The following is a 144,179-nucleotide window of genomic DNA, read 5'->3' on the forward strand; positions in this document are numbered from 1 at the left end:
GTCGGCGAGTTTTTGGTTTGCGTGTATTTCTGGTCCGTTTTGCCGAGAGGCATTTGTGTATTCAACTAAAATAAAGTATTTTTATTTGTGAAGTCTGTGATTGAGTCCTACTTTCGCCACCTCAACCGTAACAGAAGACTCTGGTTCCATCCTACTTGTTAAGACTCTAGGAACAAGTAACCCAGTATTTATGGCCAGCAGGCAATACGATACTACAAGCTGTTTTCAGAGCCCGAATTTACTCAAAATATCTCAAAAGCAGTATTACAACTAAAAATCACAGCTTTTCTGGGAATTTTACTCAAACTATTTGACAAGGCTTTCAAACTAATGAACAGAGAATTGGTGCACGCTTAAATCCCTAATTATGATAATAGAGATTACAGTACAACGTAGGAAACCTGGTTGAAAAGTTTGCAGCAGGTTTCCTGAGGTTTCCCAGCAGTGGCACCTGATTATCCAACACAATTCTAATTGATCGTGGACCCTGGAGATAAAAGTCAACAGGTCCAGGGGGACGCTGTCGCCACCCAGCCACCCCCCATCTGGGAATCACACACCCCTCTTCTGGAGGCTCAGAATTGATCCATTGCTGTTCACTAGCCAGGGCAGGCGGGGGAATGAAAGCACCCAGAACAAAGCTGGCACCGGTCGACTGAGCATCGGGATTATCGGTGACAAGAGGTGCCTGTGAAAGGACACCAGAAGACGACCTTCCCAACAGAGCAGCTTCTTTCCACCCAACTCCAGCAGGGACACATGACACAGACCTCTCGCGCTCATCAACATGAGCATATTCATACCGAGTGTGTGATTCCCAGATGGGAGCTCTCTGAAGACACCAGGACCGCCGCAAACTACAGACACACCTCTTCAGACTCTACCTCGACTAAAAGACTAACAAATTGTAGCACTTAAAAATTGTACTTATGCCACTCATCTATAGCAAATTGCAAATTGGCTTAGAGGAAATTTCACTTTGTTTCTTGTTCTTCCGAGTTTGTACCCCGATGGCTGAATGCACTTATTGGAAGTCGCTTTGGATAAAAGCGTCAGCTAAATGACATGTAATGTAATACCGAGAAAAAGGTTTCTATTCACTCCATTTAACTCATTTTGAATACGGACATACATGCATAAATGTCCAATCCTTTGGTTTCATCCTTTAAAACTTAAAATGTTAATTTTAAATATTAATACATGTGCATAGCTCAGGGAGATTACAATACATTGCATTGTGCAAAGACATGATTATAAACATCGATGCTTTATTTGAGTCATAATAAATGTCATTGTGTCAGCAGTTGCAAAGAAATTTCACTGGCTTCAGAACTTGAATCAGGAATATACACAACACTCATCTCCAAGAACACCGGACCGATGGAGGCTGTGGACACGAGCCACTGTCCAGCTGGATGACCACCACTGCAGTTAACCTGAGAAACTGTGCGTAAAAACGTAAAATTGCTAAATTGTTGTAAACAGCTAAAAATGTCTCCAATATCTTTAGAATGAGAAAACATCGCAGTCAAACCACTATTTAACCAACTCAGCTTAAAATTGTAGGAACATTTTTAGTAAAACTTTATTTTACATTAGGATGGTTAACGTTAAAGTGTCAATCCAGTTCACAAGCAAAGTGGATGCGTCAACAGCGTTTTGTTACACCACCAACATCAGTGCAATCACTTCAACAGTCCCAACTTGTTGGCGGATGATAAATAGCAGCAGGTGGTGTGCTGGATTCAGCTGGAACATGTTGGAAACAAGTGGTCTTCATGGGATGGCATGGCAGTAGGAGGTCTTGTGTAGTTGTGTGTCACACGAGACACATCCAGTCCTGTCCTGCAGCTTCCTCTTCAATCACACGTTGGGAGCAGCACTCGTGTGGCAGAGCCGGAAACTGCAGCATCAGCCATGTGCGCCTTTTCCCATCACGTTTGTTCTTTGGCAAATAGCAGCTCACATTATTACAAATAACATTCACAATGGTGCCTTTTTGATTTGAAACATCGTTTTATTAACCCATTTGTAATATATAAATTACTTTTAAAAACACAAGAAGCAGATGCCCCTAGAAGAAGGACCTGGCATGAAAACACGGCAGTCATAGAAAACTTGGACTGGATTTACAGGAGCCATCCATGTCTACATTTCCCAGAATCCTCTTTTGCATATTTATCTGGGTTTTTTTTAGTTCCAAAACTGGACACAGGGTCATTTTTAGGAAATCAAAAAGTTCCATGGGCGTTGCCTTCCTCCATGTGCCAGCTACCCTAGTTTCTCTTCTGTGGCGCTCCGTCCATCCAGATCAGTGCAATGCGGGTGCAACTCACAGCAGCCGTAGCTTGGGGGAGGAAGAAGGGGGTCAAAGCTCACATCTCGTTTGCCACGTCGTCGTTCTCTCCTGCGGAAAGGTCGCCGTTGGCACTGATCGTGGCGTTGTTGTCCTGGTAACCGGGGGGCATGAAAGCAAGGCTGTAGGGGTACATCTTCTGGCAGGCAATCCGGTAAGCTTCAGCAGCCTTCTGCTGGCCCTCGCCCAGCTGTCCATCATGCAGCGCCTCCAGCACCTGAGTACAGATCTGCAGCACACAAAGCAGTAAACCCTAAAGTATAGGTTTAGTCATTCACAGTCATTTGTAGTGTGTGTAGTTTTCTTTAAAAAGTAAACCACACAATTGAAATGAGAAGTGAAAGTTTGTATTTTTCATTGATTAAATCTCATTCTTTTTTTTAATGATTTAATATAATCTGCTTTCATCTATTTTATATTCATGTGCGAATAATAAACAACTTGATTTATTGAAGTTTCACACCAAAAAATTAATCTGTGAACACTATTAAAATAAAGACATTCGCTAAAAATGTAAAATTGCTGAATTGCAAAATTATTGTAAACAGCTAATAATCTTCAATATCTATTTTATAATGCAAAGACATCTCATTCAAACCACTATTAAGTTTCACCAACTCTACAGTAAAATTGTATTTGAACACATGGTAACGTAAGCAACCCACTACGAGAGACAATGGCATCCTGATTGCATATTTTAGTGATGATAACCTTCCATCATTGTTCTAGAGCAGAGCCTGAACGCATCATAATGCAACTGAACTGGACCTCCATCCGTTAGCGGTGCAGTTAACGTGATTAGCTCTCCTCCAGTTGATGTAAAGAGGACTGGTTGTTTATGATGGAACATTATCAGCGATCAGAGACTAGAACAGCAGGATGATCACATATTTGACTTAATATCGGCTGATAAACATCTTCAGTAGAACTTATTTCATACGTGAAGGTTAACGTTAAACCGTCCTTGATCGGCTGTTTACCTATGTGCCAAACTTGAAGGGGTAAATGGTCACATACCTGGAGGCTTCTTCCGGACAGGGACTCATCCAGGGCCGTGGCGATCTCACAGGCCATCTTATCAGAGAGCGGTTCCAGGTAGAACATCATCTTAGCAGCTGGGAATGCAAGACGGAGACACTCATGTTGCTCCCGGGTCTTATACACAAAGGTCACACGGGCTGTCATAACAGGTCCACCTGGAACACTTTCAACCCCAACACAAGTCTGAGCTTTAATACTGACAGGGAGGCTGCAGCGATGCAACGGTAATCTTTTCCAAAACTTTGCAGGACCATTTCAAGTTTAAATGAAAGTAAAGCCCTGTAAAAGATACTGGGAATAATATTTTTATGACTAAAACAGTTTTTTTTGTAATAAATAAAATGATTTAGGATTACATAAATTCCTTGTCAGTCATTGAAACAGAATAATATAGTATTCAAAAGAAACAATGTGAAGTCCATTCTTGTGTGAGTCGCATACTGAACCATGACTGGCTTCCACACTTCCAGGTGGTAACGTTGTGAGAACTCACACATTCTGGGCACGTGTGTGTGTGTGTGTGCGCTGCTTACCAGCTAGTCGGTGTGGGATGGAGCTGGAGTGTTGACTCAGGTAGTTCTTGTTGAAGCTCTGCGGGTTGCTCTCCCCAAACAGTCTGGAGATCTCCTGCTTCAACACCTTCCTCACAGACTCTGCCAGGTCTGCACTCTCATGCACTGCACACACACACACACACACACACACACACACAGCTCAGGCGTGTCGAACTCGGGAAAGTTCCCACAGACTCATTGGTCAAATCACAGAGAGTTTACTGAAACCAGGGTAGCGGAGGATGGATCAGCACAGTGTCGACCCCGTCCTTACCTCCTTTGAAGAAGCGCACCAGACACTGGTGCAGCCATGGGTTGGAGGGCTCTATTGTTACCGCCCGCTTTATCGACTGAAGCATCAACAGGTACTTCTCTAGGGGCACAAACAATGTTGGGTCAATGAGTAATGATGCGGTTATAACAGGCCAAATTTTTTATTTTATTTTTTAAATTGAGCAGGTTGGCAGTACAAGTCGGACCTTTCCTGAAGTAGATCTCAAAGGCCAGGAGGTGCGTCTCGATCTTGTTGCGCACAAGGTTCTTCAGAGGGATCAGGAACTTCACTGCCTCCTCCAGAGGATTCTCTGCCTGGTAACAAGGGGGTCAGACATTCCCTTTGATTACATCTTAGCTCGTATAAAGGACTGTGCCTCCGTTAAAACACTTGAAGACGACCTAAGAGGAGGGGAGAGTCCTTACGCCGTCCACTCAACCACTCAAATACACAATCAGGAGTTGGCCTGTGTGATTGCACGAACCGGTTTCAGCACATTAGAATACAGACGGTGGGTGATCATTTGATCAGATCCTTCCGTCATGGCCAAGAAGCTGAGTAATATGAGCCCACCTTAGCCAGTCTGTCTGGAACGAGCTCTTCTTTGGGCCCCCCTATCTCCTCGTCATCGTCCTCCTTCTTCCTCTTCTGGTTCCTCAGCTGTTTCTCCTTCTCCGCGTTCTTCTTCTTCTCCTCCTCTAACTGGGCCTTCTTCTGGGCTCTTCGCTGTTTGTTACGCATCTTCTTCAGCTCTTTGTCCGTCAGATTCTCTACAGAGAGCAACGGTACACGGGGCATTTGTAACTTATAACTATAACTTTATAACTTTATACAGGTGGCAGTGTTCAAAACGCTTTGTATTGGCTGTTACTTCGTGTTTAACAACAATGATATTGGCAGAGAAAGATGGGCCCAATCTGGACAGTTCACTATTTACAAAGAGCATAAGTACATAACGGAACTTACTTTACTGTGTTAACAGTCAAACAGCATGAAGGCAACAAGTCCACATGCTATATGTTCCCAAACACCTTTTGGAGTGGAACGGGGAAGAAATCCTCCTACAATCAACAACTGATCCTTGACCAACAATGCTGGTATTTGTAACGCATGCGAGCATTCATTCAGCGTGCTCTGTAGCTCCGCCTCCTCAGACACTTGTAAGTCGCAAGTGCAGGTGCTCGATGACGGTGGGGCACTGACCTGCGTCCGCTTGGCTCTCCTTGTTGTCGGCGGTCAGAGGCCTGTCGTGCAGCTCCAGGTAGATCTGGATGGCGGTCTGAGCGGCTTTGTAGTAGAAGGGATGCTGCCTCAGCACGTCCTCCAGCTTCAGCAGGTCCACGTAGGAGCGCAACGTCATCTTCCTCATGCAGTAGGTGTGGAAGTCAAACTGGTCATCTGTGATCTCCACAAAATGCTGATGGCACGGAGGGAGAGAGAGAGAGAGAATGTTTAGATCTGCTGGTGTTAGAAGAATGAACTTGACACTTATCTGATAGTGGCTCCAGCGCCATGACTCCTAACAGCGATTTCATCATAATGTGACGTATGTTGCAGCACTGCATCATGCGTCACAAGTGGAAACGCAACAAAGCAGCATTCTGGGCAGACTGAACTGTGGGGCGTTGAGGGCCAGTGTGGCTCTCTGCCAGCGTCTCTGAACCAAATACGCTGATCTGGGACCTTGGTTGACTTATGCAAAGTGGACAACCAAGGCTAAAGTATTGTAATGTGAACAATCCTACTGTCTCCACATAACTGTGTGTGTGTGTGTGTGTGTGTGTGTGTGTGTGGGGGTAGGAGCTAAGTTGAGGAGAGAAACAGCGTGTGCAGTTGTGCAGTATTAAAGCATAATGTTTAGCCCAGGCTCTGTAGGAAGTAGGTCTGCTTGGGAAAAAATATATTTAGATCACAGGACTGATTGGAAGTCTCCCCTAAATTGTCAATATTTCCCTAAATGATACAAAATGAATACACCGATCTTGATGATAGTGTATCCGAACAAGGCACAGGACATGTGAAAACAATAACAAAACATTTAGGACAGAAAATGTAGTGTGTGTGTGTGTGTGTGTGTGTGTGTGTGTGTGTGTGTGTGTGGTGGCATGCAGGTTATGGAAGCTTACCCTCTCAATCTCGTGGCACTTCTTCAGAGCCTCTCCAAATTTGTTCATGGCCTTGTAGGCCAAGGCACACTCTGTCTGGAACCACATGCACTGCATCTCATTCAGGTTCTCTACTGCAGACGTCCCCTCCTGAAAAAACACATGCGTGTGATAAACGCAGACAACATTAAAGCAACATCTGTATTGATGCATCCATGAACACACATTCAAAAGACAAGTTTAACCATTGAACTACAATGCTCTTCTCCACACACCAACACCATGACAACCCAAACTTGAGCCAGGTCGTCTGTTCACGCTCACCCGTGTGAACTTGGCGCACATCTCCTCGGCTTCCTTGACGAGGCCCGCCTTTAGCATGTACTTGGCGCACTTGGAGTTGATGAAGCGGTCGGCGGTGTCCAGAGCCTGAGCTTCATCCATCCACCGAACTGCCTCCTTGATGTTGCCTGTGTGCTGCAGGGAAGGGAAGAAAACACAGAAAAGTGTCAACGCTCATGACACAAAACAGAGGAGAACCTCATTCAAACGTGTAGCGTTTCTGCTCAACCTTGTAGATCTTGGCCTTGATGAGGAAGAGCTCGATGAGCGTGGGCGTGCTGTCTATGGCCGTGTTGATGTACTCCAGCGCGAGGCTGGGCTGGTCTATGAAGTCAAAGTGCTGAGCGAGGAAGTACTGCACCCACAACAGGGTGGTAGGAGGCTCCTCCTTCCCATCATCTGCACACATTTCACAACAGTTGTGCAATTCAGCCTCTATGCATCTGATTCAGACATTAAAATCAAACAAAGGATTACGGAACGTTACAAAGGAAAGAGAAGGCAAAACTCACTATTTTTACTGAACATTCGGAAGCTTTTTAAACAGGTTTCATAGCCAACTACCAATTCCTCAATGATTGCAACCTGCAGAAGAAAACATGTTGTTTATTCGGATAAGGAACGTCAACAACACACATGGTATTTCAAGGTCAGCATGCTTACCTTATCTCTGTCGCTGTAGAGGGACTTGAGGGTAGTGAAGACGGGTGGGCAGCCTTTACTGAAGTTCATCCTAAGGTAGCTGTCCAGACATTCACAAAACTTGTCCCCTGCCCAGCACAACACACAGCAAAGGTACCGTAAAGTGGGATTAGTATTGACGAAGAGGAGACTGGCGTGCAGCGTTTCATCCTGTGACCTCCTTGCATACAATCATTCTGAGCTCCTATCAGCTGGGGCCAGCGGGGGGTTTTATGTGCTCGGGTACGCGGTGACAACATTGATCGCGAGTCAGAATCTGTCACAGATCCTGATACTTTGTGAGAATTTACATATAGAATATTAACCACACTTTTGGTTTGAAATATTACTGAAGTGGTTTCTGCTGTATCCCTCTGAGCCAGATTTACTAAATGATTCATGCCCGTTTTTGTTTATTTTGTTTAGGGTTAGCCAGTACCTTTGGGCAGATTGGCGTTTTTGGCCTCAGTTCATCCTCAAAGATGTTGTAGTCGTTACTTCAAAGTTAATTGAATTATTAAGTAATACATTCTTATTGTGACTTTGATTTGCATACTGGGGAGGGAACGGCCTCGCTTACTTTCATGGTGTCCTTAGACTCCCCCAGATGGCGGCGCAACAACATTTAGAAACCAAGCCTACTTCATTAAGTTTAGCCACATGATTATTTGTTTAGATTGATCATGTGATCAGTTAATCTCGGGAGTAATATCAGGGGAAGAATTGTTAAGTGGGTGTATTGTGCTGCCTGTGATCAGATCTTATATCCATTTGAATATTAGAATCTGAATCCTGGTGTCCATGTAAATGGATTTGTCAATAACTGTATGTATAATCACTGTTCTCTACTTAAAACCATCTCACTTTACTGAAGTAGACATGTTACTTCCAGACCCATAAGCTCAGAAGGGGAACAGTCCAAGTCACGGTACAGGGACGTACGGTGATGACGTTTCCCATGATGCAACAAACAGGCTGTACTGTGTTTACCTGTGAGGAAGTTAAGCGGCAGTCGCCGGAGAACGAGGCCTTTAGGAAACTTCACCCAGGAGTCCTCATAAATCTTCTGACGGTCCTCAATACTACCTGGAAATACACGCGCACAGACAAACACACGCTATTAAAAGAAATACGAATACAACACGAGGGGTGGAGAGCTTGTAACGTGAGCGGAGCTTCAGGTTCAGTGACAATGAGAATTGGGAAAAGATAACGTCTTTATCTCGATGGGTTCACGTGTAGCCTCGTACATTGTAGTTGTTAATTGTAGGTGAGAAACTTTAGTCCAGTTGTTTTGACAACAACATAAAGTTATTAGATAGAGAATTATGAGCTACTCCAAACAGCAAGCAGATTATAACAAATCATTAAATGAAGTAGTAAGATTTGCTTTTGTCCATCCAAGAAATGCAATCTTTCGCAAGTCGAAATTATGACTTAAGATATGCGCGTGCGCAGGCTCCTTCGTGGTTTGGTACATCGACTTTCCAAACTCTCTTTGACGACTTCTTGTCAAAAGCGACCAGCGACCTTATCTGGTCCTATTGGAGACTTTTGTGGTGTCTGACGTGACTGAAGCAGAAACCTGGCGGCTCGCTGCAGTCAGAGCACAGAGGAGACACGACTCACGTCCAGACTGAAATCAACGCGCCAAAGCCGCCGCTGATTCTGCAGCGGCTTTCCTCATTAAGAAATTGGCAACACTGGTTCAATACAGAGAGAACTCCCTTCAGGACTTTTCAATCGTTACTAATTACGATAACTACGGAATAAATACCACCTGGAACGTATTTTATCTCCCTAGAAGATTGATTTATTTCGGACTCCGCTAAAAGTCGGACGTCCCTGTCCTCCCCGTTTGTTATGATGGTGGAGCGAGCGTCCGTAGAACGTTCACAGTTCGCTAAAGTTGGCAAGATATTCACAGAGGATGTTAAACTCTGTGACCGTAGACCGAAGTCACCAAAAAAGTCATAATTTCGACCTTCTAATCCTTTTTTTTTTTTGTGGCGGAAGTGAGCTTCCATAGTATCCTGGTATATAACCGGTACTTTTTTCCGAGTAAACACTCATTGACGCCAAAAAAGGCCCGCCAGCCGCCTGAACAGTTTTTTACCCCTTATTGTTCACTGCTGGCCAAGTCGCTCGCAACTGGCCGGCGATCAAAGGGAGATCTCTAAAAGTTTGGATTTCTCCCTTTCCTTTATGATCCGATCCAATCCATTAGTTAGGGATCACGACGACTTCTCAGTCTAGATTGTTTTTGGTGCCCTGTCTAGTGCTAATTGGCAGAGTCGAGCGCTCTCTGCAGTATAATGAAACTTGATATCACTTGTGTGGCCCTCAAAGCACCAAAAATAAGTACAGCTGCTTTCTGTGCACGGCCTGGGATACACCTTAAACTAGGAACTCCAGAGCATTTCTGTCGTCTTACAGCCCAGATGAATAGCTGCAGTAGAAGTACTCAATCCAGCAGATTGTGTGGGCCTGAGGATAGCTCACCTGGCTTTAAGGCCTTTTCCAGGCCCTGGTAGTAGGCCCAGTTCTCAGGATTCCTCTCCTGGAGACTCCTGTAGACCTGTGAGGCCTCATCGGGCCTATCCAGCTGCAGCAGCAACTCTCCTACTCACACACACACATCAGCATTAACCACATTAACTGTGGTTGTTCGGTCCTCTGGTAGCTTCACATTCATTCGGTCCGGTGAGCCGTCCCGTTCCTTCTGCCTGGACAAAGTGCACCCACCTCTCGTTTCCTCCACTGCCAGTTTGTCGCAGATCTGTTTCTCGTAGTTGTTGAGGTGCTCAAGGGCCTCCTTGTACAGGCCGGCCTCCCTCAGAACCTGGTTCTGATAGAGCAGCAGTTCACTGTACTCGTAGTCCACCTTGTCTGGAGACGTCTGGGAAGACAAGCACACACACACACACACACTTTTTCATAAATGGATCATTTACCCCCCAGTTTGAGAAAAACAATAAATCAACTTCTCTGCACACTCTTCTAAACAATCAAACAAGTATTGGCGAGTCAGGGGGCTTCAATCAAGTCTTAAGAGCAATAACAATCCTTTCACTTCAACTTCTCAGTCAAACCTACTATTTATCTATGACCACTACTAGAGCAGTATTACTATACAGTTGCAATCTGTAATAGAGTCAAAGCTGTGGAGGGCCGACCTACTCAAGGGCATTAAAGGGAAACCCTGCATTAGTGACAGTGTTCATTCTGTTTTCTAATTTCAACCACATGCGGATCGCACCACTGAAAGAACTCAACAGTAGGTGGCACCAGTTCTCCAGTCAGGAAACCATGAGAGAAGGAAGAAAGCAGAATTAAAAAAAAAAAAAACAATGTTGAAAACGTCAAAAGGTTATTTGGCTTCTATCGATGCTATTTTTTCCCCACCTTAACCGGCACTAACTTCTCTGCTATTCTTCCTTAACTAGCATTTGTTGTGTCTCAGATTTAACTTAAGTACAATTTATGTGTCAAAAAAACACAGTATCATTGCCTAACATCTCTCTACTGCACCCCCCCCCCCCCCCTCTGAAGGGTGTGGATGTCTATTACTGACCACATGCTGGGACGCTCTAGAAAAGGGGGCGAACAGGGTCAACTTTTAATAAGCAGGACAGAAGTGATGTGACTAATCTTTATTAGGCAAAATTGTTTTATCTACATGAAGGCAAATTTCTTTTTTTTTTTTTTTTATATTTTGCTATTATAGGCCATCATTTCTCATAGACCCCATTGTTAATCACGTCACAGCGGAGGCATTGCTGGTCCGTATACTGAGAAGTTCCTGTTTTGAAAGAAACGCACGTCTAATGGTGCGTTCACACCAAAAGCAAAGCGGATTTTTGCAATACTTTAATCACGCGAGTTTACTCTCCCGGTCAGTTGTAGTTAATTCGCCTACAAATCGCATCCTGCTTCATTTGTGCCGTAAGGGGGGCGTGGCCTCTTTGTGGCTTGTCTCAATAATGACAGTCAGCCATCCACCATGGAAATAACCACTATTTCTCTTACTTGTTGTGGAAATCACACAAATGTCGGAACTACAAACGGTGTGATGTTTGGCTTCATGACATCATCCGTCGCCGCACACAGCTCAGTGAATTTCATCAACTTCTTCAGGAAGTGAGTCTCTGCGACTTCCTCTTCCAGCGCTACTTCAGGATCTCTCGGTTAAACACCGACTAACTTACAGGCGTTTAGTCTGCAGTCTGTCTATCGGTCTCCGGCAGTTTCATGGAGTTTATTCATGCATTGGCAGCCGGACGGCGGTGATGATGGCGCAGCATTTCATCACGAATTGTCTTTCGCAATAATAATATGTTGAACTAGCGACTCTTCCTGCTGTCCTTGTGCACCTTGCTCTCAACTCTGCATCATTTAACGGCTGTGTTTGAAGTGCCAACAATCTCCCCACATTTAGCAGGACGTTTTCCAAACCACTGTCCATTAGGGACACAGTGGTGGTCCTCTGCACACTGTGTGCCGCGCAGGGTGGATGTTGAGATGGAAGCAGCCGAACAGCTACCAACATGTTCCAGGTTTCGTTTCCGGGGGCAACGCTGGCTGCGTTAAAATATTTTATCGCATTCATCTGGGCCACAATCATCGCATAGATTAACGAGTGAATTTTGACAGCGCTACTTTAAACAAATTGGATATTTGGCTCCATTAAAACATCCACAGCGTCGGCCCACCTGTTGCGTTTTGCGGAATTCCTCAACAATCTTGGCGGCCATCTCAAAGTCCTCCAGCAGGTGATATGCTACAGCGTATCCGATCCACGAGGCCCGCTGGGCCGGACGGAGCTGCAGCAGCTGGTACCGGGTCTCCTGGGGAGGGAGAGGGGCGTCACAGCCAACGGAAGCTACATTTTATAATCCGCCACCCAATTCAACCGTTCGTCATCCCTCCATTAAGGTCTTTCATCGCACAAACACACGTCCTCCTCCTCCTTCCTCACTCACTCTGTATCCCTCCAGGTCTCTCATCTGGATCTGCAGCAGGGAGAGGTCTCTCAGGATCTGCAGGTTGTCCTTGTCCCACTTCAGAGCATTGCGGTAACATTTGATGGCCTCGTCGTACTTTTTGTCAGAGCGCTGCAGCAGGCCGTACACGTGCCAGCCTGGAGGATGAGCGAGTTCAGGAAGGAAAACCACACACAAGACGCGCTCTCTATAAATGTGAAAAACACACACAAATGAAATCAAATGAAAGAACGTTCAGAACGCTGCAGCAGTTTTGATATTTGAATGTACCTCGACTAAAAGACTAACAAATTGTAGCACTTAAATTGTACTTATAATGGCACTTATCTATAGCAAATTGCAAATTGGCTTATTTTATGAAATTGCACTTTGTTTCTTGCTCTTCTGAGTTTGTACCCCTATGGTTGAATGCACTTATTGTAAGTCACTTTGGATAAAAGCATCAGCTAAATGACATGTAATGTTAAACTGATGCTCTGCGGCGGCCCTGGGGGCTGATGGAAGGATACAGACGTGGCTCTTGAGGTCGTTGCGAAGGCCCCGTCTCACCAGCTCATAGGCCTCCTCCTTCTTGCCCAGGCAGTTGAGGGTCAAACCCTTCATGGCCAGCGTCTCTGGAACACAAAGCAGGGGAGAGGACGGAGTCATTTCGGGGACATGACTTGTCGAGAGGGACACTAGCCAGGTTTCTGTCTTTCATAAAAACAAAAACTCAAATGAGTGTATGGGAACACAGCTAGTGACCGATTACACACAGGGTTTTTTTTAATGGCACAGAACTCGCAGGGGAAAACAGCATGGCTCGTATTACAACTAGATGAGTATTATAACATACATCAAGTAAAAATAACATATTGCACTAAAGAAAGCTTTAGAAAAAGTAAAGCTTGCCGTATTATGGAAAGTTAACATCGCTACCCGGCATGATGACGCACACAGGGCTGCGGTGAGGACACACAACGAGGACGTGGATGAAAACAAGGACATTTTATCCAAAATAATCTCCTTTTGGGGGCTTTTGAGTTGGTCTTTCCTCAACACACTGATTGGGTGTTTCCCCACAAACTAGGCTCATATATGCACACGTTCAATTAGATTTAATATAAGTATTATATGAAATACACGATGTGTGTGTTGAGCGGCAGGGAGGGAGGGAGGAGGTAACTGCAGCCTTACCTCCATGCTCAGAGAACTTGGGGTTCCCCAAGATCTGCTTGCAGAACTTCAGGCCGTTCCTGTACTGCTTGTGCTCGTAGCATCTCTGAAACAAGAAGCAGAGGAAACGTCACATCGGCCTGCAGAGCTCCGCTGCACTAATCCGTAGGACGATCGGGGTCAGTGAAGAACAGGGGTGTCAAATCTATCTAAATGCAAACTACTGTGGTCCAAAAAACCTGCACAAACAGTCCAATCAGCGGCGCTTTTGTAGCACTGAATGAACAGACACTGACAAACTGTTTCGGCCGTGTGTGCAGGGACGATGATGACTTAACTGTATTGACGGTGCAGAAAAACACGTTTAAAAAGGTGAAGTTTGAACATAACGTTAGTCAGCAAACCTCCACTTTTCCCCTCGATGCTAAACTGTGTGTGTCTGTCACATGTCCAGCAGCCTTGTGACTCTTTGTATAGCAACGAAGCCGCACCTGACTGCTAGCCAACTAGTGGCTTTTGTCTTTGTATCCTTGTTACAGCCAGTCGTTAATAACACAGACATGCTCGCTACAGTCCGTTTGGCCCACGGAAACAGATTCAGCAGCGACTCCCTACGCTACGATACTTGCTCTGATTGCTACAAGTGACGGCTACTCGCAGAACTAGCATTAGCCAGCAAGCTAACTATCTCAGGCTTTTGGCGTTAGCCTAGTTACCAATATTCTCTTGAAGAGAGCATTCTCCTTCGGCGGTAGAGGGATTGTGGGCATTGTGCTTGCTTCCTACGCCTCTGTCGGTTCACACATGGATATTGTCCCGATTGTAGTCAGATGTCCGAGCCTGTGTCAGGCTCCTCGCTCTCACGTGTTGAAGCCGAGGCCTCCTTCCGAGCAAAATGGCCGATGCGCATCTGCTGCGGGTCAGGCAGCTCTGAGTCTGCGTGCCAACGCGGACAGCAGGGCTCTGTGTGAATAAATAGCTATTTGACGAGTACGTCATGTTTAACTGTCCATTTAATTAAAAACCCCAGCCGGTTGTATACAAAAGTGAAACACAAAACCTATTTGATAGCAGATGTATAATGTGTCGCTATAACGTTAACCGTGTCCACTGTGGATGCATCAAAAGCTCCAAAAGCTCACTAACGTCAGTGGGGTTACAAGGGCTTTAAAACAGCCAAATGTAGACTTTTTGTATTCTAAAATGACAAATGCTGTTAGTGTGATAGCTTTTTGTCACATGTGTTCCAGCAGCACATCGGTGATCGTTTACTCAAGTCTTCCAGGACGTTTAATCGATTACGGAGTGGTCGCATTGCAGAGCGGATGAAGACAGCTGCTCTGAAGCGAAAATGACTTTCAGCCGGTTATTCTCTGGAGCTGCTTTCGTCAGCAGAGGTAAGATTAGCATGTAATCGTAATAAGTTCATGGGTACTATTTTGTGCCGGGTTCTTTTGTATCGCCGTTTATAATGTTAACGTTGTGACGTGTGTTTATTTTGAAGCCTGACCTTAGCTTAGCTTAGCTTCATGTAGCACTGCAGTCACACACAGGCGGCTTCTCCCCCACTGAGCTATGAGACATCATAAGACCGTTAAGATGTTTAAGATGACATAAAATGTTTTAACATAAACGATTATGCTAATATTCAAACTATTGTATTGTAGGTAACCGGGAGTATTGCCATCCTATTTGCACTCACCTTATAGCTTTCGCTCCTTTTATGAAGAGGCATTCACGTCAAATCTCTTTTTTAGGATTAAATTAAGTGAAATAGTCGGATTTATTTCTTCTCTGCCTCTTATAATGACTCAATTTAAACGCATGCTAGCAAGTCAGTTCTTCTAGGCTCGCATTCCTCCAGCCATGGTCTTGACTTCCCTTCGTGGCTATTTTAACTAGACTACGAAAGCCAACAAAATGTTATTGGTTCATTTTTAAACAGGGTGGTTCTTTTGCTGTGGTTGTAATTCTTTTCTATTTTTTTCTTGCAGTGGGATCCAGGTCAGCGTTCACAAGCTCCAAGCCTGACTCCGCCAACCCAAACTGGCTCAGAGTGAGCCTTGCCTTTGGCTCGGCCGCTGTCCTTTGGGGCCTGGTAAACGACCACTGACCTTTCTCTCAGAAAGTGAACTCATCTTCTATAAAACAACGATCGTTGGTTGAGTTCTGTGTTTCACACACCCGGGTGCTTCTTTCAGCCCCCTGAGTTGTCAGTCTCTTTGTGAGGAGCCCTTCGTTTACTCACTGACGTATTATTGTACCTCAGAATGTCTAGCATTCATTTTGCCAGGAGAGCCCAGCAATGTGCTTGTTTTAAGTAGGCCAATGTAATATGTCTTATACCAACAGTCTTTGTGAGGCATAGGCTTGATATATGTATATTGTTCTAATATAACCACTTGCATTTAAACAATCTGGGGTGTTCGTCTTCCACCCACAGCTCTTCAAGCAGCACAGTACGGACGTACACGAGTACAAAGTGAGGAACGGCCTGGAATGAACCGCCACATTGGTATGTGGGGGTTTTCTTTGTTTACATGTTACATATAATCAGCGTGTGTTGTGCCTTAATGCCTGAATTTGATCTAATGCCAAACAGCATTGTTATCATATGTCCATTCAGTGTGAAGATGTGTGTTCTATCAATAGATGAACACATTAAGACGTAATGCTCTTGTCCTGTTTAGGTGGTTTTCAGGTCCTGTCTCTCTGGGATGCACCTGTTTGTCCGCTTCTTTCTGTTTCCACGATTGCTCGCTCTAAATTCTGTGTAAAATAAAATATCGAACATGTGAAATATACATGAGCCATGATAATTTTGTTCACATAAATTCACAGTTGCTGTGGTGGTTGTATTGATGAATAAATATTTGATTCATTTATCTTTAATCAAATAACTAAATGCCTATTTACTGTTCCAAATAGCTTTTCCAAAGAATATAAATATACTGTAGGCAATGACTGTCTAACACAGAGGTCTTCAACGTTTTTCAAGCCAAGGTCCCCCAAACTGATGGCGAGGTGGAGCAGGGACCCCCTATTCTACGGAGTTTGGTCCGCCATCTTTTATTTTTGAGCTTCACGCTCTTTAGACGTGAGCATAAACGCGATCTGATTGGCTGGTGCCTGCGCGGTCGTATTCGCATGAAAGGAGCTGTGAGTGAACCGGTGCCCAGCTTCAGAGCTGCTGAGGGAAGCTGAATGTGTGGGTTGCGGACTGACAGATAACGTCTTCTCCAATTTATCCGTTCACTTCAATATGTTGGATTCATGTTAATGTGTATTTAAAGACCATAAATAAAATTCTGATTCTGAAGACATTTACATTTGTGGGGGGAAAAATTGGTTTAAAAAAATTGTCTTATCAACAAAAAATCTCGCGACCCCCCTGCAGTACCTTCTCGGACCCCCTGTTGAAGACCTCTGGTCCGCTTGTGCAACTTAAAAATATTATTGGGCCATCACCTATATTTGCATGTCTAACTGAACTGTATTGTTTGAAGAAAGCAAAACTGAATTATGACTTTGTCCAAGAATTTACCACCTTGTCCTTAAAATTCATGCAACATATGACACACTCACTTCACAAGATCCAAAGGTTCCATCGTCTATTTCAGTTTGGTAATCTGAAAAATTCAGAAAGTTTTTTCACATGGTGAATTCACACCATGTGTCCATTTTCTATTCCTAAATCCAGTCTGAAAAAACGTACCTTCCCATCTGTAGGCCTATGAAAAAACGAGGCCCTGAACCCAAGGTCCCTTCTGCCTGGGGGCTCGTGGGGGATCACAAACATGTCAACATCATGTGCCATTTAGAGTTTTCACTTCACTCCTGATGTGACCCAATGCATGTGGAGGTAGAAGATTACAGTTCCAGAATTTCAAAAGTTGCGACGGTAGAACATCGGTAGAAAATCATACCCACACCACCTTCCAATTATGAATAATAATTCATCGGTAAGAGGTGACTAATCCACAGCAACATTATTTTGTGCCTAAAAACACCTGTGCTTATAAAAGAAGACAACTGGGTAATTTTGTGTGTGAGCTGACCACCTGCGCTTTTTGACTCTTTCTGTTGGGAGGGGTGGAGCCGATGTGTCGTCATGAAGTATGGAGGGTAATCAATGCCACTGCGTTCACATCGAACCTACTCACAATTTTTCCCCCCACTGACTGACAACCAGGGGCATTTTATTAGAAACTGGCTTGTGTGTAAGCTTGTGAAATAATATTTGACCTTTGTTAAATAAATACTTATTTGGGCTTACTGTATGAAACTGTCATCAAATGACAATAAGACTATTAGACAGTCTACAGATTCAAAGTGTTTTCTTAATGTTAGCGTCCTGTTTGTTTTGGTCTGTCTTCTGCATCTGATTCTCAGCTTCCACAGTTGGCTATCTGTTATTGAGCTGATGACTCCATGCTTCTGTACATTTAAACCTTGAAACCTCCAGTCAACTGCAGTCTCAACTAATTGTATTTGACCCAAATAGAGGATTGTCTGTCACCCACAACATGACGGGAAACATCTCTCACTGACTGCACTCTGTCTAGCTAACGTTAGCCAGCTAGCAAGCCTTACTAGCTAGTTAACTAGTCACTTTCAAGAGTCACTTTGTTCGCTGGTGCACTTTATTTTTTAAACTTTATTCCTTTATTTGTAAACTAACACATAGCCATATATATCAACCCATAGCATTATATATATTTTATTCCTCTTGCACTATGTCGTCTCATCCGTCTTGTTGTCCATTGTATAAACTGTTGCTGTCGCCAAGTCGAATTCCTTGTATGTCTGACATTTTAAGGTTTCCTGATCCTGATTAAATAGAAAATCAGAGCTAGCTAATGTTAGCTACGAAACGACACAAATTTCTTAATCTTTTCGCTCTCCTTGATAAAGTCAACGGAAGAATTCGGCGGTGAAAATTTGTATCTCGAGTGCATTGCTAAAATACGACTAGGTTCTCTTGTGGTTCTCAAGCTAGTCCATCTTCCATTTGATGGTCAATGGGTGTGTGGCGAGGATAGGGTGTAAAAGGGAAATGAAACTAAATAAAGAAAAACCATCAACGCCACTCTGGGAATTTTACCCCGAGAAATAATCTGGAATCTACAAGGCTCACAGGTAAATTTACTCGTTTGAGGCAGGAGACTCAGTTCATGGTTTTAGGAAAGTACGGCTTTATTTTAAATACTTTTAAAACTAGTGCAATTTAATTCATCCCAAACGAAAATCAAAAGAAAAATCAATCCGAGGGCTGGAGCTGAGTGGATGGACAAGGCTAGGTGTAAAGGGGGCGGGGTGACCCACCAAATCAAGAAAACAAACTCAAAACCACCCGACGTAGTGAGGAACCCGCTTCCCAGGACACCGCAAACAAAGGGGTAGGACACCACCACCAGTCTCCAGCAACTAAAAAGACAAAGACAAATTAGTGGAGAGTTATAATAAAAAGACAAAAACAAATTACAATAACAAACATCCAGCCAACAATAGACAGGGACAGTCCTGGGTAAAACACGGGCGTGAGAAGTGTTTAAAGGAAATTATCTGGCGCACGGTATGAACCGGGGACGCCAGGCAGCGCAGCGTGGCGAGACAACGCCTCAGTAGGGACAACGCCGTGGAGACGAAGCTTCCCCGGAGGTGGAGCTTCAGCGGAGACAAAAACTTCACCGGAGAGAAAAACAGCAGCGACCCCAATCGGCTGATCACAGCGACTCCTGTTTTAGGACACAGGCTTACACACAGGGGGAGGGAGGGAGGGAGCGGACACTGGCTGTCGCTGGCATTTACCAAGCAAATAGTGCACCGGGCGTACAGGAGCACAGGGCAGCACGCATCTAGTCGCCCGGAAATGACGCACCAAACAGGACAGAGGTGCAACAGGACGAGCTGGTGGAGGCGTGCCACTTTTAAACCGGCCCACCTCGTTGCAGCCACCTGGTGTTAATTGCCAGCAGGGTCACCCAATGACCCTCCATACTGCTACAGGTGCTTGGATTTTTATTTTGAATCTGAGAGGATCAAGAAGCGCTCCTTTCTTTTTAAGAACGTTCGATTCTTACTGCACACGCAACGTCAGTCAAGGGGAGAATCAAGAACATTCAGTGGCATCTGGACCGGGTCATTAAGGCTACGATGTTTTTGACAAGTTAACTAAATTATCATTATTATTAGAGGAAATTATGGGGGGGGGGTTTGCCCCCAAAAGGATATATTTTTAAGGGGCAATTTTGCCCTTTGCCCCTGTGTATTTCTAACGCTGCTCTGTAAGTGCAGACAGCTCAGTGAATTTCACCAATTTACAGGAACTGCGTCTGGATGACTGCTGTACCCCCCCCCCCACACACACACATTCTAGTTCCTAACCCTAATTCCCCCCAACCCAGAACAAATAGCACTGCCTCAATTAGCAAAACGCACATTACAGTAAGGCAGTTTGATAACTAAGTTGGCAAGGATCAGTGATCGAATTTCTCGACTGGACCCCAACTTCAGTGATGACAGGGGGCGCACAGAGACTGAGGGAATCCTGCAGGACTGTTTTGCTCAAACAGACTGGGATGTGTTCAAAGCTGCAGCCAAGAGGGAGGACTCTTCTGTTAACATCTACACTTGTGTAGACAACATTGTGCCCACCATGCAGGTCAGGAAGTTCCCCAACCAGAAGCCCTGGATTAACCGTCAGGTACGTCAGATGCTGCGTGCTCGCTCTGCTGCATTCAGATCAGGCATTGAGACTGAGTACAAAGCTGCTAAGTACCGACTGAGAAAAGCCGTCACAGCGGCAAAGAGGCAGTACAGAGAGAAGCTGGATGGCTTCTACTCCACTGCTGACTCCAGGCAGATGTGGCAAGGCCCACAGCACATCACCGACTACAGGACCAGCTCCATCAGCGCCACAGACAGCCTACTGGAGGACCTCAACGCCTTCTACACCCGCTTCGAGACCTCCAGCTCCAGCACAGAGAGGCACACACACACACCGGGATCCATAAACTCTCCACACTCAGTCTGCACCCCACCCTCTGTGACTGGCTGTTTGACTTTCTGACTGGCAAGCCTCAGTCTGTCAGGATTGGAAACAGGACTTCAACCAGCATCTTCACCAACATCGGCACCCCACAGGGTTGTGTCCTCAGCCCCATCCTCTACACCCTGTTCACCCACGACTGTGTCGCCTCCCACAAGGAAAACATCGTCCTGAAGTTTGCTGATGACACCACAGTGATAGGACGCATCACTGGGGGGAACGAAGAGGCATACAGGAGGGAGGTGGCCAGTTTGGTGTCATGGTGCGAGGATAACAACCTCACCCTCAACACTGACAAGTCCAAGGAGCTGATAGTGGACATGAGGAAGGAGAGTAGACCTCATCAACCACTTTTCATCCAGGAGCTTGAAGTTAAGAGGGTGAGCAGCTTCAAATAGCTCGGGGTCCACTCCAGTGAGGACCTCACCTGGACACTTAACAGCTGAGAGGACTCTATAACCTAAATCTTAACTGGTCTGCACTAAGCTTGTTAGAATTTCACTTACTGTTACTGTACTGTTAATTTATATTGCACTCATTTAATTAAAAAAAAAAATCTTTTACAACCTGCTCAGTTTTGCACTTTTCCTCCTCACCTCATTTCTGCCTCATCCTTACCTCGTTTTTATTTTTTATTTCATGTACATTTATGTAAATATTGTATTCTTATTTTTATTTTATTTTTAATTTTAAAATTGGTCGGCTTTCCGGAAAGGCAAGCACAAGAATTTCAATACACAGGACGTGTGTAAATGACAATAAAAATCTTTGAATCTTGAATCAATGCTGATAGGCTCCAGTGCTGCATCGTCATGTCATTTTGTCGCCAAAGTTGAACAATTTCAACTTGTGTGTTTGGTGCACTTTGGCGTTTGACGCAAATTTGCAAAACTTCGCCTCATCATCGCCTCAAGTCTCATCATCGCACTTATTTGATAACAATTTATTTCAGGTGATCTACTTGTATTTATTTGTAGTGAAGCAAAAGATCATGATCCAACCACCAGGAAATTCTACGGATTCTGCTAATACATATATATATATATAATTCTCACTTCATAGTCTGCAGTTTGCACTGTCGAAAAAAAAATGTTTACACTGCACTGTTTGCACTGTTACTTTGGTAACGCTCTTAATTCATTCTGTGTATTTATCTTATGTATTTTGTGTTATTGTTATAATAATAATAATAATATTCTTTACTGCTGCTAGCTGGCTGAGGGCTACCAAATGAAATTTCGAATGAAATTTCCCTTTTATCAGTATCTCCATCTTCATCAGTTTAACATGTGTTGAAGCTCCTTCTCCGGAGTTCAAACGACTCCTCATACAACTCACCTATCTCCTTTTCTGCGGCACTAAGTACCTTTCATACCACGGCGTCGCACATTGCGCAACAGAAAGCGCGTGCGGCCGCCTCCTCCTCGCACACGTATTCTGACCAGACCACAGTCAGACCGGCTATTCATTCCTCCAGCACTTGCTGAAGCCCCGGCATTTCTCCCCCCGACCCTCCACCGCAGCACGGACAGCAGCGATGTTTTCCTGCAGAGCGGCCTGGCTAAAGTGTGGCCCTTTGGCACGGAAAGCAGCCTACCGGCTGCCCCGGGACGGTAAGTTGTCATCACCGGTACGTGAGCGCCACGCACATCTAAATGTCTCATTTTATTATTTGTTCATTTACGCAACACCTACACGCTACTAAACGCGACGTTTCCTCGTGTCACCCGCTGCCTCCTGATGGAAGCCACTGGATTAGAACACGTTGTCCTCGTGCGAATGACTGCGCATAGCTGCATTCCTCCACTGACGTAAACCGTGGCAATGGCTGCCCATTGGATGTGAAGGTCAACTCGAGGTGGGGGGGCAGAAGCGAGGTTGTAGGTTTGCGTTGTACTACTGTGTCTATTATGGCTAAAGTGTGTGTCTCTCGTGTGTAGCGTGCTCCTCGTTGACCTTTGGATATGATATGATAACCTGTGTGGAGTGTTTCATAATGACAATTTAATCCGGGCTGAGCTGTACGCCGCTGGCCAGCTGGTTTCAGTCCCCCCCCATCATTATTCAATGACGTGATCATTTATTGCGTTGTACCCCCCCTTCTCTGTGAGGTTAAGTTGGTCAGGTAATTGAATCTAGAGCGCGTTCGTGTCTGACCTTTACGGGAGGCACGTGGGCGTGGAAACATGGCGCGTGCGTGTGACCGCGTTACGACTGAAACGCACCTCTCTCGATCTCTGACGCTAACCACGTCACATGACCGCATCCGCAACAACTTCAGCAAGTGAACATGTAGGTTACAGAACACCAGCACTACGGGGTGTCCTCAGAGGATCGGCGGTTCAATACCCGCCAGCCCATGGTGCCTGTGCCCTTGGGCAAGACACTCGGTACAGAACGTTTCTGGCCTCTACATCCTATCAAAAAGCGCTTAAAAAGAAATTATCAGGAGGAGTTTGTTTTTCTAGTCTCATATCTCTAATAATGTTGGTTACATTGTGCAATGTACACCGTTGTGTCCTCCCCCAGTTAAAAAGAGGAGGCTATCATGGTCTAATCCTCCTGACCTCTTAACATGACAGAGCTTGCTTTAGCCAATTAGCCGGTATAAATATCGCTGTGGCGGGGACTTGTGTCAGAGCTTTGCACGCTGGATTAGTTCCTGAGAACAGAAAGCGTTTAATGCCTCCACCCTGCAGAACTACAACGCACAAACCACCTTCGGCAAACCTCTGGTTCATTTCTACAGCTAATTAATGACATTAAAGCGTTAACGAAGTATATAATGAATATATTTTTGTCACACGGTAGAAAACAATATGCTGTCGTGCCCAATGCAGCTAACAACATAAATGCTTTTCAATGTTACATATCGTTCCTGCACAATAATCTCAAATTAAATGTAAAAAATTAAAAATATTCCCCAAATACCATTGAACTAATACGTATACTTCCGGCTCTTACAGAGGGGAAACACTAAGTATACTGTAAACAGTTCCTAAATTGTTCAAGTTAAAAAGTTCAAATCTGTACTTGAAAAATTTAATTAAAAAGAAAAACTCCTTTCTTTTGTTTTGTACTTTTTTTCATTTTTTTTCAAGCATTGGTTCAAGCACCGTTTAGGCACCCGTATTGTTCTAAAAGTATCAGTTTAGCAGCCGTATCGTATCGTAAGCTGCCCAATGAGCAGCAGTGAAAGCAATTACCAGCCTCTAGTTATCACATAATTAATGGCAGGTTCGAGGCCGCTCCTAACACGTAACCTTTTGAATCCTTTCCAGTTGTACAGCGGCGACCGATGTCATCAATTCCTGGTGGTTCTGGGGAGAATATCGTCTACGCTCTAATGTGTGGAGGAGCCTTTGTTGGCTCGGTGGCATACGTAAGTCACATTTTATCTAACTATATTTCTTCATTCCAATGCTATAACAATACTACCTTCTACTTAACAATGTTCATCATTGTGTCCTCATCAAAATGTTAAACCCATCAAGTCCAACAGATGACCAATGATCTCATAAAATGACCCTGATTTCAAAGTGTCAGGAAGTGGAAATGATGGGATTCCCTCTTTGGTTGTCCTGTCATAGGCATACAACACCCTGAGCACAGACGGAGCCAGGTTCAACGACCGCATCTCTGAAATCAATGCCAGACCCAAGACAGAGTGGGTGCCTAAACCATGGCCCCCCAAGAGTAAGTCCTCCTCACCTGACTAGACAACACCACTACCCCATTAAAAACTGACGAAGGACATTTTGGTCCTCCTTGTAAAGCCCCAGAATGGACATTAATGTACCTGAACCTATGCACACAATTGGACCTGCACTTTCAACAGTGATGAGAGTAATTCATGCAATTGCAGCTCGTGCAAATGAACAAAATAATCAGAATTGTGTTCAGTGCAACACTGCTGGACATTCACACACGTAACGTACCACCACGGCCTCAAGTCTTTTCTTTAAGCTCTGCCATTGTCCAAACTTTCTCTTTTCATGCTATAATTCAAGATTATAACAAGTATATAAGGGAATGTATTTGCTGCTCCATTAAGGACAAAACTGGTAACAAATTATACAAATGTTGGATTTTCAAATGAAATCTCCACTCCACTATTAATATAATTTTTGAAAAAGCTAAGAAGTGAGCTGCTAATGGAACCGTAGCTGCGGTCTACGACGTGGATCTGAAGTGATGTCTGTGTTTGCTTGCAGGCAGGGACGAGGAAGAAGGTAAGTGGTCTCACTCCGTTGGACGTCGTGTCAGTAACACTGAACACTTGCTGAATGCTCACTCACACGCTGTCTGGGGCTCAAGGGGACTCGGGTGATGGGCGTCTCTTCTCAGGGCTCCTGTCACTAACCTAACTCCGTGATGGCACTAATCACTGTGCATGTTAACTCTTATGGTTCCACGGTTAGCCCGTCGACAGCGGGGAGGTAGTTAGGCAATGAGCCAATGATTGTGAGGGCCATATGTGAGCTGCAGACCAAAGAGCTAACGTTGATATTCATGGTTGACTTATTTGTCTTCCATTGGTGAAAAGGGTCACATTTGACTCCCACTGAATGGCTAATATTCGCCTCCGGTCGATCACACACAAAAGTGCTGTTAGGTGATCGGGGCAAATGGACATTAAGGTGCACTGTTGGTTTTAGCACACTTTCTGCAAGGACATAAAGGATGTACCGTTTGTAAAATGACTGCCTGACGACCATGAAGTTTTGCTTCATTGAAGTAATGTTGCAGCAGATTTGATTTACCAGGCCTGGGAGTGAAGGCACAGTACTTTGTTTGAGACTGACTGGTAAAGTTACTTGTTACATAGTATTAGAATTAGAAAGAAGGAGAGAAAGGTTCTCAGGAAATAGAAACATCAACTGAGCTTCTACGATTTGTTAAAGGAACATAAATCCATGTACATCATTCATGTAGAGCATCCTGAGCTTTGGCGCCTCCCATATTCATCCATAACATCTTTATAGAGCATGGTTGTACTCTGGCCGGTCCCAGTTGGACCGTTCTGTCCTCCCAGGTGACCCAACTCCTGAATTTCCCCCCACTGGCCTGAAGGCTCAGGCCCAATCCCCATCTCCACGGCCATGTTTAGTTCAGTCCCAATGTCGACTCATCCAGTGGTTCAGGGCTCTCTGCTAAAAACATTTCGGGCCCTTAATGAACACATTTTCTATGAAAATTTCCCATCATTCACAGCCATGTGATGTTGAAAGTGAAGCTGGCAACTTCCGGCTGATCATTTACACAGAAAAATGAACCATGAAACATATTATATTTCATATGTATTGATTTTGATTGATTTAAATTGATTGATTTATTTAATGACATCACTGATAGTCTAAGGAATATCTTTCGTCTTTTGAGGAGAGAGCCTGGAGGGCGTTCAAATCGGGTAGATAGATAACATAACGTATTAGATAGATAGATACTTTATTGATCCCTCAAGAGGGAAATTTTGTTATAACAGCAGCATGTACAGGGAAGAATAGAATAAAAAGATACTATATATATATAATATACAATATAATAAGATAAAAAATATTAAATTAAATAAACTAAACTGCAGCAAAATAATTACCTTCAAAAAGAGACTATAATAATAATTTGTAAAAGGACGTATTAAACGTATTATGACATCGTCATGGTAACACCATATGTCGCAGCTAGACGCTGTCCCATTTGTATCTCTGCTCTAAGAGCCTCTCCCTCTCAACCATCTAGCGGGGGGCTGAGTAAGTCCTGGAGGCCTCAGGGGGACATTGGGATCGGGCTGGAGTCTCTATCAGTCCCTTCCTTTGATAGCACTCAATCCCTGGTTGCTCCTTCATCGTCTCCCGTTTACCTCTCTGTGTTAAGAGGTTCAGAAGAAAGAAAAAAATCCCATTGTCCCTGAACGTCTGGTCCAAGTGAGACCACCTGGTGACTGTCACAGAACTGCCTGCGACTAAAGCTTCTTCTCATCTACCTCACCAGAGCATAGCAGCCTAGCAGCTCATCCTTTGTGATTTTTGCTAATTCCCACCCGCACAGCTTCTGTGGTTGACTATCAGTTTAACAATGACCTTGTGTGAAGTGAACAGGGGTTTTCTTCTCTCTAATTCTCTGTGTCTTTGCTCTTTTCAGTGTAAAGGTAGAGCTAAGGTCCTCTGTGGCCGCATGGATATCCCCCCTAGAACTGGATTCTGAAAAGGGACCCCCCCCCCCTCCCCCCACACCCCCCCTTCCTCCCCCAATAAGAAAGAGAACGAGTGCTTCACTCAACCTTAAACCGTGGGACAAGTCTGTGAAGGATGTTGATTCCCTTCAACTTTCTTCATTTCCCCCCCGACCCCCCTCTGGCTGCTAAATGTAAAGTGTAACCCCTTGAAGAGAATAAATGGACCCCACAGACGTGTCTGGATTTTCAGTGGTTCAATGGACTTCATCGCTGTTCAACACCGGTCTCGTTTGAAGAACAAAAAAAGGATTTCTTTTAAATGGACATTAACCGTTTTGAGTAAAGCTTTGCATTAATATCCAACACGTTAGCATGCACTGTTGCGAGCATTGGCCATCCAATAGTTGACACCTTTTGGTGTGAACGTGTGCTGTAGGTGTATCTGGTGAGGAGTTTAATAGCAACTGTATTTGAAGCCTCAAAGCGCCACTTCAAAAATAATTCAAATAAATGTCTATTTATTGAGTTGGTTAACCTGTTTGTCAGTAAGTAGTAAGTCTTGTTTGCCAGTCTGAAAATAGCGTCATATGAAGAATAAAATAATTTATAGCAGATAGAATCTCTTCCTTGGATATGGATCCCAGACATCGTTTTTTCCACAAGGTAAACTCTTTATAGAGAAGGTCAGGGTGTCCACTGCTGGAAAGTCCGTTGTATTACCTGGTGATGAAAATCTAGACAGGAACCGTTTCATTCGTAGCGGAAACCGGATCCCAAACTGAAGCAGTTGTCGGTCAGCGCTAGTGGTGAATCGGCACTGTTCCTATGAATAGGCCTTTCCCAAAATTCCCCAAAATAAATAATATGTATTATTTAAACAAATACAGATTATACATATTATAACTCCCTCCCAGCTTCCACCATGTAGCAATAAGCATGCTATTGTAATGTTCTAACATTGAAGTGATTCCCACTGATGGCCACAGCATCGACCCAGTTGGTATGGTTCCTTTCCATGTCGCACCTCGGCAGAGTGCACTCGGGTCTCGATGATTTTACCCGTGCGCTGAAACTGTCGTTGCTCGGGACTCCCACGGCTCGGGGGGGTTGGCTGATGGTCAATGTGGATGACCTGCTGTCGGAGCTCCAGGTAGCACGTAGTTTGTTAATCGGATGGTAAGAACCAAGATTCAACTTCCCCCCTTCTACCCTGCACCTTGACCCGCAACCCTCCCCTCCGTCCCCCCCGTCATGTTCCTCCCTGTCCTTGGTTTGCATGCAGTTTAGTGTTGTGAATCAGATGTTTGTTTTTTCTTAATAATGATTGACTGTTGGGGGGGCGGAGGGGGTTAAAGTGGCTTTTCTAGAAGAAGCACTTCTGGTTCAGCCTATTACTAGTAGCTATGTTTCCATCCAACTGCCCATCCGTGTCATTTTACCTAGTCTGACGTGTTACACTTGCTTTGGATAAAAGCCTCAGCTAAATGACCTGTAATGTAATTTCACTTACTTTCAAGACTTCACAATAAAAGTCCCCTGTTAGTTACTACGCCTCAGAGTAGTTTGAAGTATGGCTGCTTACAAAGCTTGTCTTATTCTTCTTTTTCCCCCCCACACAGTAGTCTGCCTTTATTTTAAGTGGAAATATCTTGATTGTTGGACTGTTGGACTGACTGTGGGCTGGTGGTCCTCCTCTCTCCTCTCGGGGGACGATGATTTCATGACCAGTCTGGATCGTGTCCACACCTCAGTGCGATCTGCAGATGAGAGCTCAGGCCTCGTGGGCCGGTCAGATCCGGATCTCGGAGCCTACACAGGACCGATAGTGGACGACAAGCGTCTGCACTGGAAAGACGCGTGTAACCCCCCCCTCCCTTAGTTAGGGAGAGTTGCACATCTGTATTTTAACCCATCTGACAGCACCTGACATCCAACCACCCTTTATCTAAGATATTCAGCACACATCTTTTTTTCATCCACATTGTAGAGCTGTCGCCCAGAAAAAGATAAACGTTGGAATGAATGAGACGCTGAGGCCACGGAACTGTACAAACTATCCCGATGGAGCCCACAGAGCGTTCATCAACCCGATACTTAAGAAACACCTAATAGACCGTTCTTTCCCATTTGGCACTCACAAGGTTCACCTTGACGCAAATCTGTCACGTGACATCACAAATCGTATGCCGGCTTTGCTAATAATGACGTATTTAAGAGATGATATTTTGGACAGACGTGGATGAACTAGATACCTCATATAGTGACAGCCCTACCACATATGATTGTTCATAAAACACCGGATGGAAACCTAGCTACTGCGAACACAATAATATTCCAGTATTATCGCTTTTTAAACTGTTCATCAAAATATTTCATATTTGAAAAGAGGGATGTTTTTTTTGGGCTGATATTATTTTATTTTTTAACATGCCGCGTTTGTGGAACACACTGATTAGCACCGCTGAGGGAGGCGGGCTGCTCCCTGCAGGAGAACGTGATGGTGTCTCTGGCCAACGCGCGCCTTCTGCTTCCTGTGTTCCAGCTGGAGAGGAGGAAGTGGCAGCTGGAGAGGAGGAAGTGGCAGCTGAGGAGGCCGGCGAAGAGGAGGCTGCCGCTGATGGCGAAGGAGAGACCGTAGCCGAGGTCGTGGCCGAGGTTGCAGAGGTCGTCGCTGAGGCGGCGGAGGAGGTCGCCGAGGCGGCAGAGGAAGTTACAGAGGTCGCTCGTGAAGTGGAGGCGGTCGCGGGAGAGGTGGCTAAGGCGGCCGAAGCCGCCCCCCAAGCCGCCGCAGAACCAGCCGCCGAGGAGCCCGACAGCAACGGTACGACTTCTTCACCTGAGCTGGTAGAGGAGGAGGCCGCCGCCTCTGAGGCCTGAAGCTCTAAGTCATTATAGGAAGACACACAGACAAACACTTAACCATGTCTAAACCACTCAAATTAGAGCCACTGATCACACTGATAGAACCAATAGAGGTTAGCTGCTTCTCCTCGAGGCCTGGATTCCCCACCTGTGCATCATTCTCTTTTGTCTTCCTAAAGCTGTGTATCATTGTCTCTCATATTTATTGGAGTGGCTATTGAGCCCAGCATTGTACAAATGAAACATTTCTTTTCTTTCGGTGTGCAGCGTAGACCGGCGTGTGCGATGTCTATATTTGTTCAGATTATAACCTCCTCAGGTTCCTCCTGGCCCACAGCTGCACACCACAGCGAAACATTTCCAAAGTGGCAAAGATGTCTTTATTTGACTCATTTGCAGTTATGGGTGAAATAAATGTGATCACTGTGAACTTGTGTCCAAAGTTAACAGGAGTAGAAAAGAGCTGACTTTGCCATATATACATATATATATATTTATTTAGTTCAACCGATCACACACCGCTAGCTGGGAGTTGAGAATTGGCCCTCAAATACGGTTTTATCACTGGTATCTTTTGGCTATGAAGGCCATAAGGCGGTTTGACAGTGTATTTAATTATAACCCTCTAATGTTGTACTTTCTCGCCATGTGTCGCAGAGTAGTTGTGTTTATCCTACAGCAAAATGAGATGACTCTGTAACTTCTGCAGTGTGCTATTTTTTTATCTTCAGTAATGTGAATCTCATGACAACTCATCGGGGGATTTAACCCACATGTGATCATATTTTTATTTGACTTATAACTGTGAACATTTTAGAGTCATAAAGCCACTAAATAAAACCTTTATCAAAGTTGAAAGGTATACTGCCGTCTTTAATTTGTCTGAATTGGTCTTTTTAATCTTAATTTGTTTTAAGAGTCATAAGAGTTTGTAAGTAAGACATTTTCTATCAATCCATTTCAGTCTAAAATATTGTGTATTGAATGTAAATCTACATGGAACCCTTAGATGTAAACTTTCTCTTAAGCATGTCAGCTTGATTAAAATGCACACTTCATAAACGCCTTGTCATATGCAGTGTCCCTCACTGCTTTCTGCGGCCAAGTCACTGACCCGTCGTTCAGGACGCAACGCACCTTCTGCACGGTTTGTCATGTGCACGATGACCTAAAGAATGCTCCACTTGCATTCCGCCCAGTCTCTGCACAACTACTGCAGATCAGCACAGCATTATGTATTGGTGGATATGAAATGCACGTTTTTCCACCACAAGGAAGAGTATTTTCCTACTCTATGGAAGGTCCTCCTTGGTTTATGGCTCTACTTCAACGCCCTTTGCGACTATCTCTGCTTTCCTATTGCACATTGGCCATTTCTCATTCTTCACTGCTGGGTGCTGAGATTACACTTGCATGGTGTCACAATCCCCCACACTGATTAGCTGGCACTCAATTAGGTAAAACCAGGTAACTTAATATGAGAATAAATATATACCTTCAGCATCAGTGATGTTTGGATGGCTGCATTTTGTGTTTCAGTGCCGCTGGCTGCTGCTTCTGCTCTAGAAGTACCAAAGATCATTGAAGTGACGGAAGAGTTAGCCGCAGCCATTCAGGACATCGATGAGTCCCTTGCACAAGTTGAGGAGGCTACCAAGCCAGCAGAAGAGTCCCCAGCACCAGTAGAGCCTGCACCAGTTGAAGACACCACAGCACCAGTAGAGGTTGCACCAGTTGAAGAGGCCCCAGCACCAGTAGAGGTTGTTGAAGAGTCCCCAGTAGAGGCTGCACCAGTTGAAGAGGCCCCAGCACCAGTAGAGGTTGTTGAAGAGTCCCCAGTAGAGGCTGCACCAGTTGAAGAGGCCCCAGCACCAGTAGAGGTTGTTGAAGAGTCCCCAGTAGAGGCTGCACCAGTTGAAGAGGCCCCAGTAGAGGCTGCACCAGCTGTTGAGGCCCCAGCACCAGTAGAGGTTGTTGAAGAGGCCCCAGTAGAGGCTGCACCAGTTGTTGAAGAGGCCCCGGCACCAGTAGAGGCTGCACCAGTTGAAGAGGCCCCGGCACCAGTAGAGGCTGCACCAGTTGTTGAGGAAGTCTTGGTACCATCTGAACCTGAAGTTACCACAGCACTTGCTGAGGAACCAGTCACCACCGCAGTTGATGAAGAGGCTCTGGCAACCATCGCTGCAGAAGTAGCGACCCCTATGGTGGTTGAAGAAGCGGCTACTGAGACCCTTGCAGAAGCTCCGAAGAGAGAGTACATTGTTGTGGTCCTGGAAGGAACACCTAAAGCTGATAAGTCACCCAAGGTGCTTGGAGTGGAGTCCATGACTGGTAGAATCATCCCAACTCCAGACGACGACGTCTCTGCTTCTGAGGTATCGGATAATCCGATTTTTTTGGGAGTAACCTCAGATAGGACATATGATAAAAAAAAACATGGATTAATCTATCTTTCAGTATTGCAGTGTTTTGAGAAAGGGTTTAAAGAACAGTTATTATCAGAATGCTCTTAATTATATATAGTAGCTTAGAAACCATCTCTAACATGGGTTTTTAAACTGTGCTACCCAGGGTAGGCGACGCCTTCTTAGGATGCAAATGCAGTAGTTCCAAATGAGGTACTGAGCCTTTGATGTATTTCTACAGTGGTAGTTAGAGCATGTTGTGGACATGACGCACTTATTAAAACTAAACATTCCAACCCTTCATAGCTACATTCCTATGCGTCAGGTGAAAATATGTTAATAATAATATAGGTTTTAGTTTATTTTTTATTGGAATATGTTCATGTAAGCGCACTGCTCACTGGCCTTTGTGCTTCTGTTCTTCATCACAGTAAGCAGCTTCCTGGATGATGACTTTCTTTCCTGCTGAAGAGGATGGACGTGCCTTTTTTCCAACTCTTTCCCTTCCTTTTTAACCAAAAGAAACCCAAACTGACTAACACATAGTTCCTGTGTAAATACGCACATACTGCACAGTGTTCAATGCCCACTTTGTTGAGCCATTAAACCGGCACTGTGCCCCGCCCCACCAACCTGCATATCTTGAATCTGTAGTAGATGACCCCAGTCAGTAGGTGAACACATCTCTGGTACTGTATATCTCTCAGTAGCCTAAATAGCAGTTTGTGTCACTTCAATTGAGCCATTCAGTCACGGTCAGTGTTTACTCTCTCAAAACAGACTCGTAGTTTTAGACGTATTAGGGTTGAAGGGGTGTTTACTTCATCAGCATTCTCTACAATACCAGCGCTCAGGATTTTTCTTCTGCTTCTTGGTTTGAACAGCTGGAAAACACCTGCTGCACTGTTGTTATGAAGAAACACCTGGAGCACAGCAGCCCCTTTGTACAGAATCTACCTCACCTTGTGTTTTCACTCCTTAATAATGAAACTACCGACCTCTTCTCATGCAGTCACACAAAGGTTACACTTCCCAAGCCAACAACACCATTGCTAAGCCTCCGACTTTGATAAGCACATCATTTCTTTATTTTCAAAAGCTGTCATTGGATAATCCAAACTCCTCTTGTAAAGCTCAATGCTACAGGCGTCTGTAGGATGAGCACACCAAGCTTTTCTCTCCAGCGGGCCCTGAAACATGGAGGGGAAACTGCTGCTGCTCTCAAAATTGGTTACGTCACATTTTGTGTTCTTCCCCTTGATGGCTGCTTGAAGACACCAGTTGTGACCTCAGGGATTTTGGGGAATGTGGCCATGAAACAAACCTACAAGTTTGAAAGCAGCGGATATTGAGTTTCCTTTAGCGGACGTTGTTACTCAATTTTGTAGATTGTACATGATTATACAATGAATGTCTGAAATATATTGGACATTTTCCTGATATTACATTGCAATGACTTTACACTTAGCCTAAACCCTGTTTCTCCTCGTCAGTCATTCATCTCTACTCACTGAGTAACCCTGTTAATCTAGCTTGTGGGTTAGGGAAGACGATGAGCAGAATCATGTTCTTCCACCCGTGGCTATTATTGTTCCAGCAGTCAGAACTGTGTTGTGTGGTTTAAAGTTTTCGCAGCAGATATGAACCGTAATGTTTTCAGATATGCGACATCAAATGCACGTGTATGTGTCCGAGCTCAAGGGTCCCGTGTGAAATGCTTTGACGGCTCCCGTTGCCGTCTTTTCTCTTTGTGTCAGCAGTATTTGAAATGAAGTTACTGAGGGAAGATTTGAAACTTGACTGTCCCCGTGTGCATTTCTGTAATGCAAATGGGATCAGAAAATGACACTTGTCAGTCTTTGTTGCTCGCGGGCAGGTTTTTGTAGTAGGACGTGAGCGGATGCCTTTGACTTAGCAAAGGAACTGAACTGAAACTGTGAATCTTTCACATAATACAGTTTTTCTTGTTTTTTGCTAAATAAAGTGGGACTAAACATGATTTGTGTGTTGTCTATTTATTTTTGTACTTGACATAATTGTGCTGTAAAGTCACCAGAACCACTTGATTGAGTAGGCTGAGTGAAAATGTGACCGATTAAAGCTGAGAGGCCATAGTGGAGACAACTGTGCTCGCTACTGTGCATTTACACTTTTGGGAGTAGAAAAATCCACATTTTGTCAATAAATCAGTTCAACGAGCACAAACATTGAGTCGTAAAGTTGAACAGAACACTGGTCAAATTATCTCCTAGAAGTAATAAAATCCCTAAAATGCCTATACATATCTGAAGAACACTAGTTCTGATCACATCGCTGAGTATTTAGTTGCTTGTAATGGAGATGTCACGATGTCCCACGCTGCTCCTTTAATTAAACGTACTGTGAGGAACTTCTAACTGGTGGGGAAACACCTCACCTCAATACCGATGCTTCCATATGAGCGACACAAGGACCCCACCTGCTGCGTCTACATAGTTATCATCTTATCATACAAGTTCACCAGAAACAACCCCGGCAGACGAGCCCGGTGTGGAGGCGCTCCTCCTCTGACCAGGAGCAGAGCTCAGCCATGTGGCTCCTCTGATCCCTGCTGCTAACGGGCCCGGGTCCAATTTGCCGGGCCTGCTGGATGGAGGGGACGCGGCGCGGGGGACTAGAAGCACGACTGAGCAGACCCTGCTGCGTAAAAATGAGAGCTGTTCTAAAGGGAGTCTGGGGGACTGGACACACTCCCATTTTAATCCAAGAGGGTTCTAGCAGTTTATTTTCTTTTAGATTTGTTTCGGTTATGAATATTAAAGATGTCTGTATTTTACTCTGTGCTCTTCTCATTAGTTTTAGGTGGGCATGGCCGACAGACTGAAGAGCACCAATAATCAATAACATGTCAATCCGATCCGTTAGTTTGTTTGCTGGTGGTCAATCACATTGGTTCAAATGGAATGTACCCAGAACAAGTATAAAGCCAATCTAACCTGTGTTGTTTTGTTAATGTGATGTTGCTCGCATGTGTGTCTCCTCTGGCTCCTTGCAGCTGTTTATTTTGTTTATTTCTGGGGGGGTTGGGAGGTTAATGACTTATATTCAGATGTTGATGGCAGCCTTCTTGTGCCGTGCTCTTATGAATGGTAAATGGACTGTACTTCTTTTAACATTTCTTTTCTAGTCCTCCACTCAAAGCGCTTCAACACTACATGTCTTCCTTCACCAGTTCACATCCATTCATACACTGGTGTGCATTTTGACTGCCGGGGCTTTCAGGCAACCAGACTACTTGAGACCGGACTAAGTATCTTCTTCCTTAGGCTGTTGTTTCTGCTGTTTCCAAGTTGATTTGAATGAGTTTGCTTTAGTTCCTGCTGCTTTTAAGTGACTGGACTACTAGCTCGGCTGTAGTTTCTGTTATATACAGTACAGACACAGCAAGCATTGTTCAATTAAGAGTAAGGCAGCTATTTCGGTGGATTACTACTATCTCGACAACATTTGACAGTACCGGAAGGTTACTATATGTCTAAAACGTTTGGCTTCAAGGCCTCTAGGATTAAAGATAGGATGGCATCACTAAATGTGGAGCCTCTAAACAAGCTGATGATGATTTATTTTACTTGTGTCTCGTTAGTTCCTACCAGCCTATAGTGTCCATATGGACTATGTCCAGTAATTTATTTTCTCAGACCTAGTAATAATATACATATATATATGTATATATATATATATCATTTATTCACATATTTAATAGACTTCCATAATACGAATGATGCTAATTATTATTAATATCAAATATTAGCAATGTTCATAAAACTGTCCATATTCAAGAGCAGCCTCCCTTTGGATGTCAAAGGTCAAGGTCACTGTGACCTCATGTTAGCCCCATTCTGGTAAATGTGTTATGCCTTTAACGTTGCATACCTGACATCCACCTGCTTTCAAGGGTGAACTGATTTGAAAACATTACAAATCCTAATAGTTAATAACAGTTTTGCAGGTAGGTTATACATTTACATTTTTCCAGCTATGTGAATAACGTGCCTGAGTGCATAAAAAAGTATCAAGATACAGCGGTTAAACGTCTGCCCATTACAATATTTCACATATTTCTTTTGGATTTTGTCACTCCTTTCTACAATTAGAAGCACATTAATCAGAGTTGTATAAGCGGGGCAGCGGTTCAATGTGCATTCCCATTGTTTTCAGATGGATTCGAAAAAAAGCCGAAGCTCTATTTTGATAATCACATTAATATGAGCTTTTACGGGCCTATTCAATTATTTGATCAATGGTCGTACCTGTTATTTCATCGGTACGACTGTTTGTGTAATTATACCATTTTTGGGGAAGTTAATATGTAACTTTCGATACACGCGTTTACACAAACAAGCGCATACGAGTTTGCGCCCATTGTCGGTGGATTTGTGCCGTCGTGACGTCACGCGGTCTGTGCCGTGACCCGCCTGGATCCGCTGCAGCGAAGAGGCGACGCGCCGGAAAGCTACAGGATAGCAAGAGACGAGCTGCCATCAAAACACAACTTCGGGACCGCGGTCCGCGTCCCCTCTGTCCGCAGATCGTACCGGGGGAAGGTGATACGTGCCTGCTGAGGAGGTTTTAAGGGACGGAGGACGTGCAAACACTTGTTTTATGCGAGCAAAGACAGCATTTTGGCCTTGACAGCTCGGCTAACGTTAGGCCGCGGTAGCGTTAGCCGCGAGCTCTTCTATTGACGAGCAAAGCAAAACAAGGTAAGGAGGCGCAAACTCATCGCAATAATACACCGGCGACGTGCGCAGACGTCCTGGTGCGGCCTGCGGATCGGTCGGGGACCGGTTACTCCTAACTTAGCTGTTACACGCGAAGTGCGATATCCATGTTTGCTAGCCGCCTGCTAACGTCAACTGTCTCGAGCTCGCTCACTAAACTTAATGCTAGCTAGCCTCTGCTGTGCTATCTGCTAGTGGGCGGTCGCCTCTTTTTTAAGGACAATGCGGTGGTTTTGTTCATTTTTACGAAGCAAAAATGTGCGACGCTACGCGACCAAGTGCACCACGCGAGCGGGCGCGACGGCTCGCGGGCTGAGCGAGCGGCGGGCGCGTGGACGTTAAGCCGCGGAGTGTGTGCGGCAGGAGACGCGCCGCCCGCTCAGGAAGTAAACACGAGCCCGTGTGGCGGAGAAGCTGCGCGGGGTCTCGGCTCGGGGAGGCGGCTATGCGATGTGTGTCGTGCTGGCGTTTACCCAACGACACGGGGGGGGGGGGAGTGGGGGGCCTCTTCTGTTCCCCGCGCTGGATGGATCTCGGACTCTTCTCCATCCTGACCCCATGTACGTGCTTGTTTCGTAGGAATGAGTGATGACCTCTGTGGTGGTGTCAGATGGTGGAGGGAACATAGTGGAGTATGTCACCGTGGTGGAGGAGCTCCAGCAGGTAAGCCTCCTTTCAGCGCACACAGCCCGGTGTGGTGACCAAAGGTCCGCACGTGGTTTTGTTGTTTGTACTCATCCAGGTGATAATGCATAACAACACGTGACAGCATTCTAAATAGGAAATGGGCAACTGCTGAATGGAAAATGGCAAACAAATGAATGAGAGTACCTTTAAGACAAGTGTTTTTTAGGTGTAAAGTTTATATTATTGGTTATTTTTATTTTATAGAAGCGATGATTATAGTGGCAAAGGAGTTGTTGCTTTAATTTGTTATTATGAAAGACATTTCGTTTGTGCAATATAATGGTCATATAGTCATGAAACCATGGGCCTTTTCTCGCTCTTACAATATGACTCTTAACAAATACAGATTATGGCTGTTTGTAGTGCAATAGCAGCTAGAAACACACCAGAGGTTTGTCTTCTGTTCGATAAAAACAATCAAGGAACTTGTTGTCCTGCAGTGGCTTTTGTATATTGTTCCATTTTGATATTAAACTTCAATAGCAAGACATTGACACACATGTGCAGTATTTATTTTGTATATACAATTGGGACAGCATCAGTGCAATACAATAATCATCCTAGTACTGCTGTTGATTAAAAGTGATAATCATTTTCCCAAATGCCGCGTCCAAATGAGAGGGTTCAAGCCATTAGTTTTACTTGTTTGAACAATTTTTCCCTCATATAATACAGTACATTCTGGTGAAACAAATGCCCCTCTGTAAGACGGATTGAATTTCTATAAACAGCCTAGTAGGACTTTAGTCTTTTTCTCCATGAGGGCAATTACACACACTAACCCCACAGGACAGAAAGGATCCCTTATTCAAATTCAGTAGTCACTCCAAGCCAAGAGGGTGACCCACACACAACGTTTAAGGGCAAACCCATAGGCCGACATTTGTAGCGGTTTGGTCCGAGAAAAGCTCCTGGTGGACACGGACGGTGTTACTGAGACACACAGACTTTACCTGACCTCATTAAAAGAAATCTCCCTTTTCTCCCATCTTCCCATCGGCTAGTGTGAGCAGCCGCACACTGAGGAGGAGGAGGAGGAAGAGGAAGTGGTAGAGCAGGAAATTGAGGCAGTGATCGTGGAGGGCGAGGAGGAGGTGGAGGAAGATGTGGAGGAGGAGGAGGAGGAGGAGGAGGAGGAGGGTGTGTTGCTGCAGGAGGAGGGCTGTCCCGCGGTGATCGTGGAGGAAGTGGCCAGCGCCCAGGTGGAGGAGTGCTACTCGGCACAGGTCGTGGTCTACGACGATGAGATGTACCTGATGCAGGACGTGGCCGACGAGCAGGAGGTGGTGACGGAGGTGGCTGAGACCGGTATGGAGTCCTCTGACTTTTATCACAGTAAAACTTATTATTAGGTATTTGGTGGTGGAAAAGAATTTTGTCAGGGAGGTTTTTTCTTCACTAAGTGAGATTCATTTGGCGAAGGATGTTCTGTAACTCCACTTCCGTTCAGAGCACACTTTGATTTTCCATCCCTCTCCAGTTATTAGTCAGAGCCCCCCCTGTTGTGGCGGTACCACATGGAAGAGCGAGAGTGAATACGAATTGTAAGAAAGACAGAATGATTTTCTCTCTTCTAGTATTCTATATCCTACAAGTACTAATCTCCCCCCTAACCATTGGGGTATGTATTTCTAGGTTATATATTATCAGGATTACACACAATGCTGAAAAAGCTTTGAGATAAAACTTTCTGGAGTTGACTATTATTTGCACTTCTCACAGCCTTCTGTAAAATAACACAGAAGTAAATGGACCCACATGAACCACAAATTTCACAAGGGCTGAGGACCGATGTCTTTAGATTTATACATGTAACTGCATTCAAGCTGATTTAAATATAGAAATAGATCACAGGTGAAATTGGATCCTGTAGTTTTCACGTCGAACACTAAAACCAGCTCACTGCAGCTGGAGGCAAATATCCAGCTGCTCAAACTTTAAAAGACCAAATTAGTCCAGAAGTCTGACTGGTAATGAGGTAATTACCCATGTGTGGGGTCCCCCTCAGACTGGCGGTTGACGTGCTCTCATCCGTGAATCTGCTTGTCGCACCTGTTGTGTGTGGCGGCAGCAGGCTGCCCTCTGCTGGCAACACGCATTCACGTCAAAAACACCAACTTTATTCAAGTTGCTCAACATTTTTTTTTTTACTAGTTTACATGTGAACACATCTTGAGAATTGACCTTCTACCAATCGTCATTTTTACACAGCAGAACCTGAACGCATCACAATGTAACTGACCTGTGTTGGTTAGCTGTTAGCGGTGCTGCTAACGTTACCATCTCTCATGTTAATGTAATCACAGACTGGTTTTTCACATTGTAACATGATCCGATACTTCATAAAATGAATGATATCCTCATGACATATTTTGTATTTTACTGAATATCAGCAGATAACAATCGTCAGAAAAACAATTGTGACGGTCAACTTAAAATATGTAACCAATCCGCGGACGAGCAGCGAGGGGGGAACCGTGCAGACACAATCCAAAGTGAAGGTTTTAGCAGCATAGCTGTGTTTACTGTTGTGAATATAACCAGAAAACAAGTCTTAGAGGAGACCTGTATGCCGACTGTCCTCAGTTAGCATGTGTTAGCATCGACCTGTCTCTGCTCCCCTTCTCAGTGGAGATGTCCAGTCATGACATGGTGTGTTTCGACAAAACCTTCGAAGCAGCCGAGGCTCTCCTCCACATGGAGTCTCCTGGAGGACTGCACCATGAACGCAACACAGGTGAACGCACGTCAGGGCTTCCTGCTGGGCCGAGGGATGTGGGCGTGGCCACCAGTCAGCCCCTTTTATTCAGAGTGTGTGTGTGTGTGTGTGTGTGTGTGTGTGTGTGTGTGTGTGTGTGTGTGTGTGTGTGTGTGTGTGTGTGTGTGTGTGTGCGCGCGCAGATACAGACACTGTTGTCTGACACACACACTAGTTAGTGCGTCAGTCCCTTCCTGCGAGGAGCTGGTTTGTGGCCTCGGGGCTCTAGTTCCCTTAATGATTCACACAAGCACACATCGGGTCCCCTGTGTCTTTCCCTCCACGATCCATCAGAAAGCGGAACAATGTGTGTGTTTTGTTTGACCCCGCCAGCAGAGGACGTGATGATGGAGACGGTGGTGGAGGTATCTACAGAGTGCGGCCCCATCGAGGAGGAGTCCTTCCCCATCCCTCCCGACTGTGAACCCGCCGTGAAGAGGAAGAGAGGAGGTCGGTCTCACTGTAACACCTCTGATTTCACACCAGACGTGTGCTGGAGGCTACAGAGCTTAGTTAAATGAAAGCCGCCCCATGCCTTCAGCACTCCACGCTTACATGCCTCCATACCTCCAGGTGCTTCACACTAGGGAAGTGCAACAGATGTGTCAGTGAATATGTGCGGTATAGGTATTAAGCATTGGCATGAGATAACGATTTTGTGTGTATAGGGCCACATTGACCCGCTGTGTGTGTGTGTGTCAGGTGGACGCAAGCCCAAGACGAGCCAGCCGGCCTCCAACGGCTCCTTTGACCTGGGCATCAAGAAGAGGCCGAGAGAGAGCAAAGGTTGGTCCCAGCTCTGAACTGCTCAGCGAAGCACACACACATTCACTTTTTGTATTTCTATTCTATGTTTAGGATTGATTGTTGCACTGTGCAGTGTTGAGAGCAGTGTTCTTACATGTATTGATTTCTAAGGAGGAGGTTGAACATTTCTAAGGAGTGAGCTAATCTGTGTCCAGAATGTAGATTCATATTCTGTGTCTCTTCTAAAAGCTTCCAGCTCTTATGTCGTTGTGCTTTGGTTCCCTCAAGGCAACACCACGTATCTGTGGGAGTTCCTGCTGGAGCTGCTGCAGGACAAGAACACCTGCCCCCGGTACATCAAGTGGATGCAGAGGGAGAAGGGCATCTTCAAGCTGGTCGACTCCAAGGCTGTGTCCAAGCTGTGGGGGAAGCACAAGAACAAGCCCGACATGAACTACGAGACCATGGGCCGAGCCCTGAGGTCAGCGACCCCACCACCCCCCTAACAATCCTTTTTACTAGTGCACAGCCTGTGCTGTTTGAAGACACGCCGCTCATGTTATGTGTGTGTGCGCAGGTATTACTACCAGCGCGGCATTCTGGCCAAAGTGGAGGGGCAGCGGCTGGCCTACCAGTTCAAAGAGATGCCCCAGAACATCCGGGTGATCGACGACGACGACGGAGAGGAGGTGGAGGACAGCGAGGGCGTGGTCTCTGGCACGCTACCGACCAAGCAGCATGCCGCCGGCCTGGGCACCCACTCTCCCACCCAGCCTCAGCCGACCTACGTCACAGTCATCCCCGGCAACGCTGGCAGCAGGTCTCTGTCCTGTTTGTCGCCACACACACACACACACACACACACACACACACACACACAAATACACACACGCGTATGTATGTGTGTGTGTGTGTGTGTGTGTGTGTGTGTGTGTGTGTACAACGCGTTAATCTATGCAATTATTGATGCCGAGATCACCGGCGATAAAATGTTTTAGTGCGTTGACCCGACACAAAATTGCTGCGTGCTGCAGTCAGTCAGATCGGAGAGACAAAGGGCTTTTTGCATCGGAAGTAAAGCAAACCGCGGCGCGACATACAGCACAGAACTGTGCAGAGAAATTCCTCCATGTGTCAAACAGAAAGGGGGGTGAGTGACAAACGGACCACTTAAAGCACCGCTATGCTAAGCTAGCTGCTAGGCTACTTCCATCCCAACATCTAACGTTACCCTGCGCGGCACACCGTGTGCAGAGGACCGCCACGGTGTCCCTATAAGACCGTGGTTTGTAAACGTCCTGCTAAATGTGGGGAGATTGTTGGCGCGTCAAACACAGTCGTGGAATGAGGGAGAGTTGAGAGCAAAGTGCACGAGGACAGAAGGAAGAGTCTCCAGTTCAACATTTTCCACCTGGTGGAATTCTGCCTGCAAGATGATCAAATGTGTGAGGTTGTGTGTTTAAAATACAATCAAGTGTGTAAAACGCACTTTTCTAAAGTGATTACTCATTAACTATTTAATTATAAGATTAAGTCTTTAGAAAAAAACACTTTAATAGAGATTAAATCTTGATTAATGCATTTAAAAATGTGAGATACAATTTTATAATTAAAAAATGAATAATTATTTCGTTTAATCTTTTGACAGCACATTATATATATATATATATATATATATATATAATGTGCCGCCCCTGCTGTGTAATAAGTATTCCTCCCTTTGCAGGCCCCTCCGAGCCATGCCAGTGGTCATGACCAACTCTCTGGGTCAGATGACCTTGAACTCCTCCTCAATCCTCACTACAGCGACGGGGGTCCCGGTGACGTTAGGCAATGCCTCTGCCGGTGCTCCTCCTAAACTGGTCATCCAGGCTCTGCCCACCATGCTGCCCGCCGGCTCCAAAGCGGGAGAGAAGATCACGATCATCACCATCCCGGCCAGCCAGCTCGCCACGTTAATGCAGGCCAACACGTCGGGCCAGATCCCGCAGTTCTTCCAGCCCAAGCAGGCCGGCGGCTCCCCCACCTTTCAGCTGACAGCAAGCCGGCCCACACAGCACCTCATCCTGGCCAAGCCGGCGGCGGTGGCCCAGCAACTACCACAGCACCCTGTACGGCTAACCGTCCCGCAACTCGCCCCACCCAAAACCCCCACCCAGGCCTCCATAACCCCCAGTGGTCAAGCAGCACAGTCGGAGGCAGCAGCAGCAGTGGAGGCTCCACCAGCAGAAAGCACCTCTTCCTGAGTCCTGTGGGGTCTTCCGGGTGGGGTACAGGAAGTGACGGACACATTACCCCCACCTTCTACACACACACACACACACACACTCACATAGCAGAGTTGCTTGCTCATTGGCACAGACACTAGTAGCCTGACGTTGGTCTCCATGGAGACGCCTGCTTGTTACCACGGAGTTGCTGAAGCCCCACAAAGGATTAAAAGGGACAAAGACCTTGAGCTCAGGAGACATGGGCGGCCTTAGATTGTAAATGAAAAACTCGTTTTTGTAATCAAACGTAATATAAATGCCTGACAAGACTTGTAAACAGAAATGTAAAAAAGCTTTTTTTGATACTCGGCATCAGTACAGACGTTTGAATCCATGTCTTTGTTTCATTCAGTTTTTTACAGTTCATAAAAAGGGAGAGAAAAGATGTCTGTCCAGAGTAAAGTGCTAAATGATGTGCTCTACACCCGAAGGATAATATACTATTTTTTTCCTTTTACTATCATTGTATTGAAGTAGATTTTACTGAAATATGTATTATAAAAAAAAAGATAAATGTGAATGGAGTCTTTTTTTTTGTCATTTAAAAAAATGTGTGGAGTTTTTCTGAAGTGCTGAAAAAGGCGCCGTCATCCCGGATTCTGTGCTTGATCCTCAACCTCAGCAGCTGAGTACGTGGAGGCTACGACGTACGAAGACTTTTAAGTATGCCATGATTCTTTAGACATACGGGATACTTTATGACATTAAGAAATGGAATTATGATTAGCTTTTACTTTTTGATAACTTTTAGGATATGCTATAATATGACATGTAATGTCATATTATAGTATAACTATGAAAAACTAAACTGACATCAAAAACTTGCTGACACATTTGAGTAGGCCCTTATGTAATCCCGTATTATACATTTTCTCAGTCATACTATGACGTCTTTGTAGACGTAATATAGTACCACCTTTTTCAAAATATGAGTTCATGATTGGACATACCGTAAGACTTTGAAAAATGTTTTGGTATAACAATAACTTTATGGTGTGGTGGTTATCACTGTCGCCTCACAGCAAGAAGGTCCTGGGTTCGACCCAGCAGCCTTTCTGTGTGGAGTCTGCATGTTCTCCCCGTGTCTGCGTGGGTTCTCTGCCTTCCTCCCACAGTCCAAAGACATGCACTGGGGACCAGGTTAATTGGGGACTTTAAATTGCCCGTAGGTGTGTGTCTCTGTGTAGCCCCGCGATTGGCTGGCAACCAATCCAGGCTGTACTCCGTCTCACGCCCAAAGTTGGCTGGGATGGACTCCAGCCCCCCTGTGACACTGTGTGCAGGATAAGTGGTTTGCAGATGGATGGATGTATGTCAATAAGTATTTTATAAGTAAAGTTCAGCATTATTATGGCTTTAAACAAAAGTCTATATCTATATTCAAAGACTTTATAGTATTTTTTCTGCTCAAATTCCTTTTAATATCTTAAACGTAGACTGACATTCTTAGAAGCATCATTTAGAAAATGAAATGAAAGTATTTTATTGTTGAGTCATGTTATTTTGCAGTTATGAAAGTACGTTTAGCTATACAAATAAAATGTTAATAATTACTTATAGAGCAGGCTGAGTGGAAAACATGTCTGAGCTGACGATCAATAACAAGGATTCCTCATCAGTGAAGGTTAGTACATCTCAATAACATGTATTTATATATAAAATGCAAAATCAATCTCAACACTGAGATGAATTGTTTATTATTTATTAACAGAAAGTGAAGAGAATAATGTAATAAATTAACATAATGAGTTGTTTGCAATGGTCAAAGTGAAGCTGCCATTTCATAAGAGACTCCTTCTCCTCTGAACAAGTCCCAGTTATTATAGTTTCATCAGAAGTGATCTTATTTAATAGCACCACTAAAGAGTGCTTTTTGTCTCATGATTGAAAATCATTCACAAACCAATCCAATCGTTTTCCCGCCTACAGCCCTCTCACTCAGTGCTTCTATTGGTTCAGCGCTGCTGTGATGATGCCTACATCAACCTATGGGGCTGCTCCCTGAAGCTGACGTCACACAGCAGCGACAGATGGTCGGAGGGGTAGTGGTAGGAGGGGAGGCGGTCTGGGCCGATCTGCTCCTCCGTGGGGATGTCTAGCAGGCGCTGCACGCTCAGAGCCTCGTGGCTGTACCAGATGTAGTCCAGAGTGCTGCAGCTCTCTCCGGAGGGGCGGATCTTCCATGACGTGTAAGCGGGCTCCGTCTCTCCATTGGCGCTCAGCAGCTTGTACGCAGAGTTCAGGCCGAGAGCAGACGAGCTGAACCGCCGGTAGACGTCCTCCGAGGGCTCCGCGTTGAAGTCTCCGCAAACCACCAGAGGGACGGCACCCAGCGGCGCCTCGTCATGACGGCTGCTGCCGCATTGGAAAGTTATGCCACGCAGACTCTGCAGCAAGTTAGCGCCCTGCGCACTCCGGAGCTTCTCCCAACCGCTACGAGCTTTCAGGTGGGTGACGGCCACACACAGCCTCCGGCCCGTTTCTTGGCACTTGAGCGTCTGGACGATGGCCACCTGGTTGGTGGGCAGCATCATGGCCGACAGCCGCAGGTGAGCGGTGGCCTGGAGGGAGAAGCGCGAGCGGCGGTAGAACAGAGCGCAGCCGTCAGGGCCGTTATTCTGCTCTACATCCAGACAGGGAGACCACGGCTTGGCCAAGAAGCTGCCTTGATAGCCGAGGCTGGCCATGATTGGCTGAAAGGTGTCGTGGTAGTGGTCCACTTCCTGCAGGCACAGAATGTCCGGGCGGTAGGTGAGGATCTCCTCCAGGATCAAGTACTTCCTCTCCTGCCAGTTGAGAGCGTCCAGTGGACAGCGGACAAAACTGTCCTTACCCTCCCCAAGAGCTGGAAACCAAGAGACATACATCGTTATGCTTCATCCATCAGGGGACTACGACCCGCTGTACATATACAGTAAAGACTTACGGACGGCAGAGTAAGTAACCCCTACAAGTTCCACATTTAAACAGGAAACGTCCGTCCTTACCAACGTTAGTCGGTGCTTTCACCAAAGAGCTCTACCTTGTGCGAGTATATTCCACTGCATGATCCGAATGGGTGGGTTGGGCTTGTGGTGGCAATGCGCCACACCACTGGGAAGCACCAGAGCCCGATGCGGCCTGGCTGGACGCCCCCGCAGGGCCTCTTCACACTCTCTGAGCAGCTGGTCCGGGTCGCACTCGACCACATCCTGTTCTGGGCTCTCCTCTTGGTCCGGCTCAGTCTGGTCCAAGGACGCGCTCTTCAGGGACTGGGCAAGCGTACCAAACAACCTGCTGCCGCTGGCACCCATTGGACAAACTGATGAGGTGAGACAAGGAAGACATGTGAGGGGTCACTGAAGGTGCGGCAACAACAGGCAGCATCATCTACTGAATAATACCCAGCCAAGAGGGGTTGGATCAGCACAACCCTGTAGGTGTGTTAGCATGTGAATGAAAGAAGGATTGTGGGTAATGCACGTAGTCCTGCTGTAATACAAGCACAGTGTGCTTCCTTTTTACAAGTGCTTCAGATTTTGAGCGCCACTCTCTAATAAAAAGAAGGTATGACTATGATTCATGGGTAAAAAACAAAAACAAACTTCTCTAAATGCTGCTTTGCTTCTTCAGTGTGTTATTTTCATATTGTGTAATTACCCAGAACTCATTAAGCGAGGGGAAGGAAATGGGATTGATCGGATGACGGGAAGGTCTCTGGTGTCAAAACACCAAACAGTCACTAAAAAAAACAAAAAAGAAACCTTTACTCTACTGTGCTCAGCGATGAGGAAGATGAGCAGCACGAGCTGTACTAACAGAGGGCACATCTTCACTGCCAACGTAAACAAAGACATCCAAAGGGGACAAAGTTTATGTTGCTTTGGCAGTCACAGAACAAGTTCATAGTCCAGCTAATTCAGAAAGCCAGAAAAAGAACTGACAGTCAACAGACCGGGCTCTCCTAGTCACATGACCTGTGTACAACATTGAGGGACGCAGCTGGGTCAGACGAACAGGACGTGCGTATGACAGGCAAAGCTGTGCAGGCAAATAGATTTTCTGAACATATATTTGTAAAATATAACCGACTACATTACAGGTTTCAAAAACACATATTGACATTGTGTATCACTTAATATTATCATTTCTTATTTTATTTTGGGCAGGAGGAGGGGCGACGCCCCATTGCCCTCTATTGGCCAGCCGCCACTGCATATCAAGTGTGCTTAGATGAGTATTATGACGAGGACGAATACGTGATAAGCGATTGACGACCACCTTAAACCCGTGTGAAAGGGTCTGTTGAAAGGGTCTAATGCTTTCAGTCAGTCACTGAGGAATAGTAGAGGTTTGAGACCCAGGCCAGTTTACATTGCTTATCTCTGGTCCCCATAAGGATACAATGAACCAGCTTCTTATTGGAATCCGACAGAAAAACTCCATCAAAGAAAAGGATATTCTAATATCTTATTCCAATTATTACCAATACAAAAATCAGCTAAGATTCTGTGCAGGTTGGGATCTTTTTCTTTCAAGTTATATTCAATTTTAATTTTCTGTACTATTGTTATTGTTTGCAAGACAATAAGTTTGTAACTTATTTTCAAACTATACATCAGCAGACCATTTTCTGTAACCACTATAATGAGTTTGGTACTAAAATCCTGAATATCGCAAAGTACACAGTACATTTTACCGGATATAAAACAGACTGTGAAAAGTGTCCCAATATTTTTTTTTTTCAATTCAAATTTTTGCTTAGTCTCTGATCACAACTTGACAGCTAAAATGTACAATTGGTGTCTTTTTGGAGTTGCAGGTAGCAACAGTGTTCAGCACCATCCGAAGAGCTCTCTGGTCCAGCAAGTACAACTCCAACATCCACATGAACAGAGCACAAGTAAGGAAACTCACGTTTGGTCAATTATTTCTTTGTTTGCGACAATCTCATAGCGTTGCAAAGCCTGATTATTTCCCTTTCGGCCATCGGCCTGCTATGACGGCCCTTCACCGTCAGGCCTGTTTGCGGTCAGCCAAACGTGCGCTGGAACCTGAACATGTGGAGGAACGTTATGTTCAGTCACGAGTCCAGATTCTGCCAGTTGGATCGCGGGGTCAAAGCGTGGAGAAGACGCAGAGAACGCGGATTGCTGCACCGATGGAGGAGCATCTTTGGTGGAGCCAGTGTGATGGAAAAACAACAAAGTCAATAAAACTTATATTTTTGGAAAATGTAAATGAGATGAAGATGTTAGTTTGTACAGAGTCATCTCCTCATCCTCAGAAACACACAACAACCTCTCGCTACGGCCTCATTGAATACGCACAGACAATCGGCTCAGCTCCACTCGAACACCAGCAACTTAACTAAGCACCGTCTCTTTGTGCTCCGTCACCTGGTGCAAACAATGCAATGTTTTACCGGCTCAAACGAGGCGGAGCTGGTACCATCCTGGTCATGTGCACACACATGGAAGTGCACGTGCGCCGCGTTGGACACTGAATGGTCCGTGTGTCCTTCGTGGTCCGCGCTAACATTTGTTCCTTAAGTGGAACGACATGACATCTCACATGACGGTTACGCCGTTTGGTTTAGCATTTCTTTCTACTGGATAAATAGTATTTTTACTCGGAGTAGACATTAAAAAAAAACAAGAAACATTTCAACCAAAACGCTAAAATAGACTTTGAAAAGAGACTAGGCTCTGTTCTATATATTTTTTTTATTATTTCACTAGTACAAACAGTAACATACAACCCCAACAGATACTTCTTGAATAAACCAAAGCAGATGAAGGACACGGACACAGAGAGAGAGAAGTATACACACAGAGAGAGAAGTATACATACACCGTTTTCAATGTAGTTGTCCCCCTAACGTCGTCCTCTCCGTCCGCCCTTGCTCTCTTTCCTGGACGCAGCTGTGGAAGCACAGTGTCACTCTCACGAGACCGTCCCAGTGACTGCTGCCGTGGCAGCCAGATATAGAGAGGGACTCAGTCATGAACTGGCCCATTCAAGAACGCTCTCCCCACTTCAACGGAACGAAAGGAATGGTTAATCGCATCCCAGAGCGCTGAGTTTTCTTGCCTGCACCTCGTCCCAACTCAAACCTCAGTGAGTCCTTGACGCCACCATCCTGTGTAGGTGATGGCCTCAAAGGCGCTACGTCACACCGGCCAACGATGAATTGCTACAATCTTTTTGCATGTTCATTCCACATTCATCACCACCAGGAAAGAAGGCGGCTAGTGCCCTGAAAAGAGTCTAGATTGAAAGCACAGTAAACAAACTACTTATTCTACAAAAAAGGAAATTGACTAATTGTGTCTTTTCTAGTCTTCGCTTAGACCGCTCGTACTGCTTGAACACTAGGTTGTCATCATTCACGCACAATGAGGACAGGACACAGTGCCACCTGCCCAATATGTTACTTTCTTACCAGTACGGGAGCAATTTGGAGTTAAGTGACTTGCCCAAGACATGGACCTTAGAGCCGATCGTCTCTCCTTTAGTACCGTACGTCCATCTTCTTCCTCTGTTGCGTGAAGCACCATTAAAACACTTCCCTGAGCTTCACGGTCACCATCTCTGTATCGGTTTATTTTTCTACCTCCCCAACACTGCGGGCACCTTCAAAGACAAAAGGGCCGACAACGCATACAGATGTTGTTAGCCTGACTGACTGACAAGTCTAACAACTGCCAAAAGCAATATAGTGAGACAAATGAGGAGGGAGGAAAGACATTTATATTGATCTACTGTTCATTAAGTTAAAATTAGACATTGAGGCAGTGCATCCAGTAAATCCCCTTAAGGGTCAACACTGTTCAGTCAATACTGCTCTAAAAAATACCAGGGCAAAAGTCTTAAGAGGACATTATTTTGACTAAAATGAATATTTGTAATCCTCACAGTGTGTAGTCCCACAGTCTCAGTTGAAGGCTTGCGTTAAATCCATGCTGGGATACTTAACAGAGGTTCAAATGGGATGAGCAGGAACAGCTTACCGGGCTAAAAAGCAAACTGTGTCCAGCTTCAGGACAGAGTAAGACATCTTTAGAATAATAAACCAGACAGTACTGGATGGTGCTGGTTACCAAGAAGGATCAAATTCCAGGGTATCGTCTGCTCTGCTGTGCAAAGACGTGTCACCCAATTACCAGAGTGTCCTACAGGGTGGAAAAGCAATGAAGGGTTGATTTGTGTATGTATACACATTGTTGGGTACTGGATTGGTCTTTCCCGTAGACCCGCCCTGAGCCCAGAATGATCCCAATTCATTTGAGAACGAAGGAACCTGTTGGAACTTCTAGCACCTATTGATGATATTCATGTGTTCACACAAGAACTCATCGCTTTCCTCAGTTATTTCCCGATAGAAGTCGATGGGGAAGCGGAGGTTGGAAATGCACGGCTTGACCACTATGTAAACTTTGCATTAAAGCCTGAGGGTTTCAGTTCAAACATCCGGTCACGTCGGCCTTCAGATCACCTCCAAGTTTTGGTTTCTGTGCTGCTGTGTCAACACTGCCAATCAAATTCAAAGTATTTCCCTTTTAAGTTGAAGATAATGGGCCTGATGGATTGATGCACACATATAGTATGCACTACTTTGATCCATGCCTGACCCCAAAGCCCATTAGAAATGGAGGCTGGTAAAGACCTGCATGTTAGATTAAGAGTTTAGCCTCTTGAGAGAAAGACAGAATTACAGAGTATTACAGAGGCTCAGTGTATAAGGCGTCATTTTGCTGCTGACCCAGGCCACGTGAGGATGATTGTGCAGGTTTGTGACCTCACCACAGTGATGAACGCAGAGCCCTGACCCATTTCCATGTCACAATAACTTAAATAGACAACCCTTCAACCTGGTTGTCAAACCACGGTTCCTGACTGGATCTCATTTCGCCAGCACACGTTTTTAAAGGGCAATATTTCTGCAGAACACAGGCTTCCTTAAGACAGTCATGTGACACCAGGTGTCAGTTTTGGCATCTGTTTTCAGCCAGCATTAATGAGCCACTACGAGCACAGTCCTGCTTGTAAAGGTGGTCTCTGGCAACAGTTCATGAAACAGCTGGTTTCCACACGTCTTTACTACAAATCAACTTCCCTCTGGTTAAGAGACAAACTCTGGGGCAACAGAGCTCCAGACTGTGGCACAAAATTGACCTTTTCTGAGAGGGGACCATCACACTGCTCAAGTTTCTTGTGGTCGCATTTGTGCGAGGGCGTGGTGACCGAGCACGGAGACATCAGACACTTTCTCTCCCATCTCGTCTCCGAAGAATCCTCCGGGCCACTGGACTGGAAGTGAACAGGGCGCCTGATCGGGTGTTCTCGTTAGGGAAATGAAACCAGGCATAGAGCGGACAGACAGACAGGGCGTCCCCCCTTCTTTGGTCATACAATGGGTCCTTTTGGTCTTAGATGAGGCCATGTCTTCAGTGGCTTTAGTTTAGTTATTGTCTTTAATGCTTTCTTCATGCTGAATGATTCATTTCAAAAATAGTGGCGTGTAAATACAAGACTGAAGGAGATTATTTTGTGTGCTTTGAGAAGAAACCAGTTTTACAGAGCGATCAAACAGTAGCCAATACATCAACAAGAATTTCCTTGGTTCCGGACAGCCCTGGTGACAAATATTTCGAGGAGTTGCTTGAGACCAAACACATAATTAAGAGAAACACACAGACAACTCCAGAAGGTTGTTCTGTAGGAAAAAGGTGCACTATATTAAATAAGTCAATAGAACAATATCAAACCATTCCATTTCTACGACTGCTCATCTAATCTCTCTTCATTGAGGGAAGTAATGCCTATGCAATGTGAAATAGTGGTTCACACCAGGCCAAAGATGCACATTGACAGCAGGTGGTGCTCCTCCTCTCCGCACAGTCATTTTACTTAAGACGTGCAGTGTCACGGTTAGCAGCACTTGAAGGGAAACAGATTACCAAACAAAGGGAACCGGTTAAGAACATCAAGAACATCCTGTAGCTCAGTTTCAGAGGAGGAATAAATAGTAGTGGGAGTTAAGCACGTTGGCTGAAGAAAAGCCGATTACAGGTGTATGTTTAATTTGAGGCCCTGATCGGTGTGTATTAGAGCTGAAACATTTAGTCAATTTCGTCAAACAGAAAATTAAACAGTATACAATTTGATGAGGTTTTAATAAGGGCTGCAACAACGAATCGATAAAAATTGATTATTAAAAGTGTTGGCAACGAATTATCGATTCGCACCGGCACCGGCAGTTGTTGTGAGTCACATGACGCAGGCAGAGCCGTCTGTTCGAGTTAAAGTGTGCGAGCATTTCACACTAAATAAACTAAAAAAGTGTCAATGGCAAAATATGCAAAGTCAACGTAAAATGGCACAGGATCACCACGTTGCTGCGTTTTGACGTGAGGAACGTAAGGAGCCTCCAGCATGCAACAAGCTAGCGTTAGCTCGCTAATAACAGCAGTAAATCAGTTAGCAAGACTAAGACGCATTTTTATTCACTCGCCTTTTTTGGACCATTTTACTTTTCAATCTGTTGTCTTGTATATATTTTGTGCTTTGTCCCATTTCGGTTAGAGTTGACAAATATATTTGTATGTGTTGTACTTTTTAATACGGTCATATACAGTAGTCGCACATGTACTGGGGGTTATACGGTACTTGACACACAGTGATCCATGAAACCAGTGATTCTCAACGGGTGGGTCGCGGACCTATTTTTAATGGGTCGCGGGCCTTTGCCTGGGAAAATAAAAATTACAATTAACAGCTGGCGGTTTGGTTTTTTCATTAAACTTGTTTTTGTGTTGGCATACGTATTCTGTCTCCATACTATCTCAGGTTAAAACTGCACCATAATAAATGAGAAGTTGAGAATGTTCCTCGATTTGGGTCGGGGATTGTCATTAAGGGGTGATGGTGGGTCCCGGAGCCAGACCAGTTGAGAACCACTGCATTGAACCATCACAGCGAACTAAGAAGCCTCTAATGCATTTATTTACAAAAGACATTTTAAATGAATCGCATAGCACTTGGCTTTTTTTTTAAGCTGTACTTCGATATGGTGTATACATTTGAAGTGAACATGGGTGTGCGTTTGTGAGTGTGAGAGTTTGAGTGTGTGCGCGTCTGAGTGTAGTATAGTCTTGACTTTAAAACAAATCCTGTTAAATCTTCTGATTTGTGGTGAATTTGCAGTCGTGTTTTAGAATAAATGGTTGAAAATTGATGCTTTCTAATGCTGTTTTTTATCCGATTTATCGATTAATCAAAGACATCGACCGATTAATCGATTATCAAAATAATCGTTAGTTGCAGCCGTAGTTTTATTTGAGGGGCCATAAATCTCAAATCTGAACACCTGCAGTTTTCATTTCTATCATAGCAAATTTAATGTGAGTACTTAATACTGTTAGTTCTACATATCTTTATATATATATATATATATATAAGATATGTGAAACTCATTGAGTTATTGAGATTTATTTCAAAAAGCAGCTTGTCACTTAAAAGAAAATTAATTAATTATCATTAAATAAGGCAATTTACAACTTGCTGAGATGAGAGGCATTATAAGTACAGTGCTACAATTTTGTTAGTCTTTTCAGTCCAGGTTGGGCCGAGAGTTCAAAAGTTCTACCTCAAAAGTATCACTGTCAAATAAGTTTCCCCAACGAAGCAACGCAAAATATTGTCGAAGCATTATGTCAACGAAGAGGAGTTAATAACAAAAAAGAAAATGATATTCCAAAGTGTATTTGCCAAAAGTATGACGTCAATGATGGAGGAGTAGGTTTGTGCCAGAACGACAGTATCGTTCGGTAAGTGAATACCGGAAGCAGTACTGAGGAGTACAATACCTGGTGCTGCCGCAGAGATGGGTGCCCCGTCCGATCCCAGATGGAGACAGGTCCCTTTGACTCCCCTTCCTCCTCCCAACACAACGGAGTGGCAGCGCCGCGTCTCCGTCGGGCCCGAGGCTGCCGCCGCGGGAAACGCTCCCCGGCCGGAGGACACACGCAGCTGGCTGAGAAGAGCCGAACAGCGGCGAGCTGGATTCATTCCTTACTGTAGTAGCGTCAAGTGTAAGTGTGACTGTTAGCTGCCGGCGCTGTGCTGACGTCCTTTCACCTCTAAAGAAAACGAGACATGTCGGAAACCAAACGCTAGCCACAGTTCCTCTTCCACCCGCGTGTTTTTGCCTCCGTGCGATGGGAAGTGACAGAAAGCCGGTACCGGCGAAAGTTACATAAATTTCCTCGTGAGTCACGGAACTCCAGCAATTGAGGGTTGGGCAAAAAATGGGCTAGTCCATTACGCTTTGCCAATGGCATGAAAATGCGTTAGAACTCACTACATACTACCAGAAGAAAAATAGCCTCGTAGAAAATCCACATGACTGTTTCGTTTATTTTGTAAATGGAATTTTAAGTCTAAGATTTAAAACGCTACGTACGTGGTCCCCCTCTTGCCGGAAGTGGCTTGATCCGCACTCACTTTATTGCCCAAGAGGCAGGAATCTGAAAGAAAGGGGCGTTAATGTTCCATAAACAGGCCAATCGGCGTTCAGAAACTTTGTTCGACAGGAATGACGGCTCTGACGTCAGCAGTACGCACGCAGAGTGTTCTTTTCAAATGATGTCAAGCTGAAAACTAGTCCTGACAATCCAACAGCTAGACTAGATCCACTTGTTAAACTATCAATATTTTCTATTTATACAAAGGTTCTGTGTGTGGGAATGGTCATCTTTAAGGCTCTGTGATCAAGGTCTTGATTTGACTGATTATTGTAATGAAAATGGAAGTGGTCATTATTTAATTCCTGATATAGATGACTATAGAAAATATAATGTATCTACTTCCCTTCATTATATTTTTTTTACTTCTACAGTTTGTGGGAAAAGTACTTTTGGAAGGTCAGACCACGTTTCCCAATTGTGAACACAACTCAACAGAGATGAAATCCAGCCGATCCAAAGACCAGGTTTGTAACCAATTAGATGTAGAGATACCATGGTGACTGGGTCTGCCCCCTTACTGTCAAAAAGAAAAAACTACAAGCGAGCAGAAAACAGCCTTGCGAGCGAAGAGGTTCAAGTTCTCACGACTTTTGCTTGCAAATGTTTGATTTGCGTGTGCAGGAACCTGATTTGATTTCTCGGATTTTGATATTGATTTGCCTTCGGAATCCAAGGCCTTTTCTGTTAGTTATTCATTAACTCGAGCGACAAAACACTGGTGAGGTTCGCTTCCAAGGTATATGTACAGAATGCGTACATAACTTCATCATCATTTTCAAGACATGCAAAGGAAAAAAGGCGAGCAGCGACAACAACAATCACCCTGAAGATGAAGCATAGATGCTCCATATTACCTTTCCTATTGTGGTAGTTTTTCCATTGTAATTTGATCTGATTTACCCTTTTTTGGCAGAATAGACTGGTAATTACAATTTTGTATTTTGAGATGTGACGGATCTTTTTAATACATCTCATGGCCTGTAAAATAATTTCTCATATTAATTATGTAACAATTATCAAATAGTACTTGTGCAGTTACACTGCTCTGAGCTCATTTATGTGCTCCATGTAACTATAATATGATTTTAACCCACTGTTATCTGCGCAACATGCTTCAAAGGTCTCCCGAGGCATATGTTTTTTTGTAATATAAATATATGTATTTATTCAAGTTTTCTAACCTACAATCACTTACTGTAATGTTTTTTTTTAATCTTTGCATACAGAATCAATCTGCATGTGCACCATGGGAAAAAACAACCTATATTTATTCTGGAAATTGATACAAAGCTTTGATTTGCAATAATGAACATATTTTGTGATGGAGCGTTACCCTAAAGGTCACTGTCAGTTGTTGTTTCACAAAATAGTACACCGCATAAACATCGAGGCTTCTCAATACATTATGTTGTTCTTGTTGTTGAGATTATCACACCAACTTTAAATACTGCTAGAAAGTTGAATCTATAATGATACATTACCAAAGTTATTACGCTGTTGAGAAACACATACACACACACACACACAAATTTCTTGTACAACCACAAATATTACGGGGAGGGCGAGAGCATAAAGATAAGGCTTCAGGGAGCAAAAAAAGGGGGCATTATTTTCCACTGTAAACACACAGCCCAGTATTCTAACAGCTGGTTTGGCCCTACAAGTGTTTACTGAGATCGGTTGAACACTCCTCTGGGGAGCGCCGCCCTGTTGCAGATGAAAACCTGTAACCAAGTAATGGCACACTTGGACTGAGTGCCCTGAAGTGCCGCCGGCCAGCGGGGAGAGCACGGGGGGAGCGGGAGCATGAAGCATTATTAAGCTTTTTGACACTGTACACAATCCCCTCTGCCTATAGGGAACTGTATCCATAGTGGAAGTGAATCAGAAGTATAGAATGCGGTTTAGAAACGCTGACAACGGAGTCAATACACAGTGCCAGCATTCTGGGGAGCAAACATCCTGTTTAACCATCACAAATCCGACCAGCACCTTAGAACTGCTTAAGTATTTTTTGTACATTAGTTTGGGATATTTTTACATTTTTGTCTACACGGTTCAAGCTGTAACTGAGACAACCCTCCATCTCCACAATGAACTTGGAGTTGTTTGCTAAGAAGAGAAAGAAGTGAATCTTCTTATTCTATAAAGTGTATATGCAGAGGTTTTGAAGAGAGCCTCAGCGAAGTGCCTCGGTGATGCAAAACAGAAATAGAATTTGCTGCTCAGTGCTGATATCACACTACATGGAGATGTGAGAAGGAAAGGTTATGACTTCCATCGGCACATAATGTATGAGCCGCGATAACGCCTGAAACACAGCACACCATGTCCTCAGCAGTTTTGTACCTCAGTAGTTTTGCTGAGAAAGCAAAAGAAAGTGCGTTAAACGTTTGTGCATGCATATGCCTTATTGTACATGTGTCTATTTCTAGTAAAGGCTGATTTGCCCAATCTCTGTAACATTTCTGGGTTATTACCCAGAGCAGGGCTTATATGCTTCTAAATGTGGTTAAATCAGGGGTCTAAGCGCTGTCTCTTCATGCATACACTTTAGAGCTTGTACTTGTTTGCTAGTATTAGCAAAGACAGGAGAATATAGCTCCTGGGGCAAAACAAAAGCACATAATAAAAATTCAATTTTATTTTGAAAGGCTTTTGTAATGAAAAGACCTCGGAAATGATGGTCATGTGGCGGCTGAAATATAAATATTAAAGAGGTGAGGGGATTCCGACCATGGAGATTTAGGTAAGATTGGAAAATGGACCCGTACTTGTAGAGCGTTGAATGCAGTTGGACCGATATTTGAGTATTCTCTCCATTCAAAACGCTTCACTGATGAATAATTACTGATGACCATACAAACTAACACTCACCCACCATAGGACACATTGACATGGACACTAGTGGAGCCGGGGGTTTAACCACCAATCCCCTGATTGAAGGATGACCCATGTGATGTCATACTTCTGTGTGGACACTGAGTGGCACTAAAGCTCCATGAAGAACTGTATGCAAACTTATACTGAGCTGTATTCCGACAACCAGACTGCTATAAGCACATGGGGATATCATCTTTTTCAAATAAATGTATCAGTTTCTCCTTAAGTTCACAACACGTTTCCCTTTTATTCATTCACTAATTATATTTGACAAGACATACATTTTGAGCCCCAGATCAAAAGCTGCAGGGGGTTGGAAGAGTTTGAGGAGCAAATGCAAATCCAACATGACTGTAATAAGGACCAGGGGAAAGAAAAGTCTTAAACCGTCTTTAAATAATTTGAATATTGAATAGTAATTTGATTTGCTCATGCAAATAGTTATCCAGACATTTTAAAAATCTCCCAGGGTTTGGGTCGTGTCACCCAGCATAACCCAAAGAACAGCAAAGCAAGCCAAACTTTGGGATGCTCCGAGTCTTGTTTTTTGGAAAATCAGTGAATGTTTTCTTATCCTTAAAGGATGAGACCAACTTAAAACATTCTTTTCATCTTTTAATTCTGTTGGTTGCTTTTGTCATCACATCATTTCTTTGGTAATTCAACAATACATTTTTATTATAATAGCACTATACTAACCAGGCATGTGCACAGACATTTTTGGGGGCAGGTGCTCAAAACAAAAGCACCCGTGGCCAAAATTATTCAACTTATATATTTATTTGTGTTAACAAACTAACTCAAATTAAATAAATGAATGAATAACAGGCGAAAACAGACAAAACCAGGCCATATTGTACTTAAGGGAGAGGCTGTACATTATCGTCAATAATGTTACAGTCCAAGGGTGTTGTTAGCGGCAACCTTCGAACTTACTATAAACAGTAATTAAATAGCTGCCAATCAGCAGAAATAGCCACCAAATGTTATTGCTATATATGCTATGTCAGTAGCCTAGAGAAAATAGTCCCGTCTGTTGCTATGCAACAGAGAAACAGCATTGGAAACTTTAAGTTTGTTAGCCCAGCACTAGAAGTTGGTTGATGATTGGAGATCAACATTTATTTGTGCGTCTGAAAATATCCCAGGTCTCTTGCTGGATCTCGCACCATCTCATTCATTCACATCGCTCATAACGTCCACTTGAATTGCCCTCTTTAGCTAAAAGGTGCCCTGAAACGGCTGCGAAAGCTCACATTGCCCGAAACCGTTTACTTGCAGCGTTTCCGGTCTTTTTTTCCGGAGATTGCCACCGAGCTAATAGCTAAAAGGACAACGGTCGCGCTGCTGCAGGTCCCTGACCTTCTCCTGTTGGAGGCTCTCTTATCTTGGCATTATGCTGCAAATTTTGTAAATGAGATAAAGCTGACAACACACATATTATTGAAGCATAAGCAGCATTACACTAATAATATACCACATTAAAATACAGGTAGATGAAATCCAGCATTGATTGGTTGAGAGTCACGAGGTGTATATTATTGAGCGATAATGTAATATATATTGCTGTTCACATTGACCCGAGCGTTCCATAACACTCAAAGTAACAGGTTAGCTTTTGCCCGACCGTTAAGCCTAGTTTATGCTTCTGCGTTTTCAGAGCGACGCAATGACATGCAGACGCAAGAGCCCCTTGCGTGCCTTTTCACACCTCCTTGCGCGCTTGCGTGTGTCGACCCATTTTTCTATGTTAAGCGACGCAAGCAACGCAAGTCTCCCGCAGCGCACAAGGCTGCGATTGGTCTGCTAACTACATCCTTTACGGAGCCTCACATTTCCGCTTTCATAGCACAATACCGCCATTATTAAAACGAAGAATGTCTACGAGAGAACGGTTCAGATTGAAGAGCTTCTGTCAGAAGAAATGCGTAAACATGACCGCTTATACAAGCCGTCATTGGCGGACTATAAGGACCCGCGGATGGCCTCTGATTCATGGAGGGAGATCGCCGCAAACGCCGGTTTGCTGGTCGAGGGTAACAAAGTTGTGGAGGAAAATACGGGACAAATGTGTCTGCGATGAAAAGCAGCAGTGTCGATGCACGGGGCAATAAAGTCTATGATAAATGAATAAACAAACCAACGACTTCCACACACAAAGACGTGACTCTCTCGGTCGTCTTCAACAAAACACGTTACTCCACCTGTTGTTCTGGAGGTGAATTGCTCTGCAACACACGCAAGACTTTTAGAACCATGAATTGAAACGAGTGCGTCGACGCAGCTGCGCGTAAAGACACAGACGCAGAATCATGCGGCAGCCTTAAGTTGACATTTTAGCTTAGCACAGGGAGAACATGCAGACTCTACACAGAAAGGTGCTGGGCTGGTTTGAACCCAGGCCCTTCTGGCTGTGAGCCAACAGCCCTAACCACCACACCACTGTGCTGCCCAAAAACATCAAGGTGAATACAGCTTCTGCTCATAGCATGAAAATGTCTGCACTGTATAACCAAACGTTGAGCTGTGGAAATCTACTAATTTTGATATTGAACTAAGTAGTAACTTATAATAATACCTCTGATTCAGAGTGTCTTTCATCAATCGGGTCTGCGGTTACTTGGTGAGCACATAAAAACCTGCACCTGGTTTTGTCTAATATAATATAATATAATTTGTCTGATACACTGTCTTCAACAATGACTTTGTTTCTCTCGATGATCATGGTCTTTCACCACCCTGTGTGACGGGGAATCTCCCTGCAAGTTTGGTTGGGCTTGGATGGTTGCCTGTAAGAGAAAGGAACTCCAATCTCTGCAAAAACACGGACATAGCAATATAGCAATTCACAACTATTTAGTAGTGCACAGCACATTCTTATTCCCGGGTGATTTGTTATGCTCCCTCTGGATCTGATACTTATGCACAAGGCACCCTTTAACATCTGTGAGATGCACTGGCTTTTAAATAAAACCTCTTAAACCCATCCGGACCCAACATGAACAATGCTCATGATTTGTCCTTCATCTACAATAAAGTTTCCTTTCCAACTCCAAAAGTAGAACAGGTACCAGAGCCTTTGGCTACCATGCTCCTCCCCAACTAACAAGCAGCACTTCCTAAGATACACTAGGCTACTCTCTCATATTTTCTAACTCCTTCTTTGTCAATTCATGTCCTGCCAATTCACATTTTCAACGTTGCTTCTTCCCCGGAATCTTTGTTCTTTCTCCTGCCTCTCGCTGGGAGCCTATGGTCTTTATCATTTGATTATTTCTACTGGTGTTATAATTACTAGCGATCACAACTCCATTATGTATTCTGCTGTTATTAGTGCTACCACTCTCTTTTTATGCAAATATTAGATTTCTTCAATTTCCATCACATAGATTGTTGTGGAAGATTTCTATAATAATTGGGCGAAGAGAGTTTCGTATGCCGAATGAATGAAACAGTCTGAATCAAAGTTGTCTTTGTCTATTTCCTTGCAAGGGGAAAAAGGTAAGAACAGCTACGTACTCAGTAAACTGTGAAGAACATCTTTCAAACAAATACAGGCAGAGCAGTTGTTATACCTTAGTAAACAAAGAAGTCTCAGGAGTCCAAAATCAGATCACAACAGAGACTTGCATACATTCCAACACATGTGAATCAACTTATTCTTACACTACAGCCGTATGACTGGAGGCATCTTGTCACTGTGACACACTTTAGCTCGATATGAGCAGTCTATGAACCATTTGCATGATAAAACATTTATAGGGTTACATATATTTTACCAATCCAAGATTCACTATGTTTATCATGTTATTATGATTATTATGTGAACATGAAATGTATGACACTCTTGTCTATCCTCAGACAGGGATCCCTTCTCTGTTGATCTTTTTTTTCCTTATGTGCTATAGAACAGAACAGTGTTAACTTTACAGGGGTTTTCTCCGTTGTTGCTGTCAGGTGTCATTTCAGCGCGAAACCGGATGCGACCCTCCTCCACCCCAGGCAACTCCAGCCAGCTGTCAGGCATTCTTCAGTCATCCTTGGTTTTCTTCAACTCCCTTCTTCACCACCACCCCTACCACCACCAGTGTCTGGACCATAGGGGGGGATTCTGCCGAGCAGAACTCCGCATCACGGCCCCTTGAGTTCAATCGGCAAGATTGTGCGCTATTTCAATGGTATACAGGTGTAATAAATGTTTGTCAATTCGGACCGAGTCTCTCCTGATTGAACTGTGTGGAGTTTCCACGTTTTCCTTGTGTCAGCGTGGCTTCTCTCCAGGTTATTTCACTCCTGTCCAAAGACATGCACTTAATCAACTGATGTCTCTTAAATAGGAGCGTAAGTGGAAGTCTGTCCAACCTCTATTAGACGGCAACCTGTCCAGGGTGTACCCTGCATTCACCCAACTGGGATTCGCTTGATCCCTCGTTGAACCTAAGTTGAATAATCATAAAATGAATGGATGGTTGGGTGGATGAATAGAATTGGAGAAGCTGAAGTCAGTGATAGATTGAGGGGTCACACAAACACAAGACTGATCACAAAATGATATGACTTAATTCATTCATTGCTCAAGCCTAATTAAGTTTGGAATGGTAATCAACATGACACATTGTTATTTTAATTAATAGTCACTTACAAGCTATTACTACAGCCACTTTGTCATTGTTTTGTTAACCTCTCCTCTTTGGGGGTTCCTCGTAGTGGTGCTGACAAATTGGAAGAACTGTTGATTAGACCAAGATTTCAGTGAAAATGTCTCTAATGACAAAGAGGAGATGTCAATCAAAGAAAGAAAGTTCATGTAAATAGTGTTACAGTGCAGTTTTAAAAAGGCCAGTACAAAATTAGGTTGCCTTTCAGGACACCCCGTGTAACTATGCCAAATAACTTTTCTGTTAAACAACGAGTCAGCTTTCCAGAAAGGTGGTCAGAAAAGGCCGGATCATCAGTTGGAACAAATGTTTGGTATCTCCCTCACCATGGAGTAAATGATTCACACAAAAGAAGCTTTGACTGTGGTGCAGAATTTAAAGTCTAAAGTTAGAGTCTCGCTGAACAGTCAGCTTCTGCAAGGACCAAACCTGACAAGCTCATTGTTCGGAGTTTTGACACAGTTATAGGCAGGAACCTGCAGTGTTGGGAGTAACGCGTTACAAAGTAACGCATTACTGCAGTTTCCACTACTTTTAGCGGTAACGAGCATGTAACGAAGTATTTTTTTAAATAAATTAACGCAGTTACAATTACTGAAATTGGAATTAGTTCGTTACTCGAGTTACTCTCTTTTGTGACGCAAAGCGGAGGGCCGGCAAATAGTAGGTAAATAGCTGCCTTTCAGCACAAAATAGTTGTGGCCACCAAACGTTGTGTGTAGCAGAATAGTCGGCGTACGTGCATGTAAACAGCATCGCGTGGCTCATGATGAAAGACCGCAGCCCCGCGGATGCTGCAGGGGCCGCTCCGCGCAAACAACCAAGGCTTCACTTTACACGGACTGCAGTGCAGCCGATAAACCGGGCGGAGCTGAATAGATTGATTGCTCGGCATGTTGAAGATTAGATGCATCCTGTCAACTGTCGAGTCAGTTGCCTTCAGCCAAATGCCTGAAACAGTTATTTTGTATTAAGTTAAGTATTAAAAAGGACTTTTGTACTATTGCTTGATTTGAAGGCTTGTTGCCCTGTTGATTACAATAAATAGGTCAAAAAAAATGGTTTATTGTGTTTGACTGTTCAGTACTATTTATATTCATTACATTTAAAAAGCAGACATAAAAGTCACTAATTACTTTTGATACACAGTAACTGGTAAGTAATTCAATTACCTTTAAAGGAGTAACTAGTAACTGTAACTAAATACTCATTTTCAGTAACTTGCCCAACACTGGGAACCTGTGGCAATCATGGCTGATCAATGTTTCATCAAGTAAGAGTACAGAGAGTAAGAGAACATTCAGACCTTTTGAGGTTTTTGCGTTGGCCAGAAGGTAACCTGGAGCAAGAACTTGCGCAGTACAGTTTGACAGTCCATGTATTTGTAGCGGTATCCTCTCCTAGTTGCTGTGTGCATCATAGGACAGAAACAGCACCGGTGAAAATTACAAATGATCTTTTACTTGCATCGGACCAATGACTCAGCTGTTTTCTTGTCTTGCTGGACCAGTGCCTCAGTTGATACCATAGACCATTGTATCCTGTTGCAGAGACTAAAACATTTGATTAGTATCAAAGGAACTGCGCTCTAAAATCGTACTTATCGGATGGATCCCAGTTTGTGCTTGTAAACGGTGAATCCTCGAAGACCACCAATGTTGGTCACGGAGTCCTTCATGGTTTTGTACTTGAACCGATTTTATTTACCCTCTATATGCTTCCTCTGGGCGATCTTATCAGGAAACACTGCATACACTTCCATTGTTATGCAGACGATACTCAACTGTATCTGTCGATCAAACCAGAAGTGACCGACCAGCTAGTTAGACTTCAAGAATGTCTTGGAGACATCAAAACTTGGATGACCGGCAACTTCCTGATGCTAAACTCAGAAAAAACAGAAGTTATCTTAATAGGCCCAGAGCGCCTTCGAAGTCAGCTGTCACGTGATACAGTTTTTATGAATGGAATTGCTCTGGTACCCAGCAGCACCGTCAGGAATCTGAGAGTTCCCTTCGACCAGGATATGACCTTCAACTCTCATATAAAGAAGACTTCAAGGACTGCCTTTTTTCATCTACATAACATATATCATATAATCAGGAACTTCCTGTCTCAAAGTGATGCAGAAAAATGAGTTCATGCATTTGTCACTTCCAGAGTGGATTACTATAATTATTTGTTATCAGGCTGCAGCACGTGTATTAACAAAAACTAAGAAAAGGGATCATATTAATCCTGTATTAACTTCTCTGCACTGGCTCCATGTTAAATCAAGAACAGATTTTAAGGTACTTCTCTTCACCTACAAGGCACTTGCTGGTGAGGCACCGTCGTATCTTAAAAGAGCTCGTAACACCTTATTGCCCTACAGCTCCATAGATGCTGGGTTACTTGTGGTTCCTATGGTTTTAGAAAGTAGGATGGGTGCCAGAGCCTTCAGTTATCAAGCTCCTCTTTTGTGGAACCAGCTTCCACTTTCAGTCCGGGGGGGCAGATTTGGTCAGCTCTTTTAAAGTAAGGCTTAAAACGTTCCTCTTTGATTTTGCTTATAGTTAGGGCTGGCTCAGATTAGCCCGGACCAGCTCTTAGTTAAGCTGCTATAGGCTTAGACTGCCGGGGGACTTCCTAGGACACACCGAGCTCCTCTCTCACCCTCTCGTTCTCCAATAATTCACGTTTTATTAATGCACGTGACTAATTCAGCTTCTTTCCGGGAGTTTTTTGTGCTTTCTCCCCTAGCAGGTCTCCGTAGATCGTAGTTCCTTCTGGACCCTGGTCCTGACACCTGCCGTGGCCCTGCTGACGCCTGCTGCTGCCATCATCATCATCATCATTATTATTTGAAATATTAATCATATTACTGTAATCATAAACCAACATTACCCTCTCCTTAAGTCTCTGCTCTCCCTCCCCACAGGCTTCTGTAGATGGTGGTTCTATCTGATGGTGGTTGCCCCTGCAGTGGTCCTGCTGTGCGCCTGGCTTACTACTCACAATTACTTGAATCATTTCTGTCATAGGAATTGCATGTATTATACACTGTTCATTCTGTACACATGGCATCCATTGTATAGTCTGTCCATCCCGGGAGTGGGATCCCTCCTCTGATGTTCTCCCTAAGGTTTCTTCCCTTTTTTTTCCTTCTTGGAAGTTTTTTTTTCTCGTTTTTTGGGGAGTTTTTCCTGTGCCGATGTGTGGGTTTTGGGACAGAGGATGTCGTATGTGTACAGACTGTAAAGCCCTCTGAGGCAAATTTGTAATTTGTGATTTTGGGCTAAACAAAATAAAATGAATTGAATTAAATAGTTGTGCATGTTATGCTCTAAAGAAGATTGCAGAGGACAATCAAACAAAATTCTCAGAAGTAATTGACACGGTCGCAAGAAGTTGTTATGTGACCCCGACAGACACCTTCAAGTTTAAATTTAATGGAATGTTGTCGGTGATCAGTTCCGTCTACAATCCTTTGGGTTTCTTAGCACCGTTCACAAAAAGATGTTTCTGCAAGACCCGTGCAGCGCCCCCTAGCCGTCCTGGCTATTTGAGTGGAGTGCGCTGCCCGAATTCCTAACTGTTTATCTGTAATTAATGCTAGGTGACTACACTCTGCTAACCATATATTTAAACACTTTTCAACACACATCAAACAGCCCGACACCAAATACAGTCATAAAACATTTACTTGGGATATTATGTAAATAGGAAGAAGCCGCACAAACAATGGACTCAGCCGAACCATCAGCTGGTTGATCTTCCAACAAACTTTTTAACGGGCTTGGAGAAACATTCTCGACAGGACTTTCAGCAGCTATAATGATCTTTTACTTTTCTGTTCAGTTTCATGCTCACTGTCCGTCCTCTCACTCGGCCTGAGGCTTTGACGTTTCCCACCATCTCTTCAATCAGTGCATTGTCCACATCTTCGGGAATCAGTACCATAAGGGAGTGGTCTTCATCTAATTCTTCTCTTCTGCACCACTCTTTGAGCTCTTTAAAATCTACCGTACTACGCTGCAGCTCCATTTTATTAAAGGCTTGTTGTTATTCACGATAACCTACCCACTTTTCCCATTGGGCTACACCTGTGTCGCCTGAAGTGTGGTTGGGATAATCCAATACCCCAATCCTTTCAACAGAAATGGATCAAATGGTTGAGAGCTCTTTAAACAGTGGGAGGTTTTAAGGTTAGTAGACGCTTCAAACCTAAAGACTTGGCCATTTAACAACTTCTCAATTGCATCACTTCTCTGATGCCAATGAAACTCCATACGGAAAGATTACATGCATGAGGTTGCAAAACAGTAACAGCAACATGTAATTAGTTTTAGTCTAGCTTTAGTCACATTTAAATCTACAACTTGTCTACAACTGCATAATAGTCTAGCTTGCAGTACTTGGTTGTCCATTAGATATCCCTCATAGGACAGGTCTATAGCAGGGTCGGGAAACTTTTTGACTCGCGGGCCACAATGAGTTGTAAAATTTGACGGAGGAGCCGGGCCAAGAACAAATGGTTGAAGTGACAATGATAAATGACATGTGAAAAATCATTACCTGAAAGGATTTGGATTTTAACAAACAGCAAAGCAGTTATTTGCAAGGCAATTTAACAAATTGGCAAAGGTGTAACAACTTAATGAGGACCAGGGATCTAAACAATCTTTTCTTTCTCTTTGTCTCTTTGTTTATTTTTTGGTTTCATGACCAGTTCTTCTCTCTTGCGTCCTGCGGGTTTCCTCGACCTGCTCTGTGCCGCCACGTCCTTCACCTGCACTGCTCAGTTCTATCGAAAGGATCCACCTGTCACGTGTGTGAGCACCTCTACGTTGCTAAGTAACGAACGTACGGTGGCCGAGAAGGTTTAACACCGTCTTCTCACGATGTGGCGCGTGAACTATAGTTGAAATGCGTGTGTCTCACGGTCAATGCGTGAGGCTTCAGAACCCGCAATGAGTGTATTACGTTAGACGTGTTTGGAGAAGCATGTAACGGACCGTCTCATCCAGCCGAGGAAACGCTGCCTGCCGTCGCCAGAGAACAGAGCAGAAAGGTCCGCGTGGATCTCTGCTGGCCGACAGTCTATTTAACGGGTCTTCATGTTTCTCTGAAGCAGCGCGGCTTCAGCCTGCTAACAGTCAGCTAAACCGAGACAGCTGAGCTAAACTAAGGAAGCGCACGTTCAAACTCGCCGAAGCGTAAAATAGTCGTCGCGGTCCGTAGTCGGTGCACAAGAACCACCGCTGCACCGATGTGATCGAGCGTTCTGGGTTCATGGATGACGTCATCATGACGAGATAATATCCCCCGTACTTTGTCTGTCTGTTGTCTGTCAGCTGCATGCAAATTTAGGGGGAAAAAGTATTGTAACCTCGTCAACCACCAACATGTTCGTCTCGTCTCGTTAACGAAAGTTAGAATAGATTTAGTCATAGTTTTTAAGATCGGTTTTCGTCACGTCTTAGTCTCGTTTTAGTCATGGAAAAAAGGTTTGTTAAGGAAAAATTTTCGTCGACGAAATTAACACTGAGATACTCGCTCTACAACATCAGGAGAATACGTCCTCTTCTCACTGAGAACACACCTCTTCAGACTCTACCTCGACTAACAAATTGTAGCACTTAAATTGTACTCTATAGCAAATTGTAAATTGGCTTATTTGAGTAAAATGCACTTTCTTGTTTCTTTTTCATCTGAGTTTGTACCCTATGGTTGAATGCACTTATTGTAAGTCGCTTTGGATAAAAGCGTCAGCTAAATGACATGTAATGTAATGTAACATCAGCTCCATCATCAAGAGGGTTCAGCAGAGGTTGTTCTTCCTGAGGCAGCTGAAGAAATTAAACCTGCCAAAGACGATGATGGTCCACTTCTACACGGCCATCATCGAGTCCATCGTCTGCTCCTCCATCACCGTCTGGTACGCTGCAGCCACAGCCAAGGACAAGGGCAGGCTGCAGCGTGTCATCCGCTCTGCAGAGAGGGTGATCGGCTGCAATCTGCCGTCCCTGCAGGACTTGTTCGCTTCCAGGTCTCTGAAGCGAGCTAAAAAGATCGCGGCCGACCCCTCCCACCCCGGACAAAACCTGTTTGTGCCCCTTCCATCTGCAGGAGGCTGAGGTCCATCAGGACTAAGACCTCCCGCCACACGAACAGTTTCTTCCTGTCGGCAGTCGGGCTCATCAACAGAGCCCGGGCCCCCACTGACTGACTCTGTCATTCCACCGGTCACTTTCTTTCTCACTGCACATGCCTTACTGTCATTTTTCACTTGTCACTTTGTCACTTGTTCGCTAGTGCACTTTATTTTTTATATTTTTTTAACTTTAATATTTTTAATTTTTAACTTTAGTCTCTTATTTTATACTAACCCATAGCCTTATTCTACTAACCCATTGCATTAGCATTTCATTTTATTTTATTTTATTACTTGCGCACTGCTGTCTTGTTGTCTATTGTTACACTGTCTACTGTCACGCACCAACCGCCAAGACAAATTCCTTGTATGCGTGACATATTTTGGCAATAAATGTTTCCTGATTCCTCTGGAACCCAGAAAAGGAGTGGTAAACGCACAGCTTGGATTTTGACATCAGTGATGACCTGGAAGTTAAAAGGAATCTCACCGTAAATGCAATTATCACAGTAGACAATTCAAGATTCATGTACAAACTGATCACTTACTTTTCCAGTTAGAAAGGGTTGAAAAAAGGGCAGTAGGTTGGATGCTACTGTTAAAAGGTGATTTTGCTTTCTTTAAATAAGAAAAAGAAACAGCTGATTACTACGAATGACAATGGCCTTCAGCTAAATTATGTCAATTTGGAGATGCAAAGATTTGTCTTCTTTGAATAGCAACTGACTTGTAAAAATGTCGAATACAAATTTTGACTGTCGAAGAATGGAAGAACGTGGAAGAGTCATTTGATCTATGTAAACCAGTGGTTAAAGTTGTAAGGATATTACCCTTATTTTCAAGTAGGAAGAGGTGGGCTTTCAAGAAGATTAGGTCTCTTCTGTTAATGTTTGGTGGACAAAATAAATGACAATCATTACAGTTATTTTTAAGTAGCCTACCTCATGGTAAAAAATATAACATACAGATATATGTGTTGGTGTGTGTCATTACTATCTTTAAAAAGTGCAGTATCTAGCTACAAGAAAAGGAAACTGTCATGTTGGTTGTGGTGCCGGACCCAAGAGCAGAACACAGACGGAGCAGAAGTGGTTCGACAGTCTTTATTAGAAAGAATCATGGGCTGGAATGTGGCGAGTAGGCTGGAACAGGCAGAGTCCACAATGCAAGTTGTTGAGAACCTGAGGCTGAGGCAGACAAAGGATGTTAACAAGGTAGCAACAATTCCTGAGCGTTTCAGCAGTAGCAATAGTTTCTGGTTGGCAGACTGAAGTACTGGTAAAGACTGAGGGCAGGAGAATGTAAAGCCGGGACCTCGATCGGGGGATGAATTCCAGCTGTGACGGTCAATTAGTGGGAGGAGCACAGCCCAGACCGTGAAAAAACTTGACCTGTGTGCCAAGTGTGTAGCGGGAACAACAGAACCCGACTCGAAAAAATGAAAAAGGCCGAGCTTGTTTGATCTGTCCAATTTGGACTAAAGTAATAAACATGGCGGCTGGCTTTGTCCTTATGTTAATATGAAAAGGTCACAGAGAAACAATTCCTGTTTTTGAGGGTTCAGAAGACTAGAGAAGCGATACAAACCAAATAGATTTACTATTTATTTACTAGTTATAATGTTAACATCCATTTTGGCACAAATGCCAAAGTAGCCATTTGATGGTAAATGGTAATGGTAAATGGCCTGTACTTGTATAGCGCTTTTCTAGTCTTCTGACCACTCAAAGCGCTTTAACACTACATGACATCATTCACGCATTCACACCCATTCATGCACTGATGACAGGAGAACCATACACAGTGACACCTGCCATCAGTAACTACCATTCACACACTGTAGTCGCAGCTACAGGAGCAATGTTGGGTTAAGTGTCTTGCCCAAGGACACAACGGCATGCGGGTTAGCCGGGCCTAGGATCGAACCGACAACCCTCTGATTGGAGGACGACCGTGCTCCCCACTCACCCACAGACTCACATTTAATGTAGGCCTAGTATCAAAAAAACATGACAATAGAAGCTTACAGCGTTTTTGTATAGGTGGTATTGAAGAATACATATGACAATTTAGCAGATCAACAGATTAATGTGTTACGTATCCAAATCTTTTTTTGTGTTACGAGTACGCATGATGATAGTATTTACTTAAGCAGTGTACCTTCGCCAGATTGATTCTGAAGCCACATTGTCATTTCCCGAGCAAACTTTACTTTCAGCCAAATAAAAAGATTCTCTCACATTTTTATAAAACATTCAGAAGCTACCATCTAGTAAAAACATTAACAATCTAGTGATAACTAGCATTAGGAAACTCTGGTCATCAACAATTGACCAGAGTTTCCTGGTCATTCAATTTAAATAAATACTCTAAATACCAGTGTGAATGAGAGTATATTTGATGGATCGATTGTTAGATCTGAAAAGAAAAGTGTGTGTAAAGTTGCCTTATTGCACTTCTGGAGGTACAACATTAGATAAACGTTCAACTGACATGAAAACAGCCTTAAAACTTTATGCCCTCCAGCTTGAGAGACGGAGAAAGGACAGTCGGTGAGAGGAAGCAATCGATTCCTCCTCCACCGCCCAGACCTGAGTGCTATTGATTCGCTCTTACTGTGAAGAGGAGGTGTTGGACTGAAGGTGCTGCCTGAGGGAGTAGAAGAAAAGTGGAAAGAAAGAAATAAGGGCAAAAGAAAGGTCAACAGGAGGGGGAAAGCTCTGTCCTGAAGCAGGGAGCAGGATAAGCAGTGAGGCCTAAAAAGCAGACCCCGAGAGTATAGATAACATGGACATGCCGCAATAAAGAAGCAGTCTTGCAGGCACATACAGAGGGCAGATAAAGGGAAACCAAACTCCTTAAAACAAAAGATGGATCCAGACCAAACACAGGCTGTGTGACCACCAACTGGCAATAGATACAGGAATATAAAGACATACATGGCTGCCCAGTTTGTATGTGAGAGGTAGAGACAGTGATGTAGCTCCTCCTCCAAGTTCCCCTGGAGAAGAGGACAAATGTTCAGTTCTTAGGTGAAGGGACAACAGCTCTTCTGGCATCTGCCTTAAATCACTTGGGGGCTGAAGGGATAGATCTACAACATCAGCTGTAACCACCATCAGCTACAACCCCCATCAAAAATAACCATGATGGTGGTTAGCACTGACGCCTCAAAGGAAGAAGGTCCTTGGTTCACCTCCACCCAGCAGCCTTTCTGTGTGGAGTCTGCATTTTCTCCCTGTGTCTGCGTGGGTTCTCTCCAGGTACTCCTGGGCTTCCTTTCACAGTCCAAATACATGCTCTGGGGACTAGGTCGATTGGTGTCTCTAAATTGTCCGTCGGTTTGTGGATGTGAATGGTTGTTTGTCTCTTTGTCAGCCCTGTGATTCACCGGCAACCAATCCAGGGTGTACACAGGGTGGGTAACTGCTCTGATGGAAGTGCTTTTTATTATTTCAAGTGTCACCTGGGCCTGATTTGTTGACTCTTGTCTCTCTGTCTCTCAAACCGGTATGTCCTGAATTTGAAGTTTTCTTCTTCATAAATAAAGACTTTTTAAGCATAAAGTGACAGAGAAATGTCTTTTAGTGCTAAACTGCAATGTTCCGGAGTCTTTATGGAGACAGGGACACGTTTGAAGAGAAGAAGAGAATTGTTTTGCAAGGCTTACAAAACTCTGAGAAACTTTAAGAAACTCTACTCTGAGACAGTTCTCAGCCAACCACGGCTTCCACCTGGAGAAGTTGGCTTGCTTGGCTAGGGACCTGGGTTCTAACGTTGCTCCAAACCAGGAGTCCCCAACCTTTCTTGCCTCTTGCAACTTTCATTTAGTTGCGCGCTCTCTGTCCGCTGGTGCACGATACCACCGAGTATTGGGCATTTGTATGAAGGTGGAAAAAAAACGCTTGGTGACTCTTTGGACATATAAGAATTTTACAAAATAAAACATTTTTTAGAAAAAGTCAAATGACAAAAAGAAGGAAAAATCTTTCTGTTGTGTGGCCTGGTCCCAATTTACCCACTGGCCGGGACTGGTCCACGGCCTGGCGTTTTGGGGACCCCTGCTCTACACCACACAGAACAACAACAACCGAGCACCTAGACTAGGAGCCCTTTGAAGAGCTCACTTGGTTTCCACGGTAGGTGACCCGGTTCTATTTTCCCTTTTAAGAACATTTTGATCCCCCCCAAAAAGGTACTCGTTAGTACTTTCTGAACAGGCGCTTTGCAGGGATGACCGCTGCTGATCGATCAAACACACATGTTTTTTTGAAGAAGGTGTTTATAATGTGTGGAGAGCCTGACATAAAAAATCAAACTAGGGCCTTGTTGTCATTTTCCCAACTCATTTTGAGTTCCTGAGGATACATAGATAGTGGATTTGGGGGATATAACCATAAATACCACACATGCTTGCAGAGGAGCTGATGAGCTCTAATTCCTTAATTCCGTCAATAAAATGTACTTTAATAAATCATAAAGTAAAAGAACTCATGATGCAAAATGGCCATTGTCAGTGTTACATCATTATATTGAAAAATAGTATTTTGATTGATCCACCAGGTTGGATATTTGTTATCAGCCTACCAAAAGCAAGAAACAACAAAATATGTGAACTATGCGGTTGCCTTGGGCCCCTAAGCCACTAGGTGGCGTAAAGCTGTCAAAAAATTCCAATTAAAGTATTATCAATTATATTGATACTAAAGTGTATTTATGTAGTTTGTTTTAAACAATGTTAAACAGTGCTTTAAAAAATGTCAACTGAACAAGGAGAATTCTAGACCAGAGGAAGTAATGACAATAACAGGAATAAGGTGTAAGAAACAGTTAAAAAATAAATCTACGTCAATTATTTCCAAAAGCCTTCACAAATGCAAAAGACATAGAAGCTGGTACCATTGATTTGAGGTGCGTGGGCAGTTTTTTCAAATTGACTTAAATCAGTTTGGTTTTTTAGTGACCCGCCCCAGTCCACCGCACTCTTCTCTTCAGATGGAGGCTGGTCTTGTGAAGGAATATTGAAGACCTGTGTGCGTCAGTAACGCCAGAGGTGGACCATCCTCCCAGACGCTGAAAAGCTGTTTCTAATCGCTGTTTTTCCCTCTTGACATCTCCTGGTGAAGGGTTGAGCTCCTTTAAAGCATTGGATAGGAGCCACGAGGGGGATGAACCTGGGTGTCACCGTACTTCAGCTCTATTTTCATTATTTATTTTTTTATTTTTGACTCCTTCATGCCCAATTATTTTCCCACTTTCATCCACTCCGATAAGATTCACGTGTTTTCCTCCATCCTCGATTGGTTCTTCACTCAGTGGAGTGCTGCTGGCAGAACTCAACCCATCACCTCTCTTCCCTTCACATCTCTGAATTAATATTTTCATTTCATTTCACCTTTTGTTGCCAGCTCTGTCTCCTTCCACCCGTGGCCTCTCCTGACAAAAACTGCCAGGGCTACCGGGAACAAAACCAACTCAAATCAATATGTGGAGTGGATTAGCTTTGAAGATGCATTTTAAGGTACTGTGTAGATTCCTTTGTGCTGAAAAAGAAGTGGGGGCGACACACTATCAGAGAGTGTCAGGGCAGGGTAGTAATAGCAAATGTGTGAGAGCGGGATCGTGCTGAGGGAGGTCGATGCAATCATCTGGGGTTGTTGTTGTGATTCCCCCCGAGAATAAAGTATAACGTTCCTTGCTCTGTTTGGCCTTCACAAGTAGTTGCTGCTTATTTTAAATGACAATACACACACACACAAACACACACTCTCACACACAAACACACAAGAGCATACGCTTAATATTATATAAAAACGCATAATAGCGTTTTTATATAATATTAACTTAGCAAATAACCGACATTAGAATTATGTGTGTATCACTGGTACTGTCCATGGGAATGAAGACTTTCCCTCAGTCATTCAAATAAAAGTTCACACAAAAGTCGGTTGAAGTTGGTCTTTTTAAAATGTCGGGACAGCAGCAAACAGAGGGTCTATGACAGCACTGTTGTATGAATGAATTGTGATGTTTTTTGGACCATTCTTGCCCCCAAAGAATAACAGCTATACATTTCAGAGGTATGATGGATGAGAACTTTGCTGGGAGCTCCTTGCGGCCACTGAGTCTCAGGGCTGCTGAAGGATGCCAAAACCTGGCTATCTATAACTCTTTTAACTTTTGGCATGTTCAGAGATGTTTTATGTGTAGTTTATGCAACCTTTAGAGCATAGCTGGACTCCTACCTAGGAACAATTTACAATCGGCCTCCAGATGGAACACTATTTTACAAACACCATCATTTGTTTTCTGCAAAAGCTGCCATATTGTTCCACACCATTCAACCAGAGACTGGACTGGTCAGTAGTCAACCTGGCTCCCACAAGTAGGCCTTTGACATTGCATCAATCTCTCTCGTGCTCAATCTGTGACTTCTTCTGAGATGAATGGAGGGTGTAAATCCAAGTTCAAGTTCTGCTCTCTATGCATCAAATGCAATGTCATCTCATTTTTTTACAGTGGGAAACTAGAATCTTCATTAGTTATTGGGTTATATAGATACGCAGCCCTTTCTGTTTCAATGTTTTTTTCAATAACCAGTGGTTCAGAAGAACTGTCATCCTTGCCACCTCACAGTTCATCAACTTCTCTAATGAAAATGTACCCAACTGTTAAAGCTTGTACGCTGTGGGGTAAACATTGGTCAAGAAAATGAATCCTCTTTTTTAGTAGCCGTGAATATCCTCAACAAAGGACAATGCTCAGTGTTAATACATTTGTGAGGCGCCTTTTGTGGCCATCCGAGAAGCTCATATTCCAGGCTTGGATAACAAAATAGCTTATTCTATGTCCCGGTTTTAAATTTCTTAAATTTTGCCAACTGTGCCCATAGGCTGCGCCATCAAGCCTGAATTGCCCTCTATTCCATGAAATTGTGCTAGACACAACCCTGCAAACGACATGCTCTCGGTTGTTCGCTATATGCATTCTGTCTTAGCTAAGTATACATACGAAAGCCATGAATCTTACTTAATACCCGTTTGTGCCACCTTCTCTGTAGAAATTTTGCTTAATATATTTGACAATATATCAATATTTTAATCATATTTGCCTTTGTAATGTAACCTTTTTAAATTCCCAAAATTCAAAATCAAAAAGTCAAGGGGGCAAAACGCAGACAGGAACCGGGAACCAGGAACACTCAGGGAAGGACACTCAACAATCAACAATGACGCAACAAGGCACAAGGCTTAAATACACTGGGAAGGTGCAGGTGATTGGACACAGGTGGAAACAATCATGATACGGCAGACAATCACAGGGGATGACAGGACAAGGCAGGAAGTGAAGTTAGGCAGATAAACAAGAGGCAGAAAACTACAAAATAAAACAGGACGTGAAACTGTGACAATTTCCTTTTTAAACAGCTTAGAAAGAGAGAAAACATAAGGAAGTAATATTCCCTTTAGCTGTCCCTCTCCTGCAAAAATAAAACCCATGTTGAAAGAATAGGTGCTTTGGTTCTAGTATTCTAGAATCAGTCCTCCTTACATGTACATCTTTTTTTGTGTTTCTCAGGGGCGCCACAGGAGTTCACTACATGCACAGAATATTTGGATGACCTCACGTCATGTATCAAAGACATATGAATTAACTCTCCCTTCTGCTCTATATTTTAAAAATAGATTGATAAAGATACCTGCTGTCTTTCCTTTGTCATCTATGACTTGGTTTGCCTCTTGGCTTCCAACAGAGAGCTACACTGCTAAACTGTCCATGAACGTTACCTCTGGCCCGAGGCTCAAGTCATCTTTGACGCTAAAAAACACTATGACTTCTTTTTCTGATTTGCTGACTCATACATATAACACATTAAGGCCTTTCTGCTGGGCTCAATATATTATTAACTCAATAACTAAGTTGCCTCAACAGCAATCTGTTCAGATAAAATTGGCCTTACCATTTTTCCTTTTAGTTAAATGAGTTATTAAGTTGCTCAGCTAGCTCCTTTGACTGCAATGTAAGTACAAGTAAGCCCCGGGCGGTTTGGGCTGGCACGATCTTTTCAGGGGTCCTTACTGCTGCAGGGAGGTGGAAGAACAGACCCATACCATCACATATATCTTAGGTCACTGTAAATTAAGATTCCTTGAAAAAGTGGTCTTGACTGAAATTGAGCATAGTGTTAGTACAAACAAGCCAAGAAGTCAAGCCCTGCTGACAATCGCAGCTACCTTAGCTGTTGGCGGCCATCCAGCAGCCACATCAGCTGATAAATCAACTGATTCCTCTATTGGTAAATCTCTTACAGGGTGCTCGATTTAAATTCTTTATAAGTGACCCATTCTTGCTTCTTCCTCCACAAGCCCCTTTCACACGCAACTCCACCTGAGCTCCACCTTTTCAGCCGTGTATGACTAATGGTTGTCAGTTCTGGTGTCATTGATCCCATTTGGTATCCTATATGGAGGTCTGTGGTCGCAGAACAGATTCATATGGCTAAATGTATACAGCCATTATAATAACATTTCTTTGACAAAGTAGTCGTCACTGAACTATAGGTCACAAGATTACATTTAAACCCCACTAGTTATTTTTTACTCAGCAGAGCTTGAATGTAAGTTATGCAAGTTATTGCATGACCATTGATAGTGCAAGCGTCTGCTTCTTTTGCCTCTGAGCAATGTTTTATTGCTAAACAACAATCCGCCTCCTTCTTTTTCTTCAGCACTGCTGCGGTAGCTTGTCTCTATATTAAGCCAAATGTAAAGTAGTGGAAACACAACACCACCTTATGAATTAAATATGTAAATGAAAAAAAAATTGTAATTGGGTTTGCTTATCATTTTCCTTACCCAAACGGTGCTGTGGGGCAAAGCATTGTTTCTGTGGTTCAGGCACGTTAAATTAGATTGTGGCAGTGTTTACACGACATTTATTAAAATTTTGCCGGTTGGCTCGGCAGCTGTGCATGTTAACGTGGTTATTTTTAGATGCTTGTAATGGTTTACAGATTATAGCAGGTTGCAGGGCCGACAACAAAGCCTCATAATAAGGACTTAATGAAATATATGCCTTCAGAGGTATTCTTGTGTATAAGCTGAGAACTTTCTTTTTCCGTCCATGCATGTGTATCTGCCACATTCCTTTTCTCCATCACTTTTGCAAAAGAGGCTGTTGATCAAACTAACTAGTTGGGGGGGGGAAAAACACGGAGGTGTAACACAAAAACAAAGAGGGAGGTAACATTTCTACTCCCATGAGTAAAATTCTTGTGAATCTCTAATAGAAAAAACTGGATCCTTTAGACAGCTATAGTAATAATGCAAATAGATGGGTTATGTTTTTATAACATGACCTACGACTCCCCATTGGGTCCTTGATTTGCCGTGCTTTAACGTAAGATGTCCCTTCTTATACTCTCACCTGCTTTAGGAGGTCCTCCCTGGTACTTCAATTGCCATGGCAACCAAGCCACCTATTCATTTGAGATATTTTTAGTATTTATAAATTCATGTATGTATATATACACAGTGCTCGAAGTGGGTCGGTACTCATACATATACACACATTATAATATATATATATATATATATATATATATATATATATATATATATATATATATATATATATATATATATATATATATATATAAGGGCGGTACTACCCAGGTGTCACTGAGGGCACCTCCCAGTTGTCGGTAATCACTCAGGCAATCAGGAGCCTGTTTTAAACCTTCCTCCCAGGAGACACGAGGGAGGAAATGGGGAATTAAGTAAGAGCTACAGGGTGGAAAATGGTGTCCCACAAGGGAGCATTATCACTCCACTATAATTTTCAATAATGATTGATGATATCTTTATGGATATACAAAATCCAATTGGGGTAGCATTGTTTGCAGATGATGCAGCAATGTGGACAAAGGGAAGAAATATAGATTTTGTAGTGGATAAGATGCAGCAGGCAGTAAACAAAATCCAAGAATGGGCCGTTAAATGGGGATTTAGGATCTCTAAAGACAAAACAAAGACTTTAGAACGAGTGGAATTCTTCAAATATTTAGGTATTTGGTTTGACAAAAACTGACTTGGACAATGCATATTGCAAAAATTATAGATAAATGTAAGAAAGTGTTGAATGTGATGAGATGCTTGTGTGGAGTAAACTGGGGGGCAAGTCGGCCTGCGCTGAAATCCATTCATACAGGACTGATGAGATCGGTTTTTGATTATGGGTGTATAGTGTATGGGTCTGCTGCTAAAAAATCATTAAAGAAGCTAGATGTAATCGAAAAATCAAGGTCTGAGGCTATGCTGTGGGGCAATTAAGAGCACTCCAGTGGCAGCAGTTCAGGTTGAAATGGGGGAGATGCCTCTCCATCTTAGAAGAGCTCAGCTAGCTCTGGTGTACTGGGTGAATTTGAGGGGTCATGGAGACAAACATCTGAGTCAGTCAGTAATATGGCAATGTCAAGAGAGAGAAAATAGCCTAATTAAAAGTTTTGGATGGACAATGAGGCAGAAGGTAATAATGATGGCAATTGGTGCACTGGAAATAAGCCCTTCAGTGGTCTGTCCAGCAGTTCCTCCTTGGCTTTTGGCAGAGGTTCCAGTAGACTTAGGCTTACTGGAGGAAAAGGTTGCTGAAGTGGATCACTACAGAGTACAGAGATACATTTCAAGGAAATATAAAGAAGCAACCTATATATATATATATATACGGATGCATCAAAGAAGACCGATATGAAAATGGGAATCGCATATGTTATCTCTCAATTAATGAGAATTAATGATGATCTAGCTATATACACAGCAGAACTGTTAGCAATATGGATGGCCTTGCTGCGGGTAGAGAGCAACAGACCTAAGAAAGCTGTCATTGCATCAGACTCAAGCTCAGCTTTGACAAGCCTTAAACTTCTGCATTCTGAGTCTAGACAGGATATAGTATATGACATGCTGCAGCTGGTTAACAATCTGGTTAACTCCGGGATTAGTACTACATTTATATGGGTACCAGCCCATATAGGTGTAGGAGGTAATGAACTGGCAGATACGTGTGTGAAGAAAGCAGCAGAGCTGCCTGATATAGAGGTGAATATTAAATATAGTAAAGCTGAAGTCAAAAGTATAATTAAAGCGAAAACAAATGCAAAATGGCAGTTTATGCGGGATAATGAACAATCTGGGAGGCACCTGTATAAAATTCAAGGAAAATTGGGGAAGAGCAGGAATACATACAGAAGTAAGCAAGAAGAAGACATGGTGTCCAGAATGAGACTAGGACATACAAGAGTTAATGGAACATTATTTATAATGAAAAAGCACGTTGATGGAATGTGTGAAAATTGCAAAAGTCAAGAGACCATTGATAATATGTATTGTATATATGTATAATAATGTATTGCCCCAAATATCATCAAGCCAGACAAAGACTGATTTCACAACTTGGTGAAAAACAGATGACGTTAAATTTATGAGTTACTGAAAAAAGAATCTGGTGAAATTTGGTTTAATTTTTTGTTTTTCTTTTTGAAGATAACTAGGTTATTTGTAAGGATTTAGGAAAGTCTAGGATGACCTCCTGAACCACACTCCAGCCCAGATGGTGACGGTAATGCTCCAAAGGTTGGTTGCCAACTGGCAATCAAAACCATAAGAAGAAGAAGAAGAAGAAGAAGATACGAGGGAGGAAGCGAGCGGGACAGTCGGAACTGGCTCCCAGTATGTCAGAGAATTAATTTCAAAATCCTACTGCTCACATATAAATCACTACATGGTTTAGGGCCAAAGTATATCACTGATATGCTTCCACTACATAAGCCTTCAAGATCACTAAGATCTTCTGACACCAATCTGTTAGTGATTCCCAGAGTAAATACAAATCATGGGAAAGCATCATTTAGTTACTACGCAACAAACAGCTGGAATAAACTTCCTGAAGATTTAAGACTTGCCCCAACTCTGACCACGTTTAAAACAAGACTGAAAACGTTTATGTTCAGCTTTGCCTTCTGCTAAATTTTACCTACATTGCACTTTTAACTTCTGCCTTTAATTAAACAATTTAAATAAGATTTTATTTTATAATTTTATTTGCTGTTTTTTATTGTCTTTTAATTCCTGCATTTTATTTCACTTTATTGTATGAAATGTTATGATGTGAAGCACTTTGAGTCTGCCTTGTGTATGAAAAGCGCTATACAAATAAAATTGCCTTGCCTTGCAAGGAGAGTGAGACCCAGGGATATTGCGCAGCAAAAGGAGTCTAACTAAATATATTCTCTCTCTTCTGCACCAGGAGGAATCTGGCGAAGCCCCGATGTCCTTGGCCACCCCGGTGAAGAACTTTTGAGTTATCGTTTTCTCACCCTTTTTCCCCCTCTCCCCTTTGCATTTTTTTGATAATAAACCTTGGTTAATTCCACCTTAACCCTGCTTGTCGTCCGCCTCTCTTCTCCCCTGGGACCCCTTGGCCTACCCCGCGAGGTCGAGCGCTCACTATATACACATATACATATATATACTTGGGCTGGGCAAAACAAGAGATTTAAAAGGAAAATGCCCACGTGAGAGTTAGCTGCCTCTCAGTGGTTTCCCCCCCTGCCATTTTTTCTGTTTTGGTTCATGTAAAGGCTGGCGCATGTTTCTGCGTCTGCGTCGTTGCATCGACGCACTCGTTTCAATTCATGGTTCTAAAAGTCTTGCGTGTGTTGCAGAGCAATTCACCGCCAGAACAACAGGTGGAGTAACGTTTTTTTGTTGAAGATGACCTAGAGCAGGGGTGCTCACACTTTTTCAGCATGGGAGCTACTTTTGAAATGACCAAGTCAAAATGATCTACCCGTTATATTTATTGAGAAATATATTGAGGATTCTTACAACTTCAGTGTCGTATTTTCCATGAAGAGTCCGAAACGACGAGACAAACGCACTTTGAAAATGTCATCGTGAAAAAAAAGTCCTCCTCCCACTCCGTATGAAAGTGGTGGTTTTTTTTCTTTTTACTTGGTCCAGCTCCCCCACTCATTTTTATACCCTATCTTACGTTTAAGAGGAAAAAACCGAGCGAAAAATTAGGATGTAACTAACGACTAGCTTGTTAGCTTTGCAGCGCTCAGGGGCGTTGTTTGAACACGCACAGTGACCTAATTGTACGGGGAAAAAAATCAGATGTCATCTGACTGGTTGTCCTGTGTATCAATCAAGTGACGGGATGGCTGATAGGCTGACGTCTAGTTTTTTTATTCAAAACAACTCAACTTTATTTGTATAGCGTCAGTTCATGACAATGTCACCTCACCTTGTCATGCGACTTTATTGCCCCGTGCATCGCCACTGCTGCTTTTCATCACGGACATATGATGCTGCTTGTCCCGTATTTTCCTCTACAACTTCCCCTCGACCGGCAAACCGGTCTTATATGCATTTACTGATTTTTCTTGAGTTAGTCCGTTTAACATTAGTTTCTTCATATTTTTTTCAATTCTTTGTAAAGCACTTTGAATTGCATCTGACTGGTTTTAAAAGGTGCTATTTAAACTTGAAAAAAATGGTATAGTGCAGCAGGCTAAAATCAAAAATGAAAATGAGATCGCTGGTCTAGGAAGATAAATGTCTGGTCACAGCAAAAGCTGTACTAGAAGGCTTGTGGAGGTGTTTTAAACCCACCTGTTTAGTTAACCACAGCTGCACCAGCAGAGGAGTTCTTACATGACAGAACACCACGTTAACAGTTGCACAATTACTGGTGACATCTAGGTAAATGTTAATAATTACCCTATGCTTTCCCCCGCACCGCCGAGCAGTTGCTAGGCAACTGTTCTGCTAGATCTCTCAAACATACTTTGCTTAGCACAAGAATAAATATGCGTTATCAATAAAAGTTATTGCATTTTATGTTTGTGTATTTATTTATAGACATGTGTTAATGAACTTAGGTGTTATGAAGGCAATGAGCCTATTCAGGCCGCAAAGGTACAGGCCTGACAAAGCTGTAGTAAAATCACTGTAAAGCCTCAGGTGCCAAACCTGAGTGAAGGTTTTGTTGACAATAAACTGCCGAGTGGAAAGAGGCTGATTATACACTGCGTGGCTGATAAGGGGAGTAGGCTGGGATGACAGTGTATTACAGTGCAAACATTTCATTCTTTCATCTGTTTCAAATATTTCAACTACAAAACCAAAAGAAATTCACATGCGTTTTCTTCAGAATTTGTTTTTAGAGCATCTAAAATCGGCTTCAAGATTATTTATGCTTAAAATGATTTGGCAAAATTCCAGGCATCCCTTCCATTTCACCTTTCTTACAGCACAAGACTTATTTATCCACCGTGGCGATACCCAGCTGTATATTACGCCTCATGGTTACAAGTTTATGAAAATCTTCATTGCATGCATTTCTGTTGTAATATATGAGTTAGTTTGATTGGATTACACAAACACACAACCTGAGTAATGACTCTAAGTAAGACTATGATATTTGACTGGAAATCACCCCCTGCGGCCCCCTTTGTCCAGATTTTGTCTTCCTCTTTTATTGTACTGAATGTTTACATGTGTTTCAGGACACATTGTCGAATTTCACCATGTACTGAATGATGAGGAAAATGACTGAGGAGCAAAGTGAATATTTCCTTTTGCCTACTACATCCATCCTCCAAAGCTCACAGACACTGTTGTCTATATAGAAAATAAATGTGCTATGTTCTCCACTGGCTGTCCTTTCAACACACATGTCATTGAAGTATAGGTTAAATATTCTTTTTGAGTTCATCTTAGTTCTTTAGTTTCAAAACATTTTTCACAGAAGCACCAAGGGATTCATAGAATTCAACTACACATGGCTAAAAGCTAGAGGGAGGTAGAGAAGCAGACAGGATGCATGCTGGGAGTATTACCACTTCACCCCTGCTCTTATACTGAAGCAGAAAGCTAAATTAGAGAACTCAGCTTCTGTACGTCCACATTACAGCCCAGAGCAGTTAGGTCTGATGGATTACCTGCAGGGGGCAGTAGAGATTTATGAATCGATGCAACATGTTCAGAGGCCTTTTTAATCATCGTAGTGGAAAAAGGTACGGTAACGTGTTCTCGTTTAAAACAAAACATTACAGAGATTAGAGGAGAAGGAAAAGAATGATGGGACTGCAGTGAGGCTGGATGGCACTTCCTCTTCACTCTTACGTTTGCAAAGTGATCAAACACAATAGTTAAATGATTGATATGATTTTATGATTAGGGAAGACCTAGGCTGTTTTATAAACTACATTATTATTCAGACAATGACAGACAGTGTTCAAACTGGGCTGGTACCACGGGGAGGTCCACTAAACCCAATACCATCTCATATTTGTTATTGACTGTAGAAACTCAGTGTGTGTCATTAATGCACACAGCTTGTCTAAGTGTCTGGTGATAATTCAAAGCTAAAGGCATACTTTAATACATTATAGCTATACTCCTGGGAAACTCTCTTAGGATTGACATTATGGGACAATACACTAACTCAACCCTATACTTCAGCTGGATTATTATTGGAGTATTATTGGCCTCCTGGTGAAGAGAAGAACCATAGACTGTGGACCATCTTAAATCTTAACATCTTAAAAAACATCTTTGAAAGCTGAAGAAATTTTTATGCAACCAAAAGTTGAAATTCTATGCCAAAAACTGAGCATCTGCTCAATCAAGGGAGCCCCGCCCTAAAGCATTCCATGCTTAATAACCAATTTGGCGCTCAATGGACCATCATTTAATCGATCATCATACTGTTTAAAAGAGACCACAAACTCATGATTACAATATTTACTGGGGGAATAATCAAAGAGAAGTCTCATAAACGTCTATACAATCAGTGTTAATTTTGGCAGCTATTTTTGATTTAGTCTTAGTCTTTAGATGAAAAATGCATATTAGTTTTAGTCACATTTAGTCAGTTTAATCCTTCTACATTTGAGTCTAGTTTTAGTCAACGAAAACTAGACTAAAATGTAATTAGTTTTAGTCACATTTAATAGCCATATTAAACTCCTTTTCTTCCCTTCTCAGGGACCCCCTGTGTTGTGTCTATAGCTGCATAATAGTCTAGTTTGCAGTACTTGGTTGTCCAATAGATGTCCCTCATAGGACAGGTCTATAGCAGGGTCGGGAAACTTTTTGACTCGCGGGCCACAGTGGGTTGTAAAATGTGACGGAGGAACCGGGCCAAGAACAAATGGTTGAAGTGTTTGTGTGAGCGAATATAAATGACATGTGAAAAATCATTACATGAAAGGATTTGGATTTTAACAAATAGCAAAGCATTTATTTGCAAGGCAATTTAACAAATTGGCAAAGGTGTAACTGGACCAGGGATCTAAACGCAACGATCCCTGAGATGTAAGCGTTCTGGGTTCGTGGATGACGTCATCATGACGCGTTAATATCCGCCGGACTTTGTCTGTCAGCTGCGTGCGAATTTAGGGGGGAAAAGTATTGTGACTTCGTCAACCACCAACATTTTTGTCTTGTCTCGTTAACGAAAGTTAGAATAGATTTAGTCATAGTTTTTATTTTTTAAGAAAAAAATTTCATCATAGTTTTCGTTGACGAAATTAACACTGTATACAACCAGAGGATTTGCCCACTGGTGGGCATTAGAGAATGCACGCAATACAGCATTGGCTTTGCTTCACAACAAGCCTTTGGGAATGTCTCAATTCCCTTAGCTGCATCCTTAACAACGCATTCGTCAAGATGGACAATAGTTTCGCTCCTTTCCTTTCATAATCCTAATCATAATGTCAAACAAGGGTAAAAATACATGGTAATAATGGGAAGTTATTATTTACATTATACAGTATATTGACAGGTATATCTGCCTACAAAACACACCACACTCCACAAAGACATTGAGACAAAGAGAAGACTGGTGGATGAAAGCCCAACAGAGGAAAGTCTGCGCAGTGCTTAGCAATGCCAGTACACTAGCATAGAGGGCACGAGATGGCAGCATCTGACTGTGCAAATTGAAGTCATATTAAATATGAAACAATAGTACACAGCATCTCATGTGAATGAGCATCTCATCTGAATGCCTGAAGACGTGCTGATGACAATGAGCAGATGGAGGAGGTGAAGCAGAGGCATGGACGGATGTATAGGCATATGGTTGAATATGTAGTCAGATAGATGGACTCAATTAGTGGGGGAGGTAGAAATGCTTTATTCCGTCTCCCTAGCTCTCAGTCTGTCACCCTAGCAGAGTTGTTAACCTCTACGCTCCAGTGCTGATATGGCCTAAAAGGCAATGTGTACACACAGCGCCAAAATGCTAATAATCCTATTTCATGCTTGACAGTCACAGTCCAGAGTCCAGACTTATCATGCTTGGGTAGTCGTTTCTGCGAGGTTCAGAAAAGAGATGTTACTGAGCTGGAAGAAGTAAGCACAGGGCCGAAGGCCCATCTTTGCTTTATGCCTTGTTCAAGTGAGCTAGTGTTAGAAGTATGATATGAACAAAATTAAAGAGCCTAAGAAAAGCCTCCCAAATGGGCATATGTAGAAGGGACTAGGTCGGTCTTAGCTGGTTCGGGCCTTGCATTGATACTAGAGCAGGACAAGATACCAATATAACAGCCACACTCTTTCTATTTTAGAACAAACACACAGAAAGAAATCAAAATAAATGAAAGCTGCAAGCAGCGTTGGACAGGTCCTCACTACTCTGCATGTTGGGGCACTGGCCGGACGGCTACAAATGCAGCCAAGAACTCCGAGAGTCAGTTGTCGTTAACCGTGTGAAGCGACGCCAGGAATGTCGCTTTGCAAACTTCATCTTTAACATTATTAAGGTGTTAGGTCTTTTCTAACAAAATTTGAGAGGGATCTGATTCATTTAGGAGAAGGGTATCAATCAATAGTTACATAATAATTCCACTTGATAGTTGAGAGTATACCACCTCCAGGTGTCACTCAGTGATAATCAGGACATTCTGATGTACAATTTCAGAGATAAAGCCACTCAGAATGTCATACATGAGCCACCTTCCTTCAAAATCTTTCACAAGTTAACTTCTGGTCAAATTCCGATTAAATTTAAAAAGAAACTATCAATAGTTACGCTTCAGGTTTATAGGGATAAGCGGGACATTCTGATGTACCATTCCAAAATGAAAGCCTCTCAAAATACCATACATGAGCCAATTTCCTTCAAAAATCTCAATCTCAAAGACTACATTTGGTCAATTTCAGATTAGATTTAAAAGGAAACAATCAATAGTTTCACAGTATTTCCACTTCAGGCAGAGAGTACACACCCCCAAGGTGTGACTCGTGATAACCAGGACATTCTGATGTACCATTTTAGAAATTAAAACCTCTCGAAGTTCCACCTTCGTTGTTTACTGGATACTAGAAAATTTGACTTCCTGTTACCAGTAGATGGCGCTATGACTTTGATTCAACTTTACATCTCTTCAGGCCGAGAGTCTCATCAAATATGTGCAAATTGGAAAGAATCTGATCATGTTGAGCTACAACGGTTTAGTTCTTGGCGAAGGATCAACTTTGCGGATGCTTGCTCTCACCACCGATTATCGGATTCTTATAATATTCAAAGTGAAGCTTTATTAAGGTCTTAACTCTCTGCTAAGAACGTTTGAGAGGGATCAGATCAGCAGAAAAGTTGCAGGTCCTTTCCAGTGCGCGAGCTTCCTCCAGCTGTGGTTTTCTCCTCTGGGGTCCATCCAAGTCCCCGCACCAAGTATTACCTTTGAGGAGCATAACCTGTGAGGAGCAGGGTGTAAAATAGGACATTCATCTTCCTGTTGCCACCAGGTGGCGTTATGACTAAGGATGTGCATGATCATATAGATGTCTACAGGGTGTAAAGTTCATGCTGTGTGTAATATATATATATTTATATATGTATTACACACGGAGCCTAAGGTCTCAAGGTCACACTGCGCAAATTTGAAAAGAATCTGGTTTAATCTGTGGGAGGAGTTCGGTCATTTACAATTTACAACGAAATGAGGGTGTGTTCAGGGGTTTCAATGTTTACATATGCTACAATACTGGTGAGGGCAGCCAATTCATTCCTAAATTCTAAATCTTGCCAGATTAACCACACCCCTTGCAAAGTAGACCATATATTCTCAAAACAATGAGGTATCAACACGATTTAGGGATCGGGGGGGCATTGAACCAATAATGATCCACAGAAATGTATCTCAATCTCACACAGCGTTTATATTGGATGGAAGAAACGCATAAAACGTTACTGAGGTGAACATTTAATTCAGGGCTGTTGCGGTCCTCACACAGTTAATAGGGCTGCATGGTATGGCCAAAAAGACATATCACGGTATTAAGAAAGATTCTGACGGTATCCCTGTATATCACGGGATTGCTTTTTCAAAAAAACACATTAATTCATTGACCCCAAAAAGGACCGGGCTGCTCACTGGCCAACTTGCTCAATTTTGCTTGTAACCGGCGAGTTAGTTTGTTATTGTGTTAGCGAGTTAGCTTCTTGTGCCACTCGCCGGTTACCCAAACAGCTCTTCGCTTGTCAGCGTGTTGTCTTGTTTCTTTAAAACTTGAGAGCCCTGAAGAAGCTTCGGCCGCTGGGCACTCTGATGACGTGTAAAAATAAATTCTGCCGCCTTCCAAAGAGCAACGTCAGTTGTTATGCCGTAACACCGGTATGAACGGTACGTAAGAAATTCATACCATATGGAAATTTTATACCGAGAAGACCTAACAGTTAAATGCATCAGTTTAAATTAAATCGGCGATGTACCTGAACCTCTTCCGTGTCTCTACATTAATAATGATTAACCTCATAGTATTTTAGGTATAGAAATGTAGTGATCAATGAGGCTATATACCGTAAGATAGGTGACATCATTAGTGATTAACATAGTATTTCATATCTATGATACAGTGGTCAATGGCGCTACAGTTAGATTTCCATTTTTAAAATGCAATAAATATTAACATTTTCAATGTTACAAACATATGCAAGCAGCTGGCCAGACATTAAATATCATAGAGAAATATACATGTGGAAAATATTTATTTTTACAATAAATACAGACATTCTTAGAAGCTGACGTGCTCTTGCTGGTCTAGAGTCTTGATAACGGTCTTTTCGAGGACTTATAATTAAAAGGACATGAGGAGAGAGGAGTTTTAATGCACAATGATAGACAATAACAAGCCTGCACTCTGTGCCTACAGACACAACACTCAGCCTAGTTATATCTCATGTATAATGGATAGCGGCTGACAATGGCTGCAATGGTGCGCTTCGTTTTTTGTTGTCAATTATGTTTCCTGTTGCGATTTCCAAAGAGCTTTCACCAGAAATGAGCTCTTGAACATCCGAGGAACAACTCCAGCAGAGTTGCTTCCAACTTTTCTTCTTTCTTCTGTGGAATTACTGGACATTCTGGTCAAAGCTGCATTCAACTTTCGTCACGTGGTGAGACGCCGTAGGAGAGGAAAACGGGCCGGCTCGTTAGTGCGACTCCGCAAGCGTGGTTCACGTACACCGCTGCCGGGGATCTTTCACTCCAACGTGCCTCACTGTTACACTGTCAGGATGCGGGAAAGGCAGGACTTAAATGCAGAGTTTTCAAGAAACAAAAAGGACTTTAATAGTCAAATATTCCAAAAAAGCAAAATTCCAAGGAGGCAAAACGTACACAGACCAGGAACACTCAGACATGGACTTCCGGACATTCAACAATGACGCCACCAGGGACAAGAGGCACACATGACTTAAATACACTGGGAAGGTGCAGGTGATTGGACACAGGTGGAAACAATCAGACAATCACAGGGGATGACATGACAAGGCAGGAAGTGAAGTTACCCAGGGACACAAGAGGCAGAAAACTACAAAATAAAACAGGAAACAAACCCAAACCGTGACATACACGACAGTAAGCATGGCTTATCACGCCGTCCCTCGTGCTGCAGTGAGACACTCTGATCACGTCATTGTCTATCTGATTCCTGCATAAGTTCTGCAAACCTGTGGTGAGGGAATTCAAGACGTGGACCAGTGAGGTGCTGGAGGATCTTCAGGCGTGCTTAGACTGCACAGACTGGGATGTTTTCAGGACTGCTACTAACAGTCTGGATGAGTTCACAGAGGCTGTAACTTCTTACATCCGCTTCTGTGAGGACAGCTGTGTACCATGTTATCAATGTTGATCTTGCTGTGTTTCTTAAGCAGCTCATCGTACATCACCCTATGCTTTACAAGAAGTTGTTTCAACACAATCTAATTCCAAAGCACCATTTTATGGCATACTATCCAAGAACGCTGTGTATGTTTGGACGTCTTTCTCATTTGTGGTGTGTGAGATTTGAGGCAATGTCAGGGTGCGGGAAAGGCAGGACTCAAACGCAGACTTCAAACCAAAAAAAAACTTTAATAGTCAAAAACTCCAAAAAAAACTTTAATAGTCAAAAACTCCAAAAGGGTCAAGGGGCAAAAATACAGGCAGAAACCAAGAACATCCAGAGCAATCAACAATGATGTGACAAGTGACAAGAGACACACACGGCTTAAATACACTAGGGAGGTGCAGGTGATTGTTTCCATCTGTGTCCAATCAGACAATCACAGGGGATGACAGGACAAGGCAGGAAGTGAAGTTACCCAGGGACACAAGAGGCAGAAAACTACAAAATAAGACTGGAAATAAACCCACACCGTGACAGGCAAGGCATAATTCCTTAAAGAGGCAAGCGCATTTGATATGGAATTACTACCTACTGTGAACAATAGTTCTTTAAAGAAAGCTGTTCTTATACTCAAGGGACTCAAGTAAGCCATTCATCAAGATCTCACAATTAGTAGCATAATTTATGTCACACATTCACTTCTACCTGGCCAGACATACAGGACTGGATCTAAACTGCCACTAAAAACACAGTACCATGGGAAGCACTTATTTGGACAGATAATTCAGGTTCTACCACAGGTGATATTCCTTTTTTCTTAGAGTGCTTGACGTCCAGTGCTTTGATGAGCATTGCTGTACATATGTTGTGAAACATCATAAATTTGGATAATATTGCAGACAATCAACCTCTTGACACAATGTGAAATTTCTATTATCTTTTAATATGGTCTTGATCCAAGGTACAATATTTTGTAGGTGTGGTTCTGATGCTGTCATCTTTAGTAACATGTAATGTTATTTTAAATAATTGTATATGTTGTAATACACATACATGTAAAGCTTCTTTGTCTGAATAAAACTGAATTTTAACTTGATACTTGATACTTTAACTTAACGTTTCTTTCCTCTCTGCTAACATCTGCCCAGTCAGTACTAGGCATACAGTATGTATGAATATAAAGATATGTTTCAATTGTTTTATTGAAGTGAAACAGAGGGGAAACTTGTCCTTTCGTTGTCACAAATTCTCCATCAAATTAGTTTTCATGATGCCCTTCTCACCAGCAGCCTATCCCCTCAGTAGTCCCTCACTATTTAGGGCCCTACACTTTCACTGGCTCTCTGCCAGATTGTCTTGTGTGTTATTGTATAGTTCTTCAGCGTATCCTGATTTTGTTCCAGATCTGCCTGTTCCAATCCTGTTTGCTGGATTACTCAACCTAGGATTTTTGTGTTCCCCCTTTTTGGATTTGTTGTATTTGGACTGATCTCCCAGTTTTGCCCCTGCCTGAACACGAGTAAAGAACTTTACTTGCATTTGTTTCCTAGTTGTGCTTTTGAGTTCAAGTACCTGTAATTCTTACTTCCATTACAAATTTAGAACCCCAAAAGTTTTTTTTACCAAAACAGATGGTGGAAATAGCAAACAAGTGAGGCATCTCACTCCTGTGTCATACCAGTAGAAGTCCCCAAAAAACAGTTTCCCAGAGGTTTGAGACATAAAAAAGAATTGAGAGGTCAAAAGGGATGATATAACCCAGGAAGTAAAAGAAAATGAACAAAACAAAACTGAATGAGACTATCAACATACAACTAATCTATAATTTCTAATCAAAAAAGTTTTTCTTACGGCTCATTCAGGGAGTCACAGTCTTATCACAAGCAAAGCAGAAAGGGCCAACCGGGCAGACACAGTCTGATAAGGATGGGAGTTACACTCAACATTTTGTTTGTTACTTTTTCGTTTATGTGATTGGATCTCGTGTTGCGACGGGAGGACCTGCTCCTCCTCAACGCCAGTTTAGGGCCAATAGGAATCTCTTCTTCTATACATACAACAAAACATGTTCTTCCTCATGTTAGTTAGTTGTTCTTCCGGCCTGTGGGCCGACAGAACTGCTCCGACCTTTGCAAACGCACCACTGATTCTTGATTCTTGATCAGACAAATAAATCTACCAGAACAAGAGAAGTTGTTACGCTAAATTTTTCCAGATATTCCCAACCGGGCTTCCAATATTGATCACATTTTTCAATATCAAATGTTTTCTTTTTACCTTTTTCAATATACATTCAGATATATCTGATTACGCGAAGGGCAGCAATGGGGCCCTGGCAAAACAATTAGTGCAAATAGTGGAAGGGAATAGTGTGAGAGTTACACTCATGACAAACACATACACAAAGTGCCAGTGAGTCAATTTAATGCATCCAACCTTAAATACGGCAGCTGGGCTTTACAGCAGTTTATTCATTATTTCAATACATGTTATTCAGTTGATTTGGAGTTTTGGTCTGTAAAACAGGGATCCTGTAATCCAGATCATACTAGACGTTTTAGGGTAGGTTAGAGTTTAAAGAAAGGAGAGAACAATTTCACATGTCTTAATTGAAAGCAAATGTGCAGCTACACAGCAGACTTTCCACGGACACCTTCATCACAGGCTTGTTACAAGGCTGAGGTTCTAAAACCACACTACTTTTAGAAAACTAAAGGGAGGTGCCAATTTCACCTTCTTTAACTCACTCAGAAAAAGAAAAAAAACGCTGAACAAATTATTGTTTTTTATTGTTCTCCCTTTACCTCCATCCTCCCACTGTTTCCGGCACACATCTCTCTCTCTGAATGGGGACAGCAGTGACACTGAGCGGGTGAAATTGGACGCAGCAGTGGTTGTAGCAGATAGCAGGGAAAAGAGCTTTACAGCTCCTTTTTTTATGTCTGGTGGTGACTCTCAGGGCTTGGCTATTAAACGGAATGTGGCCTTATGAAACAAACACAAGAGAATAACACACCAGGTACCGGCAACAGGACAATTTCAGGAGCCTCTACTAACTACAAAGTTGTTTTTTCAAACAGCTTTAGTGTGTTCATTCATATTTTCTGAAAATTGGATATCTTCTTTATCAGGCGTTTATCATGCATTGTAGGAAATACGGAAATACAGGGCAAAGGGCCACATTGCCCCCAAGAATTATATCACCCCCCCCATAATTTCCTCCAACAATAATTACAATTAAGTTATCGTGTCAAAAACATCGTAGCCGCAATAACCCGGTCCAGTTGCCATTAAATGTTTTGATTCTCGCCTTGATGGATGTTGTGCGTGCAGGAAGAATCAAACGTTCTTAAAAAAAAGGAGGCTTCTTGATCAGACCTGTGAGTGAGGTAGAGCAAATCCAGCTTGTGTCACCATCTCTGGTTCAAAAGAAAAAATTCAGAAAGTTTCACGTTGGTAGAGTACTGAAAACGAACCATTTTACTTCCTGTCTTTGTTTAGTTTCCCGCCCTTTTCCCCCCACAGCTGTATTCAGTTAGCCATCACCCCACATATATTTAAGCCCTAATTAGTCACCCAATCAATGTTAGGTTCTCCTACTGATTTGCATTCCTGATCCCTTACAATAGGGCTGTCACAATAACTTACCACTTAAAGCACTGATAGTGCCTGGAACATGTTGGCACCTGCTAGGCTTTGTCGGGATCTCCGATCCCCCCGGGTCGCCATCTCAACATCTACCCTGCCTGCGAGGTCTGCAGAGGACCAACACTGTGTCCCTAAAAGACAGCGGAATTGGAAAACGTCCTGACTAAAAGTCGGGAGATTGTTGGCACTTTGAACACAGCTGTCAAATTATGAAGAGTTGAGAGCACAGCAAACCACACGAGGACAGCAGGAAGAGTCGCTCGTTTGACACCTTCTACCTGTAATTCTGCTTTAGATGATCAAATGTGTGTGGTTTTGTGTTTAAAAAGACAATTTAACAGTGGCTAAAATAAACACTTTCTAAAGTGAAGACTTAAAGATTTAGTCTTTGCAAGAAAAACAAGGCACTGCAAAAGCTACTAGCCACAAATGTAGCAACTTCTCTGCGCTTACGGCGAGCAATCGCAGGGGAGACATGAAGAGGGTATTGTAAGTATTGGGTATCACGATATTTATGGTAGTTTTTAATTTTGGCCCTCTCTGTCAGGATCCGGGTCTCTCTCTTCCCCTCTGCCATATACATTCACTGACACACTCATTTGCCCATTAGTCTCACCTTAGCGCTCACACCCACTTCTCACATAGCCCTCCCATCCACCTGCCGCTCATTCCAATCAGTGCCCGCGCCGTTTGCTGTTACACCTGTTTCTCGTCATGTCTAATCACCCTGTCTATCTTGCATGTGTTCCCTTTGTGTCTTGTCAGATTCTTCTTGTGAGTCAACCCTTACCCTGTCCAGCAGCCTCAAGACCTTCTCTGTTTTGCGCACAGCCAAGTCCTGCTCGTCCGGTCTTCAGCGTCGTGCCGCAGGGGCTGCATCCTGCGGGCTCCTGTCAAGCTTCGTTCTCCAAGGAGGAGATTCCCCTGTCCCGAGGATTATCTTTCGTTTTGCCTTTTGCTTAGCTGGTCTCCTAGAGAATACATTTTTGTTCTATGTTTTGCCATCGAGCTCGGCTCGCTGTTTCTGTTGAACATTAAAACCCTTATTTTGTGACCTCCCTCTGCGCGTGGATCTTTACCGAACGTGACAGGTCAACTTTAGGATTGTTATAAAGGTGATTATAAAGATGATCAATATCTCTGCTTACTTCTTGAACGGCTGTATGATTTTTCTTGGAATTCTTCCTTTTTTTTTTTCTTCTTCTGAGGATGATAAGAAGCTGGAGTCTGAGGAGGGAGATGTCGAAGATGAAGAAGGTTCTGGAGCGGTCTTTCTGCCTGGGGGAAGAAAAGTGAGGGATAGGTGGAGAAGCAGAGATGTTTATAAGTAAACAAAGCAAAAAACTAATACTTTTTTTTTAATGCAGAGTCACTTTTTTGAGAGCAGACAACTGCACGTGTACAAGAGGCTTTGTTATAGATAATTACTTACTTATTATTTTCTTATTTTTCTTATTTCTATTGCAATGTAGTTGATAATTAACAGGTGTTTGTTTGGGGGGGGGGGGGGGGGAGCAGGAGCAGAGCCAGAGCACCCAGAAGTCACTCTATTGTACTCTAGTTATACTCCCAGAGCAATTTACTGGCAGGAAAGGCCAGAGTTACTTTAGCAGCAGCAGTAACAGTGAGTGAAACATCAGTTTGTGTGTGTCTGTTAAGATGTTAGTAGAGCATTAGCTGAAGCATACAGTGAGAGTAAGCCTGTAAAAATATGTTGAATTTAGGAGTTAACCAGTTAAGCAACCTGTCAATCACACTGACAACATAAGTTAAAGGAACACTCATGTACTACCAATGTCATCATAAATAGCCTATACAGCATGTTTTTTTTCACATTGAGAACTGACTTGTTTTGTAATCTACGCGTCACCAGGCGTTTTTCTTGTCCTTTTACCGTGCACGACCAGCGAACACAGAGCGCGCGACTACTACCCCAACCCCCCCCGTCGGTCATTAAGCCTGCAACGACTACTACACCCCCCCCCCCGTCGGACCTTCCGCGAAGGTCCGAAGTGTCACACTCACCTGCCAGCTCGATCGTCCACACCTGCCCCGCATCCACAATCAGTCACTCTCCTGCCTTCCACACCTGCTTCACATTCACAATCAGCCCCACTACACACCCAGCCTGTCATTGCCAGATTGTTCTTCGCGTCATGCAAGTCTCTCCAGCACTCTACCTCGGACTGATCTCCCGGTTTCGACCCTGCCTGTTCCCGACCCGTTCGTCTGTCGGGTAAGAAAGGTTGGGGACCACTGGGCTCATCCACAACGTATATGTTTACACACCTCCTGGATTCTGACTGGTGTTGCTGCTGTAGCCGCAAGGCACTGATTGGATGGTCACAGACCGTAATACAGCGCAGATGAAAATGATTCAGACTACGGCGTTTAGATGTTCAACAATAGGAAACGTAGTCTTAGCTGTTTTAAAATTACACCAAGTTTATTTCGGATTATTCCAACGGAAGAATACAAGGCACAGGGAACTTTGAGGTGCGTAAACGCCACTTACAGGTGCGTAAACGCTAGTTCCAAAATTCTAGAGGTGCGTAAACGGCGTTTACGTGCGTTTACCCTCCACCGCAGCCCTGGTTGTAACAACAATGCAATTGTGTATAATAATTGTGTATAAATAAGCCTTTTTCTATTTCTGGTTCCTTCACCAACTAGTACTGCATGGATGTTAATTGTAGTGCATTTGTACCTTTCCCAGAAGATGTAAGTGTGCTGGGAGCTTCCTTAATTTTGGCAAGTAGGAAGTCCTTGTCAGCTTTCTCCAGGTAATTAATGCGCTCCTCAAGGTGTTCTATCTTCACACCTTAGCTACAGTTGTGTAAGCAACGAAAACAGCACCATGTCATAGAAGCTAAGGTTAAGATACAATAGTCAAACGTGACATCTTAGTTGTTTAGAAATAGCGACAAGAAAACCGGAGCAAATACTACTAGCCTCTATGCTACTAACGTTATAGCCTGTTGGCTGCCTTGTAACGGAGACGTAAGGACTTTGTACTTAAAGGCTAACTAGTATTAGTTAGTACTTAATAAAACGGCAAAAGACTAACGTCACAGTTATAATGTCCTCCTCAAAAAAATGTTCTTTTAAAATCCAAATTACACACCGGTATTTCGCGTTAGCTTACCTGAAGTAGGAAACTTCCAGACTGTTGATCAGTATGTTGCACTGCTGGCATGTCCGTCACGTCGCGTTGGGATCTACTCATGTGGATACTGACGTTACGTAAACGTTACGCGCGCATTCAGTTCAAATTCAACAACACTTGTAAACAGTGATGAAATATTAATACATGTGTTAGTTTTAATTAGTTTTATATTTAGAAAAGCCAACTACGTTTGAAATCTCATAACTTTTTTCACGAATTCAGTTTTTTTTTTCTCAGTTCCCCTGTAGACACACGTGGGGGCGCTGTTCTGTCTTGTTGATGGAGCATTGAGCGACGAGAAGAAGACTGACGTACCGACTTAAAAAAAAAGGCGCGGGCGCGGATCAGAGACGGGTGACTAGTTGTTGATGCAATGGCACTGATGGAAGAACTTTTAAAACATATTAGGCGTTCAAATACACACAAGAGCAGAAGGAAAATTATGAAATGGATGCAGAAACGTGGTATCCTGACGACGACAATGAAGTGCGCAAAATGCAACCGTCGCATGCATCTGGTGAAATGCCATGTCAAGGATGGGCTGTGGTGGTAAGCAGGAGCCAATTCTAATTTGTTAATTTAAATGGAAACTACGTAAAAGAAGCCGCTGAGCTTGCGTGCCTGACATCACCGCGCATGGTTGGACGGGGTCTTTAATAATATTATTATTAGTATTGTTATTAATAAATGCTCTGCTCAGACTCATGGGAGACGTGCTTGTTTTCTGCCGTTGGCAGCAATTTGGATAAGTTGCAGTCTAGGATGTTTTCCTTACTGATTACTACAGAGCATTGCAGTAGACTAGTCTTGAAGAGATAAAAGCATGAACAACCTTGTCTACATGTCAGCCTTTTTTACTTTTTTCATTAGTTTTCCTCAGGGTCTGTAAGCATCATAAAAGTTTGTACGTAATGGCTCAATATTCACCAAGTCTCACATCCCCCTGACAAAATGGCTTGAGTTCATGCACAGGTACAGTATTAATATATCAAATGTATTTTTTATTACATATCTAAATAACATATTTAGCAGTCTTTTATTTATGTGTAATTCATGTAAGATTGTTATATTAGGAATTCCGTTCAACCAGCCCCTCAAATTTGATGCACATGATATCTTAATGCAATGGTAAAATCATTATATCACTGTAGGAGGGAAATGGGAAATGTGTTATAAAGTCATTTAGCAGTGTAGTTACACTTAACGACATCGTAATGAAAAGGACAACATTTATGACACAATTGTTTTATGGTTTCATGACAGCGAATGTCAAAACCATCCATATATGACGGTTTAATGTCGCTCTAAGATATGAAGCCAAACGTTTTGTTTAAGTTTGACAGTTAGGTCTGTTATGGCATGTTAATGACATGTTAATGACAGGTTTTTTTGTCTTGGTTTATATCAAGTTGTCATAACAAGGACATCTCAAACAATGTCACCTTTGCATCAAAAGTGACATAACTTACCGAATGACACTTAACGACAACTGTCATAGGTATTCATTGATATTTATGACAGCTGTCATGTCATGCTTATGACAATGTTATGTCAGCCTTATGAACACCCATTCAAGTAAAGTGTTACCAATAATTTTCATCTGCGCTGTATGGTCTGTGACCCTCCAATCAGTGCCTAGCGGCTGCGGCGGCAACACCAATCAGGATCCATCCAGGAACTTTGTAAACACATACAGGTTGTGGATTCGCCTGCCTGCCCACCTGTTCGGAATGGATTTATTAGCCATGGATATGAAGGGACCATTGAGTGCTCCCACTCCCACAGATGCCCGCAAAAGGCCTCAAGTACAAGGTGAGACTAAGATCAATTCACGTTTTTAAACATTGCATTAAGACCGGGACAAACAATATTAATCACGCATTGAGCATGACAGTCACTCATTTAATTTCGGTCTTTATAGTTCATAGTTTACCCACCTCTAATTTTACCACAACAATGTTGGATACAGGATAACATTAGCACAAAGCTATCCTTTTTTATACATTACATCCATCTCAGTGTGTTTAGGTCCTTACAGTAGATAGAAACAACAAGATTCCATCCCTGAAGGCCTATTGGTGATCTCATTAGGCACACACTCACAATGCATTAGCTCATTCACTTCAACAGCAGAATGGGAGCAATAGTTTGAAAATTGACCATTTGCATTTCGCAGCCTTTATTTAAATTATTTTTTGGCTCTGCCTTATCAGCCACAACGATTAGAGATGCTGCTTTGCATCTAGTTTCTATAAACAGTCTGGGTCCCAATCTTTGTTAACTTCCTCTACCCTTTTCACAGAACTTAAAAATCAAAGGCCATATGGCTGAATACACCCATCAGATGCTTTCAGATCCCAGACTGTTGGTGGAAAGTGCATGTCCCAATGACAGAAATGAGCTCAGACAGCACGAGGTCACATAATCCTATGTGTGAATTAGAAGATTGTGCATTTCACAATAATTAATTACTTATTCTCATACGGGCTTTCAGCCACTATTTACATGATCTCCCAATACACACAAAGGTGTCTGCTCCAATAGGAAGCAATTCCGCTCAAAAATTGATTATCAGCGAAGGATTAGTAATCCTCAACAGGAATGTTTGGAAAAAGTGTGGATACAAGAATTATAGTGTGGTGTTATTTGTCATGATGGTATAAAAATAATAACAGAGGCTCCCTAGTCTTGTCGCAATCAGACCTTCTTGTGAGGAAGGACCCCCTCTGGCCCGATGTTGTTAGATTGTTCGATTCAAATCAAAGGATGTTTATTCTTCATAAAAACGAGTTACAAGTTGAATCACGTAACAATATACTTCATGAAAAAGAGGTCAATTGTGTTTCACCCAATAGTGAAACATGTTGTGGAATATTTCAATAAAATAGTTCGGGAGAGGAGAATGAATTCTTTCAATGTTTATCTAATAAAAAACAGAGTCTTGATGAATGAAGTTGTTATACACATGTGAAGGCCATCCTCAGTGGCAGGTACGAGAAGTTGCAAACCCAAGCCGAGATATTAACCATGATTAAGGTGGGGGTAACACACAGAGTTCCTTTGTTCGAGCAAGTTAACTCCCTTCTTCAGACACAGCTGCATATGGAAACCTTAAATCTTTCTGCTTTTGCACATCACTTCAATACAGACAATAATCACTCTTTAAGGATAACATATTTTTACCACTACATTCCACTCTTGAGTATTCTTTAATCACACATACTATTGCAAGCAAATGTAAAACATAAAATATGGAACACCAGGAATAAACACAGAAACATAAGAAAATAAAATAATAATGTCGAAACAAGTTCCCCCTATCCTCCTGACGGTGTTCCATGGGCGTTGTCGCTCCCTGATAAGCGCGAACCACTCTTTAGGTAGCTGACTACTAGGTGTGTAACGATTCATCAACTGAATCGTTTAATCGATTTATATTCCTGCGATCCAACTGAATCGATCTGTGCTCCGCAAATCGGGATTCCGGACGACATATATCGATTACAAATCGATTGAAATGGTACATAGGATTTAAGCACAAAAACTGTATGGATGTGTGTTTGTTTGTTTGTTTTTTAAAACTTTAGACACGTTGCAGCAGCAGCAGGAGGTAACTCCAGCTCTGCAGACACCTCAGGCCTCGCCAGCACAAAACTCAACATCACAGTAACAATTGCCAAGTTTATCTGTAAAGACATGCGACCCTACAATGTTGTTGAAAATGAATTGATCCAAACATTGTGTAATGTTTACATTGAAAGTGGTTGCACAATAAAAGGTTAATACATTTGCCATAAATTGTTTGCCTGTTTATAATATCCATAATTAATTTAAACCTGATTTCCTTACAAGAAACAACAGGGATCTCGGAAACTTTGCCTGCACTGTCCAGTAAAGTTACTGAATCGATTTTAAGTCACTGAATCGAATCGTTCTAAATTCATCCAGATCGTCCATGAATCGAATCGGCAACCGTGAATCGCGATTCGAATCGAATCGTTGTTAAAATGAATCGTTACACCCCTACTGACTACAGAATCACAAGAAGATACTTAGATAAAATGAAACTGAGGCCAGCAATAATATGAATAAAACCGCGGAGACACAAACGACTACTGTGTCTACGTGGAGGGGTCCTGGCTGTGTTCCTCTTCTCGTGTGGGTCCGTGGGTACACGTTGGGAGTCTGCCAACCTTCTTTCTTGTGAGGCATCCGCGTTGTAGACAGTCAACACAGATCACAATGCACTGTGTGTCTGTCGGTCAACTGCCCGTTGTTAACCCGTCCGTGGTCACTGCAATGGTGGTTGATTGACACTTGTTGTGAGCCTACTATTACTAGATCTGGAACAATGGGACACGTGGACCCAAGTTGCCCTCTCAGCTACTTTGACAGCAGTTTGGGTTACAAGGAGGACCTGGAATGATCCCTGCCAGCGTCGTGCTTCCCAGTTTTTTCTCCTATCCAGGGCAGACCTGTGTCCGCACAGCATTGTGCCAACTTGGTTTTAAGTGTGCCATTCTCTCTTTCAACAGCCCCTCCACCGACTGGATGGTAAGCTTAGTGTGTTTTTAAATCAATACCCAGGTATGGGCTTAATTCTGTAGTGGAAGATGGAGATCAGAAATTAGGGCCTTGGCTACTGTTGCAGCGGTTTATTTACTTAATGGAAAAACCTCAACCCACTTGGAAAACATGTCTACCATCACTAGACTGTTTATTACCTTCCAATGGAGACAACTCCACAAAATCCATCAATGTGCTCAAACGGGCGGGTTGGTGGTGGGTGTGCAGCCTGGCTGGACACGCCCACGGACCTGCCTGCATTGTAAGTAGAACAGGTGACACATGCAGAACAAACTTTTTGTGCACATGTTGTGAACCCCTTTGTAAACCATGTTTCATTAAGTGCACGTAAGTGCCCCTTTTGCCACATGGTCTAACCCATGAGTCAACTTAGCATAATGAGCAAAATAGTGTTTAGGTCAGGGGTCACCACTTTTTCTCTGGGGGCCACATTATTGTTCCTAAATGTGATGGGGTGGCGGGGCCGGGTCAGCTATATAACATACAATTGTATGACCAAGATCAAAATGACCACCAGCAGGTCTCATTGGGTAGTAGAGATTACTAGCCTGGCACAGCCATCCCCACTACTGTATCAACACTTGATTCCTGGCACATATTTGTTTAAAAATATCCTCTCCTGTCATTGTTCTTTTGAGACTTTGTAGAGCTGCCAGCTCCTCAGACACTTCAAAGCTTGCGGTAATTCCACGAATAAAAATGAGCAGTTGTGCTGTGTCCTGCACGTCATTGCTCTCATCCATGGCCAAAGAAAAAAACTCAAATTCTGACGCTTTCTTATTCAGCTAGTCATACACGTTGTCCCCCAAATATTCGATTCTCCTGGTCATAGTAGTTGCGGAGAAACTCACCGCGTTGAGTGCATCCTTCTTGTCGGGACAGACCTCCTCAGCCACAGCAAGTATGCATTCTTTAACAGTCCCCATCAGTAAACGGCTTTCCATGGGTAGCCAGTAGGTGAGCTACCATATAGCTAGCTCGGACAGCAGCCTGGTTGACCTGAGTTTGGCGAAGGAATACATTCTGTTGTGCAGCCAGTCCGTCTTTCATCCTCCGAATCCTGTCTTCTCTTGCTTTCCCTCGCAAAGTAGCATACTCTTTGTGGCTTTTTCTTTGAAAACCGCCACACTCTCTTTACATATAATACAAACTGCACGGTCCTTACACTGAACAAAAAAATAATTGTTGGTCCACCGTTCTTTGAAAACTCTGCACTCTCTATCAATTTTTTGTTCAACGCTAGCCATTTTGCTGTCCTATCCTGAAAACTGACTGTTATCTGCGTGCGCGTTGTCTGTCACTGCTTGATCTCGAGCATGTCGGGTGACAAAAATTCGGCAAATATAGTTAATTTTATAAATATACATTTTTAACTATAAATCAACAAAATACCAATGCAGACGTGTTATTATTTTCCAAAAAGCAATTAAAAAAGGTCCAGCTCTGCAGCTTCCTGATCCTGTGTGCACTAAAACGTGTTGGTGCCACAAGTGTGACAAGCTGTAAGTGACGCCACCTCTTCATAACAATCTGCATCCACCAATGCATCTGGAAGAAGGTCTGTCGACAGCTTTTTTGTACATTCTTCTCTGGCCAAGTGAGTAGGTATCCCCTTCCCCTTAATAAGAACTGGATGTTTTACAGTGGTTTTCTCTTGGAGATAAAATCATTCGAAATCTGTGGCGTCTCTGTGCATTCCAGCAGCTGCCCTAAAATCTGACATGAATGTGGAACTAAAATGAATGCAATCAGTGATGACTTAAGATTGACCATTTACAAAATAGTAAAACATCTTTACATATAACCCTAAAAAGGACTGACGTTATATTAAATCGCTCAACTGGAACACAAACCTGGAATCCTGTGTTCATTCCATGCTTGCGCCATTTGGGCCAACTGGCAGGTGAGACACAGATGACACACAGAATGTGGTTCTGTAATTGCAAAACACAGATTTTCTAATTCTTTAAAAGCCATAATTTTATCCAGACTAACTTACTCTCTTAGACACAGTTTAATATAATTCCCATTCATCCACCATGACACACTAATTTAAGGTTTATATCATATGTTGACTTTATAATCAGCAAAACCTCATTAAATATGTGTAAACAATTTTTAGCCACCACCATCACCTTTGTTGATGGTGTTTGCCGATATAGTGACCTTGCTGTGTTGTGGCGGTGGTTGGCTAACCTCTACTGCAAGAAAAGAGTTAAGTAGAGCTATTTTTCCATGATCCACTCGGACCTGGTCCCACATCTCATTCTCCGTTACTGCACTTATGAGAAATAATTGAATAACATAACCAAAATAGAAACAGTGGTATTTACTTTGAGGCTAATGGTGTAATTGCTATATGTAAAACATGTGGGGTTGGTCTTGTGTGTGGAGGCGAGATAACTTGCTGCTTAAAAGGGGGTTTCTGCAGCTTTGAATAAAAGTCAATTTTAAGACTTATTTTAAGACTATTATTAATCCAATCTAAGACCTTGCTTCAATTGCATACTATAAAAATACACATTATGGCTTGGTTCTCATGTCAATGCCAAATTTGAGCTTTTAGTTCTTGTGACAGAACGTCTAATGTTTAGGTTAGGGTTAGGAAAACTGTGTTTTCAACTACCCGTAAATCCCATTGTAGATGGTGAGGTTGTTCTTCTCTGGCATAGTCGCTTGTTCAACAATTTTGCTTGAGAAGAAATCCATTGCCAGCACATGAGTCACACCAAACCACCAGTTTTTCCGTTTTGGTCGATGTGGATTTTGTGACCCACATAGCCTGCATGATATCGAACAGGATTGAGGTTCCTTGCTCCCATTTGAACAGACAAATAAGAACCTCATTAGATGGTACACTGTACTCATATTTGAGAAAACAGCACAAGACCACACACAGCATGTCTTACCTGGCATCTACTATATCTATGTCTACATGCCATGTTTAAAAACAATTCTCCAACTCCCACCCTTATGGCTCTGAATGCAGGTTGTGTTTGTGCTCTTAGAAACATGGAGTGTTCAGAAAATGTTGAAATGGTTTTGGATAAAATAAGACACTTGTTAAGGGGCTTGAGGGTATAATAGTCTTGTTAGTATACTAATACTGCATTATATTTAGAGTTACAATAATTGCTTTTTTAAACTTAATTAAAAGATTTAAAACTTTTGTAGCCGAGATAGCACTACCACCGGTGGGTTCTGTAAAGACGCACGGACACAGGATGAGGGTAACCAGTCTTTATTCTCCAAAAGGGGAGGGCAGTGAGCAGGAATGAGGTCGCTCGATGTGCGTGCTCGGTTTCGCTTTGTCCGGCTCCACTCAGCTCTCGTGCTCTGCTCTCAGGCTCCACTCCGCTCTGCTCGGCTCACGTTCCCCCCGACCTGGATCCTGCTCACTGCTTATGTAGGAGACAATCAGTGCAGATTATTTACACCTGGTTACTCCTCACCTACCAGCACCGTCCCCTGAAATACTCCCCCGCTCTCCCCCCTGCAGCTGAGCTAACCACGCCCCTCCACCACAACTTTATTCTTATACCAATAAGTTACGCAGAGATAGAGAGGGTGTGCTGGGAACCGCAAGGTTGGTGGTTTGAGTACAGGCTGCTCCATGTCCCATGTCGAAGTGCCTCTCAGCAAGACACCTAACCCCTAATTGCTCCCCGGGCAAAAATGTAAAATGCCATGGGTTAAAAATGTAATGTAAGTCGCTTTGGATAAAAGCGTCAGCTAAATGACCTGTAATGTAGTGTTTCTGATATTCTGCTACTGTATCACATTTATAGTTTCTTTGTTTATAATCTCTTTGAAAATAACATTTTAACAGTTTTTTAAAACTCGTTTATTGATTTCAAGACTGCGTTTTCCGGTTCTTGGTCCATTACTCACTGTCTTTTTAAGACGATCTTCGCAAAATCTGCGAATATTGCTGATAGATGCTCTTCGACGCGATTCAAATACCAAGTGGTTATGTATGTCCGCATCACTATAGCCACTATGTGACACAGGGTGGGAAATTGACATACTATTTAGGGGTCAATCTTTGCCCCTACTGACTGAAAACCAGGGGCATATTTTTAAACATTTTACTCTTGATAAAAATAATAAATATACTTATTTGGGCTTCCTGTAAATGCAATTGTCATGAAATGGCGGTAGTAAGACGGTTAGGCAGATTCACAGCTTCCACAGCTCTCCATTATTGAGCTGATTACTCCATGCTTCTGTAAAAAGACAAAACATTTAAACCTTGAAACCCCGAGTCAACTGCAGTCTCAACTAATTGTATTTTACCCAAATAGAGGATTGGCTGTTAACCACATGATGGCAGTAACTTATGAGATGAGGAAAAAAAGAAGGTTAATTTTAAACTGATCTGTAGGTAGTACCAGAATATGTCATTTACATATCAGTTGAGTCATTTGTCAGTGATGTTTGTATGGCATTTCTAGTACTTATATAACATTGTTTGTAATGTGTTTTCTTCATGAATTTTCATTTTTAGCCTAACCATGATTTTTTTCCAAATGAGTATTATTCAATATAGTAATGGCCAGACTGTTTGTGCTACACAACCTTTCTAATTGGACAGCTTGTAATTGTCTCTTGACTGGATAGTGCAGGGACGCTAGATATACCTTGTTCTCAAGCTATTAAATTGTTTAACAAACATTAGGAGGGGTTCAGTCTTTCAAGCAAACAAACAGATATACTCAGTGATTACCCTTTCGTCCTGATCTCCCAGAGGTAGTTCTTTTGGTTCTGATTTCTTTCGGGTGCTTTCACTACAGTGTAACTGCTTATAGCTTAGTGGTAGATTTAGTTGTTAACTTAAAACAATGACATTCAATTGAAATGTGTTGTTTGCTGAAGAAGGGTAAACAATAAGCAATATAGTTTTAACTCTTTAAAAAAAATGACATTCAGTTCCGATGTTTTCAAGAGAATCCGCTAGCTTTCTCTATTTGTATCTCACTCAAATGCAAAAGCCACAATGAAATAATCTTTAAGCAGTTGTAGTTACTTTCAAATAACCTTTGCACAGATGGATATGGCATAAAAAGTGTGTTTTCCAAAAGGCATATGGTCTTTTGTTTGTCCTGTACTCTTGAGCCAACACCTTGTGCCCTGCATCCTCAAACAAATTAATAGATGACAAAGTGGGAAGAAAAAAAACAAGGAGAGAGCTAAGAAAGTTCCATCTGTCTGAATCCTAATAAGGGCAAACAAACTGAAAATATGTCTTTCACAACTACAGAGGTGAATTGTCAAATCCAAATGGCTCGGAAGGTATCAAAAAGAAGGTTTTTATTTCCACCACGCAGGAAGGGAGGGGTGGAGAGAAAACAAGCAGAATTTCTCGGCTAAGTCCACCTGTATGCCAGGCATGGTCTGGACTGTTTTTGGAATGCAACCAAGAATAAACTATCCCAACAGATGCCTGACTCACACCACCCGCCTGTTCATGGAGAGCAAAGGTCAAGTGGGCTGTAGCATTCCAGCACAGCTGCCTGCTGTCCCAGGGAATTTCATTTTCATAATGTGTACTTCTGCTTAATTAAAATGGGCCATAAATGCAGTATCCTGAATTCTATTTTCAATACGCAGAACTACTAAATGGGTGCAATATAAGACCTGATTGTTTTGTGCAGGTAGAACCAATTACCCAGCCCAAGTATCATCGAGGCATGTTATTTCTGTAGTCCTTCATGTGTGATGAGAACCTGGCGCTTGACATTAATATTGAAACACCTGAGATCTGATTCAAAAGATTACATTTATTTATCAGACAGGCCTGTCTTTGTGTACATTCAAGGTTAGGTTGCCAGTGGTTCACTCTTAGAAGGGAACCAGAACTGTGTAGGGATGGCCGTGTGCCAGGTGTTTGAGTAGATGTTTCCAGCCAGTAGCTTCGATCCACATTAAGCAGTTGGAGTAAACGCCCCCATATGTCAACCCACCACACACAAGCCCCTTCTCAGAAATCAATAAGCTAGTCATGGGGAAACAGAGTCCTTTGAAGGTTCTCTCCTGATCCAAGAACATGATATTTCCTCCGTGGCCAAATGTAAAATTCTCTAAAACCAGCTGTTGGCAAGAGTTTCACTGCCTTTCATAAAGGAATTCAAACAGCCCCCAACTCATACAGATTACAATCTTTTTTAATGCATCGAGATATTTTCTTGATACATAACGTTAAGGTGCCCTAAATCTGGTTGCAAAAGCCAGCATTGTCCTAAACTGGTCATTTTTGTTATGTCGCTGTTTCCGGCCTTTTTTTTTGTCAAAAAGTTGCATGTCAGATTTCATGGATATATATAAATAAACATTTACATGTTTACCTCACTTGTACTTGTAAAACACTTTTTAGTAGCTCTAAATGTTAATTATTGCTTAAATACATACATATATCATTTTCAAGGGCTTGAAGCCAAAGTCAGTGCCCTGTCCATTGTAATTGGCAGTGTTCATGGTGGAATGCCAGAAGCCGACAGCTTCTGGCATTTGACAGTGTGTGTGTCTCTAGCTGGTTCCGATTCTGAAGATTTATAAAAGGGCTTTGTGTGGATGAGATGGTCCATGTTTCTTACAACCTCATAAGAAGCCGTCTAATCTTTGTCTTACCCTTTCATGGTAATATGTACCTGACTGCTATCTAGGCATCTAGAAAAAGAAGAGAATTTTTTTTTCAAAATGTACTCTTTTGTGTGTCCGGTGTTGGCAACTCGAACACAATTCTACCGTTTTGACTCCAGCTTGTGACCTTTGCACTGTCATACTTCTCCTCTCTGCAGGACATGATCAAATAGGGAATAAAGTACAATACAGTTGAAATAAAGTAAGTTTGAACACATGATCATCAGAGCACAGCATGGATGAGGTGATGGACAGAGCAGCCAGCAGCATGGACTGCTGCAAAACAGCTGACCCTGTGCTCTGACTGTTCGATAAGTCTGCGAGCCAATGTTCCTTAAGCCCCAAGTCCCTTCAGCTATACGCTCCATAAACACTATGATCCATCATCCCTATGTTTCCCCTCTCTGTCCTTTGGGTCTATATTCCTTTAGCTCTATGTTCCCTCAATTCTATCTCCCCTCTGCCTTATTTTACTTTACCTTACAAGGACTAGAACAAAACATTGATTTGAATACACAGTCAGGAGGTGAACGATTCGTTCATCTGCCGGGTACAAGTCTGTGGATCATTTTTCACGTGACCTGCTGAGGCTCAGAAGAGGAAACGGATGTTTGCCTCGTTCACTTTCGCGTGACTTGGTTTAGTAAGATGTGAATGATATTCAGCAACGGCGTAACCACTCATTCTTTGGGGGGGGGGGGGGGGGGGGGTTGTTTCCGCCCCAATATACAGCAGAAAATATGTAAAATATATGTTCTCCTGTTATGAACCCTGTCAATGGATCGATCTCTTGGCTGGTTAGTGTGATTCCGCAAGTGTGGTTCTCGCACACCGCTGCCGTGCCTCACTGTGCAACAAACTGGACAAAATTGCTGTTGGTGAGGAGAGACAGACCTTTCTGCATCCGTGCAGAAAGCCACAGACGTGGCTTTGTGGATCGATACCGTTTACCACGCTTCAAGCTGCTCAGAGCGGACCGCAACACGGAGCTCGGCAAGACGAAGGCTGGAGCAATCTGCTTCTACTTTAACTGTAAAGCCTTTTACTCCCCCTGTGAGTCGCTTCATTCATCCTGGGTGGTGTTTACATGAAGCCGCCAGGCAACGTGCAGGAGGCACAGCGGACACTCGCCGACTAGATATGGCATGTGGAGCGGACCAACCCAGACTCCTTAGATATTGTCCGTGGGGACCTAAACAAAGGAAATTTCAACCATGTACTTCCTAGATATGACCAACCAGAGAGGAGAACACACTGGATCTCTGTTACACACTGTTACATGCACTAACCTGAGAACTGAGAATATGATACGTGTTTGCAGTGGACTTATTTAGGCCAGGGAATTGGCTATAAAATATTGAGCAACCCCCTACCCCTCCCTCGTTGAAATGAACAAATGACTCGAAAAAAGATTCATTTTACTGAACGAGATTCAAAGAACAGAGTCAGTAAAATGATCCGATCTTCCCATCACTAGTCTCAATGATCATGAGGCACATAAAGTAACTAATAGAGAGGCCTGTAAATGTGGATTCTTTCTTAGTCTGCATGTTCTGAGTGGACTGAGAAAGAAAAGTGCCCGGGAGTTAGGCTAACAGCCAGGCTAAGATTAATCCTGCAGTATCATGTGTTAAATCAGCTGTCGCTCTGATCCGGAAAAAAAAATGTCTTTACTTGAGCTGGGAAGAGAAATAACGCAATTAATACATTGTTTTAAAGATATGGGTTGAAGTCACTTACTTCTTTTTCTAGTTTCTTTATCTCCAGATCCAGAGTGTTCTTTTCTTAATTTCAATATCAAGGTCCAGATCCTCAAGACTTCTTTTACTCACGGCAATCCATGCCTCTGCCAGCTCAATTTGCTTTGTCAGATGTATGGTGTACAAATATGTGAGCAAATTAGGCCTAGTCTTTCTAAATTCTAATTCTTAACTAAATTTCCAGGGGAACATTAATTCCCTCTGCCTACTTTTAAGGCAAAGTAATGGTAATGGTAAATAATACATTTTATTTATATAGTGCTTAACATGGTAGGTTACTCAAAGACACTTTACAGTAAAACCAGCGCATTCAGCACATGAACACAGATGCAGCAATAAAACCAACACATAAAACAAATTAAAACAAAACAAATCGTGTTAGAAGAAATTAAAACAGTCTACAACTTAGTAAGTAGATATTTCTAAATCCTTACACAGTCGGTTCGCAATAGTCTGCCAGGCTTTTTCTCTCTGTTTAATCACAGCAGCCGTATTCCTTTTTTGCACATTATATGCTTCACTTCCTCATATATTTCCATGATCGGTTGCTGCTCAGCGGGTGAGAAATATGCTGCGCACATCTTCTCCATTTCTATATCAGTAAATCTGTGATTGATACCGTGGTCTATTTAAGAAAGCCGTGGATGCGCACTTATCACAACTATATACAAATACTTATATTACCAAACATGCAACCGATTAAGCCGCAAAGAGCGGATCACACTAAGTCAAGCTGCGGTTTTTCAATTATCCTGGATTTCTTTATTCTATTTTTGTGCAATATCCCTGTGATCTCTGGGGTCGTCGTGGCGCAGAGATAGAGAGGGTGTGCTGGGAACTGCAAGGTTGCAGGCTGCTCCATGTCCCATGTTGAAATGTCCCTGAGCAAGACACCTAACCTCTAATTCCTCCCCAGGCAAAAATGTAAAAAGCCATTGGTTAAAAATGTAATGTAAGTTGCTTTGGATAAAAGCGTCAGCTAAATGACCTGTAATACAATGTAATGATCTCAACAGCTGATGTCCTAATTGACAGCTCTGATTGATGACCACCAGGAAAAGTGAGCAATGCGTGACAAGTTATTGGCAAATTAGTTAGTTATTGGCAAATGTTTGACAAATAATCCACCAGTTTAGTCATGCAGTGTAGCCTTCTTGTCTAAAGTTATGCTAGAACTTCATTTGTATTCCTTTATCACCAACACTGCCTCATAACAGACAAGTTTTTGCTTCTACTTGATGTATCCACATTGCCTTTGTTGTTCATATTAATTAAGTCACTTGCTGAAAAAACGGTTTAGTTAAACGCCAATATTGAAACAACACTGCCTATTAGCGGCAGGAGGCCATCATTTTATGGGATATAAAATTCAGATGCATTGTGAGGGATGAAGTCTGTAGTCCCTGTATACTTTGAATTGGCATTCTTTTATTTTAAGACAATTAAAGACAATGCCTTTCATGCTTGGGCCACATACAATGACATGTTTTTTGGGATTTGGCCCACGGGTCTTGAGTTCAACGCATGCTGTTGAAACAAATGAAAATGCCTGAGTGTCAGACGTTGGTAAAGACACCATGATATCAAACTGACAAAACCACGAAGGTGCCGAACCAATATCTTCAAATATACCGATAACACCTCATTTTTACCAGTCTCCCACTCTGACAGTCGCACAGTAACCACTTCAATAACACTTCTGCATTATGTTACTTGAGTCTCCATGGGGATCTAGTTTCCAGCACTATAACGTTTTTGGATGACAAAACTAAAGTTCTTTACAGACATAATGACTCAGGCATGAAACAATTTATTCTACGTATAAATATGTGTTCAGCAGACAGATAATGTGCCATAGTTCCCAATTTGACAGCTACAGCCACTTCCAATAAAACGCCTCCTTTTAACTGCTGTAATTTACATGCATAATACAATTTAATGTTCAATTCTACTAGGGTCATTAAGGGTGGTAAATTATTCAGCGAATCTGCCAGAAGTACTTTAAATCAGGTCAACTAGTTAAGAACTGCCGGAAAAAGACTCCTATTATACATATTAGAGCCAAGATGATGCAGTAGATACAGTTAATAGAGTAAACATTCACTCACAGTAGGCCAGAAGGGGGTGCGCAGAGGTACTACAGGGGGATTGTGAAATTTTTGATTGATAAGACATTTTATTTTATTTTTTTTATAATAATCAACCCATTTTTTTCCACAAATGTAAATGTCTTCAGAATCAGAATTGTATTTATTGTCTTTAAATACACATTAACATGAGTCCAACATATTGTAGCGAACGGATAAATTGATGCAGAAGATGTTATCTTTCAGTCCGCAACACACACATTCAGTCACTCTCTGAAGCTGGGCGCCGGTTCATACGACAGCACCTTGCATGCAAATACGACAGGCACCAGCCAATCAGATCGCGTTTATGCTCACGTCTAAAGAACGCAAAGCTTCAAAATAAAAGATGGCGGCCATCAGTTTTGGGGTCCTTGGACTGAAAAACCCTGCAGTAGGCCATAGATTATTAGCAACACTGATAAAAGTGATTATTAGAGCATGTAAGTGTAACGCAATTGCATATGATATTAACAATGAAAATGTATGTTTTTATCTCTACAAAAAATAATCCGCATATGTTTAAATGACAAAACATTGTGCATTTCTTCGTTAACAGGCGTTATCTGTGTAATCTGTCTTATTTGAGGAAATTGCACTTCCTTGTTTCTTGTTCTCCTGAGTTTGTACCCTATGGTTGAATGCACTTATTGTACGTCGCTTTGCTAAATGACATGTAATGTAATGTAATCTCAGCCAATTAGAGTCGGGTGGGTTGCCAACGTCAGCCAGATGTTTAGCGACACAGCATCGCCAAGGTGTGCGTGGGGACGCGAGTGCTTTGTCTTAACGTTAGGTGACGCGATTTGTAAGCTATCGTTACGATTGTCCTGGGATAACGTTACGTGATTATCTTGGGTTAACGTTAATTTCCGTGATTTGTCTTAAGTGACGTGTTTAACGGCACCTTTGCTTTCACCCACTTTTGCAGAGAAGCTGCGTTCGGAACGAGTGGAAGTTACTTCGCGTGGTTGTAATTACACATTCACGGTGCAGCATTTTATAAACGCCAGAGGGGAAAGCTATCCTGTATTCTAATATGTAATAAATAGTAAAAAGAGTCAAATTGTTTGGCTGCTTGCTGAGATGGCAGCCCACAAGACATAACATTATGTCACACAGCATTGAGTTATATACAAATTCCAGATCCTTTAGGAGCTGTACATGATTGACATGACTTAACTGGGTAGTTTTACCCAATTATCTAAATCTCAAAATGTAGATAAATCATTCATTGCCTTGCAACATTGTAGGTTCAAATAACTGTTAAACACAACCATCCACTATTGAAATATACAGCAAGCCTGCCAAATCAGTTTTGATTGGATGTCAAATCTGCTTTTTTACCAACTAAGTAAATTTCTGAAATCACTGCATACCCTGTAAAAGTTAGCTGTAAACTAAGGATGGGAAACACTACACACATTTCAAAATGTGTCACCAAAAGGGAACCACTCAGAGGTTCCTTAATTGGAACATGTTAATTTCCAAATTAGGATTCTCTTTTTGTGCATCATTAAAGGGTGAGGTGAAGTTAAAAATTAAAATTGACTTAATTGCAAGGATAATTCAAAATGTGATGAGGGAGTTAATTACTACGGCTAGATTTGAATGAGCAACTGTTGCCTCATGAGAACAGTCAAGGTCAACAGTACTTTAATCAATAACACGAGAGATCAGGCTGCTGCTGCCACACCTGCTCAGACTACAGTCACTGTGAAAGAGGGAGAACACGTTGATGATCTGCGCGGACAGACGCAAGTTTGATCCCAGATTCTAATTACCTTCTTGTAGCGATCTTTCTCAACCAGGAGATACTAACTCAGGCCAGAGTCTGTGTGTGTGTGTGTGTGTGTGTGTGTTCATATGGATGTTAAGCATTTGTGTTTATGTGCTTGTCAGCCATGAAGATCTAATTGGACCCCACTTTCCATTTCTATTTGCATAGAAATTAAGTCAATTATGCAGTGGCTGCCTCTCCTCATCAGATGATAAGGTGCCGTTAATTAGGGCTAAATATATGAATAAGTAAATTAATAATGACAGGAAATATACTGCTGGACAATTTATGACATGGAAACAGTGTCTCAGATTTATAGTTTTTTTTTTTTATAACTACCTTAGCTGTGCTCCAGCCTACTTATCTCCTCTCTTCCCTTTACTCTCCACAGGAGGGGGGGGGCGATGATGGAGACCTACAGTACTTGGCAAAGGTTTGGACACACACGCCTTCTCATTTAACTGAATGAGAAGGTGTGGATTGTGTCCACGTGTTTCCACAACTCCATAGGGCGACATAGACCAAGGAGACGAGCTGAAAGGATTTTTGACTAAAGGATCCCGCTTTTTCAGTTGAGTGAACACAAAATATTAACCCGTTACAGATTAAGCAGCCATGCCATATTACAGCTACTGGAAGAAATCGGAGATGACATCGCATCTCCAACTTAGCGTTCACATTCCATCCCAGCAGTTGTTAAACTCCTCGCTACCTTACAACTATTGGCTCAGGATCATTTCAAACAGTCATAGCATCAGTAGTGGAGATATGACAGTCTGCGGTCAGCTGTATCATAACACAAGTCCTTCACGCTTTGCTGCAGCACAGTAGTCAATATATAGATTTCCCCACCACTAATGCCGAAATAAAACATCCGCTTTGTTGTCATTGAATTTTTGTTTTTGCTGTTTTGACTTTGGCTGATCCATGATAGAAAGAGAGAAGGAGGTCCATTCAAAGTCCGCATTTAAATGGTCGCAATGTGCGGTAGGTATTTCGGGAGGAGGAAGGCGCTGATTACCTGATGAGCTGCAGGTTTCGTAAATACAACGTAAAAGTGTCACACCGCGCACATGTATGTACACGTACATGCACATCTATGTACTATGTCACAGATATGACCGTGTTCAGCTAGTGTATCGTTTTTGTTGTTAGCTTCTAGCTTCATCCTGGCTGTACGTATGTTAAAAATCACTCAATGTATTATCTCTTTCTTCAGTTTATTTTTATTCTACTTCTCTCCCTTACAATGTGCTGCTCAATGCCTATCAGCTAATTCATATCTAATATACATTTCTACTCAGCATTGATTGTTTTTTTTGTCTCCCCTTAACCTCTCCTTTGAAGATATTTAGTTTCCAACTTTTTGAGTCAATCTCATATTTTTAAACACACTGGTAACAAAACATTAATTTCAGAATTGAAATCTGTATTAAAGAAAAAATAAATGTTTTTTATTTTGAAAATGATGTAACCCACTAAGTGGAAATTAATGGATATCTTTAAATCTATCTGTTCTAATCAAACCTGTGACTTTCAGAGATCAATACGCAGAGATCTTTTTATTCTTCACATGTCACTTCCCGTTCCTTCTTCTGTTTCATGGACTGTCCACCCTCCGGTAGCCTGCCGCACCACAGGCAGATACCGTCAGGGCGTGGTGCTGGTGATGACAGACAGCCAGTGGCCCTCTTCCCAGAGATCTGTCAAGGCGCTTACCACTTTCCTTAATTATGATATTAATGGGTACTGAATGGAATTTGTGTGTGTGCGTGCGTTTGTTTCCTTGTGGGTGTGATGATCACTGCTGAAGCCGGGCGTTGCAATATGACGTTTCCTACTTTCTCTGCTCAAAACCTGACATTGAATAGGTGTTGATAAATATTAGCCTGTGTGATTTTGGAAACTGTAGTGAAAGCTGTTACGTGCGTCGGTCTGTGGGTTTACTAAACATTGGTTGAACTGTAAAGTATTCCAATTTTCCTTAGCGAGAACCAGCAGAAGTCACTGCTCTAGGTCCTACATTTCATATTATACATGGGCTGTGCTGGCTGACCAAATGCAATGTGTATACATGAGAGTGCCACAAATCTGTATTAAACATGGTGTAAAGTAAAGAAGACCACATCTCTGATCACTCACTTTAATAAGGATGTCATTCATCTCTATTAAAGTGAGTGATCAAAGAGAAGTTGTCTATTTTCTCCATTGCAATAGCATTTCTTACTAAATGAATTACTCATTCATGTTGTCTTTGAAATGGGTCTAATAATTAAAACAAAAAATGGAGGACCAGTGCTGAGGATCTATTAGCAGAAACACAATATAGAATGGGCACGCTATCTACATGAGGAGTGGGTCCTCATGACAAGTCCATCGTGTTGCAATTCAATGTTTTTACAGTAGAACCAGACCAGACAAACCAGACACAGGCTCTAGGCACCTTCACATTTGCACAACATGTCTCCTGAAGCCCACCGTAGTTCTGACAATCCTGTGTGAACTCCCAGTTAACGTAAACCCACTAATAGACCCCTCACGTCCGCGCACACACAAAAACACCCTCGCTAGACGCACACAAAGACCGCGCACACGTAGACGCACACATAGAACCCTCAAACGTAGACGGACACACATAGACACGCACACGTAGACGGAAAAAACACGCACACACGTAGGCACACACAGACGGGCACGTAGACTCACACAAACAGACTTTCACACACGGACGCCCTCACGTAGACACATACTGATAAGACTCCTCACGTACATGCACGCAGAGACACCCTCAAAAGACCGCACACACGTGGACGTACACACGTAGACACTATTGCGCAGATGTACATACATAGACCCCTCAAGAAGACGCACACACATAGACCCCCTCATGTAAACACTTTACACCCATAAAGAGCAATGGGTTGTGGCCAGGGTCACACAAGGGCACAGAGGACATATGGTTCAGAGCAGCGCCTGTGTGTGTATGTGTGCTGCTTGCAATGAATACCAGAACCAGTGTCCCATCACCTACCAAAGGGACAGCCGCGTTTTCAAGGTAACAAGGTAATTTTCCCAAAACGTCACACGCCTTTATCGTCTACTCTGTCAGCTATGTAATCATTTGCTAAAACAAACTACAGTTGAGTTTGTAAAGATAAAAGGGGGATTTCTGTGTCATACTCTGAAATGGCTGCAAAAAATCCGGGTCAATGTGGCGCAGGGGTAGAGAGGATGCGCCGGGAACTGCAAGGTTGGTAGTTTGAGCCCCGGCTGCTCCATGTCCCAGCCGGTGACAGTGGACGAGGCGACCACCCTACTACTGGATGATCATCCATACCATCAGAACCGCCCTTCTCCTGGAAAGTGTTGAGGGCAGCTTTTAAAGCTCACGGTGAGAAAAAGAGCCACCTGCTCCTTCCCAGTGTATTTAACCAATGTGTGTCTCTTGTCGCGTTATTATATAGCTGTGTCTCAAAGTCGCTAGGCTGCATCCTTGTAGCCTGCAGCCTTCAGCAGCCTTTGCGGTAGACCTGGGCTGCGTCTTTCCACAACCGCATTGAACCGAGCGCTCTCTGAAACGGGACGGTCTGGCCTACGGGGGGACTTCCTGCTTGCGTCATCAGCTTTACTTCCGCTGCTCACTTAGCCGAGCAACCTGCTGAGCTTAACAATAAATGCCCTAAAACCCGAAAAACTTATAAAGTACAAATAAAGAAGGAAGATGATATATTTCAAGCTGAGAGAAGAACATTTTCTGTTTTTTTAATATTCAATTAAATCAGTTAATGTATAATAATTTCTTTCAGCTTAAAGTAATATTGCAACCTTAAAGGCAGAGGAGATTTCATCAATGTTGTCAATAAACACAATAGCAAACATTTATTAACTCGTATGCAAGGACTTTTTCTTTTTTTCTTTCTTGCATAGGATACAAACTATTTTAACTGTAAAATATTACAGAATATGTCCAAGCGACAGTAGCTTAATGTCAATACACACATCGTTCTCCTTCAGCTTGATGCTTCCTCCTGCTCCATGAAACACAACTAAATGTAAAATTAGTTTATAATCATACCACATGACAAAAGGCGCAAAGCGAGTTCAGTTTTTTGTGTTTTATTCTGTATCTGATTTAGAAAGTGATATTTCAGGTTCATAACTTGTCTACATGTGCTCACTTTGATCCACTTCTGTCCATAATATGAAGTATAAACTATACATAAAACCGTCACAGCGTCAACCTCTGAAGTGTGAAAGTCATTAAAGTGACTTTACATTAATAACTACGGGCGGATGCAGGCAGACAAGCTGCCGTTAACAGCGCAGCGGCTCCAGGTAACGTCAGCAGCGTGGACCCAGGGGGGGGGGGGGGGGGGGGGGGGGTCAGGTGCGAGTCTGGCTCACGGGCTGGATGGGAGGGGGGGGCAGCAGGACGGAGTTAACGTTATAACTAACAGCAGTTTGTTCTAAAGACTTATGTGAATTTAAAAACATGACATCGGTTACCAACGTCACATAACTTAAGTGATTTCATAAACTAAGATATGATGTTATATATTATAATTTAACATTTGTATCGGTAGATATTCAAGTTATTACTTATTACAACTATTACAATTAAGCGTGAACACTGTTCACGCGCTGTCGGATCACCTGCCTCCGTCCTGAATAAATTAAATCCTCGTCGGCCCGCACTCCATGCTGGGATATGCTGGGCTGCAAAGGATGTGTCCTCCAAAAGCGGCTCTTGGAGGGCTGCGTCCCTCGTCCGCGTTCGGAGGAGCTGACGGATTGGGACAGACGAGTCACAGCGAAAGTGTGCACCGAATGCGTCCTTAAGGATGCAGCCTAGCGACTGTGAGATAAAGCCTATGTCTTGCTCTGGATCTCATTCTCGTGTTTTGTGAGTTCCTGGTCCCCGTCTCGTCTGCGTCTTGCCCCCAGGCATTTTGATTTTTCTTTTTGGAATCTCTCCCTCTCAAGATTAATGGATTCCATTCAGGCTGAGGACGCTCGAAATTCGGAGCTGCAACTTGACAGACGATTTGTTTGTTTTGCCCTGGATGAGAGCTGTGTTGTTAGCAATACAGCCCAACCACTGATCTCCGTAAAAGGAATACTTAGACTTTAAAGGTAACCCTTCAATGAAGTCAATAGCCATCTGTAAGGATTTATTTGTTGAGTGAATTACACACATGGAAAAGTTAGGAGTGTGAAAAGTTTGTTACAACTGACGGGTGTTTGATTTAACGGGAAAGAATATTGGGCCTTTTGAAGAGAATGCTGGATAAAGTTACCCAAGATCAACCCAGAACAGAAACTATTATTTTTGCATTACAGTATATTGTTTGGGAATAGGTGCAATGCTATGTCACCACTGAAAATAAACCAAGTGGTTAATGTTGTTACTACAGTTGCGAACCATTATCAGGGCGAGCACTCTACATAACAGGTCATTTACTGCACTGTTGGAGCATGAGACTGAATCCATCTGAGGCTGCGACACATCTGTCAGGTGGCTCAGCCAGGACAAAGTGCTCCAAAGGGACCAGAAATCAGATGCAGGAATTTTGTGTGACAAAAGAAAAAGCACATCATCCAAAATAAAAAGTTAAGCCCTCTTGGGTGATTTTTACATTGACCCAATTGCCTGACGAATGAACTGAATTCAGTAAAAGTACCTTTGCACAGCAGAAGCACGACATGGTCAATGGAAGCTTCTGGTTATTTCTCCACGAGCGGAGACTGCAACCTGTTCACACATCTTACCACACTAACAAGATTCCAATGTGCAGTTATGTTGAAGGCTTTAAATGGTAAAAGTGGTAAAAGTGGTGGAACCTGAAATGTCCATAATTTCCTCTACTTTAACTTGTGAAGCAGACAGTGTCTCTCGGGATGTGCACCGCAAATCAAAGGCTTTACTGACATTTCCACTTTTCAATTTCGGTGGACTTCCCACTTGAGGAGTTCTCGTCTTCTTTTGGTCAACATACAGATGTGAACAGACACAATTGGTAATGTAACTCAACAAATCAAGATACAGATCTCAGTGATGATCATCTGCTGCTATATTGCATCATAAGGAATTACTCATGATTTTGATTTGTTTATTTGAGTACTGTAGAAAACCAGGGGCACCCGGGGAGGTGGATCCCATGGCTCAGGTTGGGGGAGATAATAGAAGGTGTGTACTACCCAGTACCTGTAATACCCAATGTGTACTACTAAGTTTGATCCTTCATCCCGCCGGATAGCCGGAATCCATTTTCGCGACCATCAACAGGGAAGGAATGAAACAACAGATATGGCTGCTTCTGGGAATAACAAGAACAGCACGGTACGGTACAATAACTCTTGCTCGTTGCTTGCCCCATTTGTTTACCGCCGTTGCCCTGACCAGACAGATTGCATATTTCCAGTAACAAAAACGGAAGTTGTGTGAAAGGTCTATTGGCGCCTGGCATTGGGCACACCTGCAGCCCATCAGCCAAATCAGAAGGGACCTATATCGAGGAGGCCGAGAAGCAGGAGGGAGAGGATTGACAGAACAGCAGTTTGAGGGAACCAAAGGGATTGAGAGAAGTCCCTGTAAACCAGAGGGAACGGTCACCCCTTCCATCACCTCACCCCTTCCATCTGCTCTCTTCCCACAGAACGAGTGACCTAAGACCCCGAGCAGCAGTTGTTTTATTTCGACCCCAGCCACCTTTTCCAACGTTTAACTATTAAAGGATCATTTTTGTTAATTGATTAATGTCTCTGTGTACCTTTTTCTGGAATCTTTCCTCCACGTCGTACAATACATCCAAGGATCGCAATTTGTATCACAGAGATCTTTCTGTTTAGTCTAACAAACTGTGCAGACATATTTGAATCTTTGACAGACTTTCTTAATTATGTTGATGGAAACACTTTTACCAAAACAAACTCCTGTACGGTAGATTGAAAAACATGTGTGAGGATCTCATTGTCTTAATAACATGCTGTTGTTGTTTTTAATATAACATTTTATTATGAATTTTTATATTATTTTTACACATAAAAAACAAAAACAATATACACACTTTTCATTTATATTTTCTAAAACCATGTGGATTTTGTTCTGTGCTGCTCTGGGCAATTCTGTCTCACTCAACCAAAACTGCCATTGTGAAGAGCGTATTATAGCCTTTATGTGCGGGTGGGCCCATTCTCTTCCGCAGCTCAAAAGAGAACACACACATTATAAGCCCTGACTTCCACAGAGTCAAAGGCAATACTTGGATCTCTTCTTTTATATATCTTTCACTGCAGTCACAAGACACATGTTGACACACGGATGCTGAGAAAAGGAAGAAAAGGTTTCTGTAAGTAAAAACGTGTGGGGATCAAAGGAGACAGAGTGAAAGAGGAGAGGCAGGTGATTTGGTGACAGAGCAAGAAGCACAGGCTGTGGATGTTGATGTCCATATGGCCTCAGAGCCACGCAAGCATATGTGCCACACCAACCGGCACACAGCAGCATCTGCCAGGCCCTGCAGAGGCTGGAGACGATGCTGGCAGGGTCAATGGTGACACACAGACCGGGACATGGCACATCATGTCCGCTGATGATCAGAGGTAGAGTGCAATGACCTCACAGAGCGAGTTCCAAGCACGTTGTCATGTTGTGTAAAGCTCTTCTGGATGCAGAAAGAAGGGGACACAGGAGCTGTGTCGCTAGGCTGCATCCTTAAGGATGCATTTGTCAACCGCATTCGTCATTTACGCTGCAAATTGCTTGTCCCATTCCGTCGGCTCCTCTGGACCCGGTCGAGGGACGCAGCCCTCCAGGAGCTGATTTGGAGGCACATCTGATCTCTCCTTTGCGGCACAGCGTGCAGTGCGGGCCATTAGAGGGCGGTGATCCGACGCAGAAAAGTACACTATTAAATGTAATGTCAGTAATAGAATTCACTCGAATATCTACTAATATAATATAGAACACCATCTTTAGTTTATGAAATCGTTAAAGTTACGTGACGTTGGTAACTGATGTTGTTTTTAAATACACATAAGACACTAGAATAAACTCCTCTTAGTAATAACGTTAACTCCTACCTGCCCCCCATACAGCCCCTGACCCAGACTCTCACCTGAACCCCTCCTGGGTACATGTACCGTTGAACATCAATGTACTAACACACATTTATAACAAATATACAACGAGCAGCTCACGTTACCAGGAGCCGCTAAGTGAACTTTAGTGAATAGTGAACTTCAAAGGCTAAATAACATCTTACTGAGTCTGAGACGGTGCGCTGTTAACGGCAGTTTGTCTTCCCGCATCCGCCCGTAGTTATTAGTGAACAGTCAATTTAATGACCTTCAAACTTCAGAGGTTGACTCTGTGTTATACTTCATATTCTGAACAGAAATGGATCAAAGTGAGCTCAAGTAGACAAGTTATGAACCTAAAATATCACTTTCTAAGTCAGTAACATTACAGAATAAGCATAAACCGAACCTGCTTGGTTTCTTTTTGTTTTGTTGTGTGATTATAAACTAACTTTACATTTAGTTGTGTTTTATGGAGCAGGAGGAAGCAGCATCAAGCTGAAGGAGAACGATGTGTGTGCTAACATTCAGCTACTGTAGCTTGGACATATTCTGTAATATCTTAAGGCTACAGTTAAAATAGCTTGTATCCTATGCAACAGAAAACAAGAAAAAGTCCTTGCATACAAATTAATGTGTTGTGGTTTTTATTGACAGAATTGATTGCTTTGAATTTGCATTATTACTTTTAGCTGAAAGTACATGGCCTAAATGATTTAATTTGAATTTAAAATAACCAAAGCAAGTGTTTCTCTCAGCTGGAAATATATCATGCTACGGAGGAGAAGCATCCATCCATCCATCCATCCATCGTCAAACCGCTTATCCTGCACACAGGGTCGCGGGGGGGCTGGAGTCCATCCCAGCCAACTTCGGGCGATAGACAGGGTACACCCTTGATTGGTCGCCAGCCAATCGCAGGGCTAACACAGAGACACACAACCTTTCACACTCACATTCACTCATCTACGGGCAATTTAGAGTCCCCAATTAACCTGATCCCCAGCGCATGTCTTTGGACTGTGGGAGGAAGCCGGAGTACCCGGAGAGAACCCACGCAGACACGGGGAGAACATGCAGACTCCACACAGAAAGGCCACTGGGCGGAATCGAACCCAAGACCTGAGGAGAAGCATATCCTCCTAAATTAAAGATAAGATCACATTACAGGTCATTTAGCTGACGCTTTTATCCAAAGCGACTTACATTACATTATTAAACCATGGCTTTTTACATTTTGCCCAGGGAGCAATTAGGGTTCTTGCTCAAAGACACTTCGACTTGGGACATGGGGCAGCCGCGACTTCAACCACCAGCCTTGCGGTTCCCAGCCTCTCTACCCCTGCGGTAGGATGTCACCAGTGCTGTAGTGGTAAAATTAGAGGTGGGTAAACACAAAGCGTCGCGACTCTGTAAGGCTGTCCTGGCTATATTGCATTATGTTATCAGTAAAAGTCATATACAATCAATGACAATGAATACATGTGTTAGTAGTTTATTAAATTTAAGAAAACAGTAAAGAAAAGTATGTCAACACAACACAACAACACAATTGCAGATTAAGAACTATCTACATATGGAGTCTCCTTTTTACAGTAGTGCCCAGAGGGCCTCCTTGTCCTCCAAGTCAGGTCCTGCCTTGCACAGAGGAGCCATGAACCCCAGAACACGTTCCTCTGTGCTTCTCCTCTCTCTATTGGACCTGGTGCTCCCTGTGCTCTCTGCATCATTGCCTGTCCTATCACTGCCTGAAAAAATATGTTGAATTTAAGAGTTAACCAGTCAATTACACTGACAACATAAGTTAAAGGAACACTCATGTACTACCTACGTCATCATAAATAGCCTGTACAGCATGTTTTTTTTCACATTGAGAACTGACTTGTTTTCTAATCTACGCGTCACCAGGCGTTTTTCTTTTACCGTGCACGACCAGCGAACACAGAGCGCGCGACTACTACCCCTTTCCCCCCCGTCGGTCGTTCCGCCCGCAAAGACTACCCCCCCCGTCGGACCTTCTCGACCGGTCCGCGAAATATTGTCTGACATGAAACCGGTCCGTGTATGTGCCTCCTGGATCTTGATTGGTGTCGCTGCTGCAGCCGCAAGGCACTGATTGGATGCTCACAGACCGTAATACGGCGCAGATGAAAATGATTCAGACTACGGCGTTTATATGTTCAACAATAGGAAACGTAGTCTTAGCTGTTTTAAAATTACACCAAGTTTATTTCGGATTATTCCAACGGAAGAGTACAAGGCGCAGGGAACTTTGAGGTGCGTAAACGCCACTTAGAGGTGGGTAAACGCTATTTATAGGTGCGTAAACGCTATTTCCAAATTCTAGAGGTGCGTAAACGGCGTTTACGTGCGTTTACCCTCCACTACAGCCCTGGATGTCACAAACAAAGCCCAAATCTGTCATTTTGCGTTATGTTGCAAAATGAGGTGGCCTGTGAAGTGAAAGAGGCATTTTTTGGGTTTGATGATGTGAGTAATGACAGACGAGCCCTTGCTATAGCCGAGTACATCTTTGGAGTCCTGGAGAAATACAACTGTGTGGAAAAGCTGATAGCTCAGACTTATGACGGAGCCGCTGTGATGGCATCGGAGCTTAATGGGGTGCAGGCCAAGATTAAAGAAAAGGTGCCGAATCAAACAAATATTAAAACAATTTACAACAAGATTTACTTTCTTTGGCAAAATATGTCCCCTACTTATGTGTGTGTGTGTGTGTAAAGAACGCTGATACAGAATAATGCAATTAGTCAATGTGCAAGCAGCCAGTTGAATGGTGAATTTATGCTGCTCTGTGGGTGTATTTGTGAATCTGACTGAGTGCCTCCCCAGCTACGAACCTCAACGCACGTCACTGGTCCAGTGCAAGCTGATGACACATAAACGGAAAAAACATAAAACATAAATTCCAATCTCACATGCAAACACAGGACTGGTCTGACGGCCATCTTGGTGTGAATCTATGCCTATATGAAGCTATTTTGCGTGGGGGTGGAGCTGGTACAATTTCATATCCTAGCACTGATTTATATTCAATTGAGTAAATAAGCATGTTAAAAGTTGTTTGCTTGTTTTGAATTGAGACCTCAGTATCAAAATGTAGTTCACGTTTTGTTTCAAAGCCGTCCACTAACTTAGGATTCATACTATTGAACAATCTTGTCTTGATTAAATATTTGTAACTCTACTAGCACATCGATTTTCAGCATTGTCTGGCGCGTCAGGACAACACAACACTAGTCTCCTACACAGGTCCCTTGTTGATGTAGTCTCCTACATCAACAAGGAACCCCTTGCCCTTCCCTTCTGGAACTGTATCGCCTTTTTTTGGAATGCTGCCACAGTTACAGTTACCGTGGTAACTCAGACACACGCTGCAGTGTGTCTGTGCCTCACAGCTGTTCCGTAATAGCTGATTAGTGCAGTCTGACAGGACCTGAAGGTACCGGAACCTAATAACAGGATTGTAACACTAAACTAATACATTTTTTTTATCAGACTTACTTAGCGAGGGGCGATTACTTCAATCATCCGTTGCTGTGATTGGATTGCTTACTTTGAAGTGTTATTCTTATGTTATTATGTTATTATGTTATTCTCATATTTTGTGACTATGGTTAACACCTTTACGCTGACCTCCCGAATGTTACAAGTTAGTCCCAGATGGTCTATTTTCTTCGTTGGTTTGACTTGATATAGATATTAAGTAAACAGTATTTAATATTTTTTTACTGACTCATTTGACTATAGTAGTCTCTGGCTCCAGTTTATTCTGGCTCTTGTTCAATTCAATTCATTTTATTTTGTATAGCCCAAAATCACAAATTACAAATTTTCCCCAGAAGGCTTTACAGTCTGTACACATACGACATCCTCTGTCACGAAACCCACACATCGGCACAGGAAAAACTCCCCAAAAAATTAAAAAACCTTCCAAGAGGGAAAAAAAGGAAAGAAACCTTAGGGAGAGCGTCAGAGGAGGGATCCCACTCCCGGGATGGACAGACTACAATGGATGCCATGTGTACAGAATGAACAATGTATAATACATGCAATTCCTATGACAGAAATGATTAAAGTAATTGTGAGTAGTAAGCCAGGCGCACAGCAGGACCGCTGCAGGGACAACGACTATCAGATAGAACCACCATCCACAGAAGCCTGTGGGGAGGGAGAGCACAAACACTTAACCAACATTACACTAGGAGAGGGTAATGTTGGTTAATGATTAGAGTAATATGATTAATATTTCAAATAATAATGATGATGGCAACAGCAGGTGTCAGCAATAGGGTCCAGAAGGAACTACGATCTATGGAGACCTGCTAGGGGGGAAAGCACAAAAAAAACTCCTTGAAAGAAGCTGAATTAGTCATGTGCATTAATAAAACGTGAATTATTGTAGAACGAGAGCGTGAGAGGAGAAAAGTTGTGGGTAGAATATCCCCGGGTCACACTACTATAACAAAAAGTACTACTAGTATTTATGCTGCTATTAATATTACTACCACTAATCTTACTACACATACTACTATGACTAATAGTATCATGTCTGTATTTTCATTTTTTATTTCAGCTTTAGTCTTTCAGCATTTCAATGCATTTTCTGCAAGAAAATGTTCTAGTTTTTTTCTTAGGGCTTGTTGTTTGTTCCTACTGAGTATGCGTATCTGTGACCAGATGTTTATTTGTATTACTGAGTCACGGTCTAAACAGCAGCCTTCTCACTGGATAGCTGAAGCCATCTGCCTGGCTTAAACACCAATGGTCTGTCAGGAAGGCGGGTGTAGGACTCAAACGCAGAGTTCAAGGAAACAAACACTTTAATAGTCAAAGTCCCAAAAAACGCCAAGGGAGAAAAACGCAGACAGGAACTAGGAACACCCGGCAGATGGTCAGTTGGCCGGAGAGTGTCCGGGGGTCGGCCCGGACGGCGGTCAGGAGTCTGGCTCCGGGGCGCCGACTGCAGGACGCGAGAAGCCGGTGTCGCCGGCTGCAGGAAGCCTGGCTGAGTCGGGGGAACGAGTCGTGGAACTGAATCAGGAGGTTGCTGCGGCCCAGAGGGGTCGAGAGGTCGCTGCAGCCCAGCGCGGAAGGTCGCGCGCTGCGGCCCAGCAGAGTCCAGAGGTCGCTGTGGCCCAGTGCGGAAGGTGGTGCGCTGCGGCCCAGCGTGGAGGGAGTAGGTGGCCTGAGTTGGACCGCGAAGTCCATCACCCACACCCATTATGATTCAGCGCCGAGAGACCACGAGATGGCCTCCACCTCCGGAGGCAACGTGGTGACCGATGGGCGGCAAGAACGGCCCTGGTTTCGGGGAAAAAACTTCGCTGAGTCCTTTTTAGGTCGCGTCATTCTGTCAGGAAGGCGGGTGTAGGCAGGACTCAAACGCAGAGTTCAAGGAAACAAAAAGACTTTAATAGTCAAAATCCCCCCCAGAAAAGGGGCAAAAACGCAGACAGGGACTAGGAACACTCTGACTTGAACATTCAACAAGAGACACACATGGCTTAAATACACTGGGAGGGTGCAGGTGATTGGACACAGGTGGAAACAATCATGACACGGCAAGCAATCACAGGGGATGACAGGACAAGGCAGGAAGTGAAGTTACCCAGGGACACAAGAGAAAGAAAACTACAAAATAAAACAGGACGTGAACCCAAACCGTGACATGGTCTGTGCATTAGATCAAGGCTATGGTAACAACAGTTTATACCCATTTTAGTGTAAATATTGTGTTGGAGCAAAATATAGTTTTATATGTATATAGTTGTTGATTTGTCTTTTAATTTGCCTTTTAGTGACCATAGGGGGCAGATAATAACATTTTCAGTTACTTTGGTTTGAGACAAGCTTCTGTATTTTTTATGTGTCTCTGCCTGGGTCATATTCTCTTTCAGCTAACTGGCATGTTATATTCACCTTCTCGGAGTTCAGCTTTGGTTGAGCCTGCTCACAGCCCTGCTTTAACACAAAAGAAAAGATTAATGACTTACTAATGACTATTTATGAGAAAGGGTTAATCTCTTTGGAACCCTCACATGTACTGCCTCCACTTCTAAAGAAAAAAGAGACACAGATGCTATCTTAGTATTCTGAACCATTTTACTAATTAATAGCTTTGCAATTCATTTTATCCCATTTGTAAGGGGGGAGAGAGAGAAGGCGAAAGAGGGAAATGAATCTCAGAGTGGCACTTTTTTTTTTATTAGCTCAGACTCCCTTTCATTGTTTAATTGTGTCAGCAAAGTGGAACACTGTGCCAATGTGACCTTCCACTGCTTCAAATCACATTTTGAAAATGAGCCTGGATTCACAGGATGGGATACAAGCTGCAAACATTTTTTAGCACCTACTAAGACCATAGACTACGTATCTAGAACAAGCTTTTCACTTTTCACCCCAAAGCTGTGCCATTCACTACATAATGCTGATTAAGGTTTATATTAAAAACTAGGAAATAGGAAATAGGCAATAGAGTCGATTCCAACTGCCAGTAGACTAGTTAGCCTTAATGTTTGTTTTTCACGTTCAACATCACAAACATGCCAGAAAACTCAAAGCATGGTGACCGGTTTATTTCTACAGTCATACATTTTAGGCAACTCATCCGCACTTAAGTGATGTGTTACTCATGCAGACTTGCGGGCCCTACTTTTCAGCAGACTCGTGTGGGCATGGAGATAGAAAGGAGTACGGGTAGTGGGAATGTGTTGGAAAAGTGCTTCTGCATTGTCTGTTGCGTCATCAATATCCTTAAACACAAGAGGGGTTTATTGCCCACAGTTGAGGCGGTACACTTAAAAAAAAAAAGTGTACTTTATTTTTGCATTTTTAACACAGACAGGATACACACATGCATACAAAAATACGTACACACACAAGAAAGAAAAAAAAGAAGGGGTCTGGATGGCTCTGTCCTCCCAATACCGAGATAAATAGGAAATATTCATGTGCTCTCCTCTACTGTTGATGTGTTGAACATCTTCCATTTATCCCACTTGTCACGACATTGCTCCTCTTTGGTTCTTATTTCGTAGGTTAACAGCTTCATACCGTTCAATTCAGTCATCATTTTCAACCCTGTGCCATCTCTTTGTAATAGGCTTTTTACTAGCTGCTAGCAGAAAGAACACCACATCTCCTGTCATATTACCAAGGTAAAAGAAACATACATGACCTAGGTATGTCATAGCCCAAGATTTTGGTTAGTAGTCACACATTTCTCCTTGTCCCCAAAGGTGCTGTGTTGAGATGTGACGTGCAGGCCATTGAAGCCATTAAATAAAGACATTGCCCATGATCCTGGATTCATTCAGTGATGCCGTGAGACTAGGGATCGACTGTGACTGAGGGGAAAGCAATTGAGCGGGATGTTGGACGACACTCCTGCTTATGTGTTGTGTTCTTGGGCAAGACATGTATCATCAAATTGTCCCTGTAGCTGTGACAATGGTGTATGAATGTTCATTACTACAAAGGTGTAGCAAAAATTTGCTTCGCTTTTTGTGAGAACGCAGCATTACAGCGGGGGGAGAACGGCTTTGGTAGTAACAGTTGGATTTTAAATTGAAGCGTTGGCTAGTGAGGAAGCTAGCTTGCGATGTAACCTCAGCTAGCTGAGTGGCTCCCAATCAATGACGGAAAAAAACATCTTGACATTCATTAAAAGCCCAGTATCTTTTTTTGTTGATTTTGCTAATATCTCAAAAATGACAATGACACATTCAAGTATCCGACCAAGTACGTTGCTATATAACAACTGAAATGAGGTGGAACATTTTGTGGCTAACAACAAAGTCAACTAAATATTGGAGTGTGAAGCTGCTTTTTAATGGTGTGAGCTGAGCAGAGATCGGCCTTCTCTCTGTCTCTTCTTTGTTTGTTTGCCTGTAAATGTTCCTCAATTTTCCTTTGTGTACCATGCCTACCAGCCAACAATAGCTATCCTCTCCAAACTTTAGAAGGCACGGATGTTGTGACTTGATAAGGCAGTCATTTTCTTATCAGGACAGATAAGAGATAAGTATGGACAGACATTGGGCTGTTAATTACAGTATCAATTTAACAGATCTCAGATTTAGTATCTGCAGTGGAGCTGGGTGGACGAGGTCTGGTTATACACACACACACACACACACACACACACACACATATATAGTCTTAGAGTAACGGTGAGAAGGCTTCAGTCATGACATCAGAGGACAAGGACAGTCCAGGGACCACTGATAAGACAAGCATACTTACCACTTTTTGGAAGTTTACTGCATTTTAACGTAATATGGTTTATGAAGACTGAAAATTGTGGGACTGGGAGCCATAAACCATGATCATTCTTATAAAACCTTGTATTTTTCTGCAATAGTAATACGAGGCTGATATGAAAATGATTTATGAAACAGCATGCAGAAACTTAAACATTTTGATTCTGCTGAAGGTGTTGCTGAAAATAGCTGCTTGGTGGTGAAGACAATTTTAAAGTTAAAGCTGTAGGCTTTAAAGCCACAAAAAATGAGCTGAAACAAATATTTTATGGAAGTGGGCTTAGTTTGTAGATTATGGTTTAAAGCTGGGGGACGAGATAATGTGCATCTCTGTTAATTATTTGACTTGTTCTTAAACCTCCGGACCATTTGTGTAAGAGTTTGATCATTCAGCTGACTCTGAATACAGAGAACAGCGCTTTAAATCACATTCTAAATTGAGCATAGTTTACTAAATGACCATCATGCTGTATTGAAGAGGACTCGAAGCTAGTGATTTAGACCATAAACTCATGTTCACGCTGTTTATTAAGGCAATATATCAAGTGAGAAGCAAAGTGATTTTCTAATAGACTCCTATACAGGTCCAAAACCTTTTTTTCCTCACGGACTGGACAGAAAATATTTTGCAAGGCGCGGCAAATAAATACGGCAAAATAACCGGCAGACAGGGCTGAGGGGTTGGGTAGTCGCTGTGCATGGTAAGAAAAACACTTTTTCAAAATACAGTACAAAGTGGTTGGGGACTCCTTTTCTATAAAACTAGAGGAGTCTGTCCCTGGTGGAAAATAGATAGAATGCACTTTACCCTTGGTTTCACTATTCAAGACATACAAAGGTTCAGTTGCTGATCATCTTCACCTGTTTCCACAGACACTAAAAAGTCCTTGTTACAAGGCAAGGCAAGGCAAGGCAAGTTTATTTGTATAGCGCTTTTCATACACAAGGCAGACTCAAAGTGCTTCACATCATAACATTTCATACAATAAAGTGAAATAAAATGCAGGAATTAAAAGACAATTCTAAACAGCAAATAAAATTATAAAATAAAATCTTATTTAAATTGTTTAATTAAAAGCAGAGGTTAAAAGTGCAATGTAGGTAAAATTTAGCAGAAAACGAAGCTGAACATAAAAGTTTTCAGTCTTGTTTTAAACGTGGTCAGAGTTGGGGCAAGTCTTAAATCTTCAGGAAGTTTATTCCAGCTGTTTGTTGCGTAGTAACTAAATGATGCTTTCCCATGATTTGTATTTACTCTGGGAATCACTAACAGATTGGTGTCAGAAGATCTTAGTGATCTTGAAGGCTTATGTAGTGGAAGCATATCAGTGATATACTTTGGCCCTAAACCATGTAGTGATTTATATGTGAGCAGTAGAATTTTGAAATTAATTCTCTGACATACTGGGAGCCAATGTAATGATTTAAGAATTGGTGTAATGTGCTCACATTTTTTGGTCTTTGTAGAACAAGACAAAATACAAGCTGAAAAGCCAATTCACAAACTGCAACACAGGCCACATTTTATCAAGACATTTATATGCACACATACGCTTTAATATACACAAACAAGACAGTTTGACATATGGTTTTAGATATCCCTTAGTGTAGGATGGCAAAGCTAAGAAGTATGGATTCAACTAACCGCACCCCCCCATCCAATGTCGTTGCCAGTCCTTCAGTGCCCCCTCCTTATCCTGCCTCTTCAATTTACCTGCCAACTTTTTATCCGCCACGGGGTTTGATGTGTGTGTGCGTGTGCGTGTGTGCTTTGGCAAAATCAATGATGTAAAAGTGGCAAGTGGCACCCCAGGTTACACCTCTCTGTGGTGGTTTTACATCATGTAAGCCACAAGGACAGTCAAAGGCATCCTCGATTTGTAAGTAGCAATGTGCTGACGTTCTAATTTCCTTCTCTCATGATTGCTGTGGTTGTTTTGCCGAGCTCCGTCCTAACGGCATTCAAGAGAGGCCTTTGATTTCAAAGGGTATTTCCATGAATTCAAGGGGACACTGCTCCCTCCGCTGTCCTGTTTCCTGAAGGTTTTGAAGGTTGGTTTCTCTTTGACTGAGTGGCTTAAGAACTCTGCTTTGAACCCTGTTTCCAGCAGAGATTTCTAATGTGTTCTAAATGGACTCCAATGCTTTTTGTTCTGAAACATTAAAGTAAAATTGTGAACCACCTCTCTGCTGCTGAGAAACAACTCATCCACTTCCACTCTATGTTCCACTGGTTCATTTAATGATAATGCCAATGCACGATATGTATCTTGATACCTTGTGATATAGTACAATACAGTTACTGTGTAACAATTTGATACAGTTGAATTAGAATTAAGTATAATACTTGATTTATAGTTTTTTCTTGATTTGTAGGTTCCATATACTAGTAGGGTGAATTGTATTTATTCAAGCAGGTGCATACAGACACGTTTCCAATCTAGTCACGATGTATATATTCCAGCTGCTCCCATATTTAAAATACGGTCTTTTTACAGGATTTATAGTGCTGGTCCTAAACCACAATGTTTCTGGATCATGTCAACATTATTGAATTAGAACTAAAAGTATGAGTATCCATTCAGGTCTACCATTCGGGAGTGTTAAAACAAAGAATGATTAAATTATATCTTTTCAGTTATTTTACTAAAAATTTTAACGTCTCAGAGAAACCATTCAATCATCCTCATGTTCTATTATCCTGAGCCAGCTAATGAACTGTACTGTGCATGTGCATCCACAAGACCCAACCTGAAGCCGTGATAAAACTTTAAAAAAGTATATGTCAGTGGCCGTGTTGTGATGTCCTTGCCCTTAGCTGGCGTTCATCCCATTCAGCGACCCCCAAACTTGATATTACAGACGCTATGCAAAGTACGCAGCAAAATAACAAACAACCTGCTTTTGAACAGGAGACATGACTAAATTGGCAACGGCAAGCTTTTCCTCCATCTGTCGCTTTTGCCATCTCAACTCCTGTGTATGTGTGTGTGGAGGTTTTTGAATGAGGAAAAAAATAACACTGCATTGGATGTTTATTATCTTTGTATATGCTCACACACACTAGAATTTAATTTCGCTTTCAGTGAGAGACTTTTTTTTACCTGTTTTGCACCTGAAAACACAATTACTTAGAGGGACTGAAGAAGCTCTTCACTAAAATCAATCCTATCAAGGGCTTTGATTCGCACATTTTAAAACTGTATGGTGACCAAACACAGACTGTAAGTGTAACGGCAGCAGGTGACAGAAGTAGGACTCAAATGCCTACTTGAACACAAAAATTACTTTTTATACCAAAATCAAATAAAAAAAATCCCTCTGGGAAAAACTGGAATCAGGAACAAGAGCGTACAAACATTCACAGACTTGGGAAATACATTGAATGAACCGAGACACACATAGTTTCAATACACTGGGAAGGTGCAGGTGATTTGACACATGTGGAAGACAATCACAGGGGATAACATGACAGAGCAGGAAGTGAAGCTTGGATACACCGGCGGCAGGTCTCGGTGAGCCGGGCTCGGGGGCACTGGGCACCGGTCGGGAGTTGGGGAATCGCAATCGTTGGTAGAAGTCTATGGGACGGAGTCGGGGGCAAGCGTCGGGGTGCCGGAACTGGCAGAGTAGGCCCAGGGGGAGCGGGAGGCCGTTGTGGCCCAGTGGGAACGGGAGGTCGCTTCAGCCTGACGGGAACGGGAGTCCGTTGCTCCTGCTTGCACGGCCTGCTCTATGAGAAAAATAATCTAAAATTATTTCTGGGGTTAACAAAGTCTCAGAGCTCGAGGAAGGCCGTCTGATAGCTCCGCGGTCCAAAATTTAAGTCGGTCTTTCCACTGCCAGAACGCACCTCTCACGTTGAGATAGTTAGATCTGTACTATACTGTACTTATATCTTAATATAATTAAATTAATTGTTTTATATACACGTATTTAATGGTATGGATGGTGAACATGTTTAAAGGGCATGTAAATGGAAACAAACCTCACATGCCAACTGAATCAACAAGGTATGGATTGACCACAGTGAAGAGGAAAAAAATCAACTGGAGACTGACTCTCTATCCCAGCTTGTTGCGTAGCTTTAGAATTGTTTTTCTCAAATTCAGACAAGAAGCAGTTTATTGTCAAACTATTGTTTTGGATTTTTGTATGGTGGTTGGTAAAAAGATTTTCAGGGCAAATATTTCCAGAATGAAATCTGTTAATTATAAAATTATAATTTAACTGTAGCGAATTTTGGGAATTATTGATTATTGAGATTATTGAGTAAGAATAATCATTCAAAATGAAAAGAAAAAACATATTCCATATTATATTCCAAAGGGATGATCCACATCACAAAAGCCCCTCTTATTTTATGACCGTATAATTTCAGCATGTATCTTTATCCCGCGGCTAAAATGTTGGAGCACGCTAAAAAAGGGCTTTAGAGACACAAATCACACATGCATTGAAGCTGTTTTAGCGGAACATAGGGACATTTTCTCACACAATGTGCACTCTGATTGGCCTCTCTGATTGTCTTTTACAAAGAAAACAATTCGAACAATTTAATGCAAATATCAGTCAATATGATCGGTTAACAATTATTATTATTGTTACCAATCATATCGATTAGCGTTTTCGATTAACTACTAAAAATCATGTTTAATCACACATACACACACACATACACTCATGTCCCATAACCACAGCACATTGTAGAAAATGTCTACTCAATTTCAATTGCTTAGTTATTATGAATATAGTTCTTTGGTTGTAAAAACAGTTATATCTCAAATAACAATAAAGCACGCCCTGGAGTGTAGTTTGTGATTCACTTGTTCTTTTAATAATTTCATACCTGTGGTTATGTTGGATATGCGGCGGGATCAGAATATACTGTTAGAGGCAGAGACAATCATGTCAAATCCTTTGCAGTGAATTAAGTCTGTTAAAATACAGAGCGGTTCCCATCATAATATTTTACAGAGTTGTCCTGAGAGAATTTTTACTGTATACTGTTTTACAAAAACACAGCAGCTCAAATAATTTAAGTCAGATTATTTGATCTTAAGTTGGAGGTTCTACTGTTGTCACAGCATAATTTCACTTGTCATGGTCAAGTGATGATGATCCGTGAAATAGCCACCGGCGGTAAATTGCATGCGCAGGAGCTGGATTACCGCCAGGTGAGAATTTTGCATCACATGACAAATAGGTCTTGTCCTGCTGCAGATAATGCGAATGTTTCTGGACTAATCAGCGACTAGTGAGGAGCTACATGCACCAACTAAGTAAACAACAATGCCAACTTTAGAATCCCCAAATTACAGTAAAGGCCAGTGTCATCCAAATTGTAGCAAAAAGGAAAACGTGTTAAATCTAAATTAAAAATATGTTCCTACTGACAGTTTATTTCAGTAAGAATAACAATAATAATAATAACAATATGGAGATTGCAAGTTAGAGTTAATAAGACCTCTTGATGACTGTCACGGACTGAGCCGTGGCATGCTCACACGGAGCGCAGCCAGCTGAACACCGGCGAAACATTCAAGCGGTTCTACCACTATTCTCCGTTCTCCATTTTATATCAATGTCATTTTTCATCGACCACATGAACAAACTTCCGGGTGTTGCGGGGGAAGCCGAGGGGATGTTCCACGGGGAAGAAATAGGGGGGTTTGAAGGGGGAATGGTGGAGGTAACCATTATTGCGGGGGTGTTTTTCGGGTGTTTCTGCATGTGGAATGTTTTTGTATATTTGTCGGTTACTGGTTGGGTACATTTTTGGGTATTTTTGGGTCATTATAGGGTTAATGTTTGGTTAGCAATGGGATGGTCTGGGGGGAGGAGTTACAGCTAGGTTAAGGCTGTATTAGGTCCCATGGCCTCAGTGTGAGCGAGGTGTGCTGAGATCGGTAAAGTAGGCCGGGACTTGAGAGGCGTAAGCCTGGCCACATAGTGCCTATTTATTTTCTTTTGATCAGTTTTTGTTTTGCAATTTTTTTGACTGTCCTGACACCAGTCACAATATTTGCACGTGTTTGGAAAAGATGTATGTCGGGAAAAGAGAAATAAACATACTTTCGTAGACAATCTACATCTTCCCTCACTCCGCCATCGGTCATCTTGCCACAATGACATAAATAGGAAAGATACTCACAGGCATAAAAATCCAAAATGGTCAAAAGAGCAAAACCCCTTATACTTTGTTCTCCATGTACATCTGTGACAGCACTTTCCAGGTAACTCTTGGAGTTTCTTTGTATAGCCCTGGAGTTTCCTTGCAGTATTCAGCAGCAATTGAGAAATTGCTTTTATTGCAGCTCAAATATGGAGAAATCCTTCAAACATAGGACTTTTACTTTAGATCATTTGTACAGTAAAGATATTTAATTTTTTGAACTACAGTAGTCAGAGAGGTTCTGTACACACATACTTCAGTCATTAGCTTGATTAAATTGCTTTTATTCAGGTTACATGTTTAATGCCGTAAATATCAGCATATAGGTGCACTTAAATTCATGTGCCTGTTGAATTAACCAGTCATTAACTGCAGGCACAGCAATTTGCGATTAAGTGACTTGCCCAAGGACACATAGACCTCTAGAGGAGATGGAGAACAATTCTGTGACTGAAGGACAACCTGCACCTCCACTGAGCCACGGACCCCCATATGCACTAGACTGGAAATAAAATGATTGACAGCTTTTTATTCTCATTTTGAGTCTTAATATATACCGATATCACCATATCAAAACAAAAATCAAAACACAAATTGTGGCATCCTATTAATTTTTTTCAGATGATATTCAAGGTTTGGGAGACACTAATTGTTGCCATAAGATTGAAAGGAATCACTATGTGTGTGGTTAACGTGTGTCTATTGTGGTGACCAGTGTTGGGAGTAACGCGTTACAAAGTAACGCATTACTGTAATTCCACTTCTTTTAGCGGTAACAAGCATGTAACGAAGTATTTTTTTTAATAAATTAACGCGTAATTAACCGTAAGTACTGAAATTGAAATGAGTTTGTTACTCTCTTTTGTGACGCGAAGCGGAGGGCCGGCAAATAGTAAGTAAATAGCTGCCTGTCAGCATAAAATAGTTGTGGCCACCAAACGTTGTGTGTCACAGAATAGTTGGCGTACGTGCATGTAAACAGCATCGCGTCGCTCATGACGAAAGACCGCAGCCCCACGGATGCTGCAGGCGCCGCTCCGTGCAAACAACCAAGGCTCCACTTTACACGGACTGCAGTGCAGCCGATAAACCGGGCAGAGCTGAATAGATTGATTGCTCGGTATGTTGAAGATGAGATGCATCCTGTCAGTTGCCTTCAGGAAAATGCCTGAAACAGTTATTTTGTGTTAAGTTAAGTATAAAAAAGGACTTTTGTACTATTGCTTGATTTGATGGCCTGTTGCCCTGTTGATTTGTAATCGTAACAGGTAAAAGGAGCAACAATATCTGGGAGGAGGTCTGTATGGATGGGCCTAACCACCACAGAACTTTAAAGGTACCACTACCCCAAAAATGCTCATTATAAATGTAAATAGCCAAGCGGGCTGCTGTTAGTACTCACCTCTGTTGAGAAAGCAGCTGGAAGTCTCTGGGAACCCAGCAGGTAGGTAGACAAAATGTAGGCAGTTGAAAACAATGACAGGGGATATTGTAAAGTATGTGCCAGGGCTGCACGGTTCAGCCAAAAATCCATATCACTGTATTAAGAAATATTCTGACGGTATTCCCATATGTGACTGTATAGTTTTTTCAAGTAAACACATGAATTCATTGGTCCCAAAAAGGACCGTGACTACCCAAACAGTGTCGCTCGCGACTGGCCGGTGAGTTCGCTTGTTAGTTTGTTAGCGTGTTAGCTTGTTCAATTCAATTCATTTTATTTTGTATAGCCCAAAATCGCAAATTACAAATTTGCCTCAGAGGGCTTTACAGTCTGTACACATACGACATCCTCTGTCCCGAAACCCACCCACGCACAGGAAAGACTCTTAGGGAGAACGTCAGAGGAGGGATCCCACTCCCGGGATGGACAGACTACAATGGATGCCATGTGTACAGAATGAACAGTGTATAATACATGCAATTCCTATGACAGAAATGATTCAAGTAATTGTGAGTAGTAAGCCAGGCGCACAGCAGGACCACTGCAGGGGCAACCACCATCACATAGAACCACCATCCACAGAAGCCTGTGGGGAGGGAGAGCACAAAGACTTTAGGAGAGGGTAATGTTGGTTTAAGAGTACAGTAATAAGATTAATATCTAAAATAATAATGATGATGATGGCAGCAGCAGGCGTCAGCAGGGCCACGGCAGGTATCAGGACCAGGGTCCAAAAGGAACTACGATCTACGGAGACCTGCTAGGGGAGAAAGCACAAAAAACTCCCAGAAAGAAGCTGAATTAGTCATGTGCATTAATAAAACGTGTATTATTGTAGAACGAGAGCTTGTGAGAGGAGCTTGGTGTGTCCTAAGAAGTCCCCCGGCAGTCTAAGCCTATAGCAGCTTAACTAAGGGCTGGCTAACTATAGGCAAAATCAAAGAGGAAAGTTTTAAGTTTTACTTTAAAAGAGCTGACCGGATCTGCCCCCCCGGACTGAAAGTGGAAGCTGGTTCCACAAAAGAGGAGCTTAATAACTGAAGGCTCTGGCCCCCATCCTACTTTTTAAAACCATAGGAACAACAAGTAACCCAGCATCTATGGAGCGCAGCGGCCTTGTAGGGCAATAAGGTGTTACAAGCTCTTTAAGATACGATGGTGCCTCACCAGCAAGTGCCTTGTAGGTGAGGAGAAGTACCACTGCATGAAAAGTGAGATTTTCGTCCCCGTAAACGCCCGGAAATCTCTCTAATTTCCGACAATTTCCGACAATTTGCAACCCGCGCACGTCGCGTTTGTCTGTGCCACAAATTGTCGGAAACGAACCATGACGTAGGTGGAGAGCTGGCGGAGGTGCGAATGGCCCGAATTAGCATATGAATGCAGCGAAACCGCGGGTGGCCGAGCGGAGCGGGCTTGAATATCCTTACTCCTTATTGGATGAAACCACAACTTACGAACAAATAAAATCACTCGTGATTGGCAGCAAAACCACACGTGGGCAGACCAGGCTTGAGTTTCCTTGTTCATGATTGGATGAAACCACAACTTTCAATCACTCGTGATTGGTTGGCAGATCTGTCGCTATTGGTCACCCGCCTCATTTTATTTATATATTCATACTATGCTGTATATTCATTTCATGGTTATCCTATGTAGGCTACTACACTATTATTAGGATACCAACCAGGACATCAATGCATTTATAGAGAAAATGAACATTTGACACATGTTTATGCAAAGAAAGAGCTTTATTAACAACACACAAACAACTGCATACAAAGTGAGGATCTGCCCACACTTGGGTAACGGCGGTTTAAAAACTACAGCTCAGTAAACTGTCCGTTTGCCTCCTTGGGGTTGTTGACCGTCACTGGCGCCGTGTTTTCCGAGGCAGGTCTGTTGTGCAGCCGCCTAGTGTGCGCGTGGCGACCGTACAATCCACCCCGAGACCCCGCCAACAACGCCCTCCCCTCCGTCCGACGTGAGCTCCACGGTGGCGGAGTTCCAGAGTTCCACCTCGTCATCAGCCAGCACACTTTGTCTCGATTCCAGCAGCTGTAAAAACAACAATGAGTCAGTACTGTGCGATGCGATGCGTACGGACACAACACATCGATCAATGCACCTGAAACAAGTCAGCAAATAAACTCTGACCCGCTTTCTTCTCGCTCGCTGAACTCCGCAATGAGTGTTCCGGCTGAACCTGAAGCTCCTGCGTCCCGTCTCACAATACGTCTCACAGGCGGCTGGAAAACAATTAAATGAGTGTGGTATGAATACAAAAAAAAACAAAATTAAGTCACAGTAACATTTAACAAGGAAGGAGAAACAGTGTCACTTACACACAATGACGTCGTCTAAATCTGGACTTTTCCCGGAGCAAATACGAGGTCACCGCCTCATTATGAGGCGAGATTAGTCTGTGAAAACAAAATGTACAGTTATGATCGGTATCTATACGTATATATTTCCTTATAGCGCAGAATGAAAGCATATTCTGTAAATCTTACCCTTGCTCCGGTTCGTGGCGCCTGTAGTTCGTCTCGGAGTTGTGAAGACGACGCACCGCTTCCTGTAAACGACACGGCAAGAAAATACACTTTCATAAAGCTGTTTCTGCTCACTTGTAAGGCTACTAGGCTACTCTTAGCTTAGCTTGAGGTACGCTACTTTTAGCTTAGCTTGCAGTCATCGAACGTATTCTTACCGCTATCTTGGGATCGTGCGCCCGTCTCCTCTTCTTTGAGTCGGTTCCTCTCCTCCATGGACAGAAACCTGAGAGTCCCGAACGCTCCAGTGGAGCGAACCGCTCGTTGATATCGGCAGTTTGTTGTTGGCGTTGGCGAGACGATCCACTGAGAGCATTCAGCAGCTTCTTCTGTCTGTCTGCGGACTGGCCGAACGTTGGTGACCGCGGAGAGGAGTTGAAGGCGAGTTGAACGCGAGACGTCGTCCAGCCATTATTCACGAAGCAGCAAAAACCAAACAAAGGAACTGGAGATACAGTTCTTCTGAATATAGTAACACACACACGTGTCTGTTTGTATGCTCGTCTTGCAAGTACTGCTGTATCAGTCATGCCTATGACCTCACACGTGATTGGACGAGGAGTCTAAGGGTCCTCCAATCACATACGAGGTTATTGTTATACGGAAGGACCAGTATTTTAGGAAGACAAATGGTTGGGACTTTGAAACAGCTGATATGCTTTATGTAAAGCAGTGTTTTGGTGTCAGCAGAACAACTTTCCCTAGAAATCTGTACAGTGGTGCCTCTTTCTCCATTCCACCAGACACTCTTGAGTCTGACATACATGCAATGTTGACAATGTATCATCAGATGTATCATCAGATGTACCCTTGTGTCACTGAGGTTGAATGTTTTGCCATGACATGTAAACGTGTAACATATATGAACTTACTCAATCGATAGATGCAGAGCATAAAGGTCAGCATGTGTTCATGCTAAGTGGTGTGGAAACACTTAACAGTTTTGAGGAACCCGTCCTTGACCCTCTAGCAGAACTACGACCAGCCATTATAAAGCAGTTTATAGTTGTTAATGTTGTGTCAAAGGATACGGCATTTAAACACGTTCTTGCACAAGTTTCCTGGCTTCATCTCCACCCGAACAGACATTTTTATGGAAAGCCAATAGAAGTTTGGGGCTCGCAGGGAACAGACACGTCGTACCCAGCATCATTTCTGCCAGTTGGGCGCATTGCTAGAAGATGTGTGGTTAATACATCCTCTGTGCATTTAAGTAAGACCAAAGAAAAGGTCCCTGTAGTCCTGCCACTATGCACTGTAGTTGAGCTCTAGGAGACTGATCTCTGCAGACCCCTCATTCTGATTCAAATGTTGTTTGCATGGAATGCTCATTTTGCCTTGATTAAAACTAAAGAAGTTATTTTGTGTATCTTTTTTACATAACATTTGCCATTGCTAATGGCGTACACAGTAATCTAGCATATTTGAATTAGTCCATAATTAGGCTACTGAGCCTGATCTATTTGTACCAGAGATTTTCTTACCTTTTAAAAAAAAGTCACCTGGGCTAAAACTCCCTCTGCGACCCTGATTTGCATTTGTATAGCTCACAGCATTTTCATTTACATGTCAAAGCCTCCCCTAGAATTAGGAGGAGGGGGGTCATGGGGGGACAACTGCCAAGGGAGGCCCACATCAATTTCTGACAATTTACGGCAGTTTTCGGCGTTGCCCGCAAATTGCCGCAAACCTGAAATTCCACGACAATTTACAGTGCCGCATACTGCCGAAAATCCCACTTTTCATGCAGAGTACCTTAAAATTGATTCTTGATTTAACAGGGAGCCAGTGCAGAGAAGTTAATACAGGAGTGATATGATCCCATTTCTTAGTTCTTGTTTATACACATGCTGCAGCATTCTGAATCAACTGGAGAGGCTTAAGTAAACCAAGGAGCAGACTTCCTTCTTGTTGCTATTCTTCTTTCCAGAGGAGCAATAGCGTCCAGCGCCACTCTCAAAGAGCCTGTAGCAGTGTCGACAAAATTATCGATCTGGGACGGACTGAAGTTCTCACAGGAGTCTTCTTGTATCTTGAGACAGGGGACTGAACTTAGAGCAGAAGGAATGGCTTCTTTAAATGAGGCTACAGCGGTATCTGATAAGCGTCGACTGTAGAAACCCTTGGCAGGAGGAGGTGGTTTCCGATAGTAGAAATTCAAAGGTTATCAGACAATGGTCCGACAGGAGAGGGTTCTGTGGAAAAATTGTTAAATGTTCAATCCCAATCCCATACATAAGAACCAAGTCGAGAGTGTGGTTAAAACAGAGTTGGTTTATTTACAAACTGACCGAAACCAATTGAATCTAACAAGCAAAGAAATGCAGTACCACGGCTGTCGTCCGGCTGTGACATCCATCCAATAAGGACCTGGGGCCCTGTACACTATTACAAAGAGAACCGGCTGGATTATTTTCCAGGTCTGTTGCGAAAGACTGAAAACCAGGCTTTCAAATGAGTTATAATCCACTTTAGGTTTAAGGTTTATTAAAAGGCAGGAGTCATAAATAGCTGACACCCCCCCCCCCCCCCCCCCCCCTCGGCCTGTGCCTCGGGGAATATGAGTATTAACATGACTCGAAGCAGTCGCTTCATTTAAACTGAAATATTCAACAACCACGTTTCAGTAAGACAAAATATATCAACATGGTGATCTGATATTAGTTAATTTACCAAAACAGCTTCAGATGACAGAGATCTGATATTCAAAAGACCCCCTTTAATTCTCCTATTTTGTTGCACTATTGCATTATTAGTTTTAACTTTAAGTTATTTATTATAACTCCTCGGTTGTTTACCTTCAACTTAGATAACTGTATTCGTGGGGCAGACAAGGTCTCTATAGGGTTAATTATGGTTTGGGTGAGTGACTGCTCGAATGGAAGCGCAGAGAAGTGTGTAAAACTGCGACTCTGCTCCCTGGTCTGAACTCTGGGTCATGGATTAAGTCCACTAAGAAACTGGGTCAGATTCTTCCACTTAGAAAGAAGTTCAGCTCCATCTGAAGTGGGATGGATGCCGCCCCTCCTAATCAGACCAGGCTCTCCCCAAAACATCTTCCAGTGATCAACGAAGCCCACATTATTGACTGGGCACCACCTCGACAACCAGCGGCGGAATGACGATATGCGGCTGTACATGTCGTCACTGGTCAAGTTTGGGAGGGGGCCAGAGAAAACTACGGTGTCCGACATTGTTTTAGCGTATGTACACACCGATTCCACATTAACTTTAGTGACCTCCAAGCAACGTAATCGGGAGTCATTACCGCTGACATGTATTACAATCTTACTGTACTTACCTTTATCCTTATCCAGCAGTTTAAGATAAGACTCAATGTGGCCCGCTCTGGCCCCCGGTATACATGTAACTATGGTCCCTGGTTTCGCTAACTTCACGTTCCTCAGAATGGAGATACCTATCACCAGAGTTGGCTTCTCAGCGGGTGTGTCGCTGAGTGGGGAGAAGCGGTTTGAAACGTGAAGTGGTTGGTGGTTAACCGTGTGTTTCGACTTAGACTTATGCTTACTCCTGACAGTCACCCAGCCTCCCGGCTGCTCGGGGTTTGCCGCGGGACGGCTAGCAGGAGCGAACGCTACATCTATGTGGCCCGCACCGGCTACGGGGGTGGGCTGGGTAACTACTGCGGCTAACGACTGAGCTTCCATGGTGCGGAGCCGTGCTTCTAACTTACTAAGCCTTTTCTCCAATTTATCAAATATACTACACTTATTGCATGTACCATTATCCGTAAGGGAGGCAGAGGAATAGCTAAACATGTGACACACCGAGCAAGAAAGAGCAGGAGAGGTAGGGAGGGAAGACATCACTAGGTTAGCTGCTAAGCTAATGCTAATAGAAGTAACGTTGACGCTAAACAACATCTAAGCAACTATTCGATGGAGCGAAAATTTGCTAGATGGTAGATAAGAATTCACTGCTTGTGATGAAAAATATCACGCTCAGTATAGCTAGAGCTGTGAAAAGTTCGATGACATCAAACACGCTGGCAACAGGAAGTGACGCAACACGCTTACAGTCAGAACAGGAAGCTGCATTAGTGCACTGCAAAAATGAACCATATAGATGCAAGTAAAAATTACCTAATTTGCGAAGGTAAAGACTTAAAACAAGTTAATTTATCTGCCAGTGTGTCACGGGGTGGACGATTGGGGACAATTGATTGCATGCTTAATTGATTACATATTTTATTGATTGCATATTTTATTGATTTATGATTGCATGTTTTACGACTTGTTGATTTGTGATTGCATGTTTTACGACATGTTGATTTGTGATTGCATGTTGGACAATCTATCGTGTGCTTTGGGTTTTGTTTGAAT

The 144,179-nt window shown here is 42.9% G+C and overlaps 5 protein-coding genes and 1 long non-coding RNA gene across 18 annotated transcripts; 4 read left to right on the plus strand and 2 right to left on the minus strand.

Moving 5' to 3' along the window:
• Positions 1 to 1,996: 1,996 nt before the first annotated feature.
• Positions 1,997 to 15,416, minus strand: LOC120817665 (N-alpha-acetyltransferase 15, NatA auxiliary subunit). 2 transcript variants are annotated; one of them, XM_040174096.2, is made up of 20 exons: positions 15,214 to 15,416; positions 13,533 to 13,617; positions 12,866 to 12,970; positions 12,336 to 12,493; positions 12,066 to 12,200; positions 10,099 to 10,252; positions 9,856 to 9,975; positions 8,344 to 8,439; positions 7,336 to 7,442; positions 7,185 to 7,257; positions 6,902 to 7,071; positions 6,655 to 6,807; positions 6,352 to 6,480; positions 5,429 to 5,642; positions 4,799 to 4,995; positions 4,431 to 4,539; positions 4,226 to 4,324; positions 3,931 to 4,074; positions 3,374 to 3,471; positions 1,997 to 2,585 (listed from the first exon to the last, which is right to left on the minus strand). In XM_040174096.2, the coding sequence occupies exons 1-20, from the start codon at positions 15,244 to 15,246 to the stop codon at positions 2,376 to 2,378; spliced, it is 2,589 nt and encodes an 862-aa protein (XP_040030030.2). In that variant the 5' UTR covers positions 15,247 to 15,416; the 3' UTR covers positions 1,997 to 2,375. The 2 variants fall into 2 exon arrangements, with proteins under 2 accessions (XP_040030030.2, XP_040030029.2); XM_040174095.2 differs by lacking the exon at positions 15,214 to 15,416 and adding an exon at positions 14,228 to 14,457.
• Positions 14,765 to 16,311, plus strand: ndufc1 (NADH:ubiquinone oxidoreductase subunit C1). Its single transcript, XM_040174097.2, has 4 exons — positions 14,765 to 14,908; positions 15,506 to 15,609; positions 15,955 to 16,026; positions 16,202 to 16,311. Exons 1-3 carry the CDS (start codon positions 14,863 to 14,865, stop codon positions 16,012 to 16,014), a joined length of 210 nt encoding a protein of 69 aa, XP_040030031.1. The 5' UTR covers positions 14,765 to 14,862; the 3' UTR covers positions 16,015 to 16,026; positions 16,202 to 16,311.
• A 5,574-nt stretch (positions 16,312 to 21,885) lies between these two features.
• Positions 21,886 to 34,003, plus strand: mgarpa (mitochondria localized glutamic acid rich protein a). Of its 10 annotated transcripts, none has more exons than XM_078102094.1 (9): positions 21,886 to 22,175; positions 23,844 to 23,944; positions 24,153 to 24,258; positions 24,777 to 24,794; positions 29,280 to 29,558; positions 31,139 to 31,521; positions 31,552 to 31,974; positions 32,171 to 32,217; positions 32,436 to 34,003. In XM_078102094.1, the coding sequence occupies exons 1-8, from the start codon at positions 22,100 to 22,102 to the stop codon at positions 32,204 to 32,206; spliced, it is 1,422 nt and encodes a 473-aa protein (XP_077958220.1). In that variant the 5' UTR covers positions 21,886 to 22,099; the 3' UTR covers positions 32,207 to 32,217; positions 32,436 to 34,003. The 10 variants fall into 10 exon arrangements, with proteins under 10 accessions (XP_077958220.1, XP_077958223.1, XP_040029362.2 ...); XM_078102097.1 differs by having other exon boundaries at positions 31,582 to 31,974; XM_040173428.2 differs by having other exon boundaries at positions 31,139 to 31,974.
• Positions 34,004 to 36,259: 2,256 nt separating this feature from the next.
• Positions 36,260 to 43,746, plus strand: elf2a (E74-like factor 2a (ets domain transcription factor)). Of its 2 annotated transcripts, none has more exons than XM_040174166.2 (9): positions 36,260 to 36,746; positions 37,344 to 37,427; positions 38,456 to 38,759; positions 40,081 to 40,188; positions 40,543 to 40,659; positions 40,912 to 40,995; positions 41,245 to 41,437; positions 41,534 to 41,776; positions 42,683 to 43,746. In XM_040174166.2, the coding sequence occupies exons 2-9, from the start codon at positions 37,353 to 37,355 to the stop codon at positions 43,200 to 43,202; spliced, it is 1,644 nt and encodes a 547-aa protein (XP_040030100.2). In that variant the 5' UTR covers positions 36,260 to 36,746; positions 37,344 to 37,352; the 3' UTR covers positions 43,203 to 43,746. The 2 variants fall into 2 exon arrangements, with proteins under 2 accessions (XP_040030100.2, XP_040030101.2); XM_040174167.2 differs by having other exon boundaries at positions 40,546 to 40,659.
• A 938-nt stretch (positions 43,747 to 44,684) lies between these two features.
• Positions 44,685 to 55,265, minus strand: nocta (nocturnin a). Of its 2 annotated transcripts, none has more exons than XM_040174616.2 (3): positions 54,077 to 55,265; positions 46,249 to 46,527; positions 44,685 to 46,071 (listed from the first exon to the last, which is right to left on the minus strand). In XM_040174616.2, exons 1-3 carry the CDS (start codon positions 54,276 to 54,278, stop codon positions 45,203 to 45,205), a joined length of 1,350 nt encoding a protein of 449 aa, XP_040030550.2. In that variant the 5' UTR covers positions 54,279 to 55,265; the 3' UTR covers positions 44,685 to 45,202. The 2 variants fall into 2 exon arrangements, with proteins under 2 accessions (XP_040030550.2, XP_040030552.1); XM_040174618.2 differs by lacking the exon at positions 54,077 to 55,265 and adding an exon at positions 49,059 to 49,842.
• On the plus strand, positions 45,242 to 48,867 carry LOC120817934 (uncharacterized). The gene is made up of 3 exons (XR_005712051.2): positions 45,242 to 46,162; positions 48,028 to 48,108; positions 48,226 to 48,867. It is a non-coding gene; the product is annotated as an uncharacterized LOC120817934 (long non-coding RNA).
• Positions 55,266 to 144,179: the final 88,914 nt, after the last annotated feature.

The sequence above is a fragment of the Gasterosteus aculeatus genome, chromosome 4 (genome assembly GCF_964276395.1).
Source record: "Gasterosteus aculeatus chromosome 4, fGasAcu3.hap1.1, whole genome shotgun sequence".
In the NCBI taxonomy this organism is placed as follows: domain Eukaryota; kingdom Metazoa; phylum Chordata; class Actinopteri; order Perciformes; family Gasterosteidae; genus Gasterosteus; species Gasterosteus aculeatus.

Excerpts from the sequence above, each read along its gene's own strand:
- LOC120817665 (XM_040174095.2), bottom strand. The coding sequence starts at position 14,281 with ATGCCCACAATCCCTCTACCGCCGAAGGAGAATGCTCTCTTCAAGAGA. Across the intron at positions 12,971-13,532 it reads CAAGTTCTCTGAGCATGGAG|AGACGCTGGCCATGAAGGGT; the intron begins GTAAGGCTGCAG and ends TTTGTGTTCCAG. Across the intron at positions 4,540-4,798 it reads TTCCAGACAGACTGGCTAAG|GCAGAGAATCCTCTGGAGGA; the intron begins GTGGGCTCATAT and ends CCTTGTTACCAG.
- ndufc1 (XM_040174097.2), top strand. The coding sequence starts at position 14,863 with ATGACTTTCAGCCGGTTATTCTCTGGAGCTGCTTTCGTCAGCAGAG. Across the intron at positions 14,909-15,505 it reads AGCTGCTTTCGTCAGCAGAG|TGGGATCCAGGTCAGCGTTC; the intron begins GTAAGATTAGCA and ends TTTTTCTTGCAG. Across the intron at positions 15,610-15,954 it reads CCGCTGTCCTTTGGGGCCTG|CTCTTCAAGCAGCACAGTAC; the intron begins GTAAACGACCAC and ends TTCCACCCACAG.
- mgarpa (XM_040173428.2), top strand. The coding sequence starts at position 22,100 with ATGTTTTCCTGCAGAGCGGCCTGGCTAAAGTGTGGCCCTTTGGCACGG. Across the intron at positions 22,176-23,843 it reads CTACCGGCTGCCCCGGGACG|TTGTACAGCGGCGACCGATG; the intron begins GTAAGTTGTCAT and ends AATCCTTTCCAG. Across the intron at positions 31,975-32,170 it reads ACGACGTCTCTGCTTCTGAG|GGTAGGCGACGCCTTCTTAG; the intron begins GTATCGGATAAT and ends TGTGCTACCCAG.
- elf2a (XM_040174166.2), top strand. The coding sequence starts at position 37,353 with ATGACCTCTGTGGTGGTGTCAGATGGTGGAGGGAACATAGTGGAGTAT. Across the intron at positions 40,996-41,244 it reads GAGGCCGAGAGAGAGCAAAG|GCAACACCACGTATCTGTGG; the intron begins GTTGGTCCCAGC and ends GGTTCCCTCAAG. Across the intron at positions 41,438-41,533 it reads ACCATGGGCCGAGCCCTGAG|GTATTACTACCAGCGCGGCA; the intron begins GTCAGCGACCCC and ends GTGTGTGCGCAG.
- nocta (XM_040174616.2), bottom strand. The coding sequence starts at position 54,278 with ATGAATCCAGCTCGCCGCTGTTCGGCTCTTCTCAGCCAGCTGCGTGTG. Across the intron at positions 46,528-54,076 it reads CATCTCTGCGGCAGCACCAG|TTTGTCCAATGGGTGCCAGC; the intron begins GTATTGTACTCC and ends TCACCTCATCAG. Across the intron at positions 46,072-46,248 it reads GTGGAATATACTCGCACAAG|CTCTTGGGGAGGGTAAGGAC; the intron begins GTAGAGCTCTTT and ends CTTGGTTTCCAG.